Source organism: Apis laboriosa, unplaced genomic scaffold (genome assembly GCF_014066325.1).
Source record: "Apis laboriosa isolate Shangri-la unplaced genomic scaffold, ASM1406632v1 scaffold68_cov148, whole genome shotgun sequence".
Classification (NCBI taxonomy): domain Eukaryota; kingdom Metazoa; phylum Arthropoda; class Insecta; order Hymenoptera; family Apidae; genus Apis; species Apis laboriosa.
In genome coordinates, this window is record NW_025224135.1 from 7,537,136 (window position 1) to 7,681,314 (window position 144,179).

Below are 144,179 nucleotides of genomic sequence, written 5' to 3' on the forward strand. Positions count from 1 at the left end.
TTTAGAAAGATACAAGATATTCGAATACACAAATGGTAAGCTTCTTTCTTTTCATTCACTTAAACGTTATTCCTTTCACATGGCTAATTCTTTCGAGTTCGAAACTTTTCTCGATACCTTTTAATTCGTCTTCCCCCTTATCGTGAATTTTCTATTTAACTTCGTTCGTTTCTTTTTCTTTTTTTTTTTTTTTTCCTTCGGAATTCCTCCCAATTAACCAAGATTTGCCTCGATTTTTTTCAACAATTGTCTCATTCGAACAAGAACAGAAGTTAAGTTTATGTTGATTTACATAGGTTGTCGTCTCAAACAAACGTACCTTCCACTTCAATTGCTCTGTTCGAATTTCCTTAGCTCTCTTGAATTTCTCTTCCAATTTCAGGATATTTTTCATTTTTCATATTAAAATTCTGAAGAATTTTATTATTTATTATACTATTGATTTTACAAGATCAGAAAATATAATTATGATTTATTAATGGCATGTCGATATATATGTACATGAATTGTGTCTATTGTGAGATATGAGCCGTGTAAAGGATATTTATGGGATAATAAAATTATATAGAGAACGAAAAGTTAAGAATGATGCTTATTTGTCATTTTCACAATGTCATCGTGTAATCGAGATTTATATCTTTCTTTGTCAACATTTCTGTATCACGTACACGTGAATGGATATACAGAGAATGGATATACAAAAGTTATCTCGATAAATTAATTTACATTAATACATTACTTTTATCAATGTTTTAAATTAAACTGTTAGGTATTCATACAAATAATTTAATATTTTAATTATTAATTTAATATTTTAAATTAAGCTAATTAATAACAGCAAAATAACTTCAATAATTCATAATTATTTTTTATAATTTCTTAAATAAAAATCACGTTTCATTATTGTGAATAAAACATGAAATTAAAAACATTTGAAAAAAATATCTTCTTAAAAATATATTCGTAACTTTTATAATTTTTCTGATATTTTAACTTAAATAACATCCACATATAGAACGCTATAACTAAAAATTTAAATATTTCTTTTGTTAATATCCCCGAGAGAAACAACTCTGTTCCAGCTAATTTAATTCGTAAACAAGAATACCAAATGAAATTAGATTAAGCTGGAGGGGACTTTGAAATAGAATCAGCGCATACACCGACAAGTTGAACCAAAACAGGTTGTAATTAATTAAAATTAACGAGAATTGCAAGAGATTACGTCCAATTGAAGAAATTTACACATAAGTTGGCCAACCTAACCGAAATCTGGTCAAAGTAGAGGGAAATCTAATCGTGTCACGAAATTCAATCACGAAGTTTGCGATATTTCTCATACCCTCCGCTCAAATTGTTGTTTCAAATTGTTTGAATCGAGTCAAGATTGAAATCCAACCTCTTACGTTTATGAAAATTCCTTTCAACAATCAAAATTCACCACTCGAATCGTTTAATTTTAATTTCATCAAACATAGAAATTTAATTGAAGGCCGAATAATTGTTTGCAAGGAAATTTAGAAACAAACTGCAAATTTTATAATTTTATTTATCCTTTTTCTATAAACTGAACAAATACTGAATATTGAACGAGAACAGAAGATAAATGGAATCCAAATTAATCCAAGTTAAAATAAATAAGAATTATTATTGAATTGATCGTAGAATATAAATGTAACATTAATGTCTTATGTTGTAACAAAGATTGTTTGTATACCACAGAAAAAAAAAAGTGGGCGAAATTCTAACGATAAGTAATGTTGGAAATTCTAAGGAACTTCGGTCTAGGTTTCGGTTAAAAGCGGCTTTTGGCCATTGAAATAGTTTCCAACATGTTAAGACCGGTTCAATCTACTTTGCGCTTCCATCCGCCAGTTGCAGTAAATCGTGCTAGTTGCTAAAATGGCAATTGAATACAAATGACTTCAACTTTAGAACATTTTGCTTTAACGTATTCAATACGACATCAAAAATCGAAGCGAGTCTTTGCTGGCATAAATTTTTCATGAGTACAAAAGGCAATTGTAAAACGGATAAAATGCAACGAAATTCAAAATGGCTGTGCATATTGATGGCAACGTTTATACTGAACGTGTACACGAAACGTAAAGGAAAGTCGAATATGTGGAAAATTCTTTTTCACCTTTCACGTTTTCTTGGAAAAATTTATGACGTGTGTAAATTTATTATGCATCATGCCTCATAATGCAATTCATAATTACGCGTTAAATACAAATAAGTTTTAATATCGTTTGGATTGGTATATTTGCGTTTTAATATTTCGTAAGTTTTAATCCTTCACTATTTATATCGCGATCGCGAATATGGCAAGCAAATGTGGAAAAGCCTCTTACGTTTGCATTATGGCAAACAATCGTTCAGCTAATATTGGTTATACGTTATTTACAAATGAACTATGAATCCGATTTATCCTTGTTTACTTTGTCCTGTAATAGTATCACGTGCTTTGGACTTTTCATATTTACACTGCAAACCATAACGTACGTACGATACTACGAGATAAAATATTAGCTTGCAAGAAATCTTAGATCGAAATTCGTTGAAATCGAGAGCGAATTAAATCACGTATTTATATTCATGTCTCTCGAAGACATCAAACATTTGGGATTCCGAATAATTGCGCGAATATGTTGGATTTTATTTGGTACGTGACATGGAAACGTTATTACGTGTACATATAATATCCTGTGCGAATAACTAATGAACGGTTGCTATTTCGCATATGTATTGCATTGTTAAAGATACTTGTTCAAATATTGAGTTCGAAAATGAAGGCATTAAAAAGATATTTTTTATTTCAAATTTACAAAATTAATTAATTAATCTATTTCGAAAGGATTCAATCCTACACTGAATACTCTACCAATTACATCCATGATTATGCATGTAAAGAATTTCGCCATGCGAGGTACATAAACGGTTTCTAAACCAGAACTGTCTTCACTTCGTGTGGAAGTCATCCATGTATTTCGACTGGATAGGTAGAACCACAGAAACCACAGAGATAACCAACATTTCCAGATGAGAGTATGAATGAACAGTCAGTGACATTGGAGGATGAGATCGAGATTGAGATCTGTACAAACTTTGCATTATATAACGTGTATATATTGTATAACGATAGAGAGAGAGAGAGAGAGAGAGAAGAAAAGAGAGAGATTAACATTTTCTAACAGATGTTAGATGTTTGAGTAATGAAAATCAGATTAGAAGATAAATTTGTATAGTTGGATGAGAATTTTCGAGAATTGTGTACAAGCAATCTTAAGAATTGATTATATATTGTTCTCTTTCTTTCGTTTTTAATTCTTAACTATACATAACTACATAACTGAAATTCATTCAATTCTTGAGTTAAATATATATAATTGATCTCAATGTATTTGATTATCTTAAATATTTAATTTCATATATTTTTGCATTAAACGATGGAAAAATCTGAAAAAGTTTAATCTGCATTTCCATTTTTTAATAACAAGTTTTAAATGAGTTTTTACATTCGTAGAATTTACATTACTCATTCGGAGGAATTTTCAAATAAATTCAAAAGAGATAAAAGTACGATAAAAAATTAAATAGAAAAAATTTTTTCGAGTTAAAGCGACAATGGTACCTCCATAACAGACGTAGAGATTTTCCGGGGTCATGCTCTCAGGACTGGTTTCATAGTTCTCGAAATAGTTCGAAATAAGCATCACCTTTTGATCCAACATGGGTTTTGCGGCTATACAGTAGTTTATGTAACTTCTAACTTTTGGTATTCTACTCTCGGTACACAGAAATTACTATATATACTATATTATATCGTTATTTTGTAACTTTCTACACAAATATGCTCTTCGTGACTTTCTTTTTCACACTACGTCATATCGCTATTATATTGTTACAGAAAATATGTCATATTATGTGAAAGATATAGCTCAAATATTTTTCTACATTTTGAATCGCGATAAACTATTATATTCACAAAATCGCAAAAGAAGAATTTTTAATTTCTTCTTATATAAAAAATATAAAATGATAAATTTAAAATATAAAATGAAAAATTTTTTCATCTATTCAGAGAATAGAGAAAAGCATATTGAAACTAATATTTTTCGATTTATCCCGATATCTCAATCGAGCGTCGAGATATAAAGATTCAAAGTTTCCATAATATTTAAGACGATTATGAATGGGCCACTGACCTTATATATTTTTTCTTGGAAATGTGCACGTGTACGTTTTTTTCCAAGAATCACGTACTATATTTTTCCGGGAATCGTGTCTATTACTGTTTGGAATTTGGAATAGGTCAGTGAGACGAGGTGTAAGCGAGAAATCCGTAATAAGCAACAAAGATAGAAATAGTAAATAGATTAAAAAATTATCCTTTTATTTACACGATGATATCTCGGGAACCAGAAGTCGTATCGAGATAAACGAAAAAGCGTTTCAAAGAGGAAGATTCCATGTTTCTAATGGTCTTTCATCCATTGATTTAATTATTTAATTTAATTATCTTCGAGGTTACAATGGTTCAAACTTTTTTTAATTTTAATTGAGTTTAATCAGGTTTAAGGTAAACGATTAAAAATTATCTTTTCTTTACACGATAATATCTCGAAAACCGGAAGTCGTATCGAATTAAACGAACAATTAAACGAAATGTTTTAAAGGATAAGCTTCCTTGCTTTTAATAATCTTTCAATCATTGACGGAAAATAATTATATTCGAAGTTATAACGATTTAAATTTTTTCCAATTTTAATAACGTTTAATGCGAGTTTTAAGGTAAATCTTATTAAAGATATGTTGGATTCTAAATTAATTTAAAATGTTCTTCGCTTGCTAAGCGAATAGGATCTTTATTCGATCGATTGATTCGAGTTTAATTATATAAAATTAATCAAACGTGTTTTATGGGATAAAAGGTATATATATTATATGTTTTAAAACGTGGAAAATGTATATAACATAAAAAAAAATATGAAAAAAATTTATCTATAGCACGCTATATTACAGGATTATTGTATTTTATTTAAGATGATCGTTTTATAAATACATCTATCCATTTCATATTAATTTTCCTATTAAACTTCCGCTTATTACAAGTTCACAAATCCCGCAACCATTTCTTCTTGACAACATTAATTTCATTGATATCTATTCCTATCACTAACTTCCGGATTTTATAACTTTTCTACAAAACAAAGATATCGAATATTCGTTTAAACAGCGGATGCACATCGAAGATACAGCACGATTGGGACAAGCAGCGATGGCACGATGGGTATTTTTCCAAGGGTATCTCCCAGGCCAAGGAATCGTGCGAGCCCCGTTCATGGGAGACGGTATTGAAAAATGTCTCCCAATGGAAAAATGAGAAAGAGTTATGGAGGAACGTGCAAGATTTCCCATTGGATATCAGAGGTTTAGCAAAGGTTGTCGCGCCACTTGTTTCCCATTGCCGTGAACGAGCTCCTTGACATTATCGAACACTGTATCGACTTAACCCCGTAAAAAGCAAATGAACAGCCGGCACGTTACTTCGTATTCCTGCTCGAGTCCTATCGTTCGAGGGTTGACCAAAGATTGGATAGGGCCAGTACTGAATTTTGTGAATTCGCGTTTCACAATTATTTCATATTTGCAAAGGCGTGTAATGAAATTCCATCGAAAACGTTTTATTGGAAAATATTCAAGACAAGTTGAGATATCGCTATTGGAACTCATGATGCTCGAAAAATTGGTGCATCCTTTGATTCTCTGATTCGACGTAATTAGAATATGAATATAAATTTTAATGTGAATATGAATATTTATATCGTATCTGTAAAGTTAATTAATTTTAAACCATCTGTATCCGTTTACAATTTCTTTCTCGTTAATATTTTAATAATTCTTTGATTATTCAATGATTCGTGATCGATGAATGGAGGCAGAAGAATAATACAAACGTAACGTTACACGAAAGATCACGAAACGTTCTGTTTTAATACCCTTAAAATTAATATGTTTCTCTTTTTGGACGTAGTACGTAGAAAAATTGTTTATACGAAGAATGTTTTTTCATTTCGTGAAATGGAAACGCTTCGAATAAAACGTGAAACCAGATTCTCATTAAAACTCAGATTTTCCGAGTGAAAAATCACAGTAACAACGCGAATTCCGTTCTCTCTCCGTTTCGCAACAAACGCAACAAACATAACATAGTGGAAACACCAAGTAACGCTACATCGAACAGATGTCTACATTTTCACCCGCATCAGACTTTCATATTTCGTGGAAACAATTTCTCAGTCGCGTGCAAATGACACGATATTTCGCATTTTTATCGCGCCGCTTCTGCTTGGCGGCCACCCTCGGGGATATCGATCACGGAAATCGCGTGATTCGCTTACCCAACGACAACAACGTATCGCGAAAATGCGATTTCCAGCCGGTATGATAAGTCGATGTGGGCGGTGTTTCAATCGCTCGTCCCGCCACGAAAATCGTTGCATCGAAAAAAAACGAAAGGTTTACGATATCGTCGTAAATCATCGTTCGAAGATATCCGATATTCGTCGAAGATTATTACGAACGAGCGCACGAGAATGGGGAAGGGAGGGAGGGGGAGGAAGAATCTTTTCGAATGGGAAATAGCAGTGGAATCTAAAGTCGTTCTATGCACGGAAGCTTTATAAAGCGTTATACGTTTTAGCATTGTCGCCGTCGACTTTCTTCCAACTTCCAATTTCTTTCCCTTTCAACTTTTCGAGTTTGAATCGCGCTAAGTTTTATTCGACAACTTGTATTGTTTGTTTGTGCACGTAACAAGGTGTAATTAATACGACTGTTTTACAGTTATACAGAATTTTTTGAATTTTTTGACAGTGGTTGGAAATTTGCGAATTATTTAAAAAAATATTTTCAGAGTAAGATTCGTAAAAGATATAAGTGATTTTGCGAATTGAGTGAAAAAGAGACACGGATAGAAAACGTTATTGGATTCGTTGCACGGTCCATTTTGTACTTCGTTATTGCATTACTAAAATCCAAATGTAGTTTTTCACGTAGACGCAGAAACGAAACAAAGCAATCCTCGACACATTTTCCTCGCCTCGTTTATACGCAGCTATATTCCTAGCAATTCTCTCGATACGTTTCTCCCTTTTTATCCCATTTCATTAATGGAATATATTAAAATATTCCCTCGTTTTATTCCATTGCAATTCCGATTCTCGAGGACGCTGCACCCAACGAGGTGTGAAAGAAATGGCGCGTTCGCCGCGCCCTCTGCGACTCCTCGATAATCAGCGCCCCCCCGTCAATTAATCGAGAATTAAAGAACATTCGACACAACCTTTCCCCCTTCATTTTTTTCCATCGTCTATACAAGAAAATCGAGCGGAAAATCGATCAACATTTCACTTTCAACGCTTTCAACTGCGCGACAATTATTAATCAATCACGGTTTCTCGACGATCAAACGATATTCCGTGAAATCCTCCTCAAAGTTCCGCCGTGACGGAATTTCACTGTTTGAAAATTTCGTCGTTCGGCTTCTATCGGGCGGAAATAAAAGCTTCATCGCGGTCGGTTTCACGAGACAAATGCGCGAGCATCGGTGCAAAGTATTTCTTTCGCGATAGAGAATCACTAAAATATTTCCACTCGAATTAACCGCGAGGCGATAAGATGAATTTTTTGAATCGTGTCCGAATGGGATGTTTTCTTCGGCCGAAAAGATTTTTGCCGATCATCGATTTTATTTGGTCGCTGTCACTCGATTCCGATACGTGATTTGTTGGATTTGTCGTTACGCGGAGAAATGGAATGTTTAATTATAATAATAATTTATTCGTCCTTGAATGAAACGATGTTGAAAATTTTTCGCGATTATCGAGTTTCGTTTAATTTCGAATGGATTTCGAATGATTTGTGAGAGATTTGCGTTTGCTGGATTTGTGTCAGAGAATTATTTTTTATTTTTTTGGTTAATTATTATTTGCAAAATATTTTGACGATTTAGATTTTTTTTAAATTTTAGTACATTTTATTGTAAAAATTTATTTATTTCAATTAGAGAATTTTTTATCGTTATTCTAAAATATTATTGTTATAAAATTAATGTAGAAATAGATATTGTAATTCACGAGATTGAATCTTTTAATTATTACAACGGGAAAAAATTTACGAAGAATAAAATATATTTTATTTGTTCAAGTTAAGAAAAGGTTACAACATTCTTTTTTTCAATAATTGCGATGTAAATTATTGTTTCGCGATATCTCACTGAATTGGAAACTCAAATCGACGTTTCAGCACCAATTAACCTACAAATTTTTAATAAAGAAATATGTACGTGTAAAACTCTAATTGACACGATCGATTATTCGTACATGGCCATATTAGAAAACATTTCACAATCTCCAAGAAGTCTTCGTCTTTTAGTTTAGTCTTTAGTTTAGTTTTTAATGATGTCATGACATTTCAAAATGGCGGGGATTCATTCTGTCTCGAATTTATTGCAATCGGTTGATCAGTTTTGCTTGCTTGTAATAATATACTAATAGTAGAATGCCACGCAAGAAATTTAAACAAGATATGATCGATAGAATGAAACAATATTTTCTTCAGAACGATCGCATGTGGAAGATTATGGTGATCGCCATCTCTACTTTACGTTCTATCGTATTATGAAACATTCTTAACTTATTTTCATAACTTTATATGACATAAAAAAAAAAGTTACTTACGTTACTCATTCTTTTTCAACTTTATTTTATTTATACATATCACATAGCGGCATTTAATAATTTATTTTACAATTTAAATTATCATTAAAAATTATTAAACGTATCGATATTAATAAAAATTTCAGACTTCCTTAAAAAAGATTTACTAACATTTGCCCACAAATGAATCGATAATTTTACAGACCAAGCTCAAAAATAAAATTATATGTTACAAAGGAAAAAATTCGTACAAAAATTCCAACTCTCTTCTCCCGTAAGCATTAAAAAATTTTAGTCACGAATGATTTCTTGTAACATAATTTTTCTCTCTAAAACGAATCCACACTGTCGTTCAAACGAGTCGATTCTCTGTATTCCCCTCTGTGTGAAAAAAACCGCGAGCTCCTCCTCTAAATCTTTTTCGATCGAGCGGAAATAAAACGTACAACCACGATGGAACGAGTAAACCGAACAACAGCGTTAAACCGGTGTCGAGAGATCGATCCACTTACATTGAACTTCAATCGAGTTGCGAGCCTAATCGTCTCGGGCAAACCAGCGTAGAATCTGGGACGTGAATGGGGACGTTCTCCTCTCGTCCAGGGAGGATCGAAAAAACCGCGAAAGTCGACATTAATCTTCACCTCGTCGGACTCGTGGATCATAGATGAGGAAAATTGATGATCGTTCTGAAACGGCCTAACGCAATCACGATGTCGTTTCGTTTATAAAAATTGACAACAGCCTCTAGAAATCTAGGTTCTGACCGATATAAGATATATGAAGGACATCATTTACCCTTTGGAATGGTCCAAAGTTCCACCCATTGTTGGTGTATTATTATCGTTATTGTTATTATACGCTAAAAGTATTGAAGATTCTATTGAAGAATCGATACTATTCGAGACGTTATCATCATTGAAATCCAAATTAAACGGGAACTATGAACAGATAAATGGATGGAATGAATTGAGATCGATTGGATTGAAATGACATCGGTCAGTCTTTTGCATGATTCATCGATGAGAGGAATACTTGTGAATGATTAAATTGTTTGATTAATCATTGTGTACATACGCATCATAAGCTTAAAAATCTTTGGATATTTTAAAAATTAAACGAGATTCGGTAATGATCAGTAAACAAGTCCATATTATCGAATAATAAATTATTAAATATTGAGCAATGTAAGATACTTGCTAAATTCTTAATTACCGGGATGTTTACTGTGTTAAAATCATTATTTATAAAAATATGTAATATGCAATTCCTTTCTTTCCTGAATTTCCTGAATTTAAATCATTTTTTTTCTTCAGAAATAATCTTACTTTAATTCTAATTATCAACACTATTCAAATAATGTTTCGCTACAACCCTGTAAATAAATCTTACCTTATTCCTCCATTCAAAATTACATATCCTGAATGGAGCTGAATTTTATTTGAAGGTTGTATAGACGAGGGTCGAATGACGTCGGTCATTTCATCGTTATTATCCGTACGTTCCGCGTGCAGTTGGATCTCTATGCTAGGAAACGAGACGAAAAGTGGATCGTGGAGGCAGGGTAATGGGGCGAGCACGTAGAGGAATCATCGATATTCGATGCGTGACGGTATTTTTAATTAACTCCGGAACGCTATTCATCATCGACTATCCGGGGGGGGGAGGGTGAGGGGGAGGGCCGAATTACGGAGGACGTCCTTGACTAATTAATTCGGGGGGAGGGGAGGGGGATGCAAAGAAGGCGGATAATTTTGTTTCGCTCACTTGATACTACTTGAAATCGATCGAATGGAACCGCGTTCTATACAATTTTGCGACTATAACTCTCAACATCAATTGTACTTTCACGCGTTTCTGCCTCTCCAATTTGTTATTCTACCTCTTAACCTTCGACAATAATGTCCATTTAACGAGTACAACTCCTCGACAACTTTTATTGATTATCTTGTTGCCAAGACGTTTCAGGTGAAAATGGGATAAGGACGGGAGTTGTTGTGGGTGTGAAGGTGTGTGTACGTGTGTGTGTGTGTGTGTGAAAATAGGAGTGTTGAAATTGATAGAGAATTCGTTTGTTGACGAGGATTGGAGCGGAAGAAATGATAGTATTGGATCAATAGGAGGATTCTTGGAAAATTGGATATTTAAAAAGTGGAGAGTAAATTTTGAAATAATATGATTTACATCGGAAGAGAAGAAAGATTTAAAAGCGCGATTCTTTTTTCTTCGTTTTTATTCGTTGTCGAACATTTTATCGTGTAAATAAATTGATAAGTCGTTATTTGTTTGTTTGTATACTTGTTTTGTTTTTTAAAATAATAGATAAAAAGATGAAATAAGAATATTGTGGGACGGGATAATAAAGTATCTTTTAAAACGGTGATATAAAATTAGAAAATTATAGCTTCTCGAATAAAATCAGTACTTACGATCACTTCGATGGATATTTTATATCCACGCGAAACATAATCACGTTTTATCATCAGATGTAGCGTATTGGAAATTTTACTCACTTGGCCAGCAATAAAATCTGCTGCAAGTAAACCGATGTTTGCACATGTTTCTTAAATCGCTTCCGGAATGATTAACGTCTTCGTTTTCTTTCTCCTTTCATCCTTCGTCACAAACTGCTTAAAATTTACCTACGCGCAGTAAATTTCCCGACATCGATTCTTTTCCATTAATTTCCTTACAATTTCAGAAAAACACGGACAGAGATCCCAAATTGAAAAATCGAAATTTCGAGATTCCAATGAAACGATATAAATTTTAATCGAAAAATTTTAAAAAGAAACGAAAACCGGGAAAGGAAATGTAGAAAAAAGAGAGAGGAGAAAAAAGGATTTCAATTTCAATCTCAATTTAAAAATTGTCCACGATTTGTTCTGCCTATTCCACTGAAACCCATAAACCTGGAGTATAAAAAAATATCCCCCTTTCCCCCGTCAAAATTCCACGCGCGTCTCCGTACATATTTTCCCATACATCCTCGTCGTTACCTCGTGCGAACCTCGCACAACTGCTTGCCTAAAAATATTAAATTTCCATACTTGGTCCCCGAAAAAAGAGTCGGTGTGTATCGTGTATCGTTGTCATTCTGGAAAGTGCGTCGGGTAAAGTGGCGGGTAAATTTGCATGGGACCGGAAGGAACACGTTCGATTTCTGACCGTTCGTCGCTCTTACGACGGGAGAAATGAGATTTATTCGTAAATAAATCATCTCGCGCGAACACTGTAAGGGAACGGAGGAGGCTCGTAATTGGCTGCAAGGTTCCTCCAATATTTGCACATCGATGCTTCATGAAGGGGATAACGCTTTCGAATCGTTTATCCATCCCTCCCTCTATTGTTTGATTTCCGGTTCGAGTTAGAATAGTATGGGATCAAGTGTACACATGAGTTATGATATTGAACATGTCTATGAATTTTTTTTTCGTTATTCAATTAAAGATTAAAGAATTATTGGAGTAATTTTGCGACCTGTAATTGGAACGATGTAATGAGATAATTAAGTTTGATTGGTAATTTGGAGTTATTCTTTTTCATTAATTGTTAGAAATCCTTTTATTGATCCCAGTATATAAATTTTCTGACGTTGGATATTATTAAGCTTGATTGAAAAATTTGATTGAAAATTATACGAAGCTTTGGCTTTGGTTGATGAGTTTAATTACGTACCGATAAATATTAATTAAGTTAGTAATCGACAATATTATTATTCACAAGAATCTAACATCATTCCAAATACCAATTCTCTCTTCTTCTATTTTCCATTAAAACTGACCGTCGTAATTTACAACTTCCACCGATAAAGCCATATATCTGTGCCCCATTCAACTGTTCTTCAACCTATTCTTTTAACTAACGCGAAAACATCGAACGTAAATGTCCGATAATACCATTATTCCCAATACTAATCCTTCTTTATATTTTTCCATTACAACTGGCCATTGGTTCTAGAAATCTACAAGTACTCGAGCACCGATAAAACCGTGCATCTCCTCTATTCAACTCGTCTCTCGCTAACGACTCATCCTCAATTACTGCCGCTCGATTATAACGTTCGACCATCGTCACGACATCATTGGAGATCCTCGTTGAATGCGTTTTTTTGCGTCCATCTCACCCATTCTACTCCCATACGATATCACGATGACGTATTAAAGATCTACGAGAGATCTCCAACTTTTTTCCTCCCTCCCTCTCTCTCCATCGTTCAGCAATAATTCTTCATCTCGCGCCCAGGTGTTTAGGAGATAGAAGGAGCTCACACGATTGTCGACGGCCTTGATTATCCATGATAACTATTCCCTTGAATCACTCTGGACCCGTTTAATCCGTGGACGGTCGATGGTTCCGTATTTGACACCGTATAGCGAGATTGCTCCTCTGCTACTCGTAAACTTCTCCGCGCTCGTAAATGTTCCAGTAATTATACAACGCCCTGTTATTTTCATACGTTTTACGAGCAAACGTTTGGCCTGGATGGAAAGGACTGTATCTTAACTCGTAACCCCCGAGCCTCGTAAATCTTGGACGGTTGCATCGATTTCGAGAATGTAATGGCGGTGATGGCAGAGGGTGCCAGAGAGTTTCCATTCGACGCGAAAGATCGTGGCGAATGCGGTATTATACAACAACGTACGGATCTGCATTTCGTAATCGTGCAAATGAAGTTGGACCGGGCAAGGAGATTAAGTGTTACAATATCGTTGAATTCGTTTTTACCGCTAATTTTCTTAATTTAAGGGATGTCGAGCGAACGTTCGAGATTTCAAAGGATGTTTATCATGTTCATTTGATAATGGAATATGCGATTTCATGTAGGTTCCATTTTTGGCGTGTATCTATTGTCGTGATTAAATTACGTTATTTAAAGAATGGTTAATTAGTTGAGCAAATTATATTGAATAAATTATATTTGCTTAATGGAACATATCGATTTTAGAATTTATATTAATTATGCATTATTTGGTTTCTTTTGTTCTTGTATCAATTAAAGCTTTATTCTTTTTTTTTTTATATCCCGTTTGTGAGAGCATACTTTTTAACAATTTTTATTATGGATCAATCAAGAATAATTTTCAAAAGATTTCGAGAAAATTTTAAATTGCAGATTTCATGTTGTCATTTCTTCTCTTCTTGGTATTTTATTAAAATTTATATAACAAGACTTTAATTTAAGTTCAATTATATATTTGTTATTCAAGATAAGCGAAATGAAACAACACGTCTAAAATAAAAAATCATAGATTACAATATCCATGATCAAAATTCTATTCCTAAATCATTTCTTCTTTCCTCGTTTTTTAATTCCATCTTTCGAATTATCATACACACGTATACGTTGTGTGTAAATATAAGATTACGTCACTCTATATCAAGGGTCGTAAATGTGTTAACTTCTCTTATCAGGTCAAGAAACGTTCGCCTTATCTCTTCGTACCCTTCGGGACTAACTCCGTGCGATAAACGCTCAACCACGTACGAAAATGGCAGTCAATTTCCTCAAGAATCAACTCCTCCACTTGCAAAAATTCAAAAATTCACGAAAATTCCAAAAGTCCAAGAAATATACTTCATCGAATTCGTATTAAATTAATACGAGACTCGAGTACCATCGTAATCATTTCAAAATGATAATTACTCTGCCACGATATTTCAGCATATTCCCCGCGAAGCCATGCGATGCGGAGGCTGTACCATGCCCTTTTGGCCTTTCGCAATGGGGACGAGGTCTCCGCGATCCTACCCTGGTTGCCCTATATACCGATATTGCAGCTTCGATATAAGCTTGTTCATCTTTGAAGCAGCGCGACAGCTGCGAAAGTAAACATCTGGCAGTTTTTCGCGTGAAATTGTGTCGACGCCGCGGTGCACGTCGCCGAAACACCGATACAGGGGCAATTGCTTGAAAACAACGGGGGCGAAAGGAAAAACGAACGAAAATTCGTCGCAAGGATTATAAAGGGAATTGACGCGTGAAACCGAAACCGAGGCTGCCGTTTCCACGTGAACAACCACGTTTGAAATGGTTATCGAACGTTATTGCTCTGCAAAATGACGTGTACGTACAGGGTGATACAATTCGGCCGAGGAAAATGATTTCACGGGTAAAAAAGTAACATGTAAAACGAGACATTCTTCCCTTCCAATCCTTGTTTCCAATTTAATCAAAGTGGAAATCTGACACCAGTATATAAGATAAGAAGTTGTTTTACGTGTGGAGTACGATTTTATTTTGTTTATTTTGAAAATGATAGCACATACAAAACAGTGAAAGTAACACTGAACATTATTTTACGATGGAATTAATTTTGATGCGTATGTAAGACAGAATAAGGGAAAAATTTTTCAAAACGAAGTTTTCATAAAATTGCTCAAAAAACGAGATAATAGAACGTTGAATTTTAAATATTAAAATTGAAAATTTCACTCTATCTCGTAGCGGTTTATTCGATAAGTTTTCGAACTTTCTCGAAGATAAGATTTCAAATTTTATTTACTTCCTTAGACAAACTTCCATTCTAGACGCTTCAATAATCATGAACCGTCCTTTGCTCGAAGAAGTTTCTCGGAGGGGGTGGATGGTCGAAAAGAGGTCAGCGTTAAATAGTCGATTCGAGGAACGATCGAATTCTCGGCCAACTTAGACTGGATCCCCTGATCTTAAATATGTATTACACGCTGGCGTCCCTCGTCGCGTTGAAATTTTTAAGTTCTTTGTCTTCGAGGAAAAGGAAGTCGAACGATCCGCTCCGCTTTAAACTTTCATCTCACCTTAATTATCCTTCGTCGATTTCTTTTGTCGTCTTTCGTCTCGTTATCGTTATAGATTATCCAAATTGCGAAACCAATGAAGAGGATTGAACGCCTATGCGTGAATTAATGCAAAATTCTCGTCTCTGAGGCCAAGAGAATTTCAAATTTTTATATTTAATCCATGGATGTGGATTAAATTGGCAATCGTCTTGTTGCCAATTCGTGTTGACGCGAGTTTCGTTCCTCTTAGAATGCGATATGGGTCTTGCTCCTCCATGATTCGAATATTTCGTTGGAATGTTGAATAAAGAATTGGATACTTAGTCACAACGCGCGAAGGAAATAATTTTAGACGAGTTATTAATTCGTATTTGCGTACACTTATGTGTACATGTGTGTATGCGTTGGGGATCTCGCGAAAGCTACTTTTAAGATCTTTTTCCTGGGTATAATTTGTGGAGGATTTTGCGGATGCCGTGGACGCAGGATGGAAAATGTACATAGTGCATGGGTCTTAATCTCTCGAGGCCCGTGAAAGATAAGGTTGATGGAAAAATTAAATAATTCAGAGGAGGATTTATGAGTCGTTTGTGGTATTGGGTACGCGCGTAGTTATTTAAAGGAATTTTTAATGTCAAAGAAAGAAATTGAAATAAAAGGTAAACTTCGAAAAGATTTTTTTTTTTCCTTTATATTTTCAATATTTATATTCCACTCTTGCCTCAAAAATACGAAGGATATAAGATGTTTCTGTAATTCTGTATTTTCACAGAAGATGTTATAAGAGACGTTATATATAACATCAGAGACCTACCTACCTGTCTCTCGAAAACTAGTAGAATTTTCAAACATCCATCCATTGATATATAATCTTCGAGTAACCACGAGTAAAAATTAAACAAAGATTTTTATACGAAAAATCTTACATTACATATCTCTATGTATAAAATTACAGATATACAATACAATAAAAATTCCATCAGCGATAAACCTGGAGAGATATTCGTTAAAAATTTTGAACGAGAACAAGCAATTTTCAATTTTTCCAGAATTTTCAAAAAATTAACCGAATCTGATCGGAGAACCAAATTCTGAAATCCACGAATCTCTATCGAAGATTAATGTAGCGCATACGAAGAGCACGGGAGGACAGAGACTATCCGTGATCCTCCGTGAACGAAGCCGTACCGGCGAGGAGATAATTTCCGGTTCCTTCGGATCCAAACGACGATGATGCGCGAAAGTAAAATCCATTCGTGGCTGTGGAAACTCGCCTCTGGGAGGCGAGCGTTGAAGCTCTACAGATTCTCACCTTCGTTTCTAATTATAATTTAAACCCGTCAGCTCACCCCTCTCCCTTCCTGACCAAAGTTGTTGTTTCCGGAACACGGATCGTCCGATCGGAATATCATATCGCGCTCCAATTTCCTCCACCCCAAAATTAACGCAAGATAAATCCGTTTGAACCTGTTGCCACCTGACCAAGTCGTGTTCGAACGTCTAAGCTGATGGAGTTTTGTCGAAGCTTAGCTTGGCGTTCGATAGTCCAAATATCCTCGAGATCGTTTCATTCGAAGACGCTCGAATCGCAATGTGTTTCCAGGAAACACCGTCATGGTTTAAATGGAACTTAAAGGAAGGAGATTTTCTTCCAGGAAATTTTGGCTATATCGTTGAATTTTTTCGATACTTGGAATTGGAGATTCGTAATCTTTTCGGAATTTTCAGAAATCGATTTTTGATTTTGCACTTGGAATCGGATGTTTGTAGAATCTTTTTAAAATTTTCAGAATCGTAAAATGTTGGGATAACGGTTAGAAGAAGTAGAAATTAATCAATGGATATTTTGCAAGAAATTTTTCAAATTCTTCAATATCTATAAATATCGAACCTCAAGATGGAGATTGGATAATGAACCATACTTAAAAGTTAATATGTATATCAATTTTAATCGAGGAATATCTCATTCTATGTTATTTCTCAGTTTTAGAAATGAAAAATTTGTTTTATACTTGTCATAACTTGTAATATTTCGTGAATATTAAAAAAAATAAACGTTGAAGAGTATAAACAAAAAAAAAAAAAAAGAAGAAGATGAAATAAAATCTTTGCTCTAACGACCAACGCAAATACAACAATACACAACAATATTCTCTCCTTTCTATGTAATCGATGATCGAAGACTCGCGAGATTGCAACCGCTCTAACGTTAAATCATCATAAGCGAAGAATAAAAAAAGAAATAGGGAAATAAAAAGAAAAATCGTAAACGTCGAGTTGAAAGAAGAGGTTTCGATTTTCTTCCAACCCAGTCTTGCAGGTCTTGCAAGTATTCATCGGATGACTAATATCGGCGTCGATGCCAGGCCGTGGAAGATAGGAGGGAAGCGGATTGGCAGCGGAAGAGTGTAGGAGGGTTGATGGAGGGCGAGCCGAAGTCGGGTAACAGGGTTGTATCTAGGTGGCGCAGCTGTGGAAAATCGATACTTATCGTGTCCGACAAACGGCAGGCCAACTTTCCAGTACGCGGCTCGTGTGCACGAGGTAAACACGGCTCCCATGACAATTAGAATGGAATGATACGTGGAGAAGCGTCGACCAGCCCCAATCATCATGGTACGTTCAAACGTAAAAAAGAGAGAAACTGCTAATCGGATCGCTCGTATCGAGGACAAAGGAGGAGCCGGACTGGTTTGACTGTGACTCGTGGACGGAACGACAACGACACGTTGACGATCCGGTGGATGTCGGTTTCCAATTCGCGTGAAACACTGAAACAGTGAAAATTAAAATTAAAATTGATTCGTTCACTCGTAAATCATAGAGGTTCCATAAAAATAGTCGACGATATTAAATTGATGTTCGTTCGAATTATCAAAAAAAAAAAAAAAAAAAAAACTATGGTTTCTTTTATGTATTACATGTGCAGTACGGTTTTGTGAATTACGCCCTCGAGCTGCTGGTTGTGAAGACCTTTGACAGCGAGACCTGGGAGGCGATAAAGTAGGTAAAACGCTACAGACGAGCGACCGCCTCGTCTCTTCTTCCTTTGCACTGTCTTCTTCGATTTCTTGTATTTCTTGCTGCTGCTGTACCGCTATTTATTGCACGATCCAACGTTTCTCCTTTTTTTCTTTTTTCCTTCCTGTGTACAGAATAGAATAAATGATTGTAAACAATATGATAAGGAGTCTAATACGAATGGGTTGGGGATTTCGATTAATCTTGTCGCCATCTATAGAGGAGATCAAAAGTTGAGAAGTGATGCTTTGCCAGACCACGTGGTATGTCTCCATGCTTGCCCAACTTTATTTTGCTCTAGCGTTCTGGTGTATATATATATATGTGTACATATCTGTAGCAGGGTTCGATGACCCGAATTCCTCGATTCTTTAATTGAAAATTCGCTTCCAACGAAGAAGATTTTTTCCCCTCGCAGTATTGATCTCGAAATTCATATCGAATTTTCTGTACAACGTGATTTTATACAAATCGATGAGATGATTGAATTTCCGACTTGGAATTTGATCAAGATTCGAATATGATTCTTGGAGGAAATTGGCGAATTTTGAAAAATTGGTAAATTTTTGAAGATTTGAAAATTTGTTTCTTTTTCTTTTTTGATGTAAATGATAATTTTATGAATATACAAAAAATTTTTTTCCTTTTTTTTGTTGCAAATTTAATTACTTATCATTGTTAATCTCATTATCTATTTTTATCATATTGTTTCAATGATTCAAATTAAATTGAGACAATGAGGTAAATGAAGGTTGAATGCATAATGACTCGCTCACGTATTTATCTCGATGTATGGCTAATCGAACTCGAAATTGGCTGCAACCATGAAATCAGATACGTTTATAAAGTTATTAATGCTTTTATCCCATCCAATAAACGATCTCGTTATTCTATGATATATATATACTACGATATTGCCATACTCTAACCACCATTAAGAATCCAAGCATCCCCTCAAATCCTCTTTTTCCCATTCAAATGCACTCAACGCCACTATTTTTACCCTTCGAGAATATCAATCACGTCCTCGCACCTATACTTACATAAATCTTTTTTTATCGCCCTTAACAATCCCATTCATCCACAAAATAAATCCTGCCTATAAAATTAGTATACTAATCTCATATATTATACTTCTCACTCCAAAAAAAATTCTCTCCCTCAAATCGTAAAAAAACAACATAATAAGTATGCCTGCTTATTCTGACTCGTAAAGATAGCGAGTGATCCATTTTCTCATGAAAGAGAAGAAGCCTTGAAAAATTCTTTCGTTTCTCTCATTGGATCAACAAGTTCGCCTAATACACTTTTGTTTACCCGATCCTCGAGGTCTATTGATTCAACCCACGAAATATTGGCACGGTTTGCCTTGTGATTGTCGTAGTCCAGGGCCAAATCCTTAAATACAGTGACTGTATAAATGTTTCGTTGTTTGTCGACCAAACATTTCCTCGAGGAATCATTTGATACGCTTCATTTATTTGCCAAGAACTCAGCAACGCCATCTACCTAACCTAGAACGTTCGAGTTGCAAGTTTATGGATCAAGGAAGTCCGGAATATGAAAAAGAATACGATCCATGAAGAACTGAACTCTCTTTTTTCACGCTCACAATGGAGATGGAATTCCTTTTTCTGATCATACTTTTAAAAAGAAAAATGACTTCGGATCCTTTTTTAACTTTTTCTTTTTCGTCTTTTTTTGTTTTTTGCTCTTTTTTTCTCTTTTTCTCGCAAAGAACATTCTCGTGAATTGCCTCGAGAAATTTATAAAAAGAGAAAAATAACGAAAGAAAACAAGAAGGCTGCTTGAACAGGTTTATGCACCGTGAACATGACTCGACAAAGTATGCGAAATTCTTAACCGTTTCCGGAAGTATGACCTTCCTTTCTGCGGTATCCGCGCGATTTCGAAGTTTGAACAAGTTTCGTTATTGCGAAATGTTTCCAGCAGTAGCCTTCTTTGAAACATTCCGTATATATTTCATTAAAATAATTTCTATGCGATTCTATCCTTTGTATTTATATGAAACGTAACATATTTTACATACTTTACAAGTTTCATTCTTCAATGACACGTTTTAAAAATGAATTCTGCTTATCTTTTTTTTTTTTTTTTTTTTTAATAAAGGAACGAAATAACTGTTTCCATTTGTTTCACGCGGAATCTATTTGTCAACTTTCTTTACTTTTTCCATTTAAGTGATGAATAATAGTGGAATGTCGTACTTTCATTCGAACCACCATTTCTCTTGTTCTCTTGTGAAATAATATCAACATTTCTTTTCAAACTAAATCATCGATATTATTTTTCGAGTTTCCATTTGATTCATTTTTTCTTTTTTTTTTTTTTAATGAAAATGGTTAACTTTGAGTTTCGCAAAACTAATTTTAACTCTCACAACGATGTAATCTACGATCAATCAAAGGAACAATATTTTTCTCTCAAACTTATACACCTTATATAAAAATGTTTCACACGTATCAATCTAATTACAACAATTATATTTGCTTGGCTTTGAGGTGTATAATTATTTTTATTTCACGGTTTGTGTTTCGATACGTATAATCGAAAAATAATGCGATTGGTCAACTATCCATTCGTGATTTTCTGAGATTTAATTGAACCGATCGAGGAACTTAATTTATCCGAGAATTTATCGTTCGAGTCAAGATTATCGGTTGATTATGCAACGTTGTATGATTGTTTGGCTTCCGTGCTTTCATGGGAATGGGCGTGTACATTAGCGAGCTGCTATCAGGATAATTATTATTAGCCGAGATCGGCTGTGCGCGGTTGTGTTCGTTACCATTTATTGGAGCATTTTTATTATATAAACCATATTTCAGGTTTATTTCGTTTTATCAGCTATTATAATTAACAACGATAACGGGTGAATAAAATTTCGTTATGTTGAAATATATGAACAACGCGTTTAATAATTTATTCGTTTTTGCTTAATTCTGAATGATTGAAGAAATAATGATAATAATTCTTTGCCATTTAACGATACAGGATTATTATTAATATGCAATTGAGATTATTATTAATATGTACATTAATAGTGACGATTGATCGTATAATGTATCATGCAATTATTTATCATTAAATGTTATATTTTATTTTTAACGATAAAGGTAAAGTTATTTTATCTTTTGTAATTTTTATTAAATATTTAAATTATAATTTTCATTTCACCCTTCATATTTTATATATGATTAATTTTCGCAATTTAAAGAAAAAAATTAATTAAAAAAAGAAATAAGAATAAAGTAATGGTTTGGTAAAAATAATCTTTTTTCTATAAAAACGAACAAAATGTTCTTTTATTAAAGTTTTAAAAATAGGTGTGTATAATCAATATGGTTTTTCTTTTTAAATAAAATGAAGTGGTGTTACATTGTACGACAATGTCTCGTGAGGGTAATAATGTTTGTCGGAAATAATGCGAGAAATACAAAAATGTGGGTTAAATACGAGTAGGTATATAAGATACCACAATGACTCTTGAAAACGGAAAAGGGGTCACTTTGATTGTCCTAAATGACGTTTCGTTGCCACAGTGTTTGTAAATTGTGTGTGAATTTCCAAGGTTTCCCATTGCGTTGGAAAATTACGATCAAGCTTTTTTCACTAAGTGCAAAGCGATGCAAAATACAAAATTTCAATCCAATTTTCCAATTATTAACAAACGTTATCAAAAAATGACAAAGACTTATTCTTTATTACAAAAAACGAGACTTCGAAATTATTTCTGTATCATCTCTTTTTCGATTTAATTATAACAAAATTATAATTAATTAAATATAATAAAATCTACTCTTTTTAAAAAGTATAATTATAATTAATTTAGCATATTTGAATACAGATCATATGAAAATGATATGGAAAATAAAATAAAATATTGAAAACAAGATGTTTCATTTGTATCATTATATTTTTTTCATTTCAAATTTGAAAGATTATAATATTGTATCGCGAAAAAAGAGAAAAAGATATTAAAATTAATATAATGAATTATTAAACGAATTTATTATTAACATAACAATATAATATGTAGTGTAATTATTAAAGACGAATTAATAATTTTCGTAAAATGGTTACGAGCATCAGCAAGTTATATGAAAATGCTGCGCGGAATGACAGCTCATATCCATGTCAAACGACGAAGTGCCTTTAGACTGCACTTTGTAAATTTAAATGGAAACCACCACGAGCGTCAGGCAACCTATTAAAATGCTTGGCTTTTAGCTGCTAAGAAGTATTTACTTTGTCCAACGCGAAACTAATTAATTTCCTGTTATGCCCCATTCCCAAGTTGAAGCGTTTCGAGGTGAAAGAAAAAAGAATGAAAAGAAAAATAAACTTTTACTAGATTACGATATTTCTTTTTTTTTTTTTTCTTAATTTTAAAAGATCGCACTCAGTCGATAGAAAATAAAAAGGTTTGGTTAATCAAGCTTTCGAAACTTTTATAAAATCGATATTTGATTGCTTGTATCTTGTTTTTGTTTGAAAACTGACAATTAATATTTCATTGCATCGTTAATTTTTTAATATCCGAAGGAAAATATCTGTAAAAAAAATTCTGTGAAATAATATTCACGGAATAGAAGTTCTTCTCTCGTTTATTCTTTTCTAGCGACTACGTCGTAGTAAATCGACAAATTATCAATTTTCAAAACTTCTTTTCATTAGGTTAAAAATAAATTTATCCTTGTCGATTTTCATTTTTTTTTCAGGAAAGAAAAAAAAAATAATAGGATAATTTTAATTTTCATCCTATGGATTCTAATTTCTTTTTAATATTTCAATAAATGTTACTTATAATTAAAAATATAACTATTAATCATGAAATTAACTTAGATTGAGTTTGAGAAGCGTGATAAAGATAGCTTTTAATTAACCAATTTATTGGCTAAAAAGTTTCATTTAATATTTAATTCAATTATGCAAGAAAGTTTAAAGAATATAAGTTAAAGGATTATAAGAACATTATATATAAAAAAGATTAGATATTATGCATGCATGATAAAAAGTCATCGTTAATAATTTAAAATAAAGATTAATTTTCATTTATATTCTGTTTGTGCAGAAAAGATGCCGCCGTTAATATGGAAGGACAGTTTCTGGTTCGCCAGATATATGATGACGAAATTACGTATAACATAATATCGGCAGCTGTCAATCGGCTCAGTACGTATTATTATATAAACGTATACGTCTATATTAAAAATTAAAAATTTATTTATCAAAAATTATGAAAAAGAAGAAAGAAGAATTATACAAATAAAAATATGAAATATCTCAATAATAATTTTTTATTTGATGTTAAATCTTTTCATAAAAATCTCTCTTAATTCTATTAAAATTCTTGACTTGTATCCAAACAATTGCTTTTATCTTTTATTTTTTCTCTTCAATTTTTTTCTAATACGCTCAACTAAATTTTCAACAATATTTATTTTTATTAACGTTATTAAAGTCTTTCAAGCTTTCTTTATTATTGTTGTTCAAATTTTCTTTTCAACGTTTAATTCGATTAAATTCTTAAATATTCTTCTTTATCTTTATCTACATTAATTACATTATAGTGTAATATTCATGAATACCAGATTAAAGGAAAATGTTTTCTTAACGTAGTTTAATTTTCAAGAACAATTTTGCTTTAATATTAATGAAAATGAGATAAGATATTTAATAAAGTTAAATGTGCAATCATAATGAACAGCATATTATCACTTGTGATAGATGTTGTAATTACACAATTATTAAACAAATATTCCTTTGATTTATTAAACAATTTCGTATTCCATTTATATCAATTATTTTTATACATTTTAAATTTAAGTTTATTTAATTACTCTAAAATTGATGATTTATGTTTCATTAAACAAATACAATTCTCTTTGACAAATTGAAACAAAATATATCGAGTGTGCAAATCGATACTTCAAATTGGATTATCTGCAAAGTATCATGGCACTCAATCCCAACTACAAAAATAGAAAATTTCACTGAATCTTCATCTCAAACAAAAAAAGAAAAAAAAAAGGAAGAAAAAAAGTAGCAGTAATAATAATAATACTATATCCTTCGATATTGGGCCATAAATCTTTGACTAGAAGAAAAGAAGAAAGAAAAAAAAAAGAGGAGGCAATCCCCAAGAAAGGTTCACCCCAATAATCTCTCCCGACGAGCAATTTGTCGCGAGACATCGACGTGATCTCGGGTAATCTCTTCTCTGTACGAGAAAATCGTCATTCCTCCTCAGATGTATGTACATCCGCGCTGTATTTCTCTAAAAATTGTAATTTCCTCGATCAACACCTGTGTCGATGTCTTTGACACCCGTTTAACGTGCTTGTTCAGATCTCAAAATCGAATTTTTACACGCGAGATCCCCTTTCGAAGAGGGATCGTCTCAGAATTGACGATCGTCAATTTCTATATCTTTAAAAAGAAAAGATAAAACTTAATGTTTGCCAAAACATTACAAAACGTAATCTCGTCAGTTTCGAAGATATATATTAAAAAAGAGATATATATCTATATTAAAAAAGAACATGGAATCTAATTACTAGGTCCAGCATCCTACTCGAAGAGAATTTCATTTGTGTTTCTTGCATCTCCAACAATTTTCTTTTAATCGCCTGTTAATTTTTTAAAATTTCCCAGATATACCGGCGAACGAGATCCTCGAGCTGTTCGGCCGGATGTTCTTCGAGTTCTGCCAGGACTCGGGCTACGACAAGATTCTTCAGGTGCTCGGGGCTACGCCCAGGGACTTTTTACAGGTAAATCTGCCACGACACGAGCCGCGACCATTCACTTTCTTACGGAATAAGATTGGCCACCTGGTAGACCGTGTCCGGGATTCCCGCGATTCCATTCGGATCCATTCGCGGTGAAAGTTTTCTAAAAAGATGACACGTAGGTAGATCGTCGTCGCTCGAACGTGTTACGTACGTGGATGTTCCGTTACGCAATGAGAGATGGATTGCGCAAAAGAAAAGAAAAAAAAAAAAAATTGGATGGAAATTATGGACGAGGTGAAACTTGCTGTGCGATGGTTCTTTTCTTTTTTTCTTCTTTTTTAATTTTTTTTTTTTAAATTTTCGAAAGGAGGAAGTTTTGAACGAAAGTATTAAAGTCGTGATACGTTGCTTCGTTTATGGATTACAGATTTTTTTTTTTATTTACTTTAGAAAGAAATTTCAGAGATTATTTAATTTCTCTATATTGAATCTTTTCTTAAAAAAAACAAGAACAAATCAAATTAAGCTGATTAAAAAATAATTCTTATAATCGTTTGAAAATGGATTATCATTTAAAGAGAAACATATTGATTTAAATATTAATTTTATAGAAAGAAAAAAGAAATAAAAGAACGTAATAAATATTCCTCGTTAAATATTACACTATTACATTGATTAAAAATTTGAAAGATAATTATAATTACATCTCTTAATACCCATTTCTTTATCGAAATCTACGTAGAACACGTAAAAATAACACGAATAACACAATGAATTTTCATCTCTTCCACCAATAATAAATAATATCACGTATGAATTGAACATATCATGTGCAGAATCAGATTTTAATTTTTTCACAATCATACGATACGAATGATTAAAAATTCTACGTCATTTTTTTTTTCACGATCTTATTCAACGGAGGATCTTCAGAACTTTCAGACAGCAAGCGTGCCAATCGAACAATTTGCATCCGTGTAACGCGCACGGTCAATGTTCGCGATCGTATGGCGTGCATTTCAGAATCCGACGCACGATTCGTTCGAGGGAAACGCGTCGCCCCACTGATTGCGGCAACCTCTGGTTGAATGAACAAACAAAAAGCGCGTAAACTCGTTCGTGTGGTCGGAATACGAAACGGCGGATTATTGCGAAGGCTCGGTCGTGAAAAATGTTTTTGTCGCGCCTGCTCGATGAATTATTGTGATTTCTTTATGGCGTTTCAGCTTGGTGAATGATCGACTTGTTTTTCACCGAGCTATGCCAGGTGGAATCCATCGAGGTTAAGTATATGGAGCAGGGCGATAAATGATACTTGCATTAAGTAAAAAAAATTGTGTGCATAAAATTATCTTTTCTTTTTCTTTTCTTTTTCTTTTTTTTTTTTTTTTTTTTTTTCTATAGAATTTTTTTTCCTGCAGATAATCGATCTCTGTGTGCATTGGAATTTAGGTTGTCTCACAAGTAAGAGAAAATTACTTATCTTTTTTTTTTTAAAGTAAAAATGGATGAAAATTATTTCTTCTTCTTGTTTTTTTTTCTATTTCTATTTATTCTTTTGCTTCTACAGATAATCGGGTGTAAAAAAAGGAAAGGATTGAATTTAGATTGTATCATAAGTTAATTAAGTTTTTATAGAAGATGAGATTGTGATCATACTTTTTAGATTTAATCGTTTTCTTGCTCGATATAAATATAAGTAATTAATGTAATATGAAAACTAGGTTGTTTTATAAATTAATTCTTAGCAAATATATAGATATAAACGTAGGGAGAAAAAAGGGAACAGTGATTACTTACTTTTTCTTTTAAATTCATTTACCATTTTCTTCTTTCTTTTGAGTAATTGAGGATACACAAAAGTATGAAATGTATTTCAGAAGTTAATGTATATTTGTATTAGAATGATGAAAGAAAAGTTTATTCGTTCAATCAAAAGGCAATCGATTGTCTTGTTTGAATTAATTATAGATTCACGGATTCTGGTTAATATCTCCACCGTGTTTAGATATTCACATCAAAGCAGCTGCCTTTGCCATGATAAACGTACAGTTATGTTTTCATATAATTACGTGCTACCCAATGATACATAATCTCTATTTAATCATACGAGTTTCCACAATCGATATACTTTAAAACAAAACTCTACAGGAAGATAATTTCGCAATCAATATACAACATCAATTCATTGAAAATATATATATATATATATAAAATTTTAATTCTACATTACAATTAATTCTATTAAATTATACATTGTTCAATTCTTTATCCGATCCTTCTTTCGAATTTTCACTTTTCATTTATAATACATTCACGTTTACAATTAATACGCAATTATTACTTATTTTACCATATAAATTACGCATCTAATTATTATTATTATTATCACAATAAATACATTCGTATCAATTTTAATATTCAATGCTATTAAATTTTCTATTATCTCTATTAAAATCATCCCAACCATTCGCACTCTATTCCGATTCTCATTATCGTATCGTATTTCATTTCGAACAAGCTCGCTTCCCAGTAAGAAACTCGGTTCACGATGAACGAGCGCGGTGCGATTAGCAAGCGGAATGTCACCGTGGAACGAGATTATTATCGTTTTTCCTTCGCGGGGTTTCATTTCCGGTTCTCTCTCTCTCTCTCTTTCGAGCGTCACGTACGAACAGTTTGTTCTCGTCACGTCGCGTCGTCGTTCCCTCGAAATTTCACGTTTCTTGTATCGTACCCCCCCTCCTTCCTCCCCTCGAGATATCGCGGCAGACGCATCTACGATCTAGAAATTAGCGGCCCAGAAATTGAATTGGAAACGCGCGTTAACGAGCATTACACGGCGAAAACGATTGGGCATTGATCAGGTGTGGGCATGATCGAAACGCAAAGTGGCAATCGAAAATAAATTAGGGGGCGTGGGGGCCTTGTTGTTCTACTCCGCTGGATAATTGTGAGAGTAACGGATAAATTGACACTGGAGGGGGGGGAGGGAAGAGAGGCTGTGCAACGTTGTTTAATTACAGAACTTGGACGCCCTTCACGATCATTTGGGCACCCTGTATCCGGGAATGAGGGCGCCCTCTTTCCGATGCACCGAGAGGCCCGAGGATGGCGCGCTCATATTACATTATTACTCCGATCGACCTGGATTGGAACATATCGTGATCGGCATAGTCAAGGTATTTTTTGTTGAATAAGAATGTCAAATTGTAAGCACAATGATGAAGGATGAGAATTTTTGAGAATTTTTGAGAGTCGTTTGGAAATGTGATTTTCCTTTCTTGGTTAAGAAATATTGTATTTTCTTGTAAATATTCAATATGTGATTGTGAAAGAGAGGTATTCGAAAAGCAGATTTCGACAGATTTTATAATTTGGATAAGTTCTAATTTACTGAAATTGTTCAATTTGTTTCGGTAACGAGTTTCGATTTACCAATTTTGTACATTTTCAAAAAATGACGGAGCTCGTTCGACAGACTAAGCATCATAAAATTCTATTCTTTATTACCGCGGTTTCTATTATTAATATTTAAGGAGAAAGAAGTTTATTGAAATTGAGAGAGAGAAAAAAAGTATGAAAGTGAAAATACGCGTTGATGATAATCAGATACTACGGCAACGATCCGCTCAAAGCTTTGCTATTTATAGATAGAAACAAGATGCTAACTTTCATCACTACGTATAATACCAGTCACGGTATATTATTTTTATCGGTCAAAGTTAAGCGGGTGTTAAGCCGATCTCAACTTGTGCTATTTAATTTTCAATCTAACAAATTCGTTCAGGTTGTAACGAAGCATGATTAAACGAGTTATAACTTTTATCGGCCGTAGACCGTGGCGAAAAAGCTTCACGGCACGGATATAGAGATGCGAATATTGAAGACAAAAAACGAATGTGATCACGTGCAATTTTTGATCACCAACACGTCCGGCCCTGGGGTTGTTTCAAACCCCATGATTGCAGAACTCGAGACTTTATCTGTTGGTGAGTAATATATTTTTATATGTATGTCAATTTTCTCTCAAAAAGGAAAAAAAATTTTGATTACAATCTAAGGCAAAATATTTTTTATTAAAAAAAAAAAAAAAGAAAGAAAAGTAAAATGTATAATATTTGAACATTTTTCAAAATTAGAAAGTGATTTTTTATATCAATTTTCTTTTTACAAATGTAAACAATTTTTTTTATTATAATTTGACTAGGCAAAATATTTTTTATAAAATAAAATAAAACGATATAATATTTACTCTGAGGATCTTTCAAAATAAAATGATTTTCATACTTATATTCAATTTTCCTTTTTAAAAGAATTTTCTACTGTATTTTGACTGAGAGAAAATATTTTTTATCAAAGAAAAGATAAAAATAGAGCGTATTTGTCATAGAAGATAGACTTCTTTCAAATCAGTGTAAGCTCGTTAAAAATATCGTTAAATATTACAGAGCCAAAAGTGAGTCCAATGACGTTCTGCCGAGTTTTTCCATTCCACCTGATGTTCAACCGAGACCTCATCATCGTTCAAACTGGATGCACTATAACACGAGTTATACCTCAAGTATGCTCCGGTAATTGCAAGTTGAACGACATCCTTCTTACCGTAAGTTTGAACAATTATAACTTGTATCAAGGATGCATGAAGCGCTGCCAATATCTGTGCCACTTCAACGATGTAAATTGACATTTATCAAATCTTGTTCAAAGTATCTTCGAATATGTATGCAGAGCGTTTGTAACCATACTGTAGGATAATATTCGTAAACACAAATTACGTTACGGATATTAACTTTGGTCTAACTATCCCTTTCACTCGGAATATATAAATATTTGGACATTGATGGAGAACACGTTGAATATCTAATAACATTTTGTATATATAATATAGCATAGTTAACATTATTGTAATAATTAACTTGTTAAACTGGTAATTATTGTATTTTTTTTTTCGTACGATTCAAATTTTAGAAATCTAATTGAAAAGAAAGAAAAATGACTTGAAAAAATTTGAAAATTATTTTATCTAAAAATATTTATTATTTATTATTTATTCGTAATAGCTTTTATATTTGAATGACGTTATATTATATGATTTTAATAAACAATTTTATTCTAATATCGGATTTTATTACATTAAGATAGGTATAAATTTGGAAATCAAGATTCTTTTCTAAAAAAAATACGATATTACCTATACCTTCTGCAATTGACCCATTTCTTTTATCTCGAGTAATAAATTTGAAATAAATTTGACGTAATAAAAGAGCCATGTCTTACGCTATCAGATTTATACGATTTCCCCTTTTTTTAGTTCTCCATTTTTAGTACTAGAGCAATAAAATAAAAGAATCAATTCACGATGTAACATCCGAAGTCACATGCTACACTCAAGCTTTAACCACTTCATAAACTTACCAAATTTAAAACATATATATATATATATATATATATATATAAAATTTTCACTCTTGAAAAATATTAAAACGTATATATTTAAAATTTTTCCCTTAAAAATATAAAAATATAATAAAATTCGTAACGAAACGCCACGAGATGTCACTTCAAACCCAACATCGCGAGTTTCATTTCACGAAACACTAGCGACAACGCGCCGGCCTCTGCTTTTATCCTCGAAGCATCGCATTAGGACCACGAAATTGCATTATCGCCGCCCACCAACGATATAATTTGCGTGGATTCATGCACGCGTAATCGTATATCTTTCAAATGCGGTTTGTTTCCAAGCGACATATTGGATACGCGCGCCGTTCGAACAGTACCGTTTAACTTCATTTGCATTTGCACTCACGCATGATCTAAGCCCGCGCCCATGATCAATTATCCGTTCATTATTAGTTCTCGATCGTCGTTGGTATTCCAGGACGACACCTTGAGAAATCGAAACGAAATCCCGTTGCACAAGCATCGATACGTATGCACGGGATAAAACGGTTCGAGATTCTTGGCGATTGATTGATCTAAATACGTGTTTACGTGCACAAGCCATTATCCTAGTACTGTGACTCGAAGAGAATTAAGACGGTCGATGGTAACAGGATTTCTGTTAATTAGAGCGATATATTCTGGTAAATCATTTTTTGTATGAGATTTGTACTTGCAGATGTGATAATAGAATTTCTGTCGTTTGAAGTACATTGATAAATAATTTTTATTAAATTAATTATATAAAATACATAAAATTTTTGTTTGTATTGTATTGTAGAAATGTTAAATACGTTTTTATGTGATTTGTTATGAAAGTTTTTTGAATATTTGATGTATCGTGAAATAAATTTGCAGTTTTGTTGTCCTAGGTCAGGCCACATTTAGAATTGACATTCGAAAATATTCTGTCACACATAAATACGGTTTATGTGTTGCGAACGAAGAAGGGTGTGATGCGAGTCGACGCTTCGGAAGAATATTCGTATCTACGTTTAAAAGTCAGTATATATTTTTTTAATGAATGCATATAAATTATTCAATGATTATTTAATTTAGTAAAGAAATGGCATGCATCATTTTCCATATATATATATTTCTTATTATTTTTGTTTGATTAAAATTTGAAAATACATCATTTTGATATATAAAATTATTACTTTTCCAGGGTCAAATGTTGTACATACCTGAGTCAGACCTCGTCACCTTCCTTTGTTATCCTAGCGTGATGAATTTGGACGATCTAACCAGGTAAAAATTTATCTTATCACTATTCGTTAAATTCAAATCCCAAGATTCGAGCACGTCGATTGAAAGCTGGTCAACTCGTACGAAAATTTGAGTTCAATTAAAATTACAAATACACTGATTCGAAGTAAAATTGGTCGAATGATCGATCATTAACTCGAATTCAATCAAACATTGAAGTGGCTCTGTGTGCAGGAGTCGATTTCACGCGTTTAACGCATCAAACTCGGATCGTTTAACGAGACTCGTTTCTCTTGGACACGTTAGCGCGACCTCGATTTATTAGAAATCGAAGAGGCATGATCGTTCGCATTCCACGATTCCATTAAACGGCCGGTAATGCGAAAATTCGCCTCGTCTCGATCACCGCCGATAATTATATCGCGTGGATTGATATCGCTATTCGCGGGGGCCACGTTGATCCCTACCGCGTTGCAATTATCGAATAGTTCCTAAATTGAATTTCAATCAAACCGGATAACGCAGCAGTGCGAACGTGTGATCAATAAATTGGTGGTGGGCACGTGCGTCGGTGTTGCGTTTGATGACAAATGTTTGAAAATTTATAAAACGCGCGACAACACGACAATTTGTCAGTACAAATGGCAAGATTAATGGTCTATGAGAGAAATGTGAGAATATTATTATTATATTTTAGTACGTAATTTTTTTATTATTTTACTAAAATTTTGTGTCAACATTTTTTATTTTTCTGTTTTTTTTTTTTTTTTTTAATTTAATACTATGATTTTAGAAAGGAATTTAGATTTTTCATTTATCCTTGATCTTGTTCTCATTTCTTATTTTTGTTAATTGAATATCTTGACGTATACTAACGTATCTCATTCTCAACCTTTTAATAAATAGAAATATTTCTAGATAGAAAAAAATTTCTCTATGATATAAAATAGAGAGATACAAACAAATGTGAAACCTTTATCTTTAATCTGTAAATATAAATATTATTAGTATTGTCAGTATTGTCAAATTATATACGTAATATCTTATTTTTATCACTTTTTATCATTTTCCAGATTTTGAATATCAAACAATTAACGAAATATAAATATCTCATCTTAAAAATATCTTAATTTCATAAATTATAATACTTCTTAGATACTTTAATATCACAAAAGATTCTTTTTATCAAGAGATTTATATTATCCACGTACACAGAATGAAATATAGAATTGAAAGAACATCTCGTCTCGAAATACAAGTACTTACGTAACAACTCTTGTTATATATCCTGGAATAAGACAATGGTAATAGGTATCTTCTTTCTAGTAGCAAGAAATCCTTATATATATATATAAAGCTTAACCTAATGGATCTAATAGCCATCGAAGACAGAACACGGCATTCTAGGTCGTTATCGTAAATAGACATATTTGATCGCTAGTGAAGTTTTCCTATTAATTCATCGTAACTTAAATTCCCCTATTTTTGCGTGGAAAATATTTGTCTCGGATGAAATAACGGATATACGTATACAGGCTATTCGATAGATATCGAATCGATGACTCGCATAATTACACCCATTCTAGTGTCTGCCGGAGTCCTATTAGTCGCATAAATTCCCGTCACGCCGCCACCGAATTGCCTCTGTTCGAATAATCTTCACCCTTGTTATTCTCCCGATTCTCCATCTTTCTTCCGCTCGAGTACCCTCTACTTCGTCATCTTCTACTTCTCATCTCCTCCATTTTGCTATTCGGCAAGGAAGAAAATGCATGAGATAGTCGTCTGTCTGTCGTACATTCCGACCGAGGGTGCTATCTCTGAAATTATTTGGACCCTTTTATGCAATAAACTGATCTGACTAAATTACAGTATACGTCTCTTTTATAATTTTTATTTACACGTGAATAAACTTTTAATGTTAATCGTTAGTATTATATGATATAATATATTATATTATACTCGTGACTAAAATTTTATCAATAATATTTAAAACTGTCTAATTCAACTTAAGATCAACGTTAATTCACCAATATTATGGTTTCCTAAATTCCTAAATTATTACACAAAAAGGAGATTTTCTCGATTTTTCTGGAAATCGAATTCCGCAGAATAAATTGCGGGTCATAAGTTCTGATGGTGCTCTGCTGCGCCATTTTGATCCTCGTTCGAAATTACATCCGAGCAATTTTTCTTCTTCATCCTTCTTCTTATGATTAACGACTCACATTCGAATAATTTTCAACATGCTTGAATTTAAGGATACTGTTTTTAAAATATATATTGAGCAAATAAAATTAAAGCGTAATCGAGTTCGCCGTCGTTATTTCGCGTTGGTTTTCTTTCGCAAGGAGAAAAGGATGGTGACTTGGCCCTTGGGACGATTAGATTAGGCGAGAATTACTCCGGATGGATTACATTCGTGTTTCGTGGGAAAAATTACATACACATGAGGGAATAAATTTTCTTTGGGAAAATATCGACTGGTTGTTTGATTACACGTATGTATGTATGTATGCCGGGGCTGGTTATTTCGTTTCAAATGAATCTCAAGGGTGGATTCTTTTGTCGCGCAGCCTGTACTCACCATTATCGTTGGTAAGAGAAGAATGATGAATTAAACATCGGGGATGATTGAATGCTGAATCTCGAATGAAAATGATTAGAAGCGTCGGAGAGATAAATTGCGTTAAATTTGAAGCTGTCGTTCTCCAGGAATAAATGTCGTAAATATTGTTTAACGCGGGGAAGATCGCGTTAAATGTAGTTTTTATCGCATAATTTTTATTGGGATTTATTTTTCGAATTGTTATTTGATCATTTAATTCTTTCTGTTATGCGAGAAATTTAAAAGTTTACTTATTATGCTTTGAAATTATTGTTAAAATTTGATATTATTCAAATTTTTATCGATCGAATAGAATTGAGATTTCTTATGGAAAATTTTTGTTTGTTATTCTGATGTTGAAATTAAAGAATATTTGCATTTATTTATTGAAATCGAAAATTATTAATTAAATCTTTGCTCTATGAAATCACTCGTGGAAAAAGACAACATTTTTTAAAACTCTTGAGTTATTTCATATAATTAATAGAAAAATAAAATTAAAAAACGATTCTAGTGCAAAGAATTAATATTACTAAATCTAACTTCAATTCAACAATGTTCCCAAATATTCCTTTTATATTTTTATACAAATCAATTCTTTTCATACAATCCATCAGCTTTACTTTATTACATTTAGCTATCTTATCATTTTGTAATAATTCCATTACTTACGTTATTTCCAAATTTCTATTTCTTCTGATCATCAGTTCTACTTTTTATTTTTCCAAGTACGATATTTTTTCACTCGCACTGTTCCTGAATGATTTCTTATTACATTTTCAAACACAAAACAATGCTTTCCTGTAAATCTACATTTTATTTTTCTGTAATTGTCAGGCGAAGCTTGTACCTGAGCGACATCCCCCTTCACGACGCCACCAGAGATCTCGTACTGATGTCGGAGCAATTCGAGGCTGATTACAAATTAACGAGAAACTTGGAATTGCTTACCGATAAATTGCAACAGACGTATCGCGAGCTCGACGGCGAGAAGCAGAAAACCGACAGGTAAGGATTTCCGTCCGTGTAATTTTCTGATTAAGGAAATCCCCATTGGCCTCGTTTGCCATTTATCCTGACGCAATTCTCCCGGAATCGAGTTTTCCGTCGTTGGAGTTGCTTTCTTGACAGGATACTCTTTCCCACCGGAAATTGGATCCCACCTCCTTCTCTCTCTCTCTCTCTCTCTCTCTCTCTCTCTCTCTCTCTCTTTTTTTTCTCACCTTCGTCGAGAAATTATGATACTTTTTCTTCTTTTTCTTTTTTTCTAAACCTCCGCCTGTTTCGACATCTACCTATAAAACTGTCATTGACACGATCGTTACACTCGGACGCCTTCTAATCTGGGAACGAATTTATCTTGGACGGTGTGTACGATGAATTTAAAGCGATTGTAGGTGAGGAAATTGAAATTGTCCGGGAGAATGAATAGATTCGGGGGGGAAAGGGGGCGAACGAAAAGAGGATTGAAATGGAAGAATTTGGTAGAATTTGATGGAATGAATTTTTATTCGAATGAAATAATATATAGGCAATATATACGTATAATAATGTAGTTTATTAAATGTTTCGGTAGAAAGTTATTGAGAAAGAGAGAGTTTGATATTTTTTTAAAATGATATGCAAGTTATTTTTATACAAGTTATTTTTATCGTGATTTTTCTCGTATCTTCAATATTGAGAGTATTTCAAAAAAAATGAAAAGAAAGTATATTAAATATCTTCAAAGTATTAATATTCCACGAATTCTTTTTAGTTTCTGGTCGAATTTTTTTTGTTTCAATACCGGGATCAAATACGAAATGTGGATTAATATTGAATCGCAGTTGCATTTTTCCACCTGTTGCCTTCTGTGATGCATTGCGTGCGTTGAAACCAGGTCACTCTGCACAAAGAATTTCCCGTATATAATCGAATATATATCTGCTGCGCAATCATATTAAAAAGAAAATTGTATTAAAAATATCGCCTGTTTGAAGTAAAAAGAAAAAATGCTAATCTTTATACGTATTCAATCTATTTAATTTTATTATTAATTAACTATTATAATAACAATTATGCGCGCAATATAAAATAGCAGACGCATTTTAATATAAATTACATTAATCTAATTTACGAAAGAAGCATTAAAGCATCAACATGATAAATATTGTACGGACGAATGATTTTCCAATGTATCAAGTGAACATGACAAGTTTATCAGTATCTCCAATATCTCTCTTCACGTATGATAGGTTTAACATGCAAAATAATATGTTTTCCTTTCCTTTAATATTTAAATATTTCATTTAACTTCGTTTCAAGATTCGTAATGAGTTATGAACGAATAAATCAGGAATCAAAAATGTACGAATTTTTCTAATTCTTTTAACTTTTAAAAATTTTCTATAAATTTCGCCGATTAGATATTTTATATATACAGTATTAAAATATCGTAAAAGCATAAAATAAATTTCACATTAAAAAATTCTCAAACATTATTCGCATCGAAAAGAAAAATCATTAGAGACAAAAAGAGGAAAAAACTAATTACTTCGTTTCGTTAAATCAATTCCTCTCTCCAACGACAATTCTAAGATAATTGCGGATCGCGATTGAAAGGAGTTGCATTTTAAAAGTTGTTCCCGCGTTTCACGCAGGTTGTTGTACTCGGTGCTACCCATTTCCGTGGCGAACGAGCTCAGGCACTCGAGGCCAGTTCCGGCGAAGAAGTACGACTGCGTGACCCTGTTGTTCTCTGGAATCGTGGGCTTCGGGGCCTACTGCGCCGCTCACACGGACTCCAGCGGTGCGATGAAAATCGTCAACATGCTTAATCAGCTGTACACCGCGTTCGACGTGCTCACTGATCCGAAGAAAAATCCGAACGTGTACAAGGTAAGCATTTATTTGCACGTAATATATACGTTTATTTTTGGGAATATAAAATATTGAGTTAAAATATATTTATTATTAAAATATTAAAAGATCTATCCCTATAAAAATTTTTGTTTTTCCATATTTAACGAATGATGGCAAAGATAATTTTGGTAATTTCACCGATATGTGAATTTAAACTTCGAAAGGATTAACAATGCTTGTGGATCCATTGAAATGGAATCCATTGAAATATGGCTCGATTCGCTGGAGGTAATAATATGGAAAGTACATCTGTATAGTGTAACGTAAAACGCTTATGGCGATGTGTATTTTTGAAAGGCGCTCTCGCGTTGGAAAGAAAGTTTCCTTCGTAATGCGTGCCGTTTAAAATGCATTAATAAAAAGTTGGGAGGGAGTTCGTAGAAAATACGAACGATAACCGTTCGTATTGTGTTAGAAATATCGGTTGTTTTAAATAATAATGCATACTGGAACGAGAGAAAACTTTTATACGTCCCTTAGGACTCCCTTTTATATAGCTTGACTGTTTTTAAAACTGTTTTATAAACTTGACTGTTTGGTCGTGAAATTCAAAAGTGTATTACAACATGTAAATTATCCTCTATATATATTACAGAATATGTATCTGAATTCATCTTCAAGAATTCCTTTTTCCTTTTTTTTTTTTTCGAATAATTCGTAACGAAATTTTTAAGATATTTTTTGCTATTATCCATTGATGATCATACGATTTCTGGAAACATTAAACATTAAATACAAAATTAAGAATTTTTTAGAGAACAGATCCTAAAACTCAGTAATCTAAAAACCACAACAATACAATTAATCATCTATCTGAATTCAAAATGGATGTTCACTGATACACCATCTCCTTCCTTCCTTCCAAAAAAAATAAATATTTCTATAAATTTTATTTTGGCGAGGTTGAAACCAAGATATAACCATTATACACCCAACAACGGATATATTTGAATTTACGAGAAGGCTTGTTAGCACTGATCCACTTTGGTCGGACTAGGTCGAAACTGTTGGTGACAAATACATGGCCGTGAGCGGATTACCGGAACCATGTCGTTGCCATGCACGGTGCATCGCTCGTCTCGCTTTGGATATGATGGATCTAGCCGCTGACGAAGTGCAGATCGATGGCGAGCCAGTGGTAAGCCTCCATATTTTTTTTTTTTATGCACCCGCTTTGCGGCTTTCAATTTTTATGTTTGCATCCGCTCGAATGATCATCCTATACGGGAAACGTTTATCATCCTCGTGTTTCCAACTTTACGATATTAATTAAATATTTCTGAATTCGAAAATGAAACGAATAACTTTTCTTTTTTTTCACATGACAATGATGAAATTTCGAACTGTTAGTTGAAAATGATGATTGCGAAATAATAGTAATTGATATTTGTTGAACGTGGATATTTTTTTCATTAAAATTTTTCAAATCTTTGTGTACTTCTCATTGACGAGCAATATGTTTAAAACTTGACGAATTTTTTATCATTTATATTGTTTTTTTTTTTTTATATTAATTCAATACTTTCTTCAATTCTCAATTGGATCATAGATAATCGAGAAGCGTTTAGGTTTAAGTTACTCAATTTTAAAATATTTAATTTCATTGTATTTTGAATTATATAAAATATAAGAAGGCTTGTTATACGAGTACAAATAAACACTATATTACACGATGATGCAACACTAAGAGCCCATTAACTATCTATAATAATACCCGTTTGTATATTTATTTATGAATTTTTTAAATCGTTTACTTTTCAAATCTTGCTACTATTATATTTTTTCTAGAAGCATGAGAAACATGCAAACATATTTTATAAATTCTTGACACGAAAGCTAACCTGTCTAACAGTACTGTTAATTAAGTATCTTAAAATTGTATAACCTCGTTCAAATCTATCATAAACTCTTGTGGTCCCGTAAGATATTGCGATCTGCCCATCTCAATCATCATCGCTATTTATTTTCCATTTCCTTACTTGCGATAATATTTCTGTAAGAAAAAAAAAAAAAAAAAAAGAAAAAAATTAACGAAACACCAGTTAAAAGCAATTCGTTTTATTCATTCATCAAACCGAACGCTTCCTCATTCCAACGCTTTCCACAACCACGTCAAACGCGGCACTCATAATTCACTCATCATATCTCAAACATGTTTGTCCCCGGTCAACAGACCGATTACACGCCAGAAGACACTTCCAAGTGAGTTGAACGTTGACTTTTCAATCCCGTCCTAAGGAGGAACTCGCATCGGCACCGGGGGACTGGCTAGATCTCTTCGTTCTTGCATTCTATTACTTACCCGTAGAAAGACTCTTGTTTCTCCTTCCTGAATACCGTCTCCTTCCTGTTCCTTCGCGAAAGCTTCCGCCGTGCGCGAATACGTGACGCGAATTCTCATCTCCTCTTTTGTAAGAGGTCCTCCCCCTCTCCCTCCGTTTCACGAAACGTGACTATTGCCCCGCAGAAAATCACCATCGGGATCCACAGCGGGGAGGTCGTGACCGGTGTAATTGGGCATCGTATGCCCCGTTACTGCCTGTTTGGAAACACCGTGAATCTGACCAGCCGAACCGAGACAACAGGGGAGCCCGGCAAAATAAACGTCTCCGAGGACGCGTACAGGTAACAAAGTTACGTTGACTCGTTTAATTTATGATAATTAGAGATTATTCTCGAAGCTCGACCGGAAAAAAAAAAACAGGATATATAGGAGAGACGAAGGTTGGAGCTCAGTGCCTCGCTTCGAATCGTAAGCGGTTTATTTTGCGCGAGGCAAACTTTTATCGAGAGCTGGCTCGGGATTTGGTTCGTTTGTTTTCTTCTTTTTCTTTTTTTCTTTTTTTTTTTTTTTTTTTTTTTTTTTTTTTTTTTTTTGCTTTTTCAAAAGCGTGGAGGAGGAAGATCCAGGTGGAATTTATCAGGGGTGATTTGTAGAAGTATTTGTAGAAGGATTATATCGAGTTGCTTTTTTTGTAAATTAACATTGTGAATTATGATAAATCGCGAAGTTAATGGAAGTTTAATGGAAAAGTTTTTATCATCCGAGAAAGCGTGTATAGGTATTTGATAACGTGAGAAATAAATATTTTGTAGCGAAGTTGAATGATACAGAGAAATTTGTTTTTTCGATAATAACGATGTTTAGGATAATTTATGTATTAATGTTTATGAACGAGTGGTCAAAGTTTAACTATTCGTGCTATTAGGATCGTTTGAAACAAAGAAATTAAAGAATGTAATAAATAATAAAACGCATTACGTATTAATTAATAAAATTATTCTGAAAATGACATATAATATAATTACTTCAAAGACACGTTTCATTTATAAAGAAATATTCTGACGTTTCATTCCATTTTACAAGCAAGCAAATACGCTATAATATAAAACTCAAGATGGCAAAAATTGTATACATAATGAAAAGATGAGGACGATCATTAGCTTTGCAAGAAAAAAATGCATAGATACGTCAAGCTTATTTTTTTCTGTACTAATATACATGGAAATGAACTCAATCTTAAAATGCTTTCGACATCTCGATCTATCAACTTTTTCTTTTCTCTCTCTCTCTCTCTGATATTCCAATAACACCTTCGGTTTCTCTTTAACAAGCGTCTGAAACACGTTACGTTAAAATCGATGGATCAAAGTATGGAAAAATGTTCTGACTACGTCCATGATTTTTGAAATTTTATGTCATTCTCCATTTTACTTAGAAACATTCTATTTTGTATTAAAAAAAAAAAAAATTAAATTTCATCGATTTCGCGTACACCTACTCGTCCATCCTGAATATCGAGAGCCCGACTCGAATTACATATTGATGGACGGTCGGTAACAATATCCGGCGACATTATCGCGACGATGAATTGTTTAGATGGTAGGTAATTGAATTACGGGAACTCGGGAAAATCTAGACGAGGACATTGTGAATTATCACGGTGGTGGGAAACGTATTCGATACGATTGGTGTAAAATTTAATGCAAAACGCCAATCGAAACAGTTACACGACGTCTGTCAGCTTGTTCCCCCCTCCCCCCCCCCCGGGTATTTTAAATTATCAATATCATCATATTGTTCGCAGGCGAATAGTTGGACGATTCGTGAAAACGACTATTACAATACTATAAATCATCGGTCATCAATTTTATTGCTAAATTTTATTGCTAATCCAACGAAACTTAAGCCGAATGATTTATTTTCACCTCGAAACGCTTTAATCCCGGCTAAAACATTCCGCTCAAACTTCGCCGCAATATTTTATAACGATCGTAAACTCCGATGGCATAACACTTAACACAGATAAGCTCCTTATGAAAAATTTAATCCACCGGTAAACCAAACTTAACCACCACATAAGCACAACACTCGCCGCTCATATTTATACCCGGAACGAAGTTCAAAATTCATAAACGGCGGTTCTTCTTTATGATATGACGGTCGCGTGATAGAAATAAAAGTGGCGAACGGGCACAGTTTCCCGTAGTTCGGATAGGATTCTCTTCGATTCTCCATCGCTTTTAACCTCGGGATATTACATTGTACGTAATTATTCGCGACCTATTGAACCTAACTTTCCTAACGTTTTAAATCTCTGTGTCTCGTGTGTTTAAATTACGGCGGCTATTAAATCCGGGTGAAAACGTTTATCTTATTTGATTGACGTTAAAATTGTTTTCGTGTTTTCGAACGCGCGCGAAGTATGTATTGAATGAATTTCACTTGTTGGATTTCGTTGTTTCTTCGCCTATTTATTTTTATCAAAATAAATAATAACATTGGAATAAGTTAAAAATTGGAATGGATGAATAATTCGGTTTGTTCAACGAATTTGTGAATGATGTTAGATTCGAAAGTTTGTCGAAGAATTTAAGAAAAGCGTAAAGCAGTTCTACGTATCTTCCATTAGAATTTAAAGTAGATATTATGTACAATCGATACACAATTTCTTTCGATTGCTTTTTCTCTTATATTGGCTACCTTCGTTTCGTCGAAATGTTTTTAATGCTTTTTAATGGTTCGATGATTTATATCATGTAATTTGTTCAATCTTAATACGTTTTCTTCCTTGACATTAAAGGAAATTTTTGCAAAAATCGGAATGAATGATGGATGAATCTATCTACGATTTTATGAAATCAATACAAATGGAGGGAAATATTTCAGCTAGGATCCGATTTTTTGTTTCTGTTCTATCGATTCGTGCTTAACGTCTCATTGAAGAATTTATTTTTCTGGCTATTTATTGAGCTGGCCTAAATTCTTCTCTTGAATTACTTATATTTAACTGTTTCCAGATATTTGTTTGAATCCAGCATTTCATTTCTTTGGCAACATTCGTAACAGATAATCCTTTCCCAATACCATGAAATACTGAACGGAACTTAATATCGTAGGTCAAAAGCGCAACGAATCTTTGAAACGATTTAACAGTATTTACAATCGTTAAATACTGCACAGAAAACTAAAAAATGATATAATTTAAAAATAAATGTACAAGTTTCATGTAATAAAATATCCATTTGAAATCAACATTCAGCAAAAATACAATCTAATCAAAATTACAATTGTTAAAAATGATACATATTCTCTAATGAATAGCACAAAGGTATTGAATTATATAATCGTAAAACTAATAATAAAAAAAACGTCCCTTAACAATATTCAAAATAAAGGAAATGTAAAATATTATTCCTATATAACTTTCAATTCGATAAAAACATTTTTCAATTTACATTTACATTATTTCTATTTCCGTCCATATTGGTACAATTCGATCGTTTGAATGATTGAACGCTCTGCGCTATCATGAACGTATGTATATATGTATGTTCTATCATAGGTCCAGTATAAAATATCACGTGTAAAATATTACGTGGAAAACTCGATTCACCAGTATCGAAATTTATACGATCACTCTATTATATAGAACTAGTTCGATCAACAAGTTGATAACTGATACGCAACAGTTCAAACGTTATCTAAAAGAAATTGCGTTCAAAGTTATAAACAACTTTACGTTTTAGCATACATTTAGGCTACATACACTTCGTTTGATTTTATCTTCAAACTTTAAACGTATTCATGGAAACTGTCTATGATTATATCTATTATTTTCTTTCTCCAAGTAAATTTATTTCTTAAATTCTTACGCTGTGATTAAATTTTCGTTCTTGAAGAACTTGAAGAAAGTTTCCTTCTTAAAAAAGGATCCTGATTTAATAAAATTTCACGTTACATTAATAAAATTAATATTACTTGAAAGAGATGAAAAAGGAAGATCTAATAAATCACGCATTATAATAATAGCATATACATAGATATATATATAAATAATTTCTATCACGTATCACACAATATTTATCTTAAACGAAATATTTATACACGTACAAATACATTCATCGATCCGAAACATAATAAAAACACGAGCCACAAATTTCACAAACATCTAATCAATTTCCTCGATATTCGAATCGTTAAGTATATATACAATATTCATTTAAGGCCTCCAATTCCACAATACGTATATTTCACGTGGTTCCATGATTCTCCTACACCGCCAATATTCCTCCCAAACTTTCACCTCGGTGAAAAAATATCCTTTCTCCGGCGAAAAGAATAGGCGAGCTCGATTCGATAATTCAAATCCCTGAAAATTTCTGAATCTCAATCTCGAAGCAGATCCAAATAACTCCTCAACGACTCGGGTATCTGAAGTTGCTGTATCCCGTGCGGCAACGCCCAGTTCTCGAACAGGGCCTCCCTGATCCGGCACCGGCAAAGATGTCTCAATTCAGGGGGGCAAAGGCCGCTCCTCTCGGGCGGCACCAGCTTCTGCTCGACCAAAGTCGGATACTGTTCGTAAACGGAAACGGTGAGCACGCCGCTCTGCTCGGCAATGTATTCAGGCGTCTTCACGAAACCGGTCGTCACGGTTCTCAGCACCAATCTCAGGCAGAGGAGCAAATGTTCCGGGTACGCGATCCTCTCCTGGCCCGGCTGGGCGTCGTACTCGCTCAGCTTGGTCAGCAGTATCTCGAGGGGGCTAGGGGCGAGTTTGTCGCATTCGACCGAGGCGCCGTAACGGAGCATGATCAAAAGGATGTCCGGCGAGCCGTGTTGGATGGCCACTCTGAAAGGCGACACCTGGCCGTAAGATTCCATGGGAACGTCGATGAATCTTTGTTTGACGGGGGAACAGGCGCAACGGTACTCCAATTTGCCTAGGGTGGCGTGGCGCAAGAAGTACATGAGGGCGCGAAGGTTCTCCTCGCGGTCCTCGAAGTCGCTCTTCCACCCGGACAGGAAGTGAGTGACACGGGTGCCGAAAATTGCACCCACCAGGATGCGCTCGAACGTTTTCTCGCAGTAGAAGATGTCGTTGAGCAAGCGGGACACGATCTCGTTGTTGTCTAGGTTCCAATCGAAGCAGAGCTTGGCCGCCACGTAAAGAACGTTGTGGAACTTGCCGAGAAGGCACACGTATCCGTTCTCCATCATTGCTATGTTGTGGTAGCGGAGGGCGGACATCACTATCCTCTCGCAGACGTCTTGCTTGTCTAGGTTTTCAGCTGGAAATTTCGGAAAAATTAATTAGAAAATTTATTTTATTATTGAGAAATAAATCGGTTAATCGTGTTTTTTAAATTTAATCGTGCGAAAGAGGAGAAGTTCGATAGGAGTGAGTCAAGCGTTGTATTGACAAAATAGGTAATTTACCGAAAGAAACGTTATTTCTTAAACGGGTTGCTGGTATTAGTTGGTTCTAGGTTAGATACGCATTATTGTAAATCAGGTTAATACGTGTGAAAGAGGATAGACATTAACCAGGTAACCGGTGAATTACGGTTCGAAAGATGTTCATTATTCCTGTTAATTGATGATCCAAGGATGATCACGTTAGAAAGATAATTATCGCGGTGAAAGTAACAAGTTTAACGCTTAACGTCGATATTTCACGATCACCGCACAATTTTTCACTTCCTTGGAAACGTAAGTTCTTTCTCGTAAGATTTAACCCTCGAAAAACACGCTGCCGATGCTTTCCTAAAATCGTTTAATCCTCGATATAATCATCGATACTTGAGCTAATAAAATTTCTCAAGGATGAAATAAAACAATCGAAATAAAACCTTCTCGATTTTCCATAATCTGCATTAACCTCGCTTTATTTCTATCCAAACAATTATTTCTACTCACCGCGCGAATCATAGAGCGATCGCGACTTGCGAAACCAACCATGTTTTCACGGATAAACGATTCCATCCGCGTCGCTTCAGGTGGTCGGTTTGCATAATTTTTCGAGGAAAGTAAAATCATACGGTGGCACAAGTACGATGCACAAGTTTCTCCCAAGTGTATAACATTACACCAGTATCACTTTCTTTCCGGCATTCCTCGATCGAACCACTTTCATGGTCGCACAATACAGTTTCTAGGAGGTGGTGGACGAACCGAGAGAACTGGTGAATCGAAAACGGTTCGTCCAACCGCGTTGACACGGTCTCGAATCGATTCCCTTCCCCGTTAGGTGTACGGTAAATTCGTAATTTAAAATCGTTCCCTCGGATCGTTCCCAATTTTCTAACCAATGTCTCGATTCGATGTTTTCTCGGGTCGATCGGTAATATCCGATCGGACTATATCGGCCGATTCAAACTGTTTCAACAAACCGATTCAGATTTACCTTGCGAACAGCTATTAATCACGTCCGAGAAATAGCCGACCATCTCGCGACGTTTGTATCGTGAGGCCAGACAACTTCGATCCATTTCCGAGAACAACCTGTCGAAGTAGCAGTCGATCAACACCTCCATCGCCTCTACTTGATGATTGTAAATCTCGACAATCGACATGCACCGATCTTCTGTCAACCTTCGAGATTTGAAAGCACAACTACGTCGTGACCATTGCACGCTTCTGAATGATGGCCGTTGACGAGGAGTCGCGAAAACGAGAGAGAGAGAGAGAGACAGAGAGAGGGTTAATTCGATTAGACGTTAAATAAGTATATTCCAAGGGCTTCATCTTCGTTCGATCGTGAAGGGTGGATTCGTGAAACTACCTGTGTAAAAAGTTTCGAACACGTTGTAGATGAACGCTCGGTGTATTGGTAATTAAGGATTTTTTTGAAAATCGGATGAGGTTATGGTAATACGCTTATGATAATAAATTACGTGACGTGGCTTGAAGTTGGGATAGATGAGCGATAAATTTCCCTCGGATACGTGTGATTATGGTAAATATTTTTAAATTGTTTGGAAAGAGGTACACACCGTCAGCTTTATGACCCTAAGACCGTGTTTAATGGTTTTGTCCCGAATTACAAGAGGGAGAGGGAGCGAGAAGTTGGCTTTTTTTTTTATTTTCCACGCGCAACGCGCGTCTGTGGAATGGAAACTATCGGGACAGTTATCGGACGTTTGAAGATTTTAAATGGATGTTAATTTTCTTATTAATTCCTCTTCAATTTATCGCGCTCGTATTGATGTCTTCCTTCACTACGGATATTTATAGTGTAATGATATTCATTCGAGAAAATCTACCTCTTTTTTTTTACGAATTATTAAAAATTTTTAATATAATCACAAAGTTTTATTTTATAATTATATTACAAATTGAGAATATGAAAATTATATAAAATTATAAAATTTATATGATTATATGATTATATGATTTAGATCAATTTGTGAATATCAGAGAATAAAGTATTATATTTTATAATGATAATTTTAATTTCGCGCAGCTGTATGTGTATAAAGTTTGCAAATTAATATCGATATAAATTATATAATTGCTACATCCATCAAGGTTTATCTAGATATTTTTCAGATAACGAAATATTGTACTTTATAATAATAATCAATTTCAATTAATTAATCAATAATCAATTTCCATACCAATGAATTTAATATTCATTATCGATTTGTTATATATCAGATAACCATGATAATGTTATCATTACAGGTACCTGTGCATGCCAGAGAACCAGGATTCTCAATTTCTGCTTGAATACAGAGGACCCGTGACTATGAAAGGCAAATCGGAACCGATGAACGTTTGGTTCCTGTCCAGAGAAAGGGAGCTATCCGCGTAAATTCGCAATCACTATGGCAGCCGCCATTTTAGCAATACTTTTCGGCTCGAACTCTTTATTCGTTTAGCGCGTTCTATAGATTTTTACAATGCTAATATTCCATGTGATCTTTGACTATCGTATGAAATTGTTGAAAATATCTTTGTAAAAGTACGATATTTAATCCTAGGATGACTTCGATTAAGAGAATTTAATTCATAGATTCTTCTATTTTTTTTTTGTAATTATTAAAATTTGCTTCTTCTTTAATTTCGAAGGTGTTGGCTATAAAAATTATTTTTGATTATTAAAGATACGTGATCTTTGTGTACAATATATATTTACGTAATAGTTAGATTGTACTAAATTAGGCTTAAACGTTAGGTAGAAATCAATAGTGAAAAGTTTTATCGAGAATAATAATTTTTGCAATCGTAAAATTCTGTCATAACAATGTATATTACTCGCAAATTACAGTTGAAGAATTATAGTAACCACCACGATACACGAATAAACCGCACGATATAAAAGTAATCGTACGTTTCAGCAAAAATGTATTGAGAAATATAAGGATAAGAAGAAAGAGAAATTTCAACAGTAACAAATAGCCTCGAAGGAATAAAATTTAAACGAAGAACGTTTTCTACGAATTCGTCGACTCGTTAGGCAACATTCGATCCTAAAACGTTACAACACTTATATATATATATATGTATATATTATTTGCATTTCTATTCACGCGTTACCAACACGTTCAATTCTTCAATCAGAAGAAGAAGAAAAAGAAAAGAAAAAAAAAGAAAAAAGAAAAAAAACGAAACAAAATTTATCATTAATAAGAACTCTTCCTAGATTTAATTCGTGCTAAATACGGTTCCTCGTCAAATATATATCAACGTCCGCGAACACGAATGTCCAGTTACCAACTTAACGACCAGTGTTTATCACTTGTAAATGTAAGAGGCAATTAAATATAAATGTCATCGATACCGTATAACATGTCCATCGACGTTATGCGAAATTTCTTTCCCCGTTTCTCGCTCGTACAGGTTGTCGCCATAGTCACACAGGTCGCCAGAGGTGTAGGATGGCCTCGCCCTTAAACGAGGAAATAAAAAAGAAAAAGAAAAGGGGAATGGGGGGGGGAAAGGAGACGAGCAGAGAGGTAGCTCGATGGAATGTTTCGAAGCTGGAAGGTGTAACGGAACCTGTTCTGCTATCCAACGCGTCCCACGCAAGGTCAATACACAGATATCTCGCGCTCAACACGATCAAAGATGCGACACAGATTCCAACCATCATTTTTCCTTCTTTTCCTGGTGGACGAGGAATATCTCAATACAACGCTTCGTGCCGCGAAAGTAATATATCATGCTTGTTAGGAACCGGACAAGGAGTCTTGGTTCTTTTATATATTTACGAGTTTCATTCCCCCATGTGTTATACAATCATCTACAAAAATCTTGGGTGGAAAAGTAAAGAAACATTGTGAAAAGTAAATTTTTATCTCGACGTTTCTTCGATTTTTGACGCGTAAATTCAATGATGAATCGATTTAATTTTTGTTTTTTTTTTTTATTATTATGGAATGTTCAATGTTAATTCTAAAGTGAAATTTTAACAATAACTTTCTTTGAATCAATTTTGAAAGTCTCCTCGGATGATTGTATGTATATCGTATGTATAATACATGTGTACATTTTATTTTGTATTTCATTGGTGTTTTGTTGCATATTGTTTGAAAATATTGTCTAACGAATGATAATCAAGTTAATAGTTGCAATTTGTTTCATTGATTTTACGACTCTTTTATTATTATTTGTTATTTACATACATGTAAATGGTAAATTCGAAATTACACGTATAATTATTTATAACGTTATTAGAAGTACAAGTAGGTTACGTGTATTTACCAAGATTTATAAGTTATATCTTTAACTATTCACGTGTTAAATAATGATAATAATAATGGTAACATCTCTGAACAGTTAAGAATATCTGTATACCTATTTATTAATGTTAAATTTCTGTGAAATAACTACGTTATAATAATTACGTTAAAACCTGCAAGCATATGACAAATATAAGTGAACTTGATATTTATTGAGTAAATAATCTTTGTACGATTTGATTAATATAATCTTCGTACAAATAGTAAGTACGAATACTGGAAAGAAAATTAAATTATTAAATAGGTTGAGTCCTCTCTCAAACAAGCTTTATACGAATATTTCGTTTAATAACTTAAAAAGCAATTTTATGCATACATAGCACGTATATATAATATTATATTAATTCTTTCATCAATTTTCTTCTCCAATGATAAGTAATTTCGAATGATGAATAATATTCAATAATAAATTGAAGAATTCTAAACTGCAAGCAATTGGATTAACATATACAGGAAATACAAAAGAAATTTACTTTTAATTTCAGAAAACTTTAATTTTACTCGATGAATTAATTGGAAATAAAAATTCATATCGATGTTCATGTGTATTATTATAAAGTATCTAAATAAATTCTTCTTTCAATATGAAAAACAATTTTGTTATCTTACCTTTTTGTATCTCGAATACCATCACTTTCTTTTACATGCGTTTATACTTTACTTTTATAAATATTTTTGTTCGATAGTACACTTCTCATACTTCTCATAAAAAAATATACGCGATACCACAAATTGTATACCAGCATATCCAACGGAGCTAAACTCCATACAATTTCCAACAGCATCATTCGTCTCGAAACCTGTATACAAGCATAGGATCAAGAAGATTAAAAAAAAAAAAAAAAAAAAGGGAGAAGGAAAAAAAGGAAGCGGATTATGGTTTTCTAGACACGCCGGTTTCATGTTATTTTAACTGTTTATAAAATCGCTTATTCAATCGCATGCCGCGGTAAGTGGTATGCAGAATACAGGTTTCGCGAGGTGGAAAGAAAGGCGAACACTCAACTGGTTTACCGGGTGAGGTATGTGGAAAATAAGGCCGAATAATAAAGGAAATAAAAAAGAAAAACCATCCGATGTTATGGGATTAACCGATCGCCGATACTCGCTCATCTCACGAAATCGTGATTTAAACGGGGGGGGGGGGGGGGNAAAGAAAGAAAAAAATTGATATTTACAATTCTGGGAATTTTCCAAGCCACAAATTAACTTCGCAACTCGTTCTTTCTTTCTTTTGTTTCTTTCTCGTTTGATAACGTGTACGAACACGTATAATCGATGGTAAATTTTTCACGACACGTGCGTGAAACGTTGTATCGCGAGAGCCGAGGGTAAATTTGGGTGTGAATACTCGTGGAGGGAAAATATACAAAAAATATGTATCGACGGTCGATACGTGATCACCGTATGGTTCGAGGGGGTTGCATGGAACGAGCGCGTTTCCCGTCCACCCGCCGAGGATACTTTTCCTTCCTTCCTTTCTTCTTCGAAAAGCGAATTCCACGATCGATTTCTACTCATTTGAATACACAGATATTCGGAATTAGCGTGACATTATTTCGCTTTCTCGGATAACTGTTACTTATCAGGCAAGTAGATAAATCAGGTGGAATAATTACTTGTGGAGGAATAAGTTTGCGAAGAAAGCAAGAGAGAGAGAGAGAGAGAGAGAGAGAGAGATATTAAGTATATAATAACGTATAAAATTAACCTAGATAATGATAACGGTGTTGAGGTAAGCCTAGGTCGTGAGACGTTAGATTTGTTATCAAGAGAGAGAATTATAATGGCATTTATTTGCTGTTTTTTCGCTTGGGATCATCATTATTTTAATAGATATCTCGGTTGATTTCTCTGGAGAAAAATTACCATCCATAGTTCCAACATTTGTCAATTGATCATGGTGACCTTAAATATGGAAATTTTTTACTATTTTCTACAAATTCGATCTGAGTTTTAAATTTCATTAATTTAGGATCCATTGAAAAATTTTAAATTTAAATTTTATTAATTGAAAGGTTTAAATATGGAGATGTAATAAAGTATAAAGTGATAGAGTAAAATTTTCATCTAGATTTGAGCAGAAGGTATAAGATAACATTATTTGAAAAATAATGAATTATTGCAACTATTAATAATGCAACAACAATTAAAATATTAATTGTTTCAAAAAAATAACATTTTTTTTTCCCCTCTCCTTTTTTATCACGGTAAAATATTTTATTCCATAGGTTATAGATCATAAAGCGTTACATTTTGCCCGGTAGGTGTCTACGACGTTTCATCGTCACTTTTACAATAGGGTTGGGAATACGTGCGGCAAAGTTTGATCAATTTTATCATAAAATTCGAGTAAAGCTCTAGATTAAATTTGAAACGACAAGAGGACAAATAAACGTATTAAATATCAATTGCGTGAGTTGGAAATTTATACGACGATTAGAGAATATCGATCGAATTTTCCCAGATAGGTAAACGAACTTTCGTGGAAATAAGCCGACACTTCGGTCTAACAAAGTTCGTAATAAACGAGATTAAACCTTGATAACTCAGTTCCTTATTCATTATGCCACACACGTCTCGGTAAATGAGATTAAATGAGTTGAATCTATAACAATCTCTCCATAAAGTACTCACGATTCTCTCTAAATGGTGTAAAGTTTAACATAATGATCATGTACCAACCATTTAAAAGTTATAACAAATTAATTTGAAACGTCATTAAAAATAATATTAACAATTAATAAACGCATCGATGAAACGTTGTTAAATGACTTTTATTAACAATGATCTTGTTAAAAAATTATAAGTAGGTGAATTATAAGTTTGGCTTAGAGAATAAAAAGTGAAAAATATAATTATAAACGAATCTTTAAAACAGAATTTTATGTAAATGTCGAACAACAATGTAAGTAAGGAGTGAAAAATTTGCAAGAAATTTAAAATAAAAATAGCGATGAAACGATACTGATATTGATATGTATCTATTCAACACAGCTAACAAGAGAAGTTGAATCACGTTAAAAGTTATCTTCTGAATATGTATTAATTACATTTGTATATAGATACATGTGATACCTTTTTCCCCTCTTCCAGATTTTTCTTCTCTCGTTTGTACTTTAAATCGATCCTCCCGGAGACGTTTCGTCGCGACGAGAAGAACTCAACTTGTTCTTTTTTCACTTCGGCTCGGGATCAGCTTCGACTGGGTTGCTCAGAGTTCCACCTGTTCAAGTACCAAAGATGACAAAGTAAAGCTAGGCAAATTTATTCTGAGTTTTCTTCGATTTTGCGCTTCCACGAACGTGACACGTGTTTGTCTATATATACGATATCTGTTATCCTATGGAAATTTAACTTATCACTTGTTAACGTTTTAAATATTTCGCGTGAGAGAAAATAAACCTTTGAACATTTAATATTTTTCAAATATATTTTCCACGATTAATATTTATAATATGCAAAAGATATTAATGCTTGATGCAATACTGCACAAATGCAAACAAACATAACTCATAGTATTTTTTTAGAGGAATGTAAATTTCTCTCCCACAATATTACACCACGTAAAAATACGTATCTCGTTTGAAATCACGATGCCAATAGTATGACTCACATAGCTAAATAACTCACGGCTTGATATCGATAATCGACTGTAATTATTCTTTGCTAATATCCGCGAATGGTAAATCCGCGATGATTGCATTGGATCAATCTCTATCGAAGACGAAAAAAAAAAAAAATCGTCTCCACGTCAATATTCAATATAATTGAGAAAAGTTGGTGGCATCATCATCCAGAGAAATCCATTCATCGCTTCCACAATGTGACGCGAATTATCGAAGAATTACAACCGTTTTGCTCTCGTGTAAAAGTAATTACACGGTCGTTTGCAACGCTTACGGTTAATAGGGGCAAACAAAAGGAACAATCGTTGCGTAATTCGCTCGATACGTTCTTTCGTCACGGGAAACATTTCCTTGCCTGTATCGAGAAAATTCGCCATTCTCGCTATTATTCTCTCGTTTACTTTCCATTCACGCACTTCATCCGCGTATATATACATATACATGCATATATATACACACATATCTACGAATACACGCGTACAACCTTGGCGAGATAGACACGCTGGATGATCGATCTTTCATTCCGCTCCAAAGAACGCTGAACGGTATCAATAAAATTTTAGCAGGTGTACCCATTCGATCTGGTACCCATATATGCCCGCACAACCTATCTCGAACAACCTGTGTGTACAAAGCTCGCACGAAATGTGTACACACGCACACGCGAGAAAGCCGGTGAACGGTAAAGAACAGGTATTTAAATGAGAAACCGGATAGTCGATTCTACCTGGCTCGGTAGAGGACGCCACGTCCTCCTCAAGCAAGTGCTTACGTGCCAGACGACTTCCAAGAGAGACCCGTTCTCGTCCACCCTTCTTCCACTCTCGCGCCTCTTTCTCGCTTATTCATCGATACACACGCTCGCGCGCTCGTCCTTTCACTCGCTCGATCGCCCGTTAACGCGCTCGCTTGTTCACTCGCACTTCGTCCCGCCTAACCGCTTATTTACCTACCCACACACTCGAATATCAGGTCTTTCACTCGCTCGCTCATTCATTCCGTATTCCATCTCTCCCGTTTCTTCTCTCTCTCTCTCTCTCTCTCTCTTTATCTCTCTTACTTCATCTACGAACCTTCTCGTTCCCGATCTCTTTCCTTTTTCGCCCGTTCCAAAAGCCTCCACACGTCGCTACATCCTACGTGTGCTGCTACGTTCGCGCCGCGTTCGTATGCGTGCGCACGCTCGCCGTCTGGCCCATACTACCCCCACTCCGCGACAGAGAACCAGCCGACGTTCCCCCACTCCCGCGTTTCGCTGTGCCCCGTCGCGAGTCCCAACTTGGCCCCCCACCCCGGCCAACGAAACTGCATGAGTAAGTGTCAGAGGCACTCAGTACAGTTACTGACGGCCCGTACCGTGAACGATCGCCGTCGTCGACCGTCGTCACCGTGTCGTCGTCGAATAGAGTCGCGGTTTTACCATGCGCTGCTCTTGATAAACGTATGCGGTTAGTAAGTGGCGGCTACTCTTTCTCTCTCTCTCTATCTCTTTCTCTCTTTCTCTCTCTTCTCTCGCGTTCTCTTCTCTCCTTCTTCCACGAACGTTTCGTTTCAACGAACTCCTTCTGCATTCACGTCGTTTCTCCAAGGAGGCAAATTCTCTCTATTCGTCTCTTTCGCGGATGTTTCCAAATCTTTCGCAATTCGCTCTTCAAGAACGTTTTTCGAGTGTCGATTAATCGCGACTACGATTTATCTCGCGGACGATAATTATTCCCAGCAGAGATCAGAGGCAGTGTCGCAGATCGATTGCGTTCGATCGGTTAACGAGCATTGGAAGTTATTAGGAAACCACTTTCTGTCTTTCTGTGCGCCAGATTCGAAGTAAAAACGGTGGTGATTGAAAGTCTCGTACCCATTGGATCTGGACACGAGAACAAAGTACTTGACACTTCTTGTCGACGATTTCGCGCGCAGTGGGTCCGGAAATCTGCGATATGTCGCGCCATATGTTGCCTTCCTCGTCGTGAAATTATCGCCTACGTGACTCGTTACGTAGAAAAATTATTAAATCTCGTCTAAAAAACTTATCGTCACGTGGCAATTAACTTGATTTCATTCTAGTAATTCGAATCACCCATCCGTGTCATCAACGGCTTTTACGCGCTACGTACTTAAAATACCGATCGAGGATTCCGATTAATTCGAACGCATTTCCAATCACACTATTATCGACGCCCTATAAAAATTATTCCGATTAATTAAGGGATCCCAAGCGCATATATACATACACATACATATATAAAAATCTGATTTCCGCAGGCAGAGAAAGGGAGAGAGAGAAAGAGAGAGAGAAAGAGAAAGAGAGAGAGAGAGAAAAGGAAAGAAAAGAAAAGAGAGAAGGGAAAAGAGACGCGAGTACGAAGAAACGGGAGAAAGCAGAGGATCGGTTCGGTTGATGACCAGGTGTATCTCGTCGACGTAGTGACAGTGTCCTCGAATGCGTATATGGACGAGGTCGCCACGATGACCGTTCCACCGACACTGCCGGCCAAGACTCAGCCCCCGAGTCAGGTTGCCCGACAGACTGTGTCAATCCGGACTGTTTCCAATCCCCCCACAGCTCCTCTGAGCACAGGGGCCGGAGCAACGGTATTCGTCGGTCTGGCAGCTCCTGGCGTCGATTCCTCGGCGGCCTGCAGAAGAAGAATCCCGGAAGTGCAAGCCGCGAACGGGTACGGTAAGCAGAGTGGCGTGAAGTCGGCGCAGAGCTCGCAGAACCAGCACCAACAACAGCACCAACACGCGCAACAGCAACAGCAACACCACTACAACAATCATTATCAGCAGCAACAGCAGCAGCAGGCGGCCCATGTGGTGAAAATCAAGATCAATCCGGATGGTGAGAAGAACGGAAGGGTGATATCGACCGTACGATTGACGCTGGACGAGAAGGTGGTCGGGCACGAAGCCGAGAAGGAGAACGGGATCGCGTGCGAACGTTCGGGCAAGCGTGACGGTGGTGTGGTCGTGAGTGCGACGAATCTGGTGAACGAGCAGCGTTGTGGAAGTGGCGGTGTCGGTGACGGCTGTGTGAGGATCAGTGTCGGCTCGAACGCCTTCGAACGCAACAACAATCACGATAACGGTAATTTACGCAAGGACAAGCGCGATCGGAGCCACGATAACACCAACGAAGAAAAAGATATGGTACTGCACCGTGAAACGTCCGTCGAGCCTCCTATGAACGCCTCCTCCCCCAATAATAATCGTTCCACCGCCTGCTTCTACTACAACTCGTATCCCGGCCAATTGAACGGGATGGTGATTTCCAGCGGCCAATGCTCCCCCAGCGACACGTTGGACAGCGGGACCTGCAGCGATCTGGACGGCACACCGCCGCCTCTTCCCAAGAAGAAGAACTCCAGTACGGTTATCCTTGCCAGCGATCAGCACAATCGTACAGGCAGTTTGACCAGCAGCGGAGCGGAAGTAGACAGCGACGACAACGAGAGCAACATCAGCTGCGATTCCTTGAACGGTGGCGAGTTGACCGACAGAATAGCGAACGGTGGCATTAACGGGAACGAGGCTGGCAGGCCATCCTTGGAATTTCCAGAACGCTCGGAGAATTGCCGTCTGAAGAACGGGGTGGATCGTGAGAAGTACAGGGACACGGAGACCATCTTGGCGTTGAACCGGCTCGACCTGTCCACCGATCAGAACGAGGAAAATCGAACTCACGAGGAGGAATCGAGCGCGGCTACCTCGAGCCCCGAGATCGACTCGAGTTCTTGCTCGACCAGAGCCTCCCCCAGCGTGTCCCCCTCGCCGTCCGGGACTTCCTCGTTGTCGAAAGCCTCCTCAACTCCGAGGATCAGGAGTCCGGTCCTGGCCACCGAGCAGAACGGCAGGCTATCGTCCCCGGTTGTGAAGGAGTGCACTTACGAGGAGAGGAAGCAGGAGCAGGAGAGGTTGGAGCAGGAATCAGGTGACGTGGACACCAGCGTCAACCCTTTGACCGGGAAGAAATACGTGTACGAGTACGACAGGTTCTATAAGTTTCACATAAACGAGTTGAAGGGGAACAAAGACAGTGGTAGGGGTGTGGTGTTAGGCGATAAGGACACCGACGAGTGTTTCGCCGGTTACAAGATCCTCGAGAAGGAAGCCATACGCAGTGCCAAGGGAACTGTGCGCGGTGTCAAAAACAGGGTTCGCGCTGGGATCGCGACGTTCCTTCAGAAACCCTCTTCTCAGGTTCGTATATAGTTATGTCTATACACAGTTTGTTTCGAAATCTAGGAAAATTTCTATTATGCGCCAATTAATGGTTGGATGAAGGAATGCTAAATATATAAAGAAAATTTTTAAATTAATGACGTTTATTCGTGCCCCTGGTAATTGTTTGGAGAATTTTATTTTACTCGTCGAAAGCTGGATACACTTTTTCATGATTAGGAAATATTTATGGTATATAACTGTTGGACGCGACTCAAAGGAGGATTCGGTCGAGAAGTTTGATAAGTAACTTTTGGGTCGTTGGAAAAATGGAGATGCACGGTGAAAGGCGTATTCGAAGGTCAGAGGGACAGGATGTCGAAAAATTTTGCGAGCCGTTGGTCTAGATTTCACCGAATACCGGCGGCACGTGGAATCTTTGGCTCCTCGTGACCGCGATCTGTTGCTGTTCTGTCTTTAATGCAGACTTTTTGTAGTGCTAACGCGTGCGTCACAGAGATCTTTCATTGCCAATAACGTGTTCAAGAGTAAATCCCTTCAGAAAGCAAACGATCAAAAATCGTTTCAAGATTTATCCTATATCTCGATACGAGTTAAAACCCGAAACTCGATCGATTTCAAAAACTTGTTAAGAAAACCAACGTGATCACTTGTCAAGCACAGATGATTATCAGTCATCCTACAACAAACAGTCATCGTGTCCTCTTCAAAGAATTCTAAAGAAATCTTTCGCAAAAACTCGTCTCTTTTGCAATTTTTCATTACAATTTTTGCCAAAATAAAAAGGATATCGTCTCCGTTCCGTTTCCAATTCTCGATGTCAAAAACCGCGTCAAAAGGTATCGAAACGTGAAAGGATGTGACGTGCCTTAAATATCGACTCGAAATGGTCGAGGCCGACTGACAGCCTCTCCTAAACGACGCGACGATTTGTTATGCAAATCAACCTCCGACACCACACCATGTTTCAACACTGTCCAATCGAACGGTATCGAATGGGCCAAGCTCTCGAACCCCATCGTCTACCCCCTCTATCTATTTACGTCTTTCGAGCGATATACCGGATTGGGAACGAGGGATCTATCGGGTATAACGCGAGTGGTCGAGCGAAAAGCGTTAGATTTACAGTTAGATCACCTCTATCGTCGACCAGTTTGGATCGACCAGTTGACTGGCATCGATCGATGACGTAGACGGCGTCCCATGTGGTCCTGATGCAAGGTTTCCGGTGTTGCCATGCGAGCCGCGTGCATAGAACGTCGAGAAACGTATATATACGTCGATGCAGAACGGATCGACATAACGGTAGATCCGATAAAGCGATATTACGGCAACGTGCGCGAGGATCGTGCTCGTTGTCCCTAGTTGTAAACCGGTATTCCTCCTCTTTTTCCTCCATCTCTCTCTTTCTCTCTCTCTCTCTCTCTCTCTTCTTTTCGTCTTTCACGATCTTCTCCACTATCCAAGGGGCTCCAAGTTAAAATCTTTTGTTTGTTGCACAGATCTTATTTATTGTTCTTGCGTGGTTCTTGCGTTTGATTCGATATTTGGCTGTTTGTTCTCACTTGGTCGTGAGAAATTTTGGATGGAAGTTAGGGAAAGGAGAATTGAATTACTTCGGTCGATTGGGGATTTCTTTTGGGATTTCGCATTCGATCGAATTTTCTTTGAGAATGTATTCGTTGTTGATTCATTGGTTCATTGTAAATGAGTTTGTTTTTGAAAAAATTTTCTTATTGTTCTTGTTTTTCTAATGGTAATAACGTAGAACGAGATATAGTTTAAGTAGAAAATAGTTTAATTTGAACAGGATATTGGCAAGGAAGGTTTAATGATTATTGAGGATGAATAATTTATCGATTCGAAATGGAAATGTTCTAAGATGTATTGTGGTCACTGTATCGAGGAAAGAAATATTTATAATCTTCCAAGAAATACAAAAAATATAGAATCGAGCAATGTTATATAGATTTCTCTGTTTATAGCAACAATAACGACACGTGTTCTTCGTTTATTACAAACACGACGTTGTAAATATCATTGCAAATAATACGTATGTTTGCATTTTACCAGAAATGGTACGATCGAAATCGATGATCTTACGATTTTGTTTCACGATTGGCTCTCGTTAAAATGCACAAATCTGTGCCGATCGTATAAAGATTACACATAAATGTAAGATATTTATTGAATCAGTTCGAGTTCTATACGAGCAGAATGGGAACAATCGGACGTAAAGTCGGTTGGGAATATTCAATGGTGGCCGATGTTCTACTTTCCGCCGCGAGAGTTTATTTACAATCGTGCATGAGCTAATTTACGCGATCGACTTTTGTACGTAGATCGAATAAATATACGAAGATGTATATATATTTTATGTGATTTCGAATAAGCATAAGATATACGATAGAAAGTTAAATTAATTAGAAAAGAAAATTAAGAATGGAGGATACACGAGGATGATCGGGTTGATTGATAATAAAGTGGAATAATTATTAAAAATAACGTAATAACGGGGATAAAATGGAATAATTAATAGAACTAATTCCGGTATAACGCTCTACAGTGCTCTACCTTCGTTCATTGTCCTTTTCCAAGAAGCATTAGAAACCACAGAAACCTCATTTTTGCGTGTAACTGTTACTCCTATTACGTAGTTTCTTAATACTTTTATATTATATCACTCATCTTACGTAATAAGTCTGATAACTATAATAACCCAAGGTTACAGATATTCCATCAAATTATAAAGTGGAAAAAAGAGGAGAAATATATTGGATATCATTTTGTGATTAATTTAAGATTGTCCTAAAAGAAAAAATAAAAAAACAACAAAAGAGTAAAATTTTAAAGAATGTCATATCGAATTGTCAAATCGAAGATTCAACTTGAACATATTCGTTTACAAAAATTTTATTTAGTAAAACTTAGAAGCAACAATGATTTCAATATACCGTATCAATAATAATTTATTCGATTACAAATTTTACGTCACTTTTCTATCGAGGGCGAGATATTATATATTAAATTTTACACATTTTTCTCCAACAACATGGAAACGCTTAAACCCTTAATGCAAGAGAGAGCTTGCCACAGTGTGACAATGTTTGTTGCCAGTAAAGCAGCGTAATGGCCGCGTTTCGCAATGCGTTTCTTAAAGCCTCCTCGCAACAGGTACATTTACGGGAGTCATTTACTTAACGACAATTTTGCTTGGTTTCTTAACGCGTTTCATTAGAGAGGGGAAAAGAAAAATCGAAAAAAGGGAATACACCAAGTTACGGTCAATATTCCATGGCACGACAACTACAGAAACCACCCGGAATTCTCTTCTCCCTCGAGAAGAGAAGATTATTCGTCGTAAGGTAATCTGCGTGATGGTGTCGTAACTGTGCCGCTTTTCTTGCCGCGCAAAAATGAGATCGTCGGGTATGCAATTCGTTTCATCAGCTGGCACACGCGAATCCGTGTCGCGGTTACGTCTGGAAACGTCTTACAACCTCTTGATTTGCTCCATTATGAATGAATCACGTGTGGCGAGGTATATTAATTACGCAGGTGGATAATTGGTGATATCTCCTGATGCCTGATGTTCTAAGACTGTTGAATGTCTTTATTATCGAATCGTTCCACCTTGATTTATGCTATCCTATGTGTTTGAAATATTTATTCCTCTTTGATTGCGACGTTTGGGTATAATTTAAACCTTGGATTGGTTTCATTAGTCTGTTTCACTTGTTTGTCTCCTGTTTTTGTTTGCAACGTGGGATTCTTTTTTTTTTTTTCGTGCTATTGACGATCTCTCTGATTACTGTCCTTGGAGTTTATTATATATAGAATTGAAAAAAAGGAGAAGAATTTTTTTTTTAGTGGGAAAATTTTAACAGAACATGCTTAATCTTTAAAGAGGATTAGAGCTTTGTGTCTCTTATGCTTTGTGTCAAATATTTGTTTTCACGCTTGGAAATGATTCTATTAAATAAAAATTAGATAAAATTATTGAATCCTTTGAGGAATATGTTAAGTTTGTTTGTTTTTTTTTTATCAAAGTGTAATGTAAGAGAAAAATATTAAAGAGAAAAATAAATATCCAGGATGTTTTGTTTATAATGATTGAATAAATTTTCTTTCTCTTTATTAATCTTATTCTAGATAAAATTTAACTCTTGTAACATTCTTATATTACATTATACGATGTTCCTTTCATCTTCTGTTATTCTCTATAAATTTACCATGACCTTTCAATTATATCGTATCGTATCCTATATTCTTCGATCTGAATAAAAAAAGGGAACAAAGCAAACAAAGTTCCATTACCAATCAAATCAAATATACATAAATATCTCCCATATTTATTAATACATTTATTAATATTTATTAATACATATTTATTAATACATTGATCAAGAAAAAAGAAAGGTTATGATCCATGATTTTTAATCCACTTTCACTTTTTAATTATCACAGTAAACGTTCTTTGTTTTCCAATATAAAAAAGAAAAAAAATATTCTTCATTTTTATCTCTAATAAAATAATTCATGCTTTCTCATACATCACACGATATTGATTCGTAACATCATCGATCTCCTCACAAATACACATCGTATCCTCCATATTTCTCGATATGAACGAAACCAAGAACGCGAGGATTCCACCTGAAACCAGCGCATCGCCGCGATGAGAAAACGAGAGATAGGAAGTCACGTGGTTACTTCCGTGTAGTTAAACAATATGAAACTAACGTTAGATATCGCACAGTGGAATGCTGACATAACAGAAACGCAGCACAGGCGGGAAACAGGTGTCGTAATTTCCTGGTATAATACGAAACGATGTTATGCATCAAGATGCATCGATGGATTTCTTCTTTTTTAATTTCTCGTTATCATTCGTTATCGATATATTATCGTTCACGTAATACGAGAAGCTGCATTCGTTATGATTCTCGCGTAATCCTCGCCTTTATGGCGAGTTTCACGCGAACTTATCGAGGTTAGAAAGTTGTTATTCTAGAGTTTATTCTAGACCAGTAGGCTGCGGAATGAAAATGCGACTTTTCTAAGTCGTTTGCACTGTTTCAGAAGAATTATATTATTAGTAGATAGTGATTAAAATTATTTATCTTTGCTATTTCGTCGTTTAATTTCATCGACTTTTTTTTAAATTATTAATATTTCACGTTTTGTGATTTTATTTAAAAAAAAATTTAAGAAACGTTTGGTTGGCTATGTAAATAAATTATTTTTAATATAATTATTATCGATAAATGTATAAATAAGTAAAGTTTTTGTTCGCCATTTGTAAATGTACCACAAAGTAATAAATAGGATGCATGTGTTTTTTGGTTTTTGGCAAAAGTAAAACTTGCCTTTGCATTTGAAAAAATGCTTTTGTTCCTAGAGTTCATTTTAGTAAAGGTAGTTTCACATATTAAATATATGATATAAAAGTAACGTAAGGTGTAATATTTAATTACAGAAATTTTATAAACTTTCCTTTTTTATTTTTTGAAACTTAATGTTACATTTATTAATCGATCAAAAGAAAAAAATGTTTTATTGATATATTTCATACATAATTTGTTGTTAAATTTTATACAATTTATAGAAACGAATCATCATCCATAAAATAAAGTATCGTATATTTGAAATTCCAATATATTATTTCGCAGCTACAAATAATACATACCTTGACAGTAATTCCAAGAATTATTTAAAACACGAAGCGCAATACGCGAGATTATTAATTATTTCAGAATTAACTATACGTTTGTGCTTTAATACAATATTTAATGATGGTTTAACGCGAAATATTCGAAATCCAAAATATATAAGCATGGATAATCGAATTGATATTTTCTTGACACGTATCAAAAATAAACATCTCAAATTGATAGATATTTTATTTTTAATTCTCTCTGCAACACTTTATTTACCAAGAACAAACCTGTCAATTGATCTTCTATTAAATTTTCCTTTCGATAACATTTATAATCTAAATCTAATATTTGCAACTCCCTCTCTGCAATTAAATACAAATCAAAATTGATCTTTTACTAAATTTTTCTCTTAATAACATGTTCTATAATTTAAATTTTCAATTCTGTAATTCAAAATAAAAATCCAAATTCTACTTCTTTTATATAATTTTCTCTTCTTCAACCTGCCTTTTATCGAAGATTAAGCAAGGAATGTACGATGGCATATGATAACGTAAGCGCAATTCAATATCGCGTGACTGCGCTCAGAATTTTTTTCAAGTCAAACGACACTAAATCTGATCGAATGCAATACGGAATTCCTTAAAATTAATTAAATTAATTTCAACTCCTCGGCGCAGAAAATCGTGGACGGCTCGTTTAAACGACGAAAAAAAAATCTGCCGTCGAAGGAAGAAAAGAATCGCGTGTATCCGATCGTATCTGGATAGTATCTACGAACGCCAATTAAACGTAATTTGTAACGTAGCGTAATTGACAGTAGGGGCTTCAACAGTTTCTCGAATCGGCACGAAACGATTAATTATCGATTCGAAATCTTGCGTTTCCATCGACGCACGGATCGATCGAATCGCGCGTTACGATTTTCGCGATCTCCGTAAAATTGGCGGGAAAGGATCGAGAAAGGTTAGGTTGAACCTGTTGCAAACGATTTTCAAGCTTTCTATGGAATTATTTATCGTAATTACGTTATCTTATGGACTCATTCGATAATTACGTTATCTTATGGACTCATTCACTTATTATATATATTTAAATTAAATTATAATTTTATCGTTTTAGTTCTTGTTTCGAAGAATTTTTATTAAAAAAAAAATGTTTCAAATATTTAATTTAAATATTTGATTCATTATGAAATGGTATAATAAGGATATTGAAATGTATCTCAGAAATATTTTATTTTTTTTATTTAAGAAATTTGATTTATCTACTGATAATAATTATTTTGAGAATAATCTGTTTCTGTAGAGAATCAATTTTAAATTAAATATATACAAGACATAAATATGACTCCTAACCTGATGATCATAATCAAAGAAGTATCGTATATCGTATAATTATTTTTAACTTACTTTATACGTGTACCTTTTTTTTTTCTCATACCTATAAGTATACTTATATCTATGCCTAGAATCAAGTTATTTGAATATTATATATGTAACATATGTATAATAAGGTATAAATATAATTATCGAAATTATCGTCAAGTATCCCCTATTAATTTAAAAAATATATTTCTAGTAAAATTTAATCTTTAATCACTTTCTTCTGCGATTTCCCCCATAGGAGAGAACCGCGTAAACTTCTCCCAAATAATCGATGAAAGTTAACAATATAAACATAATATTGAATGCGTGGAATTTTAATCGATTTGACAAAAAATTTTCGCGAAAATTAATAAAATTGTGAACGCTCGTGCCAGGCAACCCACTTAGAAGACTCTCTGACGACCTCCTGACGAAGAAGGTGAAATGATCGATGATAAACACAGCAAGGAACACGACCCACTTCATGGTACCGAGTACACCGACTTTCTTCCCGATCTGTTGGGTCGGCTTCGATGCCGCTCGAAATCGACACTTATGGTCAGGCGGCTATGTCACGCTTCATGTTCTATTTCACCGCGATGCTTATTTGGCATTGCACGCAAATAAACATTCGAAGGATCTGACGGTGGCGGAGTACGACTTCCAATTGGAAATTGAAGAAACCGGGTCGATGAAAATCGAACAGCCGTAATTTTCGATCACCTCGCGCGGTTCTTCTCGAATCGTGCTCTTATGGAGCACGATTGGCGTCTGTTTGAACGGAGATTGATAACACGAGATAACAAACCTCTTCGCTACGATTAGATTTTCAAATGAATGATGAGATAACGTCTGTTACGTTGAATTTTTTGTACATGATTTTTTAATGGAATTATTTATCATAATTATGTTATCTTATGCACTGATTCACTTATTATATATATATTCGAATTATATTATAATCTTTATCGTTTTAGTTTTTTGTTTTAAAGAATTTTTATTAAAAAAAAATGTTTCAAATATTTAATTTAAATATTTGATCATCGGTTATGAAATGGTAATAAGGATATTGAAACGTATCTCAGAAATATTTTTATTCTGAGAAATATTTCAAATATTTCGTTCAAATATTTGACAAACGGTTGCAAAATGTAATAGAGATATTGAAAACGTGAAATCTCAGAATTTTATTAATAAAAAAAAAAATGTAAGAAGAAATAAAACGTAGTTTATGAAAAAATATTTCTGGACAAAAATAGCGAACGTATTGGATAAGAAAAGAAAAGAGTCTTTGTTGTTTCAAAGGAGTTAAAATTATAAGCTGATGTGCAATTAAGTAAATAAAACTTAACGACCTATCTTGTCGAAAGAAATAGATGATTCTTCGTGTTAAAAATAGATTGGGATAAAAAAAATATTCCATATAAATATCATTAATCTTTCAGAGTTTGTACTTTTTAAATTAAATTCGTCGTAAATAAATCAAAACCGGGAAACATTTTCGAGAAAAATTATTGCCAACTGTTACAACGTTTGCATGACAGATTACTGTAAATTATGAGATAACGTGAAACACGATAAATTATATTTGTACAATTACGAAAGATTTTAGTCATTTTATCAAAGTTAAAATTAAAGTTGTTGCGCTACTTTTTATTCGTACAATTTTTTTCGTACAATCTAAAATATACTTGAACTACTAACAAAATTCGAATTCTTCAATTTTAAATATTCCATCGAAGAGGAAGAAACCACAAATAGGAACATATTTTCATAATGAATCATAGTTCATATTCAAGGTGAATTTCTCAAGAACGCATATAAAATAACTTCTCGCTCTCGTCCTAAAAATTACCATATCATTTACCTACATTCGATTCTTTCAAACTATATTCGACTATTCATGAATAGAATTTTCTTCCTAGAATTCAACTAATTAAACTAATAAATAAATTAAAAACTCCCTATTTATATTCCCTACTAAAACACGATCCTATATTATAATCCCAACGAAAAAAAAAAAAAAAAAGAAAAGAAAAAGATATCCTTAATTTTCAAACCGATCTTCGAATCTCGATACTGTACGTGCAAAAAAAATTTCCCTCCCTCCATCGCGCCACGATATTGCGGAAATCGATCGTGTCGTCGGCCAATTTTCGAAAGTGGCCAGCGCGATGTAACGAAACACCGCTCTCGTGCGCGCGTGAAAAAAGGATTGAACGAATCGCCTAGCCGATAATTGGAATCGGCGCGAGCGTATGCCTACTACGTTCGACCCACTTGCCGCCCGTTCGACTTCCGGTTTTTCGTTCTTGCGCCTGCTCCTCGAGGACGTTGGCACAAACGAACGGTCGATCGAGCGTGGTGGTGGTGGCTGCGAGGCATGGCAGGTGGCGAGGATCGTGAATTTCCCGGTTAAAGAAAACGCGGTAGGCATGTCCATGAGACAAATCGGGTGGGAAAAGAGAAAGCGGGTCAAAGAGGCCACCGTGGCGACAGTCACGGCGACCGCCGGTTTTAACCTCCTCCTCGATTCAACCTTCTCTCTCGCTCTCTCTCTCTCTCTCTCTCCCTCTCTCTATCTATCTATCTATCTATCTCTTTCTCTCTCTTCGCTTCTTTTCTCTTGCTTCGTCGAATGGATATCGAATTGGGCTGAGAGAAAAAAATTTAATTGGTCAAAATTTCGAATGAAGCTTTACTTTATTTTTGAGCAATTGGATGCTTGGTATAATTTGGAGCGTTCAGTTAGAATAATTGTGGTTATTCCATGTGTTAATCAAGTGATAAATTATTCGAGTAATTTTAATCAAAGTATCAAGTTTATTCTTAGCTTGAATGATTAAAATTTTGCTCATCTCTTCTGGTCGTGCATGGATTCGAGGACTCGTTCGTGAGTGAGTTTGTCTTTGTTTGTCGTTCGTGTTTAATGATCAAATCGTGCCAGGATTTCTTGGAAAATTCTGACGTTGCTCGAATGTAAAGAATGCTTTGAAGTTGGTGGAATAGGTTTAAGTGAATGGCGGAATTACGGAAATGGAGGATATGGCAAATATCGTGGAAAAAGATTTTGCAGTTTGTACGGTATTTTGGTAGAATTTGGGAGTCGTAATCGTTAAAAATACGACGCTGATTGAATACATAGAGCATGCTTCGAAGTTGCAGCAATGGATTTAGATAGAATGGTAAAGTTTTGGAAATGGATAATAAAATGTTATAGTAGAAGGATTTTGTAATTTGTTACGACGTTTCGATAATTCTTAATTCAGAGATAATGAAAAGTTTGGAGTTTATAATAGCGTTTCTTAAATCTCTTTGTCATAAGAAATATTTACAAATGAATATTATTGTCAATTAATCTCGTTTTTATAATAATAACATTTAAAAACAAATGTTTTCGTGTAACGTAGATCACATAATTGTCAGAATAATATCAATTTATAACGTTTCATATCGTTTTTGTCTAATTTTTTATTCGTATAAATAACGAGTTACACTGGTGCATTTATAATATTCTTTAGAAACGTACTACATATCATATATCCATCTTTATCATTATTACTAAAAGAAAATTTAATTATCTCTTATTATTATTAATATGCCATTATCGATAAGATATATTCTTTGATACAGTGCAAACTAAAATGCGTAAAAATTTAGTTTAGAAATTCACTAAGATTTTTCAACTTTCTATAGATAATCGTTATAATTAAAGAGATATCTAAATATCTTACAAACAGGAGTGTATCTTAAATCAAACACTTCCACATTCTTCGCATATCTAAACCAAACCCACCACCAACCATCGACATATTTCCACCAACACCACACCTCAAACCAATCGATATCGATCGCATTCTTACTCTCCACGCGAGCCAATGTCCGTTTACTCGCAACATCCACAATTCATGCGTTTAAAAAATTTCTCTTCTTTTCTCGTCGCTGCACGACACACAATGGCCGAAACTGAAACTATGCAAAATTCAAATTCCATTTTTTTTTAAAATCGTTATTCATACTCCGTTAAACACACGTCCTTTATTTCTTTCTCACAATATCGGTCGAATATCGGTTTCACACTTCATAGAAAAATCCTCTTCCTTCGCGATGCGCACAGTGACCGAACTTCTCTCCTAAAATTCAAACTCCATTTAAATTCCATTCCTTCAAACCATAAAATTCATCATTCATAGAAAATTTGATTTTCCAGATAAACATTCACAATCTATTCACATTCCCTTACATTTTTCTCACTCTCTTCACTCACTTTCATCTTTTCCTTTTAAACCTCGTATTCTTTGTATACCTAGATATCACATTGTCCAGTTGGATAAAAATCAGCGATCTGCTCGTAAAATACGAGAAAAAAAAATTCAAAACGAAATAGATAGGATAGATCCACGACACGGTTTCGCGGAACACCTGGCGCATCGTAAGAGCAGCGGGCAAAAAGCGCTTCGTTTCGAAGTCCTCGAGCGTAAAAGATCGATGTATAATCGGCGCGCGGATCGAGAGAAGGCGGAAGATCCCGCGCTTTAAGCTTCGATTATCGCTCGTCCCAGCGGGGAAAATTCCTACGCGCGTGAATAATAAACGTTTCTCCGCGAAGGCGCGAGAAGATCGGCGAGAAAGCCGCCGGTTTCGTTCGTATACCGTTAACCGATCATGACGAGCTTTACATAACGCGTGTGCGCGCCCGTCGCACTGGTAACCCAAAATTTCGGGAATCTGGCTTCGAGGCCGGTGGAACCGGTTTATCAAATCTATAACGGAAACGTTGGTTGGCGATTCGAAAAGTCGTAACGGGATCACGGGGGATCATCGTCGAAATCTCGTGGAAATGCGTGGACGAATGCGACGATCGTAAAGTTGTTTTCAGCGGTTGCTGAAAGTCGGCTTGTGAAATTTTTCCCCCGCAAATCTCGGGGAGAGGCGTACGGGTCGTACGGCGATGGTGGCCGGCGTTTGATGACCAGGTTCTTTCTGAAGGAGAGGTGGGGGGAAAGTTTATGGATGCGCGAATGATTGTGCGGATTGGGAGTGGAGAACGAGCACGGTAGCAGATGTTGTGTGGGATGAAAGATTGGGAAGGAGAATGTGGAAATAATGATTATGCGGTTGTGGAATTTAGGGTAGGGAATGAGGATGAATAGTTGAGTGGAATGAAGAAACAATAATTGTATTCTTAGAATTGAAGATCGTAAGAGATGCTTTTATAGATGCTTAAGATGTGATAGAGGAGATGATCAAGTTAAGATACGGTAAACGAGTGCAGAATAGATAGTTGTGTGAAACGTTGGAGAATTTGAAGATAGCGGTTATGTCCTTTGAAATTTAAGATTATAAGACGTTTCATGATTAAGATTGAGCAATATAGATGATGAGGAATGGCAAATGTGAATAATGGATGCTGCGTTGAAACGAAGAAATAATGGTTATTATATGGAAATATCCTTAGAATTTAGGGCCATAAGAGATTTTTAGTAATCTTTGGTAATTTAACGATCGTTACTATAGAATGTTGGTAGCTATCGACGATTAGGTCAGGAATATTCCACGTAAATGTGTAATGTACAATTCAAGTGTTTTTCTTTTTTTTTTTTTTTTTTTTACGTTTAAATATTTAATGGAATGGGAAATGAGGAAAAAAAATGGTAGGAAATTTGTAGACCGTAACCCGTTGGTCGACGCTCGTTTTTCACTCTCTCGTGGCTGGCAAGATTCGAGCACGCTTTTCCTTCAGGCACTCCGTTGCACACCGCACACGTGCCTCTATACTCGCTTTTAGAAGTAAACGGCTATAAATCCGACTGTACGTTTAGAAGAAATTCTAAATATAATATCACGATAACCTTGCGAACAAGCCTCTCATGACCCTCCAGTTTAGGTTAACCATTAATATAATTTACGACGTTACGGTTGTGATGAAGTCGTGAACCCGAACAATATCAGAAGTAAGAAGTGTTTATTATTAAGTGAAATCTGTTGTACATTGTAACCAACAGTTTATTATTTCTTCCATTTCTTTCTTTCTCTTACTGTCGTCCGTATATTTTTTTATCATCGCTATAACTGACAACTGCATTTACCAAATTCAAATATAGATAGAAATTCTAAAGAAACAAACGCAATTAATCCTTTCTATATAACAGCGAGACACTCGTATATCTATCTTAAAATTTATTGCTACTGGAGAAACTCACAACTGTTTTAGAAACAATAGTATCTTCCCCGTGTCATCAATATATCTGCATACTGATTGCACGTTCGCATCGCGCATTTCTCAATGTTGTACATTCCCAACGATCCTTCCTCGATCATAGCAGAAATTGAATTTCTCCTTTTGAAAAAAAAAGAAAAAAAAAAGAAAAAGACAAAAATTAACAGAATCAAGAATCTCTCATTGCGAAAGAATCTATCAATTGTAAAATTTTCAAATTTCACTTTATTTATGCGTCTTTATTTAAAATATTTCCAACGTTTCTCGCGTTTGGCCGATGTTTCCAGAAAGGTTTGAAGATTCTCAGTTTCTTCAACGCGCGGTTAACGATGCAGTTCTTCAGACCGCGCTACATCATTACCCTTACGTCATTTCTAGGAAACCATGGCGCGCTTCGAAGCCGCTTCCCACGAGACCGTGACTTTAGCGGGAATGCAAATTCGTCCGGCGATTAATTAGCATTCCCGCGGTAATCAGCCGCGAGTAATCGTCAATCTCGAAATTTCACGAGAGAGAGAGAGAGAGAGAGAGAGAGAGAGAGAGAGAGAGAGAGAGAGAGAGAGGAAAAATTCGGATTCGATGGGAGGATAGGAGAAGAGGAGAATCTGATATTTTTCGATATTTTGCGTTGGCAACTGTTGATGCAATGGTGTCGTAACGAGATATGTACAAAAATCAAACACCGAGGAATAAATCATACGATCAATTGTTAAAAATATATCGAACGTGAAAATATAAATCACACGGTTAAATAAAAACACTTGTCGACCATTTTTTTTTTTTTTGAAACGAATATTAAAACTTAAAAAAGAATCATCAATACTGTAAATACTTTAATTGATATTTTTTTTCAACGCTACTTATATATTTATCTGTAAAATGCGATACATTTAAATTATAAAATGTTGAAATAGAAAATAATGGATATATGTGTATAATTACGTTTTTTACTCCAAGAGCAAAGATAATATATTAATCTTGGTAAAAATACAAAACGGAGAATAATTCATGAATGATGAATTTGATTCTTATATCTGGTTTTATTAAAAAAAGTTTGGACAAGTTTAACGGAGAGATTTATTAAGAATTCCATTGTTTTACTCGCAACGACCCAATATTTGCTAACATTTGCATGGAAGAAGAGTTTGGTTGACTCGTGAGAAAGAAAATATCGGTGGCGTTGTGTGTTGCGTTGACAATAGACTCTGTTGGCACTTTCCATTCGCGGCGTCGTTGACATTTCTGCGGCATGTTGTTCACCGTTGTCGATCGAGCATGGATAATTAACCGCGTCCACGAAAGCGTACTTTCTTCTCGGAATTCGGCATTCCAAAGTATCCGCGCATCCAATTAAACGACGCTCATGAGAATCCTTGAACAAAGTTTCGAAATAATGCGAATAAAATCTGCGTTCGATCGAGGATTCGATCGATGATTAAGGTTAAAGGTTAAATAGAATGAAATTGCTTGTTTTCTTTCTTTCTTTTCTTCTTTCTTCTTTTTTCTCTCTCTTCAAGAATTGTTGATTGTTAAAATATAATAAATTGTGATTAAAATCATGGAACGCAAAGGTTATTTGATTACTCTCGAAGCATTAAGTACATTATATTATTTTCAAAGAATTATTCAACGAAAGAGAAATTTTATTCAATTTCTTCGTTATCGTTTGATTTGTGTGATTTTTTTTTTTTCTAATGACGACGAGGTTGTACGACTTTCCCTTATTTCGCTTTAAATCTTTTATTTATAGTATTAATTAATAGTTTATTCAAAGAATTGCAAGTTAGATTTCAAAAGCGAATTTTTAGGTTAAAAAGATTATCTGATGTTCTAAAAAAACTTTTAAAATACTTTTACTACTGCGCATCGAATTTTTATTACGATCTTTCTCTCTCTCTCTCTCTCTTCTTTTAATTATTAAAATTAAATCCAAATATACAAATTCATTTTCTTTTCTCTCATCAATTTTCATAATTGTCCAAATATTACATCGATCAATTTTTTTCAATACACATTCATAGAAAAAAAAAAAAAAAATAACCGATTCGAGAAATCTTTCGTAATATCATTTCTTTTTATTTTCACGTTCCTTCTTACATTTCGATTCCACAATGGAATAAATACGCTCGATGCGTATCACGCACGAGCACTTTTCAGAACATTATGCGAATAACTGCAAGCGAAGAATTCATATTTCGCTGATTCTTCAATTATTTCGAGCAGAAGAATCAAATGTTTTTTAATTATCTCGGTTCGTTAACCTTTGCTTACGCGAATCCTCGGTTCAATGAACTCCTTGTACGAGACCGGGCATCGGGACTCGCGGTTGCGAGAAATCGATGCTTTTGACCGATTCGGGAATTAGCACGGCGTGGCCATCTACGCCGAGAATAATGAGCAGTGAAAGCCTGTCGTTGGAAATTCATCAAAACGAGGCAGGGTTCGTTAAGCGAAACGACTCGGAAAGATCGGCTTCATGTATATTAATTCGTTGTAAGTGAAATAGGTATCGTGTCGTGGCCATCGTGGAATCGTTAATCGAGGGACACTAGCGAATTTCGATCGATGGTATTCCAAAAATTATTCCAAACGTGTTTTTCTTTTTTTTCTCTCTGATAGATTTCAAAATGCGGAGAAATGGTCGAAAGTATATCGTGAAATTTCTTGGGATGTGAAAATAAATTTTTTCTTCTGTAACGAGTATATTTTATGAGAGCTTTCTAATATGAAAGTGATATTAATTTTCTTTTTTGTATGTATAATTTAGTAGCTTATGTACTTGCTTTAATCGCAATATCATTCTTAGATAGAGACACATGGAGTGCTGTGTATCATAATGCAAGTTTCGATTGATATGAAAAATGGAACTGTTTTAATTTCACATTATTTTAAGTCAGCTGGTATAAAAATATTTATAAATGTAAAATATAGCTAGCTCGAGCTATTGAAACGCAAGAATATAAAAATATACGAAGAAATATCTTAAAATTTCTTTTTCACTTCTTAAAGTAATTTCCACTTTCTTAACTCCTATATACGTAGCAATCGATATATTCGTTGTCACAAATATTAAATATTATTTCCAAAAATAATCATCATCACGTGTTTTTTGAAATAATTTTTCAAAGTAGAAAACTCTCTTTATATATTTTCTATCCTTTTCCTTTTCCAAAAAAAGGAGAAAGGAGAAAAGAATAGATTCTTGTTTGAAAGGAGAAAAAAATAGATTCTTGTTTGCCACAGATAGAAAAGAAACGTAGATGCGAAAACAGATGATCCAACTTCACAATCTACCAACACATTCCAGTTCGTTCGTTTGTTTCTTTTTCTTTTTTTCATCAACACCAAACGACCATCTTAGTCGGCGTGATGATGTCTTCGGTCACGCGAGAGATGCAAAATTCCTCGTCCACGAATAGAGATATAACGACACTCTGTGAATCGTAAAGGAATGCACTGTATCGCGGCGTCTGACAACTTTCTGAAAGTCACAAGGGAAAGATGGGAACGAGTCCTTTCCCCGGGGAACGTGAAAAAAACTTGTGATCTTCGCCGAGCGAACAACACCTAACCCTGTGCGTCACGGTGCTAAGAAATTAAACCTGCGAAATGGTGAGACCCACTGTTCAAGACCCTCCTTTCGACCATCCATGTCCAATTCTCTTTCACGTTGCGATCTCACGCGTGTACGAGAATTACATTCATCCGCGATGAGACGAGTATCTGTCAAAGCGTGAAACGTATTTAGGTTAATTATCTTAAGATGATATCAATCGAAGGAATTCATTGTAACCGTGTTAGTTAAATTTAGCTCGATACACGAGAGTGACAACTTATCGATACTTGTCGATCAATAGGATGGATAATTGAAATGTATTTATAAACGTTGTCAAATATTCAGGGCAGAGGAAATGTCAATTTACTGAGGATCGAATGAGGAAAATTCGTTATTTTTCTTATTGATTTTAAACATGAATTTATGCTTGTTTTAGGAGAGGATCGATTTAAATATATAAAAATAGTTGTTAAATTTAGAATTCGAATATTAAAAAATAAAATTATTTGACTAAAATTTTCATTTTTTCTTAACTCTTGGTTCGTCACTTTATCATCATTCCATATCTTCAAAGCTAAAATTTAGAATAGAAATCTTTATCATGTATGATCTTTCGATATCCATATTTTTAATTAGTGATAAACCACTTTTCAAAATGTTAAATTTCCATTTTCAAAAAATATTATTCCTGTTTCATTCAGAATTTTCAATAAAACAAAATTAGTTCTTATAATATAATAAGAACTTTTTGGCAAAAGAAAAAAAAAAAGAAAAAAATAAAAAATTCCACGTTGTCAATTTGTCGGCGATCTCTTCATGAAACATTTTTCGAAATGAATTATTTAACCTAGCCCAATTCCTCCGTGTCTGCTTATTTTTCTAGCGACGTAGCTCTTTCGCCAATTTTTTTTTCGCGTCGCTTCCAGGCGAAAGTAGAGGAACAAACGCTAAACTGTTATTAGAGAAATGACAGTGTTCTCAGAACACTATGCACACGCTCGCTGCTCCGTATTAAATTACGAAGTCCTGATGTGCATTTCCGCCGAACGAACTGTGTCGCATGGTTCTGTCAGGTGGAAAAAAAGAAACGCGAAACATAGAGAACTGGTAGTTTCTGTATGCGTTCTGTGTATCGAAATGTTTCTCGAAATGGTTGGTCGAAATTATAATATAATAGACGCAATAGACCAACAAAATGATTTCGAACGATAACTCATTATTATTACAATCATCGAGTAACGTTTTCGATATTTTACGAAATTTTTTTAATTTAATTATTAAATTTTTTTAATTATTATTTGTAACCGATTAAATTTTGTTCTAAACAAAATTTCTCTCGAATTATCGGCCTATAAAATTCCAATTGTTGCTGTGATACTCTATGCATTGCTCGAATCGAATCAATAAAGAAACTAGAAAGAAAATTAAAATTTATTGCTTCATGCGACACGAATTTAAAATATGTTCATAACTATTTGTTTTAAATTACATATAAAATGAAAATAATCGTGTTAATTTCTGTTCATCGTCTCACGTGGAACGAACAAATATATAAATTAAATTCGATTTCTAATTAAAATGGAACGAACGATTTATCAGCATAATCAAAACGAGAGAGAGAGAGCATCTGCAATGCAATGCAATTTTGTTATCACTCGTGAAATTTATTTCGTTTTCTTTTTCAAAATATATAAACGCGTAAAATTGCACGATCGATAATCCAATGTTCGATCGATTAAACGTTCAACGCGAGTCAAAAGACATCGCGGATCGTCTTGGTGATCGTTTTGCCTTCGCAAAAAATTCCAGTCGCCACTCGATCTCGCGAATACGAGTTTAAGTATATCCAATACTCGTGGAGAAATCGTCGCTGATGTCATTTGTCCGAGTCGGCAATCCTGCCGCATAATTAATCGACGATCCTACGATGATCTTTGTTCCGTGGTAGAAATATGCTTTGTCCGATCCCCTGTTTGATTCTCACCAAGGCATAAAGTCAGAGATGCGGTTGTTTTTATCGCTTTCCTCGATTTATTGCGACGAAGTTAAAGATGCGATTGATTCTTGTCCGTTTAATTCTTTGTACACGTTTCGAGTACAGTCGAAATCAAGAGTGAAATATACACGCGTATTTTATTTTATTTTTCTACCAATGGATTAGAAAGTTTTGTACAAGTTTATATCATATATATATTATATTTTTAAAATTTTAATCCTTTTTTAAACTTCCTTTTTTCTTTTTTCTTTTTCCTTCTTTTGATTTGTATCTGTGATAAATGAACGCAAAATTATTTCTCAAAATATAATATCGCTCTTCTATTGGATGTACACGTTATATTGGAAAAGACTAATTTTAAAATTAGAATCCAATATCGAATCCAAATAGTTAGATGATGTTTTAAATGTGTTAAATTTATATATTAATTATATAGTGTTAAAATTATCAAATGATATAATACCAAGGATTTTTCATTTTGACGATTCACTTTTGACCAGGACTATACGAAGATTATAGAAAAGATTTCCATTCAGATAAAAGACAATACAAATAGACGGTTTACCTCTATCGCTATATACGCGTTGTATTATGCACTTATACCTTTCAAATCTTATTTTTCTGTTTATTACCTCATATCATTATACTGCCAACTAACCCAAGTCTGTTTGCAACAATTATTAGTTCCTGTTTCTCAAGATGCAACAAGACTCTATAATTAAGAAGAATCCAATTACAAAAGATTGAAAATACATATGTGTTACTCTCATACGTTAAAAAAAAAGAAAAAAAAGAAAAAACGATTCCAGCAAAGTATCCAAGGATCGCGTACACACTTCTCGAGAAACGGAGGGAGGGAAAAAAGACGGGGAAAGAATGATCGAATTACTCAGCTCGTGTTCAACTTATCGATCAACCTCGAGACGAGTTCTTTCATGATTTCATCGTGAATCGCGCAAAAGGAAAAAAAAAAACTCTAAGGAGACGTTAAAAAATTAATGTATTCGATCATACGTATCATGCCAATGTCGTTCAACGAGTTTGCAACAAAAAATACGTCAATACTCCATTGCATACAAATTTCGTAATTGCAGACTCATGTTCGAAGTTTTTTCCTTTTCTTTTTTTTGATTTTTTTTCTTTTTTTTTTTTTTTTTTTTCTTTCTATACAGAACGGACCTTGACTTTCGTTTAAACGTTTATTATACAAGAGGGGGGAAAAAAATATTCAAGTTTTCTGTTCGAGGAATTACTCAGAAGTAATTCCTGTTCGTGGAATTACTGGCTCTTTGGCCGAGTGTCGTGGCCACGAATCGATCGCGAAAAGGACGAAGGACGATGGAACAGAAGTAGATATCCTTGCAGAGGTTTTCACGCATTCCTGCGGGTGCAGTTCATCGACATTAATAATACGAGAATGGAGGAGAGGTTGCCTCGAAGGTTGGCCACGATTGGAATTCTACTGCTATGTCTTTCGTAATTCTACATTCAAGATATTTCGACGGGAATTTCGGTTTTCTTCGCGATGCGCGGGAATTTCAAAATTCGATAAACGATTCGGCGATAAATACAATAAAGACCTTATCCTTTTATTCGTCGCGTTTCGCAAAGCTTCTTTTTTTTTTTTTCACGACTGTTTTTCTTCCATTGTTATTATTTCATTTACGCAACGCTATGTTTTAATGTAATTAAAAAGACAAACAGGGCGACGAACAGAGCGAACTGTGTAATCGTATGGTTCTCGTGATTTTTGTTTGCTTTGGGGGTAAAAATATTCACGCTGTGTAGTGCAATTACCACTGTGTGTATTTACCGTTCGATCGAAGATAAAGCTTGTTCTTGAAATATTCTGTGACGTTTGGTTAATTAGGTCACTTTTATTTAAAATATCCGATGTTTGATATTTTCTTATAATTACGCTAAAATTGAATTCAATATTTTTGATTTTTTTATTTAATACTTCTATCTTACAGAGAATTTTCAAATGATCGAGAACTTTGAAATAAAAAAAAAAAAAAATCATTGAAGGTTACTCATTATTGCTCAATATTAATTTTTATATCGCTTTCTTACGTTCCTATCATTCTTTAATCTATCCTTAATAAAAGCAATTTTATGTAACAAATAATAAATTAATCTTCAGATATCATCATACAGAAATATTTAATTTCTTTTTTCCGATTAATAAGTTATTCTGCTCCACGCGACCTCCACTTGTTTTTTAACGATCTAGCGATTCATCTGTCGTTGCATTATGATTTTTATAGATATTACTGCTGCAACCTTCGTCGAAATTGCGTTCAATATCTCGATATTGCGCGAGGTTCACGGCAACTTGCATACATACATAGAAGAAATTTCCATTAAGAATCAAAATATATGACACGCTCCTTTCTCTCTCTCTCTCTCTCTCTCTCTAAGAATTCAGAAATTACAAGATAAAACACTTTGAAGAAAATTCCGAAAGATAGGCAATAATAATAATAATAATCTCTATAACTGAGAAAAATTTGACTGTATCGTAATAGATATCAACACGGAGTTAATATTTCTGCATACAAACGACGACCTTTCAAAATCCAATTATTCTCCCTATAATTATAAATCATCTAACCAATTCTTTATTAAACTACAAAAATATTCTTCTCAATGAAAATAATCTCTCTAAATTCCCTTCGAAAATCATTCTTCCATCCTTCATCCAAACTAAACCCAAATAATAAATCTCGTTAGCCTGGCTTATATCCAAGCTTGATCATCGCCAGTTTCAGAAATATATGCAAATGTTATTTGCTGTCTTAACACGTTCTAACGATTCATCGGTGTTAAAATCATATAATTAGAGAGGCTCGCGCGATTTGTGTGGCGTAATAGTGATCGTCCTAGCTACGAGATCTTAGAAAAAAAAAGAGAGAGAGAGAAAGAGAGAGAGAGAAAAAGAGAGAGAGAAAACTCGATGGCAGAATCCTACACCTAGCATTCCTATGCAATTATAGTTTCCTTTTATCGCTTTGATCGTACACCTGGAACGAGGGATCCGGTTTTACACCGAGAAACGAATGCGTAATGCGTGTTCATTAGCGATCCCGTTGAAAGTGGCCACGCGAGGATCCATAATATTCACACGGGCGTGATCGATTTGCCTGTATAGGCATCGATAATACACACACGAGCGCGAGAATTCCGATTGAATTATTTTCTTATTTCTCAACAACAACGGTGAAAAGTTGCGAGAGCAACTTCTTTGTTTACACGTTTGCTAATTAAACGTATAACTTAATAGGATTTGGGTTTATTACGTATAATATATATATATATATATGATCGATATTTGATCTTTCTTTTATACGATTGTCATTTTTCATCGATAACAAGGTCTTTGTATCTTATCATTTTATTGGTTTTTATTGTTCGATTGGAGATGAAACAATGCGATGACGATTGTAACATGGTGTGTAATCGAGTGGCGGAAAAAATATATAGCATAAATGAAAGAAAAGAATAGATAAAGATATAGAAAATAATTAATAAACGGATAATGATAGTATATTTATTTTCGATAGATATTTATCTTCAATCAAACGAAAATCGATGATGAAAAAACGAGAAAGCTGACAGCGAAAAATGATAAACGATGATTGATTAAATATTAATGAGATTGAAGATTTTGAAAAAGACAAATTTCAATTTATCTATTTTATGAATAATATGAATCTATGGATAAGAAATCTTTTTGTAAAAATAGTACAATAACGATGATTTAGAAAAAATTTTGAAATAAAAGGATATCTTTGGTATTAATAAAATGGAATATAAAAAAACGTATAAACAATTATTACAAAGTTACAAAGCTACACAAACCATGTCGTAATAATTTCATATCATTATAATCCGATTCGCTTAGTTTATTCCAAGTTTCCTTTTTGTTGCAATAATTTCAAGCATTGTGTATATTGCATTTTATGAATTTATTACCATTACTTTAGCATCAAGTTTATTTATTTCCAGTTTTTAAAATAACCATCATTTTTATCCACACGTAAATAAAATTCTTTGAATAATTCGTAATTCAATGATCTATGCTCATTCTTTTGCAACGAATATTCGAATTTCGCGAAAATTGATCCTCGACTTCAAATGACTTGATATACGATCCTGCTAAATTTGCTATTTTCGATATTCAAAATATCTACATATAACGCGATATATACGTGTTTTTGGATTGAATTAAATTGCAATGGAATACGATGGTAACTATATTAAGAATTATGGCACAGTGAATCGGTACTACGTTGCAATTGCTTGTTAGCGAAGTGAATCAATTGGCGAATAATTCAGAGAAAATTGAAGTAGAAAAGAACAGGAAATAGGTAATAAAGTAATTTGTGGCAATTTGATAAACTTTTCATCGTATACTCATTTGAGGAAATGTGTAACATGATATGATGTGAACTTTTATTATTTATTTTTCTAATACATTGAATAACAAATTGAATATTCAATATTGGGGTAAGGAAATTGCGGTTTTAATAAATTTAAATCAAAAAATTGTTATTACAAAATATTAAAAATATTGGATAAATGAATTTTAACATTTTTCTGTATAATAAAAGAATTATTTGATTACTAACGAAAGAAATCAAAATTTTTATAATGTAAATACTGAAAGATATTTGAAATTCATCTTACATCATTGCAATTAATAATAAATATTGCAATTATTATATAAATCAATAAAGTACTATATTTATTATGAATATAAATCATAAAACTATGTTTCATCCACCACAACAGAAACATAGTTATAATTGGGGTTACAAGTAAAATCGAAGAACGCAGAAAATCGTTTCACACGTTGCACTTTGGCTGAATTATTATATGTTGTTTTGCCTAGTGAAAGGTAATTTAACGATATCACGATATCTCCGTGTTTTTCCTCGAAACGTCTTCTTTCTTTCTTTCTTTCTACGCCATCAGCAAATTAAAATGATATAAACATTTTATACAAAAATTTGATTAATTTTTTATAGAAATCAGAGTTAAGTAATATTTCAAAAGAAAAAAGAAAAAAGAAAAAAGGATTTCGATAATTTTTATTTCTTCAGTAATCGGTAAAATAAATAAAATAAATTCTTTAAATATAGAAACGCGTTCCAATAATGTGAATTTTTACTCGTGATTAATGGAATTGCGAGTGCAGTTACAATTTATGCCTGTGATTGCAAGAAGTGGACATTGACAAATAGATATCGTGTTCATTCATCGAAACGTTTTTTTGAATTATCGATACGCTGTCCTTAATTTTTATTGCAATTTATGAACTACTGTTACTTCGATTTCAATTTTAATATATATCCATGATAATATAATCTAACCTTTTTTTTTTATAAGAAAGAAGATATTTTTTTCTTTGGATAAGTTTGAAATCACTATACGAAAATCAATATACTTACTTTACGAGGGAATAACCTTTAAGTTAATATTCCTGGTTATAAAATCATATTTACATATACTAAGAGAATATTAATCTTCCTACACCCTTGTTATTCCTTATCCCGATCACGTTCTCGTTTCGGTTAAAGATTTATCCCGTTACTTCTCTTTTCTTTCATCGAGGTTAAAATTTAATTCTCGTTTCCTCGACGTTAAGAGAAATTCAACAGGCATGAAAAAAAGAAGAAGAAGAGAAAAAAACGAATTAAAGAAGAAAATCTTTTCTTAATACAAACCTCAATAAATCAAATGATTCGTTAAAATAAATTATATTTAAAAAGATTTTTATATTTCCATATAAACTTCCAAAACAATTTTGTATTGATTCAGTAAAAGTATCGAGGAAATTTGACACAAGTTTTTCATCAACAAGTTTTTCATCCACAACAAACACACGGTTAAAAAGAGCCGCGATAAAGATATTCGAAATATATAATAAAATTTGTGTATAATAAAAAACGAATATCGTTCCACAATTTCCCATAAATCGTCCACCTGTCGGCTCATTAGAAAACGAGTCTTTCATTCCACACTTACATAACACTTGTGAGTATATATATGTATGTATATATTCAACATATTTAAATCCAATCTTTCCTCGTGCACACACATATCGAGGCGAGTGTCATTATCTCGTAACACCCACATTTCTTCGTTTCGTGCCTACGTGGAATCCATTACCTTCACCGTGCATTGTGAACGCGGCATATGTAAATAAAGTAGGTATACGCGATTCCCGGCAAGGTTGTGGAATGGAACGCGTGGATGGTTAGCATTTACGGGGTTAATGGGATGAATTGTGCGATAGAACAGACCTACATAATCGTGATAGACCTCGGATTCTCTCCTATGGATCGTGAATTCAAACGCAATTATAAATTTGAATTACGCGCCAAATAAAGCGATGCATCTTCGACGTAAACATGCGCAGATATCGTCATATATGTTGATTGCAATATTCTGGTATGAATCTATATCGTGAATAATATGCGTTGTTATAAAGAATATATTGTTTTTATAATATTCAAAATGATTTAATGTGTTTTTAATGTTTCTCCTTTTTTGAATTGGAGAATTATTGTGACAAAGAAGATTTTGATCAAGGATTAATTTAATAATACTTTATTAAATGATCTCTGGAGCGAGGTTGAATTTTGGATCTTTTAATTTTAGCGAGAAGTGAAGACTTTTTACGTAAGACGAATGTAATTACTGCACTTTAAGTTCACTCGTTAGTAACACTTTAATATTATTTTCTGGCAAATGATTATAATACTCTTCAACCAATATTATTCCTCGAAGGCTAATTACAACAGAGAAAACATTAAGAAACTTTGCCGTGACTTTTACGTCTTCGCTTCGTGTTTTCATCCACCATATTATTCGATTTAGAAAGAGAGAGAGAGAGAGAGAGAGAGAGAGAGAAAGAGAGAAAGAGAAATCTTCAGAATTCGTTCCTAATTTTTACAATAAAAATTTCTTTATTATATAAAAAAAAAAAATTTTTATTCTCTTTTTTCGTTTAAAATATATATATAAGAGAAACTCCGGTAAACATAAAAATTAACTTAAGAAACGTAGTTAAAATCCTATCTCATAGTTTTAATCAATCCTTCAAATTTCTATAACAGTTTCTTACATAAAAATTTCAACAATACATTCGCATTCACATTTATTTTTCAATCTTAGTTTCCTGTTTGTTTTCTATATTTTGTACGAACCCATCGAAACCCGTACTTTCTCGCTGTGTATATACGTAAGTACCTCGAGACGAGGTGATTCAGCCGAAAGTTGCGAAGCAAAACGCGGCTGAGTGTAACCGTAACTCGATATCAGTCTCGAAAGGTTTCCATTCCTCCATTCCGCAAACAAATTTGTTTAATAATCACGTACAAAATTTCGGAGTTGGAATTGTTACGTACATCCAGGTAAAAACAGGGTGTATACAAAAGGACGACACGAAATTAAGTAGATTTTCACGTTGTCACGATTTTTAATAGGGATCGTTACATGGTTGGTTGCAGGCGTACATAAAGAAGGAATTGGGTAAAGTGGTAGTATACACGACGACCTCTGGTATCGTGAGAAAAACGTTCTACAATTGCAAGAAGGTGAAGCAAATCCTGAGGACGCACATGGTCAAATACGACGAGCTAGATTTGTTTGGGGACGCTGAGCTGCAAACAGAGCTGAGAGATCGCTTGGGCTCCACGGTGATACAGTTGCCCCAGCTTTTCATCGATGGGCAACATATCGGGGTGAGTAAATTTGTAATGTGTATTTATAGTTATAATTTAACGTATGTCGGTGGATATTTAATTTTTTAGTTATAGATTTTTTAGTTATAGTTTTATAGATTCATTTATTTCCGTAAACGTAAAAATAACGTGAGAGATGTGTTATTTAATTTAGATTTTTATTTGAATAATGTAATAATAGTTATGGAAAATTCGTGTAACTTTGAAGTGCAGATGTTAGCCTGAATTATTTAAGGAAATAGAATATTATTTTCGTAATGAAGTTGTTGCAGGTATAACCGAAATAACGTATAAATATTTTATTTATAAAGGTTATAGGTAAAGGGAAATAGGGAATGAAATATGAAAAAAAAAATTAGGGAAGCGTAAGATTAGAAGTAGGCGATGAAGTAGGTGTTAAATATTGAAAGTCAAGTTTACTAATAAAAGAAATATGCAGGAAATCATTTTATAAATTATTTTATAATAATCTATTATCTAATTTCTATAACTTTTCATAAATATTATTATATATCATTTAAACGATTTAGATTATAATGCTATATTTCAATTGAAATAGTAAAAGATTAGTATAACGTTACAAAATTTTCTATAAATTTTTTACAAGCATCTTTTATAAAAACATGAATGATCGATGTATTGCAAAAGCACTTGTAAGTGGCAGATAAGGTCAAATGTATCGGATATAGCTTTTCTCTGATGTTACACAAACATGATGATATATTATAGACTAAATTACGTTCTATAAATTTAAATTTGAAGCAAGGTTATAATATTATATAATTCAAGAGAAATCAATATAAACGTTAAATATAATCCTCCTAAGAATAAGCCGTATTATTATTCTTATCAATCATACCCAAATATATTAAAATAAATATCCATCACCTAAAATTATTAAAACGTTATTATATTTGAAAAATAACAAAAATTCTTGAGTTAGGATAAAGTTCATCTCCATTAGAACGCCGAAATCACGAAAACTCCATAAAATTTCCACCTAAGTCTAACTTTTCTAAATTACACGGGGATAGTTTGTAACCGGATGCATACATACCCTGGCAGACTACCAAGGTTAAATCTACTCGCTCGTTACTCCCGTTAATATCGTGGTGGATAATTATTGATGCTTATCGAGGCTGCTCATTAAGACGCGCAACTAATACACTCGTGTTTATTATTAGCATAAAACTTGAACGAGTATAACGCGAAAGATCGGTTCTCGCCGGCACGTGTCCGGTCTGTTTGCGATAAGATGCACGTTCCACGGTTATCAACGAGAACGATGTTGAATAATGAAACGTATGCATCTGTTAGTGACCGTTTCTGTGCTCGACAAACAGGCCTTTTCTTTATCGATTTTCTCGCTATGAGAATCCATAATTGTTTCTTTCCGCAACAAACGCGTTCAACATTCTACGAATAACTATAATAACAGACACTTATCAATAGCAAGAAATGAGCTTTGATATCGATCGGAGTTTCATACTAGGGAAGAAGACATCTGGTGTAACATCGTGGAGTCGAAGGAACTCCGTGGCGAAAGGTATGGAAACCCCGATTTGAGGGGGTCACAGCCACGGACTGCGAAGTTCGTGGAATCCCGTGAAGTGTTCTAATTTTTCTTCGATTCCGCGGTTACTTTTCAAGTGGAACATGATCGACGAGTTTTATCAGAAAATGAAAAAACTTTCGTGATACTTCATTTACAGAGTTTACAATGGCAATCACACGATCTTTTTTTTTCCGTACTTTTCCCGTTCGTGCTCATGCGAATTTCTCGCAAGGCCGATATTACATTATGCAACGAATGTATGTTCCTTGGCGGTTCGTGAAAGTGGCGAAGACGCTATGGAGAAATCAACGCGAAATGTCAAAGATGACCGACGAGCGCTAGTTCGCGCACTTCAAATGGGTTTGTAACCGGAAATCTGTGTGGACGATACAGGATTGCGCAATCGATGCAAGCACGAGAAAGTACACGCGGCACACAGTTTTATATCGGTTGTTCATCGATCATAAAATTTCAAAAAGTTTCGAGATTACCTATTGTGGTGGGGACAATTGAGTTACTGTGGTATCGATTTACAAATTCGATTTCACAATCGCTATTTTTTTCTCGTTTAGATTTTGTTCCACAATTGTGATTCGATATGCTGTTCGATGATTTTCGCGATTGATCAAGAGATTCTGTGGTAACCATTTGGGATTTCAAAGAAAAGAATATTGGATTAAATTCGTATGGGATAGGGGGAAAGTGTGAACTGAATGTTATATAAAGGATGCGAAGATTGTGGGGAGAGGGAAAACATGATATATTCATTAGAAAGTGAAAAAGTGTCTAATATAAGCATTGTGCATTTTTATTTGAAAAAGTGACGATCGAGAGTTATTTTTTAAATTTTATCAGAAATAGAAAGTAGAAATAAAAATAAAAATTTATTTTTGAAATATTCTTAAAAATTTTAAAGTTACATTTTTAGAAAGTTACAATTCCAACGTAGTATAGTTACAAGTGTACGCAATTCAATATTGACTTTTGACAGAAATAAAATCGTAATAGAATTCCTAGATTGCATAACGTTATATAGTGGATATGACGAAGAATAGGTTTTCAATTTCGGTGTTGCCTCTAGCGGAACAGATGATTTTGCACGTTGGTCATTTTTCTTCTGCCGTGATAGTGCTTTTGTTCGCCACTACCGGTTATTATAAATATACGCTATTTTTCTATTACGCTTGCGATGATACTTTTACTCGCTTTACCAGTCAAATGCACGAAGAAAGTTTCACATTCACTATTTTCTGCCTCGATTTTTCAATGAAAGAATTGTTATTTTTTAGTACAATTTAAAGTAAATTAAAATTCTCTAGAATATTTCTGAAGAATTTACTTGGATATGAACAAAATTTATATTAATTCTGGTAATTTTTTAGAATTTTTTAGAATTTAGAGTATTAAACAAATTCTTTTGAAGAAAAAAAGTGAATTAAAAAATGCTATGGGAAAATGTTAAATTTTTTTATTTCTTATGACAAAAATTTGATAGAAAGGTGTCAAATAAAGAAGGAATAAGATAAAAAGTGCAGATAAGATAGTAATTGCAAATTTATTACTATGCATAATTTTTATTGTTTTCTTGCTACATATCTTTTTATATAGGTGATTAGGATTGAAAAGTGTTACATTATTGTAATAATGTATTCTTGAATATTTCTGTAATTATATACTCTACAACTAATCAATTAAGACTAGAATTTGAAATATTTCTCAAGAATACAATAAATTATGTTGGAAAAAATATAGGAATTGAACTTTTACATTCACATACTAAGTTGAATTTAAATTCAGCTTAAAATAACTTTGTCCAGATATAATTACTGATTAATTATCTTATCATTATCTTAAACTATACTATATTGTTCTAGAATTATTAAGAAATATTTTTTTTAATCTATTCCAGTTATCTTATTATCATTATTATATCTGATCGTATATAAATTTTAGTACACTTTTGAATCACACATATACGTCTCGGTAATTAACTTAAACTGAATATTATAAAAACATAATATTCATATAAAATTGCAATTAATTATATAGCAATTGTATATATAATAAATTTTATATCAAAATATCATCTATCTGTTCGTGCAAATTTGTAAAAATATATTCAAATCGATACTAAAAAATAGACACTAAAAATTATAAGATTAATTTTCGTTCATTGTCATTTGCATTCAAATAACAAAGATTAAGGGATAAAAGCAGAAATTATGATAATGTTGATCTTGATTTATAATTGCATTAATTTCTTTCTTCAAAAAACTTACTTCTTTTTAAAATTCTTTAAAAAATATATATATATTTCAGGCATCGATATTGCTAACAAACCTTTGAAATGTATAATGCCACTCGAAACAAACAAACGCGCAATTATATGTCGTGCAATTAGACGCACGTTCGATATCGGTGCCGAGTGCAATTACGTCGCAACACGCCGACTAATAAATTGCATCATAGAGAGGCTGGAGAAATTCCAAAGAAATTGCGAACGTTCTCGATTGCTCGTGGACGAATATCTTTGCCAATCTTTGCCGAAAAGTTATGCAATTTCAAGGAAACTTATACGTTATATCATGGCCATTATTGAAAACTGTGTAATCGGATTCGAAATTTTATACGTTACCTTGCTCCAATTAATATCTCGTAATGGAACGCATTTAATTAACCTCTTTAACGATGCAATAAATTTTCATATTGAATCATATTATAATCATATTATTATTATATTATATTAGATCAAAAAAATTGATATATGAACATGATTTATTTTTTCAAATGATGGAAAATCTACAATTCAATGCATTTATTATTAATACATTATTATAATCATTTATTATAAATAGATATCAAATAATTAGCCAATAAGTAACTGATTTTACAATTATACGTATATTTGAACTCCATCTATATACTGCTATCATACTAATTTTTTTCTGTTCAATGAAATTGAAATCATATCAGGTAAAAGAAAAAGCAACAACGTTGAGGAATGAAGAAGATGCCTTGGCGAAAGACGTGTAAACCCCGCCATCCGGGGTCACCATCCACGGATTTAAATCTCACGAGAAATCGCAAGGAATCTCTTTTTTCTTCGAATCCTACAATATTTATAATACAGTGCAAAAATCTTTTAGAAAGCTATTTATTCTTAAATTTTTATTTGTTATTGACAATTACACATACAACTTATCTTAGTTATGCATCAGTAATTTAAGATCTATTTTTATGTTGTTATCGAATATAAAATTACGGAATTTTAATTCGGTATGAAGTGTTACTACACAGCTGGAATTTTAAATACATGACAAATGAAATATTACAGAGTAAATGAGGACACATTCCATATCATGTCGGTTAATGGAAACAAATAACATTAATGGGAACATATTATATTCGTTACAATTTTAAATTAAAATTATAATTATATAAATTAAAATTAAAAATATTTATAATACGAATAATTTTAGGATATTCGAAAAAAAAAAATAGAATTTTCGTGAGGAACATTATAATAGAAATACGATACAATTACACGAATTGCAGAGTATTGGTCGAATAGAGATTTTTCAACAGATGAGGAAAAGTTAAATTACTTTGTACGTCTTTTCTTTTGTACGACATATTTTTTGAACTTTTCAACGATGAAATTTCTAAAGATGAAATTGAATGAAGATTCTTGAATAAAGTGACTTGAAATTGTCGAATAAGTTGAATAAGTTGAATGATTCATAAGGGGAAAGAAGAGAAAGATATTAATTTCAGATTGCATCTGAAAGTTAACGGTTTTATAAATTAAATATGAAAATGATTTAGAAAGATAAGGAGATATTAATATATTACAAAGTTTTTTCTTATTTGTGAAACTGTTCGTTTATTTAAGGGCATCTTCTCACGATTTTTTTTCTCATTATTATTTCGCATTATTAACGAGAATTATATAGCTTTTCCCATACTATAACTTAACGAACACTTATATAATATAAATGTGCAATTTATGCTTAACATTAAACTTATAAAAGAAAGATCTCTTAACAAATATTTGATCTCTCAAATATCTCTTAAACAAATTTATTTAAATATTATTTAAACATATTTTACATATCTCTATTTTGTAATATTATTTATGTGTATGTAAGATTTATGTGTATATATTGTCATGTATATATAATCGTTTCAAAATGATTCATAATAATATTAATAATATTTGTGTAACGAATGCTTTCTATTATTTACAATGTCAACATTATTAATAATTTTGCGGAGAAAGAAAGCGAAGAAAGTGAAAGTGCAAATGGAATGCAACTTAAGAATCATAAAATGGAATTACCTCGCGCTTAATAACAACTAAGTTGACCCTCACCTTTCCAGCGTTATGACATTTTGCTGTTCATTTCACATTTTGTATCATTTCACCGTGGCGTAGTTAGAAATGGAAAGAAGTTATTAAACGTAACTGCGGTTTAATGCCTCCTCTAATGCGAACAGCTTTCGCTCGAAACAATTCTTAAAATAATACGATAAAAATTGTTACACCTTTCTACGCTTTCCTCTCCTTATTATTTCTATAAACTATCAAATTTAATATTTCTATGACAATTTTCTATTCTTACGATCTTAAATTAAATTATTCTTCTTTCACGCGATAAAGAATATATCAAAGGAGAAATCCATAAAAATTTTATAAAAATAATCAATAACAATTTTATGGTCAGTGTTTTAAAACTCAAGAAAATATTATATTTTCACCTAGAATAACAAATAAATAAATTAATTAATTAAAAATAAAGATTAGAAAATGAAGAGCATACAACATTAAAATTGAAAATCTCGTAAAAATATCTAAAAATATTTCGGGTATTTTTAGAAAAACTGAGATTGACTTTTAGCGAAATAGAAGTATGATACACAATACCAAAGTAATTTAGCAAGAATCTATCGATCAAAACCCAAGATATGAAAACATTGATATCGATCAAATCGTCAACATTCCACCAACACGATCTCAATTGCCCAATTTCCCATGGCGTCATACAAGAAAACTTGAGAAGAAACGCAATTTCACGTGTCGCTTTGCAATTCTACACATTTGTATTTTCAATGGCGCGATCATGGGACCGTGTGCATTAGAATCTGTTGAATCAACATTATCGATTCCAAGCATGTATGTTGCTGTGCATGTGGCCCAATGTATCACGTAGTTACTTTTGTTAATAACAATACAACCTTTAATTGTATTCTCTCAATTCTATCACTAAATTTTATTTTACTTTGTACGCCAAATGAATTTTGGCTTGAATCCAGATTGTGCAACATTGCATACGCTCCGTGTACCAGCTTGCATTTTCCTTCGATGTATCATGTATATCATTTGAAATCTGGTCTGAATATACGATCGATATTCATGATACGATCGATCATTCGATATGCATCCAATTATACGTTGTTGTGTGAAAGAATTCTAAAGGTTGGTCTATACTTGTTACGTATTTTACGTGTCATGATACGTCTAATAAAAATAAATGCGTCAAAATATTGGAATCGATCCATCAACCGGCTTTTCATCGTCAAAAAAAAAAAAAAAACGTCATGACTATATTCAACTAGTTTGAATGTAGTTCGAACGAGAACTGTTGCATTGACTCACTGCTCGTTTATTTCTATCTACATAAATAAAATATTTTTCTATATCATCAGGATATCCTGTTCTTTATTAAAAGATACAGATAGATATGTTAATAATATGAAATAAATTTATATAAAATATTTGCTTATATTTCGTCAGATCCTATTTTCCAATCTGTTATAAAAATATAAAATAGAATAAAATTACGATTACAAAATCAATCTGCAAGATACTGGAATGAACTGGTGATATAAATCAAAGAAATGTCTTTTTCGTATCATTAAATCCTATTTCTTCCACGATGAAATAAATGAAATAAATGATAAATGAAATAAATATTTACATCGTACGAGCATCATTGCAAGATCAACGAGCGATTGATATGATTCGAGGATACAACAAGTGTATAGCCACGTTCACGTGTCTCGTTTACGCGACACCTCATGGACAGAGGGGCCACAGTCGACGGCCGAGCGAATAAACGCGGCAGCGAAATGTCAAACCGCTCGATCCAAGGCCTGGCGAAAGAAAAAGAAGGGGGAAGCCGCGAAAGAGAGAACGAAAGGTGAAGCGGGTTGCGTTATAAGGCACCACACGGTCCTCTCGGGCGAATGTGTACAAACGAAACACAACCGCGCTCCAACCGCATTCCTGATCGACCACGCCACGTGATAGCCGTGCTCGATCGTAGACTAGTCTCGAAAATCATAAGAAATCGTATAGGTTGTATTGTAGTTTGTATTGTTTGCATGATTTCTTTAGAATATTTTTTTTTTTTATGATTTCACTTTAGGACGTGGATGGGACGTTGATGAAAGGCAAATCGATCGTTCGATTTTTTTTCGTAATGGGTCGGCGATGAAGATGTGAGTGAAGGTAGAAAAAAATAGGATTTGAAAGTTTTCTTCAAATGATTTGATTGTCTACGTTTAGGTTTTTAAAAAGGGAATGGGTTGGGTTTAAGTTAGGAATGAATAGCGATCGAGAAGTTTGATGAAGTATACAGTGTCGTAATATGTTGGTGAATTGTTGATTATATCGTTAATTGATCCGATAGATAAAAATGGTATTTTGTTCGATTGAAGAGATATTTGATTAGTAGTGGAAAATATAATTAAGAAATTGCTGGATTTTTCTTTTATTGAATCTTTTTTACGTAGTACAAACTTTTAGTTTGCTAACTTTAGGTTTCTTTTTTTTTATATATTAAAAATTACGAATATCTTTTTGACATCTAATTCAATTGAAAATTAAAAACTAAAAGCGCTCGAGCTATGAAATTTAGAAAACATCATCAACACAACCGTGACAGAAACCTTTAGAAGGTTGGTTCCATTTTATACCGGTTCTCGTCTCACAGTTTAATGTCGAAACATTTCCACGAGTCGAATTAAAAATTGAGACGCGTTTTTTACAGATCACATTTGCTTTGCTTGCAAATTTCTTTCACTGAAAATCAAACTACTTTTTCTAAAATAAATAAATAAATAAATAAATAAAAAGACAAAATCCGAATAAAATAAAAAAAATGAGCACATGTAGAGTTTATTTTAAAAATTAATTGAAGAAACATCATTAAAAATCACTCAAATGCGTAACCGTTTAAACAATAAATCTTCATAAAATGTTCATTACTAGTAGCTGTCGTCAGTATTATACACTGTACATGATAACGTGATACTGGTAAATGGCCAACGATAAAAATACCATAAAATAAGGAAATTCACAGCAAAACGAAAGTGATTATAACGCATCTGTTAGTCATGTAATAAATATTTTGATAGATTCTGTTTGTTTATACATGCTAATACGAGCTTTCGTCATTAATATAGTATGCATACTAATCGCTATCGATTATCACGTATTTGATCAATTGCATTTTCCGGGATTAATTGAAAAAATAAAACAAGAAATGGAAATATTACTTTACAACAATAATTCTTCGTGATCTTAAAAAACCTTTTTCTTTTTACAGGGATTCGATACCGTGGAACGACTCAACGAATCCGGAGAATTAAGAGAGATGCTTAAGCCCTACCAGGTAATTAGAAATTAGGACAACAGTCCATTCCTCCATTTGACACCTGATTCAAACTGATTCAAATCATCAATTTTCCTCGATTACGATTAATCAGATTAATTCAAAATCAACGAACCAATCCTATCCAAAATCCTTGGACTCAAAAATTCGTATCAATCGAATGAAAATAAAAATCACTCTCCATCCTCAAAATATCTATTCCAAATATCATCGTCAACGATCAAACATCAATTAAACAATTCCTTTCACGGATACGTTCTATTTTTCCAAGATTGTTTCCCTAAAATTTCCCTAAATAAAAACCCTCGCGTAATAAATATTCCTCGCGAACGTAACTCAAAAGAAAGAATCCACTTTCCTCCTCTTACATTCGCTGCCGGACACCGAGGATTTACCGCAATCTGAACGTGTAATCCTCGCGAAGAATTACGGACGATCCTGTCGATATCCCCCCAGACCGTCCAAAAGAATTTACTCGACCCTTCAGGAATCCCGCGCCCGGTTCCGAGAATTCGCCACGTAACTCCCCGTGTCTTTGGGATATTTATGCCTGTTAGAAGAATGGAACAGTTGTGTTCGTGTCCTATACACGCGATACAGCGGCCATAAAGGAGCTCGTGGTGATCGGTGTTGGCGGACGCGCGAGCGCGTAATCCGTCGCGGGCACAAGGTTGTTAACGATCCTTTCACTTTTATCCGCCGATATCTGCCTTCCACCTTCCTTTTCCATCACGATCATAAATTTCGATGTCGTGCGATTGAGGTTTACCTTGCAGCGAGGAAAGGTCGTTTACACCTTTGTCCGTGTTTCCAACCACTGTCACTCTCCTTATATTCTTTCTATTCCCCCTCCTCCCCCTGCCCTTAAATGCCTCCTTTTTCCTCGTTCGCGTCGATCCACGCGAGGACGTTCGTCCCTTTTATCGTTAATCCATCTTCGAATGTTAATTAATAATGTTAATTGATGATTAAATTATGAGAAACTTCGCGTACTTGATCGTTGGATTCGATAATTTTGAAGGTAATTTTGAAATGAAGGCGAATGTTTCAATTTTATAAAGAGTGCGGTGTGTAATAGAAGATTGTAGTTTCTGTGATTTTGTGATTTGAGTGGATGATATTATTCGTATACGAAATTATATTTCTTTCTTTAAAATTGTTTAAAAATGTCTTTTGGAATCTAGTTTCGATGAAGTATTCGTTTCATTCGAAATATCGTAAATCTGAAATTCGAATCTTTCGAATGTTAGAATTAGAAAATTCGAGAAATGTTATGCACACGAATTTGATCATTCAAAGTTCTTTGAGAATAATGAGTTGTATTCGAGATTGTGATTCGAGAAATTGCGATGTGTAATAGAAGATTGTGGAGATTTCACGATGGAAATGAGTTTTGTTCAATTTCGTTTTGTTAAATCTATAACTTTACGATTTGAGTAGATGTATCGCTTATTCGTTACGAAATTTCTGGTTTCCAATTATTTACTGGAGAAATTATCTTCAACCGTTACTCTGAAATTTTTATTTCTTTATAAGCAATTGTTTTGTATTAATTGCAGCCTATAAGAATCACGATTATAAAACGAAAATTACACGAAACGTATCGTTCATTTCTTTCAGTTTAATCAATCCATTCCAACCAGTTGCGTAACGACACTCATCTTTCCAACCTCATTCGTGATGCAAGATAATCACAAAATACGCGTTTGTAACTCAACAGAGTGGGCTTGATGTCCTTTTCACAAAATTTTCTCCCTATTAATAATTTCAAACATCTTAAATTTTTGACCAACGTTACGTCACAATGAACACACTAAGCTTCGAGAAGACGCTAGAAACGTAGAAAATTATCTATATCCTGTCCTTGGAAAAACGAAGAAAGTTTCACGAGAAAAAAAAAAATCGTAAAATTATTTTATCTCTCCCGAACGAAAGTTAATTATCGACTTGTTTCACGTGCAGAAAGGCTTGTAATTAAATGACATACCCACGCCATTCTGACGTACCCTTTTTCACCTTGTCTTTTTACGCAATACTTGCATAATGTATCATCGATATTCTGATCTTCCTTAGACACGATAAGCATGCACACAACGCGTAAAGATTTAATACGTAAAGAAGATTTTATTTCGTTAACAAATTGAATATCAATCTTGTCATCAACTATGGATGAAATTACGCGTAAACGTAATCATTACGTCAATATTCCATCCAGATTTTCAATCTGTTGTCCGTTTTCATTTTGGATTGGATTCGAAAAATATGAATTGTTTCTAGCAACAATGGAGATTCGATATTGGTTTCATTTTCTTTTGACTCGTCTCTTTCTTGATTCTTTAAAGAAAATCTTGAACTATACTCTTCTGAGTTCGTATTCAAAAAAAAAAAAAAAAACATTATGACCAATTAATTATTCGAAATTCTTAATCTCAGATAAGTAATAATCATATGATTGAATAATATTGGCCGATAATAATTTGTTAAAATTTTAGTTCCTAGCAGAAAAAGCCTGGCTTCGATCATTAAACAAGTAAGGAAAAAAAAAAAAATTACAGGAAAAAAGGTAGAAGTCGCGAAATATTTCGAAATTGTGTTTCAATTTAAGGAAGTCGAACAAATAATTTCGTTTCCTACATTACTCCTCTTCTTCTTTTTTTTTTTTTTTTTTTTTTGCTTGAAGAATGCAATCGAAAATGAGTAAAAGTGAAAGCGTTGTTGAGCAACATCGCGTGCACTGGAAACTAATGCAGGAATAAGGATCGTCACGCTTATTTTATAATCGTTAAACGATTGAGTCCGGCAATCATTCGTCCATTAAGTCGTGGGCATTAAGTAGATGAGATGTAGATATTATGCGAATGGAATTGGTTCGGATAATCGTGGGACTGGGAATCACGAATGATATTTCTGGATATCGAGTCTCTGATTATTTTATCGTCACTTTCTCATTGCGATCGCGTTGATACGAAGTTGGAATTAAAGCGAAGATGATTTTTCAACGAACCTGTTGTTCAATTTCCAATTTCCCTCCTGTATTTTTCCATAATTCTTTCGAAGATTAATCAAAATGGATATATTCTTGAACTTATCTCACTTATAACGTATACACGTATTTAGAATCCATTCAGAAAACGTACATACCTCGATTCAAACTTGAGGCGATCATTTCGTGAGGTGTGATCTTATTGTTTATGAAAGATAATTATCAACTATCGTAATACGGTTCAAAATACTCTCCTTCCATAATTATCCTACCTATTGTTAGCCCACTATTGTTTTATCACCGGAAGTATTTATAGTACTCGATTACAGTTTCTCAATAGTGCCATTGACTTCTTTAAAATCGTGTCTACGAATTGTTATTACGAATACATAAGCGTGCATAACTTTTCTTGTAATTTTATATAATTTGTAGAATATGGAAATTTTACTAATAAAAATAAATGTAACTTCAAACCACGTTAAAAATTAAAGTAGAACGACACGATGCAAAAAAAATTGCGCGTCAATCTAAACGAGCATCACGAATATCTCATTCGTCCCAAAAAAAAAAAAAAAAAAAGTGAAAAGAGAAACAATTCCAAAAAAAACAAAATATCGTCGAAAAACGAAAATCCTCGATTCCAAATCCTGACATTGCTTTGACAAATTTATATTCGCTCAAATTTAAAATCGCTCATTGATCTTTATTCCAGAGCGAGGACGCCTGCACAGTCTGCCTGTTCTGCGGAGGTTATCAGTGGCAGCTGTGTCCTGTTTGCAACGGAAGCAAGAGATCCGTTCACCGCAACGACTTCACCGCGGAATTCGTCGCCTTGAAATGCGCGAAATGCGACGTGAACGGTCTCATCCGATGCCCCCATTGCTGAGCAAAAAAAATAAAAAAATAAAAAAAAAAAAGAAAGAAAAAGAAAAAAAAAGAAAAAAGAGAAAAAGAAAAAAAAAATAAAACGAGAAACATCGTCATACCTGGCAATTGGCATCGAGAGGAATCCGCTACCCTTACGCTGCCCTCCCTGTCTAAGACTAAGGTGCTACGAGAAGTATATCGCATGTTGAATGTACACGTCACGGTGGGTTACACGTTCTCGCGAGAGATCACGATTATTCGAGATCGGCGTGCAAACGCTGCCTTCAGTCTCTCGCTCTCTCTCTCTCTCTCTCTCCCATTCTTCCTCTTTTCGTTTCGTTCGAAGACGAAATTGGAGACGAATCGTGGAAGGGGAGATTTCGAGTAGGAAGATTTACGAGATAAAATGGCGTTCGCACGCACGCATTTTGAATATCGAGTGACGCGATGATCGCGAGATCTCTCGCCATGTGAATTGTAAAATATCGACTAATAAAACTTATCTATAATGTTTTGTAACATGCAATTCGTGAGTTTGTTTTTTTGTTTCTTTTCTTTTCTTTTCTTTTCTTTTTTTTTTTTTTCGCAGACCTGTATTACTCCTTTCCCACTTTGGAATTTAAATTTCTTCTACTTCTGTGGCCTATTTTTGTGAATAAGCGAATTTGAAAGAGCGATTATGATGTAAAGATGTTTAGATAATTGATTTAAGGATTCGATTTTTAATGTAATTAATAAAGAAGAATTATTGTATCTTTCTCCACGTATATTTATTTAATAAACTTAAGAAGTGACCTGGAAATTTTTTAAGGAACACAAATCTATCGTCTATCAAAATTATAATTCGATTCATTGTTACAGGATACTGTCCAGCTATGTTTCGTTCTCCACTTTGAAATTAATTTTATCATGACTGTGTCTGAAATGGGAATACGCGGAATAAAGCCAGCGTTAAATCACTAAATTTCCTTTCTCGATCCTTTCATCCTCGTTTTCAACTACGTTCAACTTTTGCTCACGACTATATAAAGTCAAATCACACACGAATACACACAGCTCAAAACCATGTCATGTCGTTTGAAAACGGAATAAACGCGGAGAATACCCGTTCCTAAATTTCTCCATTTTGTTATCAACACGTAGAACATAATATTACATACACTCACGTCTCAGGGACACGGTGAATAATAATAAATTCGCGTTCATACAAGTAACAATTTGCCCTAATTCCTCGAAGCTATTATTCACTTCCCGCCAAAACGAATGAAAATTTCCATGACAAACGAAATTTATGTTAATCGGTTTCTTTCGTTATGTGTACAGTTGATAGAGATGCGAAGAATTACGCGGAATAATTAACGCACTTTCGTTTTACACGTGATCTGATTATTATGCGAAGAAGCTTCGTAATTAACGCTAGACGAAGCGTTTAATTCATTGTCGAGTTTGATTCTTATTCGCGCTCCGTTGATTTATTGAGAAACAACTGTTCCACTGATTTTTTTAAAATTTTCTTGTCGAGAAAATTTTACAAATTCACTTAACAAGCTCTAATTATATTTTTTGATAACTGATTACAATTACAAATAATTTTTTTCTAAAGATGGAAAACGCACATTCGTCTAATTTTATTAATTATATTCTAATCTTCGCTATCGTGAAATAATAACAAATTTCTTCTTTTATTTTGGAAAAATGGCACGATTTCTTTAAAATTTATTATAAAAAGTTAAACATATTGGGGAAAAAAGAATAAAAGAAAATAGCACGTAGTATTTGATTATACGATAACAATACAATAATAGATTATTTGAAAAAAAGGAAAAGAAATGTAAAATTTAACGATAGCAAAATCAGTGTTCGATATTTTTCTCTTAACATGTCAAAAATAAATTTTCTCATTGCAATATTCCTAACATGACTTCGTCGCGAATGATAAAGAATCTAGGAAAACAATGTATAAATATTTTATCATCTTTAATAATTTGAATAATTACCAGATTAGGTAAAATCACTTTATGGCATAATCATTCGTAATTTATCGACCAGAATTAAATTTAGAAATGAAGCTTATTTCGCGGCACGCAGATAATACGTTCAAAAATAGAAAGGGGATCCATTTGTGCGTTAACGCATTCTAATTAATTAATTAACGATGAGCACGGAATAATTCCGGAAGGGAGGGGAGGGAGAAAGATGTCACCCCGGTAGCGCCGGAATCCACGTTCCAGCCACCCTTAACCAAGCGGTTTAACTCAGTGGATTACAAACTCGCTTAATCCTCAGTCTCCAGATAAACTTTATTTTCAACGTCATCAGCTTGCCCGTGACTTAATCAATACTTTCATTTCTGCTGCGTTCCCTGTGTTGGTTCATCTGCTTTAATTTTGTTTTGCCTCTGTTTACAAACATTGTATCGATGATCGAAAACATTCGAGAATTTATCACGAGTTAATGCTTATTTGCAATTGAAAGAATACAATTTCTTTCCTTTATAGATTTAGTATTTATCATTGCTAGAGATAATATTCTGAATCATGCCTTTAAATAGATTTGTGATATATGAAATATCCATGATTGAAATTTAAATTTCAACTTTATTTGATACGTTTAATCATACGTGTAATTTAAATATTCTTCCCCTATGAAACTCTTCATTTTTATTTTTAATTACCATAAAATATATGTATTATTCTTCCTGAAACATTCTTTATTGAAAGAATGCTATAATTGAAAGAAATATTGATTAAGTTTAATAAATCAATCAAAACATTTAAATGTAATATTTTCTGTTGATATCAAGGATCTTTGTATGTTATATATCGTCATAAAAAATTATATGTCGTACTAAAAAACAATTTCTTTTTGGAGTGTAAGTAATTAATTCAACGAAGCATAATATTTTTGCTATTAATCGCGTGATTAGATGAATAAAAATTATTCATAATGAAATAAGATTCGAGCAAACAGCAGAATTTTTTTTAATTGCCGGCGTGAGATACATCGATAATATATTTATTACGTTTTTAACATTATAATTCTCTCTTTATTATTATTATTATTATTATTATTATTATTGTATTCGACTACATTAAGGAAAAAATGTAGGTGTCAGATGGAAAAAATCATAATAATCCAATTTCCAAGTTCTCTTCAAAGTTTTATATCTCTTTTTAGATCATGTAATGTATTAACTGTGTTAAAGAAAGAAAGGGTAATCAGATAAAAGATTTCATTTTAATTCAATTACCGTTTCCATTCGATATTTTATATTCTTGTATTCTGCATTACAATCGTTATGAATCGTTATGAATATTGAAATGCACTGTATGCATCGAATCATTTCAATTATACATTCCAGGAAAAAAATATAATACGCGAATATCTTTCTATTCGATGGATACTGTTATTCATAAAATTAACGATCATTAAAACTTGGTCTTTATCGAGGTACAAACTAATTAAGGAAGTTGTAAAAAACTTTAAACGAGTTTAAGCATATCTTTTTTTTTTTTCTTTACTCCGATAAAATGGTTAAAGATAACTTTGACACTCTACATATAATTATTCAGGAGATAAAAACAGCTTCATTTTTTTACAAAATTTACAATCGCAAAAGAAATTTTCGATAATCTTCTTCCGCGATATTTCACAATATTTCGTGAATTATTAAATTTCATAAATTTCATAAATCTTCCTTTTCCGTCGATCGTCAACGAGATCGAGAAAAATTTTTAAAAGCGACCAGAGAACTGGTTCACGATTACCTATTTCCATTTCTCGAAGAAAGGAAGATTTCGAAGGTTATTTCTACACACCCACACACACACACAAAATAATAATAATAATGGAAGAGTGGAAAGAGAAGGGACGACACAACAACGGCACAATGGTTTCATACTCGGCTGCATATAATTGCGAAGGCTGAATCGCGCGGTTTATAAAGTAGGTTTTACCAGGGTGCTCTGAAAAAAAATATAGGGCAGAACATTATATAAAAGGTTTGTCGCAGCTAACGTTCAGGAAGTACGCACTTCCTGTTTGTTGACTCGCCGCCTTTAATTGCGGAATCCGTGACATAATGATGTGTTAAGTATTCGCGATTCTCTCACGCGTGTGAGGCTTGTTTGTCGTGGTACACACGCGAGATATGCGTAGCGTGGGACAATGGGGATCTTCTCCTGAGAGAAATCTTCGTTTTCTTTTTTTTTTTTTTTTTTTTTTCATGAATTCATACGAAGAAATATAAGCAGGGTTTGTTTGATCTGGACTGGCAAACACTCCAAGAATATCTGTCGTGTTTTTACAGACGAAGGATCGTGTTCGAACGAAATTTATTTTTGAAGGTTATGATTCCATTTCAGATTTATTAATATTCTTTTTTTTTTGTTTAAATTTCTTGCTGAAAATGTAATGATAATAATAATGATGATGATGATAAGTTTCTTGTAACAATTTAATGGTAGATAAAGATAAGGAAGATGTTTTCATTTAATGTTTATATTTAAATTGGAAATGCAAGATGTAAAAGTTAAGAAAAGTAAGATATCGAGGAGAAGAGAATTACAGATTAAGGAACGTGAAGGAGGATTATTTTGATTAGCTCAATAAATAAAGTCATTTCATTATTTCGTAATTGTAAAATTATCTCAAGATATGCAAATTAAATTTCTTGCATCGAGATAAACTTATTTTGAAGAGATAAAAATTGTACAATATAAAAAGAGAAAAAAAATTTAATAAACACGAAATTAAATTGTGTCGATCTCACTTCATTGTAAATCTGTTAGCTCTACAAGTAGAATAAGTCTAAATTAGTCAGGCGTGCGTAAATATTTGGATTCTTTCTCCTTTATGTGTAACAACGTTATATCGATTTTTGTTATGATATACAAATTATTAACATATAATTTATGATTTTCTTGAATTTATGAAATTTACAAATTACAAATTCAAATTAGACTCATTCATATTAGACTCATGAAAGTCTAAGTAGTAATATGTCACAATTAAATACGTTTCATCGATATATTCGTTCAGATTGATTGAACTTCGCTCTCTTTACATAATTTATTTTAATTTATAAATAAAACAACTCGAATACAAGAATCTTCTCATTAGAAGAAATAATATATTGAAATACAATTCAACAAAGTTTATAAATATAAATATACGAAACGTCGATTTTTTTAGCACTATACATTGTACATCTTTAAAAAAATCATTTTCATCACATTTCAAATTATATATTTTGCTTATTCATATCTGTAATATTTTTCGTTATTATACATTATAAAAAAAAAAAAAAAATCACTTTTATCACATTTCAATAATCCACGCGAAATGATATTATCGTGCTCGAAACATCCTTTGATCTGTAACTCTGTAAATACGAAAGTAAATTACCATAAATTACGAATAAAATATAATAAATAGACAGAGTTCTCTGAGTGATAATAAATCGCGTTTACATTTCGAATTAATACAATCGAGAGGGAATGGAGAGGAACGGCGACGAATATTTTCATACGGGGATTATTTTCTATTGTCGGGGATAATAACAGACGTAATAAAGGTTTAATTAACCAGGTAGAACGCGGTAATCGGTTTAATGTTTAACGCGGTCGCGTGTCACCGCGATCGATGCGCTATTGATCGCATGTGCGCAACAAGTCACGCCGATGTGCATCCTCCTCCCCTCCCCCTATGCGGTTCAAAAACTGCATTTACAATGCACGTGGAGCAATTAACCGCCATTTCCGTTGCGTCAGTGATGATTTACCACGGAGTGTTAAGCATCGGATCGTTGCACGCGACCCATCTCTCATTGAACCGTGTTATTTCTGTAATAAATTCCCCATTTATTTAATTTATCATCACTATCAACGTTTCGTGTCTCTCGTGATATTTATTTTTTACTTTTAATCTTAATAATATGAAAAGTTTAATTAACGAGTTACGCGTATTGCTTATTTACACTGGCATTTAAAGGAATAATAATTCGGGGAATTTTGATCTAGGATCTAGAATAATAAAATTTTTTTTTGAAGAATAAAATTGAAGATATTATGGAAAATGTTTTCTTTTTTTTTTTTTACAAAAAAATGTTAATTACTGCTGAATATAATAATTGTATAATATTATAGATTGATGTGAATATATAATAAATTGTTGTATTGCGAATAAAATATTAAATTATACAATTAATTAAAAATTGAAGTAAAACAATATTTATATTAATCAATATATTTATTCTACACTGCAGTATATTCCATTTAAAAATTGTTCACATTATTATTATTTATCCACGATAAATAAAAAGTATACGATATTATTTTTTTAATAAATAATAAATACATAATTATTCTTTTTGTCATTTCTTGTCTAATTCCGTACATAATGAGGGTATTCGGAATATTCATTTTGCCCTGAAGCATTTTGTACGAACAAACTGACGCATTCAACAATAGTAGTTTCAAACAAACGTAAGAGTGATTAACATAAAATCTAGCAAACAATAGTCTCGAATAATCCACGATTATGAACCGCGCGTTTATTAAGCTTACCAAACAGTGCAAATATTAAAGAACCAAAAATCATTCACTTGCACAGTAGTCTTTTGTTGTCGCGTAAGTGCAATATCAAGAGTAACAAGTCGTCCCTGATCCCTTTTATTCGTTGCACGCGACACGTTGTGAATGGAAATTGGCTCGTCTCTTGCAATATCGAAACAGTGGCGATTTACTTCGACAAAATTGGTTTCGAAATCTACGTTAATTGAGCATTTGTTCGTTCTGATAGTGTTTCTTGTTTTGCATCCGCATACTATTTTTGATTTGCTTTTGTATTTCGTTGTATGTTTTAAAATAGAACGATGCAATACAGATTTTGATTTGTTCAATCGAATCTTATTCGCGACAGAAATTATGGAATTAAATTTTTTATCTTTAAACGGTGGATATTGAAGAATGAATGTTTCGGTGCAGATACAGGTATCGAGAAAATCTGATAAAATGTAATAAAGATTTGTTGTACATTTAAATGTAAGTTACCCTCATCGGTTTTCCCCTCTGAATTCTTCTTTAAACTCTCCTCAAAGCTCTCCGCTCGCCCTAGAAAATCCTCAATCCTACACACACACACATTTGCTCGAAACGAACCGCTATAAAGCCTCCCTGTAACTCTGAGACACGTCTAAAAGTGTTAGTCTTATTTCTTCTAAAACATTACGATGTCTTCTTTATTTTTCTTTATTTTTTCTTTATTTCTCTTTTGCAACCACCTGCAAACAAATTGATGCATTTCTTCACGCAATTCTCAAAATTAAGTGATTTCTTTGATTGTAAACATTGTATTTTTAAATTTTTAAATTAGAATTATTTTTTATGATTCGATTTAATGAAAAACAAACAATCTCTTGTTATTTTTTCATATTCAAAAACATAGACAATAATCCTTGCTGTGTTTCTATAATTATATAATTTTATTTTTTTAAATTTCTTTCATATATTGTATATATTCCATATATTTATCGAATTAAAAAATATACAATTTTATTATTCTTTATCTCTATATATATGAAGGAAGAAAAGAAAATAATTTTAAAATTATAATTATTCAAAAATTTCTCCTCTACAATTATCTTTATTTATCTTCCCTAAAATTATTTTATCAATTATATTTAATTTATTAATGGAAAAATTACGCTTTCCACTTTCTTTCTTGTTTCTCTTTCTAAAAAATAAAATAAAATAAAATAAAATATCTAGAATGAAAAATATCACGACACAATCTCAAAAATTATTTTACGCAATTTCTTTAAAAAATAATCTTTCATCAAGATAAACGAATGGTTCAAGTTATCAAATTGAAAAAGGTATACAGCGTTTCGTTTCATTGTGTATTTACAAAAATCAATCACGTGCACTTACGTAACCCCCCGGCGTTATAAACAAACGTAGAACAAAAATCGGTGGATAGTCGATGGTCGAACATGTTCCATTGGGAGCCGTGCCAGTTATGCAAGTTCGTTAGTGACGGATCAACAGTTCTATTTAAATTTCATTTATTAACAGTCGGCTTCGTTATATTGGCACGCCTTCGTGTTGTCAATAAAACGTCACGTACAATGTTCCATGCACCGATGGAACGACTTCTTATTGACTTTTAATCCTCCATAATGATATGTTAAAAATAAAACGATCATCCATATTTTTAAAACGTGAAAATTCATCTGCACGCGACAGCTGCTCTCGAAATCGTGAAATGGAATAAATCTTAAAAATAGTCGATCGAAATTGCATACGATTCTGGATGGAATATCGTGGGAAACGGTGATTCTTTTCATCTTTCTTTTCTTTCTTTTTTTTAATGAGTGGAGAAGAAATAAAAGCAGAAAGAATTATTATTTCGAACGTGTGATGTTTCATTTTCAGGGAAATTCATTTGCAGTGAAAATTTCTTGATATGATTATATAAATTATAATATATTTCAGATAGAAATATTTTTAAACTAAAGAAACTTTGAAGAGTCTGTATTTGAATTACTTAACAAAATATTAAACATTATATATAATATATATTTGTTTAATTTACTTTTTAAAGAAAGAATTTTGATTTTCTTGTACGAATAAAGAGAAACGTAATATATGATATCTCACATGCACTCTGTTACATCTCTGTGAAAATAATAAGTATTGATTTTTATTAATTAATTGTAATTATTTTAATAATACATTTGTAATTTTAATTGCAAATTTTAATATATTATTAATAGTATTAAAATAATAATTAATTTTACCATGTAGAAGAAACTGAAGAACAGAAAAAAATCTAATTTCGTAAGGAATAATCTTGCATTTTGGACTAGAATAATGAACAACGTTATACACGAATAAATATGTTAATTTTATGTATTACTTATTATTATGTATTAATTATTTATGTATTAATTATTTGAAATTTTATTATTTATCTAAATTTTTTAAATATTTAAATATTATAATCAATATATTTTGGAATGGAAAATTTTATACATTTTTATATTTCGTTACATTTAATAATTTTATCATAAATAGCACAAGCATCATTGTCATAAAATTTTCAAGAAAATTCAATTCACATCAAGGCTATAATTCAACGTAATAGAAATTTGGTATTCGTTTAACTTTGCTCATCAATATCGATTGACATTCCCAACTATTAAACAATTTTAGTCTCGCTCGTCCACGTGACAAGCTACACGGTGGTTAACTATTAGGCGGGTATATTGCCTTTCCTTCATTCTATTAAAAACTTTAGTCTATTTTCATGACACACGGTAGAACGCATTTCTCTATATAGGCTTGGTTATTAAATACGCCCCATTATCGACAGTTTGTCATGACATTTACAGTTATCGTTTATTAAATAGAGAAAAGTTAACGCCTCAATCACCTAAGAAATAAATAGAATCTGTGCACCCGCTATTCATCAAGAATTTTTCACCCACATAACATTTTTCCTTCTATAAATAAATGGTTTCATAAATATCCATGATAATACGAAAACTTGTAATTTCACTTAAAGATATTTTCACTCTTATAAATTATAGCTTATTTTCTCTTTCGCAACAAATAACAAATGGTTTCGTTATTTAAATTTCTTTTAAATTTTTGAATTATTTCTTAATTTTTCTTCTAATTTTCTTCGCACACTGTAACATTATTGTTTTGCATCGCAAATATAATTTAATTTAAAATAATTATCGACCAATTTAGAAGAACCCAGAATTTCCAACTCTTTGAAAGCATAACATAATATTTGATTTATTTTCACTTTACATCGGACTAAAAGGAGAGTGTAGATTTTACTATTTGGCAAGTAATAGTATTTATTTTTTCCGTTTGCAAATGAAAACATGAAAACATATGCGAAAATACGATGAAAATAAAGTGAATTTTGTAATTAAATATTACAAAGTGTATTTACTCTTCGTTATTTATTATATTTCTCATCTACTTCCCTTAAATAATCGAAAAATGATATTTAGAAAAGTGATTATAAGACGAATATTTTATTAAAAAATAAAACATCGGAACAACAGTTACTATATTTCTCATGTAATTTTTTAAATTTAACATATTTACAATTCTTTTTGTTTTTCTTATCATTTGATAAAGCATATCATAAATTATCCATCTTACTCACTAAGCATAAAAATTTCTTATTTTCAATTTTCTTAGAATTCAAGAATCTTAAAAAAAAGCTTTTAAAAGAAATGTATAAAACATGAAAGAACATATAAGATCCCATTTCCCACTATACATTGTAGAGCTCTTAGCTCGCATAATCCTCTATCAAACAATAACAAACTTATTATAATCCTCCAATTATATATCGATAAATCCTCAAATAACGATAAAACTTTTGGATCAATATCAATCATTTATGAATATCTGGAATTAGAACAACGTTCCTATTTACTAGTGATAAATATACTCACTTTTTGATGATTTTCAAACAATTTAATACTAATACTATGATATACCAAAAGGATTGCGACCCAAAATCTATTATATATACAAAAATATAATAATTATGGTATCGATATCGATTCTTTGACTATTTAAATGAATAGAAATTGATAACAAAAGAATCGAAACCTTAAAATTACACGTGTAGCGTTTTCTTATTAGAAAACAGAACAATTCGAATTGCTATAAGAATATCATAATCTGAAAACTCGTGGAAGAATTCAAAAACCAATAATTATTATATCGTAATAATATCACGTTACATACTTCACGAATCTCTTTATTAAACCTATCCACTATCGCATCACTGAAGTAATTACTTAACATACATATCAACTAACAATTTAAACAATAATAAACTTGAATTATTCATAATCTCTGAATAATTCTCCGCCCGAACGATGCCATAATTCTTTCGTCGCAAACGATCGATATCGCTCGAAGGATATTCAAGATCCATCACTGTATCATGCAACGAAATCAATGACACTTCGATCAACCGTCTCTCGATTCCTCTACTCTTCATCGATTCGACAATCCCTCGACAACAACGGGAACACGTTGTAACTCGCGATCAGTTTCGCGCCAGAAGAGAGGCCGAGACACGTGGCAGGAACGCGTGCACACGAGTATCGAGCGTTGTGCATCACCGTTCCCAGGCAACCCAAGAGGGATGAAAAAAGAAAAAAGTAGCGGATGCGACGGGCATACAATGAACTCAAATCGATCGTTGTTACACCAGTTGCGCCGATGCATCCGTGTACGTGTACGTGTGTGCGTGTTGGAGGCACGCACGACGCGATCTGTGCGTGCGAGGGAGATCGGTCGATCGATGAGAACCGATGGCGGAGAACGAAGAACAGAGGGGGTGGAGAAGGAGGACGTCGTTACGGAAGAGCCGTAGAGCGACAGGGGATGGTGGAGGAGGGGTGGTGTCGAAAATCAGAGGGAAACGTTTCCTCTCTCTTCCTCTCTCTCCGTGTCTATCCCGTTTCGACGAAGAGGGACAGAGATGGAAGTTGGGAGGAGAAACCACCAGGTTGACCTTGGTTGAACCACGATCGATCATTTGTGGATTTGTATCGAATCGGCACGTGTCCGTTGCCGATCAGAAGGGACTGGATAAGGGAGAGAGATCCGAGGCTTCGTTAAATGGCACGTTGCTCGGTGGCGAGATTTAATCGTCGGTCGCGTGCAACAAGTTTCGTTGCACGGTTGAACGAGGGAGCGCGCGACCTCGCGCCACGTGACGTAAGTGAATGTTCATAGGGTGGAGATTCGCAATGAGGCAGCCGTGGATAATGAGAATGAAATGCTTTGGATCGAAGGATTGATATCGAGGGGTTTTTAGAGAAAAAAAAAAAAGAAAGAAAGAAAGAAAGAAAGAAGAAAAGAAAGAAAGAAAGAAGGAAAGGAAGGGGCGAGTCTCGCGAGATATGTCTCGATTAATAAATTTATCAGGCTTCTTATCCTTGGAGTGCTATTTACACGAAACCTTGGAGGAGAACTTTATGATGCCTGGAAATTCTTCTGTTCGAGAAATGTTTGAGCAAAAAACTGGAGGCTGTTCGGCTTTTATTAATCGTTGGATTCGAGCAACTTGTATATTGCTTCTCTTATGTTTCTAATACGGGTCAGGTTGTGCGAGACGATTCGGGCCATGAAAGTTGGATTCTACACGCAAAAATGAGACGAGAAAAGGGAGAATAACGTTTTCTACGTTTTTTGAGATCTCAATTTCGAGAAAATGAAATCAAATTAGGAATCAAACGCAAGAAATTTTAGCCAATTTTAAATTAAACAAATAATCGATAGCCGAAAATGCAATAAAAATAAATAATTTTTAAATGGCTACTTTTTGAAAAAATTCAGCTTTCTTTTGAAAGGAATCTGATTTAAATTTTAAAATTTTAAAATTCAGTTTTGCATTTCTCCTGTCTTGAAACACTTCGCGCAGAGCTTAATTTTCAACCATAAAAATAATTAGTTAACGCTTTAAAGGGGGTAGTATCGAGCAAAAGTTCTCGAGAGCGTAAATAAAACGCAACAACAATTTGAGGATTGGTTCATGCACCCGTAGCTATCTATATATCCACGCACGCTTTCAAGGACGTGCACGTGCTGCAAACTCGTGTAAATCCGATAATCCTGTTCGTAAAAATTCACAAAAGTTATACCTGTTTACCTGTTTTACAAAATTATTCATACAGTTACATAAAGTTTGTCCTTCCACAAACACGCATTCCATCCACGCAACCCTGCACCCATACACTTCGTACGCGCTCCATATCTCTTCTTTTACCGCGTTGCAACTACTTGTTCCATAAAACGCAACAATCAATCGTATGCACAAAAATCTGAAACGAACGTCGAGGCGAGGAAGCAAATCTGCGATCCTCCCGATCTGCTGGGACATGGATAGCGAGAGCGGGAGAAAGAGGGAGAAAGAGGAGGACGAGGCGCGCGGAAAAGAGGAAGAAGGATGCATTATCGGGCACGAGTAGCTCGGCTTCAGCCGAGACCTTCACCGAGACCCAGTTGCTCGACATTGCCCCTGTATCACTGCCGCACCCCGCCCTTCCGCGGGATCGCGCGCTTCGCAAGCGGATGGAAGCGGCAAAAACGGTCCAACCAACCCCCTACACGCCGTGGCAATTGAACGTGTCGAGGCACGGCAGCCTAGACCGGCAGCCTACACCACCGCCACATATACAAATACAAGTACACCGTCACGCTACTCCCTTCACCTCCCCCCCCCCCTCGCCACCGTCTCACCCTCTCCCCCCTCCCACCCTCAGTTCAATTCTCCGTGCTAGGTGTGCGGTGTTCACCCTGGCCTAGAGATTGCCTTGTTCTCCTGTGACGTGTTCTCCTGGCCAAGGAACGGATGTGCACGGGGGTGAAGGAAGAACAGAAGGGGGTAGGGGGTGTATACGCACGCGAGGGGTCAAGGAGGGAGGAGGGAAGAAGGATGGAGGGCTCAAGGGAGAGTGGGATAACGCAGGCGCGGACGCAGACGCAATAAGTGGACGAAACGGCGCCGAGCATTCCGGCAACGGCAGACAACGCGGCACGATCAAGCCGAGGTAATCCATCGTCGAACATCCTTACTTCGTTCTATACTCTTACAGCGTGTACACCGTATACGGGAGAGGAGGAAAGGATATGGGTGTCGTTAAGACCGCATCGGAGAGCGTCCTCGAGGACAACGTGGTCCCCAGCGAGGAAGCGAATTATTCCGTGCAAGGTTATGCCGGTAAGTTTTTTACGTGTCTTTTCTTCTCTTTTTTTCTTCTTCTTCTTCTCTTTCTTTTTTTTTTCTAATTTTCGTTCATTCTTTCCCGCGGTGCTTGGTGCGCGTATTCTTCACCGTGTATTCACCGTGCGCGCGAGTGAGATATCGCGAAGCCACGCGAGCGATATAACGAAGTGAAGAGTGAGAAAAGACGAGTCGAAAGAAAACCGCGTGTCCGACGTGGACACGATTGAACGGGACGCAACCGGGATACGATTGAATCGTGGACGAGAGGAAGCCGCTTAATCACGGCGAGAATTTAAAGGCGATGTGGCGAGCCGCCCACACGAGTTGCTAACAGGTGTTTGAAGATACAGATATACTGGCCGCGCTCTGGCTATATACGTTACTCGTCGCGTAAGCATCTCGAGGTGATATTTGATATTCCGTCGAATCGTTTCTCCGTATCTCTTTGACAATTCCTTTCGAAAATTCAGAATCGAGTATGATTATATATCCTGAATGAGATTGGATCTGTGCGTAAAATCGATCTATTTCTGTTTCGAGATTTTGTTGTTGTAATTCGGGAGTGCGTTCAGGGAGGGAGGACTTTTATTTTCGACGCGATCGATAATTTTGAATCGATATCACGATGTTAAGGAGAAATGGAGTAAGGAAATGACGAGAGATGTAGGAACGTTTTACCTGTTGAAGCAAAGAATATGCTATATGTAACGAATTATGGATCGTTCGATACGTAATTGAAAATTCTTCCACTTTATAAAAATAAAGATACAATGTTTCCTGAAATAGCATCGTCGAATAATTGTATTTACTTTATCTTGTCTCTTTATTTATTAGAAGGATAAAAGTTGGCAAGTTCGAAAGAATAAACAAAATCTCGTCCCGTAGAATTTTTTCCAATGTTTTGACGCGTCGTCCCGCGTGTCGGGATTTATTATCGTGGCATATTTTCAGCAGACGATACACAACGATCGTGTAGGTGTTGCGTATCGTTTTGAACTTGGCACACATTGACTCTATTTATATTTATGAGGGATCGATAATGGTCCGTTGTGAAAGTTAAAAGAAACAATTATGGCCTTAACTATCCGATAAAAAGTAGAAAAGGAAGGAGAGAGAGAGAGAGAGAGAAAGAGAGGAAAAAAGAACGTGATGGACGTTATAAAAATATCAAAGATGATAAAAACGACAACGTGATTTATTATGTGCACCAGGATCTAAAAAGGATGGTATCAGTGAAAAAATCTTTTATCTGAAAAATCACTTGAATTCTCATCAATCATTCCGCATATTTTTACAAATTAAAATAACATTTTTTTATAAAAATTAGAAAATTCATGTTACACTACCATTTTTCGTAGTATACTATTCGTGCACGAATCGTAGACGAATCATTTCACGAATAAATTCTAAATTTAAAAATTCTAGATGAGAAGATGACAATTGTAAAAAATGTACCTTTATCGATATTTTCTCGATGTAAAGCAATTTATCGCTTGTTTCCAAAGGGAAAACAGGGAAAAGCATAGATACCTAGAAATGTTCACGGCAAAAGGAGCAGACCTACGTCATATTAAAGACGCGGAACAATGTGCATCGTCCTTGGCCTCGTGAGATCGCCTATGGCTCGATAAAGTGTTCATAGTCTTCTGAGTACGAATTTTAAGCTCGCGATGTGCATCCTCAGGAAATATTATAATACGTTGTGCGACAGAAAATCAACATATTCCATTATCGAAGAGATTCCGATCCGCTTAAAATATCGAATTTAACGTCTGTTGTTTTCTTCGTTTTTCTTCTTCTATTTTCTCTTTCTTTTCCTCTTTTTTCTTTCTTTTTCTTCTTTCACTTTGGCAACGCGATTTTTCACTTAAAGTAACGAAGAAATTCTCGAACGAACTAATAAATGAATGTCAGCCAAAAGAATTTGAAATTCCTATGTATTTTTACGAATCATTGTAAACATTTTTCATTGCCTGTTGCTTTCGATTCGCAAACATTGTATATATTTATTATGGTTATAAGTATCATGTCGAATCATATTAAAAGTTTTACATAATCAATTTATATTATTAACGCGTGAAATATTAGAATTAAATGTGGTAAATAAATAGATTTTTTAAAATAAATTACTCAAATACTTTTCGTGATTTTTGAATTTTTATAATCACAACGCTTCTTCTAATTTTAATTATTTTTACTTTTCTTAATTATTCCATCCTATTTTTCTTGATGAAACTTAAATTCAATTAATTGTAATTGTGATTGCTATTGCATAATTACAAATTCTTTAATGTGCGACTCTTTTAAATTAATTTTCACACTTTTGCTCTCTGTTTAAGATTATCTTGCTTACTCCAATTATATTTATATTATTTCATCTTCCATGCATTTTCAATAAAAATCAAATATTCCAAATATTTAAATTTATCAAATAAAAAAAAAAATATACATTACTTTCATCGCAGTTGGCTACTTTCCAACATTTTTCCAACGTGTTTCATTTGTAGAACGATATATTTTTCCCACACCTAAAGGCTATTATAAAAAAAAGAAAAGGAAAAAATTTTTATCCCGTAAAAGATTCTACAACAATTGGTTCCTAGAACGAAACCATTGTTATCGAATTAACTCTTTGTCGAACGTGCGGTTAATAGCGATCTCATAGTAGTTTCGAATTTTCGAATATTACGACCGTGAATCGGTCAAGGTCTGTAACGTTTCGAATAGAGAATTCATGGATCCTGCAGTCTATACATATATCATATCTCGACGTATGGAGGTTCTCGAAATATGTTTCGATTAAACGATTCGTCTCTTGGCGCTAATAAATGACGCGTAACATCCTATTTCTATCGATATATGATCAACAAACGAGATCGAACAGCGGATCTTCGATTATAGGGTCAGGATATTGGAATTATTGACGTGAAGGCAGGATAGAGTTATGTTTTAGAGGTTTCGTGAGGAAATGGAGGATACGACTATTAAATATAGACTGTTGTATTTACATTCGTGGAAATTATGAAATTAAACATTTGTTATTTAGATATCGGTTCGAGCAATTTTTTTTATTTTATTTCGTTCTGTTCGTTGAAATAATATCATTGATTCGAAAATGAATCTACGGAAGTGGAAGATGTAATTATTAAATATATATCGATATTATTTATATCTGTAAAAATTGAAACAAATTTCACGATCTCACGGTATAAATTCAAATAATTTTTTATTTTATTTTATCGTTTTTTTTCGAAATAATATTTTAAATAATTTGTTGTTTCTTTTTAATCAACTCGTTCTCCAATTATAGTCTATTAAGTGTATATACATCGCGTTATATTTATTTTGATAAATATTAAATATTAAAATCTAAGTAAAAGTACTGAAATTAATTTAACCAAAAGAACTTTCTGGCAGAAAGAGCGATTCGATTAACAAGTTAAATAACATTTTTTAACGTTTTACATCGTTTTATTTCTATGACGACACAGAAACGTTGTCATTGTATTTGAGTTTGAAGAACTTTCGGTCGATTTGGAATATGAAATTTTCCTGCGTTTGCCGTGTAGAATGTTTCTATAGTATAATGTAAAAATTGTATTGGGATATTTTTGTATTTTCATACGGAAAGAGAAAAATTGTCTTTATAATATCTATAAAAACCTTTAAAATCATAATAAAATTAAGTAAAAGAAAATTTTCCCGTTTTCAATTTTACTTTGTTGATCAAATTTAATTAAATTATACTATATCGCCGCAAGGCGATTTATATATTTTTATCATCAGATACAATTAAACATTGAATAAAATTTATTTTTAAATATGCATAAGTCAAACAAAATTAAATATTAAATTTTTCACAAAGTGACTCTTACATATGTTTTTGCATCAAACGTTTCTACCATTATATACACATAAAGTAATTTATTTTGTTTCCTTCTCTTAAATCTTTCGCATTAAGAAGTGAAGGCGATTTTATCTGTGAAATAAACCTGTTGGATTAAACCTTTCTCGTAAAATGTCCATTTTATCCACGTATTACGATACGTTCTGAAATAAAAGATTATTTAGCTTTATAAAAACAATTGTAACTATATTTTAAAGGATCGTTATGGGTTTATAAAAACGAGAATAAGCTTTAAAATTTTAAATATCCTGTAATTAGATCCAATTATTTGATTTATCCCATCTCCACACATAGTTTCCTTTAATCGCTTAAACTATCCTCTAAAGGGACATCTGTTGCACGCTGTAAGGACTTAAGACAAGGTTTTCTAAGATACTAATTTGATAAAACGAAATAAAATTATAATTGACAAATTATATAATTGAATAATACAATTATTGATTTTTTTAAACTTATTTTTATCTTTCTAAGAACGAAATGATCGATGAAAAAAGTTTTTATTTCATTTTCTTTGGGAATTGTACAAAATTTCGATGGATATATAAATTTAAATAATTTATTAAATTATTGAAACAAGGATTATTTTGAAAATTTTGATATTCGTCACTCGAATCAAAATTATAATTGACGATATATTGTTGTAAACCAATATAATTTCAATACGATACACGCAAAGAATAAAAACAAATTTTTTTCATAATTTATCCAGAAAATTTTTATAATTATTAAATTTCCAAATCCTATATATAATTCTATAATCTTTAACTTTTATTCGCACAAATATATATTCATTCATTACATTTTTCCTCCGGATCCAAATATCCAAAACGAAAATTATTAAACATTTACGGATCGATATTTCTTCCTATTCAACCCTCTTAAAACGTATCAATATATTTTACAAGTATCTTATACGAAAATATAAAACTGAATAACAATTTTCTCGTAAAAATTTATAATTTCAAAATTTCAATATATATCCGATCCAAAAAAGACAAAGAGACCGTAGCACGAGCAATCGATACATTATGCAAATATCGCTTTGCAAGGATTCATTAGTATGCACGGCTCAACAAATTACAGGAATTCCGGATGACGTTGCCAAACCAAATATTGCCATTATCGTGTCACGTGCAGATTAATTAATTATCAATCCGTTTGGCCAAACATGCAAATCCTCCAGGACCTGCATCTTCCTGTCTTCGAGTTTCGTCAATCCTCTTCGTCGGGTTCGGTCAGCTCGGAGGTCTCTTCATCAACGCACGTGTCGTCGTCACAAGTGTAACACGGTGTGACATAAGTCTTTTGAGCCGTGCACACGTCCGAATCGGTGGATTCTATTTCTTCCGTTGGCGATTTCCGTTTCAACAGTTGTAATACTTGGCTGCTCACCTCTTCCTCGGGAAGCAAGAAGGTATTGAATTTGTCGATCATGTTCAGAATCGAGGCCATAGCGTTCGTGTGCTCCGGCTCGAACATCTTGCCCTCTGGATTTTCCCTGAACAGATATTCAGCCTGGAAAAGAGGGGTTGGAATTAGAAATTTCAGGGTGTTGATAATATCGAAATATTTTTATCGGTGGTCGTTTCACGAGTAATTGACAAATTTGTTTCTGTTTGTGTTTGGAAATTCGATATTTGTTGAAGTAAAAAGATTGAGAGTGAAAGTTTTGTTAAAAGTGATGGTCTTGTGCTTTTTTTTTTCAACTTTTTAGTTCGAACAAGCGATAGTTCTTGTATATCTTATGTCATAAATTAGTTAAGAAAGTAGTTTTCATTGTATACTATAATTTAATAAAAGATAGAAAATAATATATATTGGTTTAAATATCACTTCGAATGGTTACAACAAAAAAAAAAGGAAGAAACGAAAAAATTTCCAAATAAAATCATTCTATTTCGTCCGTATTTTATGGTTCCTTTCCTCATGTAAGGATATATATTTCAAAAATTCCAGAAATGTAAAAGATACACTGTCCTCCATTTCATTCGTAGCGAAATAAAGGCATTATCGACAATTGTTCAATTGAAAACGATTGTGAAAAATTACTCGATGCGAACACGCACTTGGAATACACGATGCCCTCAAAACGACACGTATAATACGCATCTCGTTATTCTTTCCGGAAGTTTGATGCGTTCGTGACGCCATTTCCATCGCACATGCACGCGTCCCGTTTGAAAATGGGTCTCATACTTTGATCCATTTCCTCTCTCAATCTCGATTGCTCTCCATTTTGTTATTTAACGAATAATGATCATCCCCTTTCTTGTTTCTTTGCCACATCGATTTCGAATGAAAAGGGAAAAAATAGGCTGGATTTTACTTCCGAAAAGAGAATCTGAAAGAATAATCCTCGAAACTCTTTAATGAGAAATCCACTGAGAATAAAGTAATTGGAAAATCCTGAAAAATTGATTGGCGAATTGTTTTCATCGTGTTAGAATTTTTTCGAATATCGAAGTTTTAATTGTTTGAAGAGATATGAAAAGAGAATTTTAATTTGATAATATTTTCGATGGAATTTAATGATATCATTTTGATGAAATGTGAAACGGTTGAAAGAGTTATTTCGTGAGCGAATATGTGCTTATTAATTTGTTGAATGTAATAGATGGCGTGCTTGGGTCTCAGAGCAACCTATATATGTGCAATTAATACTGTTTAATCTAAGTTTATAGAGTTTGAACCGTTAGATCAATTATTATTTTTTTAATTATATTATGAAAGAAAAACTACGTTTAAAAAGAAAAACTGTATATTTGGTAGACTTTTTTTCTGTATTAAATAATTAGTTTTTATTTTTTAAGCTTTGCACAATGCTTGAAAAGTTTATAAACGAACATATAGATTTTGAAAAATAGGCATTTCATTAAGTAATTATCGAAAGATGGAAGAATAAGAATCTTATGAATATAAAGTTAATCATAGCTTTTTCTTTAAACTCTAATATTGTATAATTTTTTTTTTTTATAAAGTTTCTTTATAAAGATCAAAATACATTATCTTTATTTTATAAAAACTTCGATAAAGAAAGCGAATTCAATGAATCCCTATGATGCGACCTTCGAATAATTCAAGGTCACAGGGGAGTAAGAGTTGTTTGAACAGACAAGAATCGATATGTCTGGTACATAGTGTTTTCAGTTTATTTACAGATCATGTTCGAAGTTTGCACACTGTCTGCTTGAAAAATGTAATTTTGTCTAAAAAAAAAAAAAAAAAAACTTTTGAAAGCCATTAAAGTTAAAGACGAATATAAAGTGTAAAATCTTTTTCGAAGTGTGATACAAAAATAAGTATGGAAAGGTGAAAAACTTTTACTAACGGTTTCTTTTGTTTCTACTAACTTTTAGGGAAGAAAGTGTTCTTTCTGGAACATTTCTCGTTTCTCAAAAATATTTCAAGACGATTTAAGAATTTAAAATATAATTAAAAATTTTCAGAAACGATATAAAAATATTCGTTCAAGAAAATGTATGAAAGCTAAAGCAACTTCAGCAAGATTATTTTAGAAAAATTTTTAGAGATATAATTCAACTATAAAATTGTTTTTTTTTTAAAATCCATTAGATAGAACTTTTTCGAATATCGAAGTTTTAATTGTTTGAAGAGATATGAAAAGAGAATTAATTTGATAATATTTTCGATGGAATTTAATGATATCATTTTGATGAAATGTGAAACGGTTGAAAGAGTTATAGAAATATATATATAATAGAATATAATATATATAATATATATTATATTATATAATATATATAATAGAAATTTTATTAATTAAAAATATTTTATTAATTCTTTATTACCTCCATTTTCCATCCCTAATATCGAATAAAACTCTATCTAAAGTCTACCCCGAAGAATTCAGTATCATTCAAACAAGAGAATCAAACGATTCGTTATCAGATCCCCATTAAATCGATTTCCTCATTAAAAGAGTATATTCCCTCTTTCGAAGACAATCCTCGTTAGTCTTACGTAATTGAACGAGCAAACGAATTATAATGTCTACCAATTCTGTCGTAAGTATTTTACATATTATATATGTACAATCACGAGAATATTCTTATATATAAAATAAACTTTGAATAAATAGAAATAAATGAAAAAAAAAATACTTAGAAGAATTATAATTAGTATTAAAAATAAATTTATTAAACATTAATATGTATATATATACTTTATATTTAATCTACTATATATTATTGTTAAATATTTACAAAAATTTTCTATACAAAGTCTATCGAATACTTCCACGTGATTCACAAACTATCACGTGAAATCACAAACTATAAATATTTTACAATTTATCGATGCTTTAAATATTCTTTAATTATTTCGTTGAAAAAAATGACACAATTTTACTTAATTTTAATCTCGTTTTAATGAACAAATAATTTTATAATTCACCGTACTGAAACGGATACCATGTTTTGTTGATACCTTATAAACACTTTTTATTGTTCATTGTAGTTTCATTGGGATAAACGGCACGATATATTTCATTAAATCTCATAAGCAAGATTTAGATAAATCTCTCACGAGTAAGATTAATATCCCAAAATTTGAATGGCTGTCACGTCGTTACGTGTACTTGTAATTCGAATTTATTTATTTCGCGTATCGTACCGGCAATATGTCTAAAAGTCTCATCATTTCCCATTTTCCCCCTTGTTTCAAGGGTTGAACTTCCAAGTTACGCTGAACGAGAAGTTTATTTATTAAAGCTCACCGACGCGCATGGCATCTCGTTATTGTAGAATACAATTGTCTTTTCGATCGATATTTACTATTTCTCTCAAATTTCTCCGATGTTTATTTATCTCACAAGCAATGTGCTGTTTAACTAGATGAAAATTTCGCATGAAAATATTGTTCCATAATGGATAAGTATAAGAGGGTACTTCGATGACTTGGTTCGTGTGTAAATTGAGAAAAATTTTAATTAGCGACGTAATAAATAAATTAGCAATTAGCAAAAGTTTAATAAATGATTTAGTATTTTGATTAATAAGAATCTTCAAGAAAGAAAATTTCGAAATGGAAGAGGAAAATGGAAATTTGAATCTTGCGAATTACGCAGTAGAAAAAGTAATTTCGTTTCAAAATTAATCTGTTAAAATTATTCATAAATTAATATCTAATTTAGAATCGTCGAAATCTGTATAATTAATGTGATAAAATAATATAAGTAATAATTATATAATTATACAAAGTTACTTGAAAATATAAAATTCTTCCTCTCAGTTTCTAATACGAATTATTGTCGCATAATAATGAATATTTTAAATATATTTTTCAAATTTGTCCATTGAAACGAGAAACTATATAATATCGAATTCCACGTTAATATCTTTATTAATTATTTCATCGATCAAATTGAATCACCAATATATTTTAATTTTACGTAAAAACCGTAATTGAAAATTATTACATTATTTCATGAGAATGTAATAATGTTTCAATTGCAGACATTTATGTAGGCTTTTTTTTATAATTTTCGATAAAAAAGAAAATTCGTTCGACGATTTTTAATAAATTAATAAATTTTGGCAACATCAATTGTTTGTCGAGTGAAAAAATATGGGTTCGAAATCCGACTCAGTCTGATCGAGAAATTCTTTTTCTCTTTATAAAATAAATGCAATTCTAGCTTCTATGGGATCTAACAAAAGATGACATATATTGTACAAGAAAGTCAGTTCGCAAGTATGTCGTTCATTGTTCCCAACAATGACAAGTATCTTGTATTATAAATTGGCAACATCGTTCTCAAAATATTACATTTACTACACGTATTATTAGAACCAAAGACATATTTTCGAAATAAAAAAATATTATTTTATTATCTTTTACATTACTTTTACTGGAACATAAATCTATTTTTGCTACAACTTCACATCGTTAATTTGTCTTAATCAATTTCGTCAAAAGAAAGATTGATCAAATAAAAATTAAAAGAATTCGAATCAAAACTCTTAAAGTGTTCCCTGTATTCAATTAATGTAAGTTTTTTATTTTTTATATTATCTTGTTATCATTTCAACCAAAACATCCATGATCGAAATAATAATATATAAATTAATCGTGAATAACGCGAAATAAATGTTTTCGAATTTTTTGAGTCAATACTTTTTATTTAAGAAATTGAATAAGCTTCAAACAATATAACAATTTCACAAATTTCACACAATACTTAGATTCACCTTTCTCGAAACAATTTTATCCTATTGAATCCAATGATTTGATATCAATAGAGATGAACGACAAAATTGTTCCATTATCATGAATTGATGATTAATGAAGAAGATCAATGCTCCATAAAATCGATAAATGATAAATTCAAACTCGGATTACATGTCTTGCATCGCGCTAAACATGTACCAATCACGAAACTACAAATTCTCGCGTTTCAATATTCAAGGATCAAAATTAAATTTCATCAGAACATTAGCTTTAACGTTCTCTTTTGAATTCCATGTATCATTAAAACTATGCGTTTCTGCATCAATTTCTTCTTAAACTTTCCTCCTGGTCAATAAAAATCTCTTATCTCTCATATTCGTTCAACGACAATAGTTAAGCTTTATCCTCATCGAACGAACTTTTTATCGTTTGTTATCGATGAAAGATTCCAAAAAATGACGAACAAACGAGCGAGGAAAAGAATGCTCGTTCTAAAATTATCGATTTCCAAGCTTTCAAGTTTTATTCGAAACTTATTTAGAATCTCGATAAATGTACGAGAAAGATGTATATATTTAATGGAAGCTTTTATCCGAATATTTCTTGAAAATATTGTTCGTAAGTGAGAGACACTGTTTTCAAGCTTTTATGTTTGCGAACTCTTTATTTTTTCACTTATTTCAAACCTTGATACGTATCTTGATAAATAATGAGGAAGAGACACTTTTAATGCTTTTAATGCTCGAATTTTCTTAAAAATAAGTGGACATTTTTAAATTGCATTTATCGACTTTTAAGCTTTCACATCTTTATATTTGTAAACCCTTTATTTTTCACGTGGAATGGAAATTTAATATAATTAAATTTATAATATGCAAATACGATATGATATATTTAGATACATTTTCATCCAACGATTTATTCGAATGCTCTCGAAAGTAATTTTCGTAAGTGCACTCTACATCGAGATTGACTATCCGGCAATAAAATTACTACAAAAGTTATAATAATACAATATTATTATTACTTGTACAATAATTTCAGCTGGCCAATACTAGTTTTACCGTAACTTTACTATGTCGGTTCGCTCTCGACACAATATCCACTCGCGAAAACTACTATCCTTGCGGAGCAAATTGCGAAAGTTTCATTTTCAAATGTATTCGCTATCTTTATCTATCAATATATAAAGTCAGGGTCAAATCAACGTGTTAATATATTCGTAAAATATCCCTGGAAGATTAACTCCAAAAACGAATATAAAAGTGGAAAAAATGTCAGTTGAAATTTATTTATCGGTACATTACGGATGGGTCATGATAATTCTCATATTTTCTGTTCCGATGCACACAAGAATTCTCGGGTTTTTATTATCGATAAAGTATTTATATGGAAATATATCTGACCATTGAGTAAAATTATCGATCCACAATACGTTATAAATAATTAAAATTCGTTTCGAAGAAATTGATTCATTTCATTTTCGTCAATTTTTATATACCAATCGAAATATATTTCGATCTCAGCCTCCTAAAAATATCCCACGAATATTAACACTCAATATAATATCCTTCTTATTCCAATTATTTTTTCTTATACATTATTTCACATATTATTCATACTTTTCTTAATTTATTCTGGCCAAACGTAACAACACATCTCAATTGCTTTTCAACCAAGCATCCAAAAAAGAAAAGTAAAGAAATATTTCCTCCATATTTTTTATCCACACCTTGATCGATTTAAAAACTGTCGAACCTCTCTTATATTTGTCTCTATAAAAAAAAAAAGTTCGAAAGAGAAAGAGAAATGAGAGCGCAGCTTAAAAGTATCGAACGAGTCGAGGAGAGAAGTTACACGTGAAGCACGAGTGGTTCAACGTACGCTCTGCGCGTGGAATTTCACGATAACGGTGAAAGTTTTCGCGGTCGTTACAACCACACCAACGTTAAATGTAATAACATTGAGGAGAGGATCGTGGATTTTGCGTCCCAGGTGTTCGCATTTCGTGAATAATCGCGCGAACCGCGCACGATATTGCGAGAGTTTATTATGATTTTACTACGATGAGGAGTTTTATAGTTACAAATATTAGGTTGTCCAAAATGTTGACATGACATCAGATGATGTAATAAGAAAAGAAATTGCGACTCTCTTTTATCTCTTAAAACTTTTTTTTTATGAATAAACACGTTTCTCGGATTACAAAGTAGTTGATGTGTTACGTAGCTTTCGATATACGTCGTTTTTATAATATTGTATATTTATTATGATATTCTGTGTATTATCATTTTACATAACAGTGTACGTTTCAAAGTTTTCAACAATTATTTATGTAATGTTGATCGTTTTTTAAAAAGACTTTTGAAAAGTGTTTCTTCATTATTGTATATTTCTTCATTACAGATTTCAATACATATAAAATTTTGATACGTATGTAATTCCAATTTCATGCTAATGTAATTAAGGATATATATCCTATTTGATTAGTAGAACAATGAGGAATAATATTTGTATGGTAGATAGATATTATATTTGAATAATGATGGATAACGGTGGTGCTAATGTATCATTATTAAAGGATAATATAGAAATTTAATTAAAACGCGAGACAATCAGATTTTCTTTCAAAAAAATATATTTTAGCTTTACGAAGAATAATTAATTTCAACGATTAATTAACAAATTTAGCATTAAACTCTTAGCACTGTAATATCATAGACCAGTCAATATTTGAAGGAATTAGTGGTTTAAGTGGTAATTAGGATTCATTGCTCTTTGTTGGTCGTCAAAGTTAAAAGGAATCAAGTGGCTATTGCAAATTACGATCGTTGGAATGAACATTTCTTGGATGGAAATAAATTTAAAAATATAAGAAAAAAAGTAATATAACAACACTATAATGATCCTCTTAACGCAACTTTAAAAACATAACTTCGGATTTTATAGTTTTGAACTTTGCACTTGCGAGCACTAATGTACAATTTAATTATTCAATTAAGAATATTGATGGAACAACGATATAAAAGTTATGTTAAAATTTCACGACTTGTAGAAGATATAGAATTGATAAGATGATTTAAAAGAAATTATACATACAAGTATAATTATACAAGTATAATTTTTCTTCTTTTATTCTCAAAATTTTATTTTTACGTATAGGATATATGTGGAAAAGATATAAAATTGAAAGCAATTACCCTTTAACGATTAACGATAACTCTCAAACTCCTTTATTTATCTCGAATAAAATTGATCACAATCAAACGTTTCTACTATCGTACCATTTTTTTTTTTTTCGAAAAGATACATTTGCCACATTTATCACTTGATCGCGTTTTAAAGAACAAAAACGCGATGATTCAATTCGCGCTACGTGATGCATGAAATTCTTCTCTCAAAAGGAAAATACGAGGAAATGTTTTCTAGAAAACGAATGAAATCAGTGGCGAGTTCAGACTCGCGTTACGACGGTGAACTTGAGTCAACATATAATGTCACTTGAAGAAGATTGAAAAAGCTTGGAAGACCCGCAATCGAATAAATTCTTGTTTGGATTCCATCTTATGAAAAGGCATTGGCTCGTTCCTACGCCTACTTTAGATCTATCGAAGCCTCGACGGATTTCGAGTGCAACAAATGTTCATTTTCAATTATGGCATTCACTTCTTGCCTCGTAATTCACTTTCTTACCTTGAACTTGAATTTCAAATGCTTTGGCCTCTTTTCTTCGCTCAGTTTCATTAATTACGAGTATTCATTTTCTTTCCGAATATTTATACGTAAGATACACATTTAAAAATTTAGAAAATAAAAGCATGTAATATAATTCGATCACAATGATGAAACGATTAATTAACACATAGAGATCTCTTAATTCTATCAACTTTTAATCAAAAATTCCAATCTTTTCCAATCTTCCCATTTAATATTTCCCTTTCTAGAAGAATGTAACGACCCCCCTCCTTCCACACAATCCAACAACGATAATTCCAATCCTGACCTATGCTAGACTGTGCACCATTGTGCAACCCGACAAACCATCTTAAAACCTAAAAAACCTCTACCAGAATGAACTCCCTTCCCCTTCCACTACGAGATAACCTTTTCAAGGATCGTCGAGATTCGAGGCGAGGGGGGAGGTAGAGAACGAGTCGTGGATGGTTCTTCGAGTGGCGTTGCTCGTAAAACGCACAACTTGTAGCGGCGTAACGAAACAGCCGATACACGAAGCGACCCTTGAACGAGGGACGTTGGAAGGTCGCGCGGCACGAGCCGAAACGCGAGATACGAATCGTTGGAAGGCCCGCCGGGACCGAGGCTACCGAACGTAATAGAAATTTACCTCGCCGTTATTTCACTCTTCCTTCCCCTTAGACCATCTCTCCCCTTCCCCCGGTCGTCTCGTTCACCTTACATAAAAGAAAGGGGCGGATCGATGAAGGCGGCGGATGTCTCGTGATGCAAACGTTCGACGAGGATATGCCCCTCGTGTTTCGACCTCGAGTTCGTTCCTCGAACGTCCTTCGTATGAGCGGATTAACGGGAGAAGGGGAGGAGGGTGGCACGGAGGGTGATCGACCGTCAGAATTAATCCGCGCCTTGTCACGCTCCACGTTCCATGTGGATCGTTGTTTAATCGTCGTAAGAAACGGATCAAGAAATGTCGATACGTCAATCATTGGAGGGGGAGGAGGGGTCGTGGTTGCTACGTGTTATTGTTATATTGGCAAGTATTGTTGGGAAAGGGATGATGGGTTTGACGGGGATTTCTTCGATTTATCGTCGATGGATTTGTAATGGATTTATATAAACATTGTATTTGGTTTGCAAGCTATGTTATTTATCGTTATTGAATTTTTTAGAGTAGATAATTGTTTCTTCGAATTGACGTTTGATCGCGATCGAGATTAAGCTTGTTTTCGATTTACAGTCGAAACTAAATGACTTATCGTTTATTTGGAGAATTTTTTACAATATTTCGTGTAATTTTTTTGGAAGTAGTTCGAATTTTTCTTATATTTCATTAAAAATATTACCACGTATGATGAACACCGTATAAAATAAACATTTCGTTTTTAAATAAAATTGCTTTGCGATTAATAAGATTGTCAAATTCTTTCTCTAAGAAAGAATAAATACCATTATGAACTGACGGAAAATTGTTGAGGAGGAAAATTACAAATGAATGAAAAATTCAAGCTAAATTGTGGAAAAGATAATTTGATTAAGGTAGGTCAACAACTTAACGGCAGTTGTTTTTAAATGAAATAACTATGGCGTAAGATCTCTTCACCAGCTGAAACAAAATGCTCCCCTTCTGAATAGTATCTCACTTTATCCAAAACGAATCGGTTGCCAAAAAAAAAAAAAAAAATTGTTCAGTTTAATCCAATACACGATTAATGTATATATAGATTCGATACTTGAAATGATCGTTTATTATTTCGAAATATTCGTGATAAATCCATCGAAACGAAAACTGTTTTATTATATGCTCGAGTCATCGAGCGAAGAGTGAGTTTTAACATTATTATCACTTCGTTAATATTTATAAAATCTTGTTAAAAATACGTGCGCATTCGAGAAATAATAAAATTCGAACTATCGTATTTCTTTTTAGAATGACATTGATCTATACAAGCTCCAAGTTTTTTTATCTTTCTTTTCTAATCTATATATGTATTATTCTATATATATGTTTATTCTATATAATATATATTTATTATATATTATATTTTTTATATTATATTATTTAATATATTCTATATAAATTATACGATAATGAAATATAGGAGACAGATTTTATAAAATATGAAACCAATATAAAATGCACTTTATGAAAAAACTTTCAATATTGATTTAAATTTCGACGTGAAATTTTCATTAGATAATAGAATCTTAAAAAGAGGTAAAAGAAATTGATGAAATTATTTAAAAAATATTGATTTTCAGGTAAATTCATTCTAAATTTTCATATAATAAAAGAGAAATATATATTTTTGAAAGAATTTAAATCATCGATAAGAAAAGAAAGAAAATAAAATAAAATTTAAATTAATAATCTTTAATTTTTTAATCTCGTTCGATTAAAAACTCTATTATGAATGTAAAATTCTTTTACAAGGCACTATATCCGTTTTTTAAACTTGGATATCAACAAGAGGGAAAGAAAGTCACGTTAAGAAAAGGAGGGAGAAAAGTTTCGTAGCTAATTTCCGCGGCATCAAACGCGTTCTTAAGCGGTAAGGTGGATTGCTTTTTCGACTTACGAGAAAATCAACCGGGTCGTCTGGACGCAAATTTGCAACTTCGATGAGTCCTTGCGTCAAGGTTGGCAACACGTATTTCATCAAATAGTTGCGCAAAGGGAGGCTAGCCAGGCAGAGTTTCTCTTCCTGTTCCTCCGTCAGTTTTTCCATCAGATTCGTCTACGGATACGGAGAAATTTTTATTCTTCAAGGGGAAATTATTCTTCGCGATAAGTTAATTTAAAAATCGTGATTTGTGATAAAAAAATTTGTTTATTGCACGTGACTAAATTCATAATAATTAGAAAAAATAATTATTAAAAAAATATAAAAGAAAATTATTCTTCGTGATATATTTAAAAATTAACGTTAAATCGAAATTTTATTATTTTTATACATTACATATAATTTTATTATTTTTATACAGTTGACTAGTTTGTATTAATAATACGAATACGATTTATGTTATTATAATATAAATGAAAGATATATTACAATGCAAATATTTTTAAATAAAGAACAATACTTTTAATTTTTAATTAATTTGTTTTCAGCCTCAGTATAATATTTTTAATTTTTTTTTCTTTTCTTCTTTTTTTTTTTTTTTTTATTAACCTGATATTGCTGTTTGTTCGAAATTAATTGCCACAGCAATAATATTTTGTTCGAGATGACTTTGAACTTATTTAATATCAATGCCAGAGTTTATTTTTAATATAGAGAAAGAATATTACAAAGAAGCGGAATAATAATTTGAATTTTAAATTCACTAGTTAAATTTAGATATCGATTAATATCGTAAACAAAACAACTGTACACTTTCAATAGAACCATTTACCATGAAACGATTTTAATGTCGTAGAGGATATAAATTTTTAAACATTTTTGCGATAATAAACTTTGGTTTTTGATATGAAACACTTTCGCTGCATTATACAACTCTTATTACGGTAATAAACTATGGAGAGTAATACCAAAAAAGGACCTCCTTTAACAATTTCCACTTTTATTTATTATTCGTCTCTGATATTTTTAGGAAACTTTAACGATAAATATCTCTGCACCAAACCACTAACCATTACCACAAGTATGTTCGAAAACAATATTCCACTTTCTTGTAATTAATGATCAAAGTAAATTTCACCTCGACTTTTTCTCTTTAAAAATGAACCATTTTCTCGTATTTTTAATAATCTAAGAACCAATAATATTTATTTTTTTGTCGATACAGTAAAGACATTATTGACGATAAATAATAAGAAAAATATTTAATCTAGAGATTATTACGAGAATATTAAATTTCGTTTGGAAGGATTATCGAAATATTAAAGAACGTGCAGTTAATCTTACACTTATGGAAAGAACTTCTTATACGAAAAAAAAAAAAAAAAAAAGAAAAGAACGAAAAGAAAGTACATGTTTGATTAAATTTTATAGAAGCTATTTATCGTAATACTTTAACGAGAAAAAAAACTGAATTAGAATTACAAATAGGCTTTATGAAGCTTTTTCGTAGGGATCAGAAATTTGATGTCACGAGTCACTTTATCACGAGCAAAAATAAGTTTTTGAATGTTGAAAATTTCATGAGCCGAGGAACGATAACGTATATCCGCGAAACTGAAATAAATAGATGTAGTATGCGTGTATATATGCAAAAAGCTCGTTGATTTGTCGTGCAAAAAATGTTATAAATATGTATACGTCTTGCCAAATTGCAAAAAATCTATCGTGTTAGAGAAAAAGTTACGAAGAATGAAAAATAAAGTTCATAAGTATGATGAGATTATTATTCAATTTAATTATATTATTCAAAGTCATTAATAAGTATTTATTTGAAGCACTTTCATTTATTTTAAATATATGAAATATTTTCCTTTCTTCCTTTCTATATACCTTTTCCTATTTCTTCGAAAAGTAATATTTATAGAAAAACAATTTCTAATAAATATTTTTAATGATTTTTCAACTCCAATAAAACTATATTTATTGCAGGAACATGTGAAATTGAATTAGTTTAATTTATAAATCAAATAAATTTATTATTCGATGGATTATTATTATTTTCATGAAGAAAGAATTAAATGTTCCATGAAAGTGAAAGTCATTCTCGAAATGAAAAAAATTCCAATTCATGATAGAATTGAGTGGCGATAAGTCCCGTTACCACGATGTTTAGAATTAAAAAAAATATTTGACATTTCGGTGTTGAAACGATATCATTATACGACATATACGAAAGAAAGCATTGGTCAACAGTCAATTTTCATATCGCGTAAAATGCAATTCAATAATCTTTATCAGTTTGCTTAATACAAAACGACAAAAAAACGACAAGACAAAGAATGGATATAAACAGTTGTATTCTATCTATTGTACCCAGATTTTTTTGTTTTCCTCATTTTTATTCGAGGTTATTAAAATGTTATTCTGCTCCTGGTTTCTTATGCTCTTTTAGTTCCTTTTTTATTTTCGCGATAAAAAGGATATGCGAGGAGAGAGATGAGAATGAAACAAAGAACGCGAAAAATCGTGTCGAATGTAATCCTTTGTGCGAATGTTTTTAACAATTTCCATGTTTTCACGGTTTTCTTTCCATGACGAATTTCTTTTATTAATTCATTTGCATCGTATGTCGAAATAAATCAAAGGTTGACTCGTTTCGCGAATGTCAAATTATTTCTATGCAAACGTGAATGATTTTCATTTTCATTTTGAATTGGTAAAATAATTTTTTCGATTTAATTAATCGATTGATAAATACTTGAACTTGTCATAGATATTCTTGTTATTCTATATATTCAATTAATTTTAACATATCTAATAAATATAATATTTTAACACGTATATTTATCCAAATATTTAAATCCATTATCGTTTCCTAATAATCCGAAAATAGATTAATTATTTCTTGATAAAATAATCAAACTTGTAGATCTTTGTAAATATCGAAATTTTTTAAAAAATTAAAGTAAATGAATAAAAATCAAAAAATCATTAATCAATCAAGATTTTGCTTTTACTTAAATAAAGCCATCAAGTGAAATTTTAATCGATCGTAACTTTCGATAGAAATGTTACTTGTCAGATAAAACTTTACTCGATTCGAGTTTCGGAATTTCGGATTATGCACACTGAATACCTGTTCTACCGAAACTTTCAAATTGATCTTTATCTATCCACGTTGGATAAAGCATGATTAATTACATTTGAGAAATACGAAGTCAAGCATAATATTATTAGAATATTCTATAGATAATCCGGATGAGGATGACATTTATTTCAAAAATATAAATTTTAATCATATTAATAATTTTTATCCAATATCAAATATCCGGTAATGATTTATCAACTATCTCTTTTTAAGACTTAGAGTTTCCTTACAATCACAATTTAATAATTTATTAATAATGGAACAACGCGCGTTAATAAATTTCCCATTGTAAAATTATTAAAGAAAAATTGGATTTTTCGCAATCTGAATAATCGATTTTCATTGAATACTATTATTGTTAAGTCGAAACAATAAACACCAACCCATTCTTCCATTTTCTGCTCACGTAGTCGCTTGAGTTCCAAGTATTCTTTCTTTTCTTGCAATTTTGCGGCTGTTTCCGCTTCAAGCGCTTCCACCTCGGCGCGTTTCCGCGCGTTTCTCGCTTCCTCTGCGCTTAATCCTAATGGAATAGAAAGAAATTTATGCTAATGCGTCCATGAAAAATAAAAGTTTAAAAGCTTTCATACATTAATTTGTATTATACGCGATGAAAATGGAAATCATTTTAATTAATCAATTTTTAACTTGATCGAAATAAAAATTGAATCAACGAGAATACATGTAAAATATTTATCATTATATTATAATATTTATATTATATTATCATTAATATTATTTGAAAATTTAAAAATCGATATCGATACTTTATAAAGTATGGTATAAAAACCATTATTTTTGCATATGGTTTTATCGCGACATATAACACAATCTCCATATTTTTTATCGGATTTCTCTCAACTCGAGACACCTATCACCTTCTCCTTGCATCAGGTGAACGACTCTGTGCATAAAAAAAAGGGACACGGCTAATACATCTAAAGACAGAGAAAAATTCTGCGAAATCCTCGTACAAGCTGTGTAGAAAAAAGTTACCACGATATATGTTACCCGTCTTTCCTTTTTACGAAGAATCGTCTCATCGACCAAAGGAGGTGATAAACGACGAATTTCACAGCGTCTAAGACCATTTCTTACCGTAATTTCTCGGTGGGCCGATTCTCTCCAAACACTGATAAACCGTGGGAAACATGTCTGGGCAGTCGTCCTCCTCGATGTCGATGATGAGCGGATGAATTTCAATCTCGTCGAAAAATTGCAAGGGTGTGTTTTCGTCGGTGTTTCTCTTCCTAGGAAACGAAGTGATAACGATTTTTGTAAAAACTTTACGTCAATTCAATTTGGATACGAAAATGAAAATGAAAAATCGTGGAAAAATTACACGAGCGGTTGGAATAATTTTTACATTCGAAACGAATAAACGACAATTGTTGCGTGTTTTCCGATTTAATAATCGGCCTTTTGTCATCGGCTCTAACGCGATTTGATAATATTTTTCATTGCATCGTTATAAATTTCGTGATAAGTATGCTGTGCGTTGTTTAATCGATATTCGAAACACGTGCCACGATAAACGTCGCGTGAATAACGTTTCCACTTTGGATCGTTTGAAAACTTCATTGATTAGCTTATGCTGCATTATTATTATTTTTTTTTAAATTACAAATACTAAACATTGTATAGATAGATTTAATCATGTCATTCGTTCTAAAAAAGAATTTATATTCCCTTATTCTTTTAATATTCATAATATAAATTTCAGAATCACTGACTAATTCGAATCATTTCCTTTAAATTCTACGAAAAAAATCTTGTAAAGATTCTAAAAGTTCCAACAAATCATTCGATCACCGTCAACCTTAAATAAATTAAATACCATCCGTGTGTAATTCTCAGAATTCTCAAAACCATAAAATTCGTCACTTAGCCTCTTAATTAACTTCGTGATCTCATTGGCGAACTTAAACCGGATATGAAAGATAACGTGCACATCACCTGTACTCCTTCAAACGTCGTATCATGTGCTCCTCGGTGTAATGGGTGTCCTGTATGTTCTTCTCGGGTTGTTGAATGATCCTCTCCTTCAGGAAATCGTCGCTCGCCTCCAACGACACCACCAATTCGGGTAGAATCGTAGTAACCGGTTCCATTTCGGCCTCCTCCTCCATCTCCTCCTCGAGTTCGTCCGCGCGTTCACCGGTGAACAACATTTGCGCTTGTTCCAACGTCTTTGGGTAACCGTCTATGACGTAGCCTTGATTCTGACATTCTTTCGAGCGCAACTTCCTCTGGAACAATCTGTGACAATGTTTTAAGAATGCTAATACATTCGTGAATAAGGATTATCCCACGATGGATGACGCATCATGGATCTTTTCAAAGAATATAAAAAAAAATTCATTGTCATTTGTTAATAAACGAGCCACAATCGAAAATTTTGTTAAATTACGATGACGAATTTTCAATATAAAAGAAGATTGAAAAAATTGAAATATTTATAAAATCAATATTTAAAATAATTTTATCATTCTTAAGTTTACCAATCAATTTTTTGTAAATTATGCCGTGCCTTTCACATATGGATAATTCTTATTTTATTTTTAACCTATTAAAGTTCAACATTGCGTTAAAATTGCAAAACACTTCATTTACAATTTTTGTTCGGTCGATTTATTCGTTATTTTCAATTCTGTTTTTAATTTTGTATTTATGAAAAAGAAATTCCTATCATGCGTTTAATATTTTTTTTTTCATCGCTATTTCTTTCATCATTTCCTTTATCCTTATATCCTATATTTCCATTCTATAAATTTTAAAGAAATTAACGGATATATTATTTTCTCCTTTTCTCTCTCGTATAATATTCGTAATAATATTTTAAAGTAATTTTTAACAAGATTATCATTTCTACGTTTTTCATTTATATTATTTTATTCATTTTTCCTTTCGAAAAACCTCGTTCCCATCAGCTGCTTAAGTTTTTTTAGTCGCTATCGAAGCGACACTCTTTTTCAACGTCGTCCTTGCAACTGTCTGCGCATCGTTCAAACCTCATCAAACACAAGAAGAACACTTCGACATCGTTGCTCGATTTTCAGACCAGTTAAATCCAAATACGACAAATGGAGGGAAAAAGAAAGAAAGAAAAAAAGAAAGAAAGAAAAAAAAGTGAAAGAGGAAAAGAAACGTCTCGTTGAAAAGCGATGCTCTTCTTTTTAACGTCGTTCTTGCTTCGACTTGTTTGTGCGTCGTTCGAGCGAGCGCAAAAATTCGCGTTTCTACATTCCACGATTTTCTACCAATTAAACCCGTACCACTGAACTCAAAAAAGAAAAAGAGGGAAGTCTCGTTGAAAAGCATGACAAAGACTTGACAGCCTTCAGTTCCTGTTACACCGTTTCTCATTGTATCTCATTTTCACCGGTTGATTCAAGAAGGTTTCGTACATATTCATAATAAGCATCTCGAAAGGATTCGTGAATTAGATAAAGGAACCGTGAAATTAATAATTAATACGCCTCTCTCATTTCTCGTTCGTTATTATCTTTAGATGTTTTTACAATTGACGATACAATTGAAGATTTTTCATTTAAGATTGTTACGATCTTGAAAATTTATTATTATTACACGTGTAGAATATAATCATTTAAGTTATAGGTTATTAAGATGCGTATTCATGTAATCGAAGATCGTTACAAGAAATTGAGATGAGTATCACTGTATTCGAATTACATTTAATACAAAAAACTTGATATTCAATTTGTTATTTTACTCTTGTTATTGGATTCTTCTTTCAAAGAGAGAGAATTTAATTTAATTTCAAACTTAAATTTATTGATTAACTCGATAGATTGAAAAGTAAAGGAAATTGAATAATTTTGTAAATTTTTTGAGAAATTTGAAAATATTTATAAAATATATCGATTTTATTCGTAACTTTCATTATTCATTTCTTTTAAATCATGTCGCATAAAAATACGATATTTTAGAAGAAGAAACATTTCCAATAGGGCTGAAGTTGCATTGAAACACAGATGGACCATCACAAAGCACGTATGAATGCCACCGCATTTGCTTGAAAGCATCCAAAGGAACAACTTGTTGTATACGTCGCATATAACAACGCGATTATAACGCACATGTGGAACAATCATGCCCTATTTCCAAGAAATATCATTATACATGCCCTTGCGCGATACGTGAAGCATACTTGATATCCAGATCATTCGTAAAATGATCCTTATGTGCCTATTATTATACGATTAATTAAAATATAATTAATCAGAATATATTTTATCAAATGTATAACTAAATATTTTTCTTCCTTTTATAATTTTTATGAAAAAAACAACATTTTTAAAAATAACGTTCGTCTTCGATATGAAAAATTTTTGATTAAAAGATTGTTATATTAAATTTCGGAGAGAAGAACTTCTCAATAAATTCCACAACGCGAAGATACGTAATACGTTTAATAACGTAACACGAATCCTCCCGATATCGCATTATTCCGTCAAATTGCGACAGAGACATTAATAATATACGGCTGACATCGTGTATCATGTTGATACTACGACCTAATCCAATTTGACGCAAATATACGGGAACGCTTATCACCGATTTTAACCCCATAAAATTTTAACCCAATATATATTTTCAAAGGCCATTACATATCACGCGTTACGCACGTGTGTTCCTCCTCTGAAGAAACATGCAGCGCATAATATGCGCGTATAGGGGACACGAAATTGGGCCGAAAATGGGTCGCGTGCTTTCCGCCATACGCTCGTTCCACGAGGCGCGTTATACACGTGAAAACACGCCTTTAGAGCCACATAGAATAGGTCAATAGCGTGATCCCGTTAACGCTGATATCACGTACGGGATGTTCACGTTTCGGTATTATTCGATTTCGTGAATTACGTGCGAAATATGTGCAAGAGGAATATGTTTCGCTATTTTTCTTATTTTTTTCTTTTTATTATTATTTTTTCATGTAACGTATTTAATGCTTGTGGAATAATTTTTGGAGATTGACTCTTGATTTTTGACAATGAAAGTTGCATTGTTGCATCGTGGCTTATTAAATTTTTTTTTTTTTTTGCGAAGTGTAAACAAATTTTTAACAACAACCATTTGTTATTGTTGTTAAACTATTCTATTCCTTCGCCTGAGAAATTCCAATCCGGATAACAACGTAAATACCCTGCAGGTGTATCTTGTTGGTATACAAGAGTCAAAATTCTTCGGGAACGGAATTTCTCGATAGAGAAATACCGATAGTTGGAAGCATTCTTCAAAGCGGTGTCCGATCTATGACACGATTATCGCGGGCTTTGATCGACAAATCAAATTCGCGTGCGGACCAACGATTGCCGCAACAAAAGACAAAGGGCGATCGAAACGGTTCTGAATGAACACGCGGTTTTCTGGACACACACACACACACACACACACACACACACATATATATATATACGGTTTAACATCCAATTCGTTTAGCATGCCATGTTATTTGTCATACGCACAATCGATATCGATAATGTGAATCACTTACGTACAACCGTAACTAACACGATTGAAGTTCGAGCAAACATCTATACGCGACGTGAAATCACTTCAAACGTTTGTAAATATTTGGAGATAGAATTCCAAATTCGATATTCCTAACGAACAATAGGTTCGATCTATTATTATTGGACAAAGGATTTAATGGTACGGGCAAAATGGAAAGTGTGTCTGTGCCATTTGACGTTCTCTCTGCAACGGGGATGAAAAAAAAAATTCCTCGTTTGATTGCGAAGAACGCGTAACACTGACCTGTTTACAAGATCATCGTCCAGATAACCATTGGCCCTCTGTCTATTTCGTTGTATTTCATCCAACAATTCCTGCTGCTCCTCGAGTTTCGCCGTTCTGTCCTCCAATAAATCCTCTTCTTCTTCGTCCATATCTTCCATTGCCTGCTCAACCTCGCCTTTTTCTTTCAAAGTCGTCTCTTCGTCGATCTCCTTCGTCTGCTCGAGTCGAATATTAAATCATTTTTTCGAACTCGATTAAGTTCGCATTTTTATAGTTCTCCGAGAGAATTCTGTTGCTTGCCGTTTTCTATATTCTCGATATTTTTTTTTTTTTTCTTTTGCATCATACTAACCAATTCCGCGATCGTATTCTCGATCAATGACTTAACGTGAATGTAATGGATATCGTAATGATCGACGAGATATCGCGCCACTCTTGTCTTTCCAGATGCTGGAGGTCCAAGAATGATTATTCTTATTGGGTTCAAATTTCGCGTCGTTTTATATTCCTTCACTATGAGATTGATGTTGTCGGGAAATGGTGCGCCAAAGTGCCAAGATATCCTGTCTGTGATGTACACAGGATCGATGTTTAAATTTATCGTCATTACGTCGTATATTTGTTGCGTGATCTCCGGCAATAAGAAAGCTTCCTCCATTTCAATCTTTTTCACCTTGCCGGTGGTTAGCACTTTGCTGATGGCCTGTGAAACAAGTTCGTGAGTTCTTTCTATTATGCATTCTTTTTGCATGCACGCAATTCTTTTCTTTCGTTGAAAAAATATTGAATTTTTGATTAGATGGATGATTTCATTCATGATTAATTATTTCTGAGATTGCTTGTTAAATTTTTTCTTTTCGGCTAGAAAAGAATAAATAATTGAAAATTTCAAATTTTTAAAATGGAAAAATAATGAAGAGTAAATCGATAATTGTCGATACAAATTAAATCATTGAATTAATTGATTCTTGTCCAGAAATATTATAATTATTCTTGCAATAGAAATATATATATTCAAAGCATATATTTACATTGAAAGAGAATGAAAAAGATATAAAAAGCGATAACAAAATAAATAAAAAGAGAACTATCAGAAGATCAAAAAGAAAATTTGTAGAAAGCAAGTTCGAATAATAGTGAAGCGTGAAAAATGTACATATAACAAAGACGTTTCTTTTGTAATACTTTGACAATAGCAGCTTGTGAGGTAGGTTCCTGTTCCATAGCCACGATATATTGCAGTTGAGGCCAATTTTGCAACACGTCCAGTATTACACTGTGTACAATACAAAAATATATCATGAATATCCATTTTTTATTGTATCACAAAATACGCATAGATAAATGTATATATAAATATTATAATTTTTCATCGATTCTTTAAGAAAAAAAAAAAATTCAACTTGTTGACCTTTTACAATTCAGACCAAGAAAAGATCCATTATTGAAAAAGAAAATAATAGTAAAAGATAAAAATAATTGTTATAAAATCATATATAACTTTCAAAATCTAGATTCTAAAAAACTATTTAATTACTACGCAAGGATATTCATCAAGATTACATTTCAGCTTGTTAAACTGGCTAAAATAAATTCAGTCAAGGTAATTTCGAAACAAGATACACACGTACAACACGAAGGCCGCTTTAATCGCGCGATTTGCCAAATCCTGGCCGAAATCCTATGTCGAAAATCATTGAGTGCTTAACAGGAATTAGAATTATTGAAGCCATTAACGAAGCCATTTCGCGAGACCGCATTCGTACAAATCATTCCGCACTTCACTTGGTCATGTCACGGACGTGTAGCAACGGGATCCTATTGTTCCCCTTGCCGAAAATCGGGAGGAAGGGGGCGTTCAACCACGCCATCTTGAACAAATGATGCAGGGGACCCTCCTCGTCACCGTAAGTCACCCCGCAACAGATCACCAACGTTTTCAGTTTGTCCTTCAGTTTGATCTTCTTCTTCGTTATCACCACGTCCTTCTCGCATTGGATGTGGTTCTTGAAGTTCGGATGAGGTTTTCGTTTTCTATAGTCCTCCTCGGTGAATGGCAAATCCGGCTCGTCCGGATTCAACGGTTTCGTGTTTGCCCAGGTCATTATAGTTGATATCAGGATGAAGTATCGCACCTCGTCGCTACGTTTGAACGCCTTGGGCGATACTTGCTGCACATTTTCGAGTCTCTGAACGATGGCTGAAAACGAGGGGGATGAAACGAGGAGTTGAGAAGTATGACGACATTTCTCGTTCGACTCGAGAAATTTCGCCAAGTATATATACACTTGGAGGATGAGATCGAGTTCTCGTGGTAATGGAAGCTCGTTTCACCGTTTGTGTTATATATCGTATCGAGAAATCGAGTAGAGATATTCTCTGGTAATGGTCGTAGAAAATGTCCAAAATTTATTTATTTTATTACGTAAGATCAAAATCTTACGTAAAATATTATATTTATATTATATTTAATTTGAAAGATTCGTGAAAATTTTAATTTCAAGTTTTAGAGAAAAGAAAAAGGCAGAAGAGAAAATAAATTATATTTAATATAGGAAAGCTAAAAAAAGATTATTATTACTCTTCATTTTCTTAAAAATACATAACGTATAAAAGCTTCTTCCACTATCGTAAGATTCAAATCATACGACTTAGAAACCTTGAACATTCCACGCTTTTCTACAAACCTCGATCTTTCAGAAACGTGCCTTCCAACACTATAATATATCATATACTCTGAATTCTCTATCGATAACGATACATTCTGTACGTATTTAAACACGCGATTCCATTGAAAAGAACATCCCTGATATAATAACGAGGAGGAGAAGTGAATTCAAGGATAAATGTCGATAACGGAACAATCCCATTTCCGGTTTTTAAAGCAACGTTCTTCAAGATCCGCTCATCATCTCCTCTTTGTTTTTAAAAGGAATTAGAACCCACGATCCACCTCCTCTTTCTTTCCAAACGCGGATTAGTCTATGGAGAGGATTCTTTTTTCCCCTCTCGCGCAATTTCACACTTCCATTCACGCGAATAATTAATAATTCGAAGTTTATGGTTTCAAATCGGATCACACCTCGAATGAAAATTTTTTCGCGAAATAAAGATTCGTGTTACGAAGACAGGGAGAAAATTTCGCAGTCTCGATACGATTAATCACGCAATGAAACGCTTTCTAGAAGTGCAACAATATTCTGAAAGAGATATCTGATCGTGGAAGGATCAAAATATTCATTTCTCTAATTTTTGACGCGATTAAAATTATACGTCTTTGAAAATATTTAAATTGGAATACAAAATATTAAAATTATAAAAATCTATAGAATGAAACATTTAAAATGTATCCACTTAAATTCCATTTTAACAGGATAATATTTTTACATAGAATCTTCTAATCATCGCCATTTTCAGCCAAATGAATTCTCTTTCTATAAACGATAATAAGATATATGCAAAGATATAGTCAGTCGTTTCAGTTTTCGCGGATCAGCTTCAAATATTTCGAATTTATAAATAATTTATATTTTATGAAAATATAATTGTTCGCGAGCAAACAACCGTTTCAGAATATCATAGCGGATCGACTAACATTTCAACGCCCATTGGGCCTCCTTTATCTGGCTTTGATCTTGCGTGATATCGTATATCACGATGCCGCACTTCATTAGCTCCTCCAGAAGAGCATCCTGATTCCTCGTGTCCTTTATAACCATTAATACGTCCTCGGGAATTGGATGCTGTAGGGAGAGAAAAGATGAAATTCAATGTAATGAAGGCGAATTGAATTGTGCTCGAGGGGTCGGTTCACGTTCTTTCAAGGGTTGTAATGGGGTTGAAAGGAAAACTTCATAAACAACCAACCGGAGAGAAAGAAAGAAAAATGTGTCTGGCAGGGGTGAATTCGCAGTATTGAATTCTCACGAACGATGAGAGGAAAAAAAAGAAGAGAGGAAGGAAAGTAAGAGGAAAATGGCAAAAATTGATAGTTTAAACGTCGTTTCACGGGTTCACAACGAGAGACAGGTTATCGACTCGAGAGATAAACGATAGATAAGATTCTTTGCCGACGACGACGACGCGTAGAGAAATAAATTTATCGAGAAATCCCTTAAGGAAAACGATGAACAGTGATGATGATGAGTCGTGAGAAAAACGTAGCTAGGCGTTAATCACGCGTTAAAAGGAAATCGCGAGTTTACCTCTGGATCCAACGTTGTTCCAATCACTTCGTACTTTCTTGGCACCTTTTTAAATTTCAGTTTTTTCTCATCTGTTATTGTCATTTCCTCTTCCTCTTCCTCTTCATCGAATCCTCTTCTTCTTTCTTCTTCTTCTTCCTCTTCCTCTTCCTCTTCTTCTTCCAGCTCCTCTTGAGGATTAACGTACAAACGGTCCGATAAAAGCTGAAGAAGGAGATTTTAATTGTTATGTATTGATCGTGTTGGAAAAAAGTGTGTCAATGTACAGAGAAAACATAGCATGAATATTTTACATGAAAAAATACGTAGAAGATATATATAAAATAATAATTTTTTTTCTCTCTTTTATTTTCTTTTTCCTATTTGAATATTTGTTAAGTCTACATAGTCGTGGCATATTGAAAAAGAAACAACATTACGTAAAATCTACATGATTTAAATAGAAAATATCGGAGAAATATCTTTTATCTAGAGAACATAAATGTGCGTATCTCGTTTTACAAAGGTAAAGTTTCACAAGAACACAAGTTTTGAGCGGCTGGCGACGAGCTTTTATTTGCCACGCGCCATCTGTTTCCGCCATATTTCCATAAAATGCGTAATACTCACTAAACTAAACAACGACATTTGCTTCTATATTATATTTCGTTCAAATTTGCATTTACGACTAGCATATATAATAATATCCTAAAAGCGTACAAAGCGTCAATATTTTAACGTCAATACAATTTCGCAACATCGATCTATCAATCCTCTCGAACAATCTCTCTACCATGAATCCTTACATTACGATTTCAATTCGTTCTTTTCAGAAATAATCTTCTTTTTCACGTTCGAGTCGAGTTCGATGCCGTCTTGTATATCATCGATATTTCGATGGAGAAACTTTTATCGAAGAACTTTATCACGCCGATAGAAAGACGATGTATTGCGTAGTATTCGATCGAAACAAAACGACCATTTTTCCCTGAAATGAAATTTCCTTTCCGGGCAGGCTTTCCCGAAACGATTAAATTTGAATCGATCAAAGGGCCGTTTTAATTAACATCGTTCACTTTTAGGGACGACATTCCATCGTACCATCGTGGCCATGGCATTTTTGGAAATTCGATTTATATAGCTGTGTCGTACGACTTGTTGGCCAGCCGCCAGTCGAACGTTACAGAATCGAATTATATCACAGGGGGTAAATTGAGGTTGTGTAACAGTATGGAATAATGGTGGATCGATCGTTTCCTTTAAAAAGGGGCGAATAATTTATTCTATGAAGCGTAATTCGCATTGGAATTGAATTATGCAGGCGAGTACACGGGCGCAATTAAGTAGGCTCGGTGTGAAACTTAGGTCGGAACTTAGGCTTCCTGCCTCGCGATAAATTAATTGAATGGGAATGTATCTTTTTGTTGCTTCCTTATATCATTAAAAGTAATTATAGTGCATTTGATGGGATCTACATGCATATGGGATAATTGATTGGTTTATTTTCAGAGGGGATGCGTAGGGCGATCTTGTTTAGATCGTGGAATCGTAATTTAATGCGGGTAATAGCTTCATTAAGGATATTGCGGTTGTATCGGTGACTTTTATATCCTCTATGGAGGATACAAACGAGGATGTAATTGAGACTATTTCCTTGTAATGAACTTTCCTGCAAACAGCTACTTTCTTCTCTCTGGTTATCTACCGTGGAACATATTTAAAAGTTTGAAAACGGGTCTATAGTCACTTTTTCTCTTCTCTCTTTTTCCCCTTTGTCGACCGTAAAGTTATAATTATGCATGCTTTAAAAATTCAAATAACGAGTATCTTATTTTTTTTTTTTTTTTTTGTTCCAAATTTTTCGTGTCGCTAAGAATAATAAACGTAGTAAGGAAATATATTTATAAAAGAATCCATCGAAAATTTTATTCACATTGAATCCTTGAATACATTTCATCCGTAAAATATTTATGCAACATATTTATTACATATTTTAGCAAATTCATTGAAATAAATTTGTAGAAAATAAAATAATATTGTTCGTTTCAATTTTCATTTCTCAATTATTATTGAAGGTTATATTGTCGATAATATAATATATATTGAAAATTCATCAACATTTACAGTTTCTCCACAAGTCACGTGTACATGATTCTATGAATAATGAATCCAATATGCGTTGATCATCTGATCTAATTATTATATATCATGGTTAAAATATTTCCATGATCTTCTTTCCCGTAAAATTTAAATCTAACATTAGAGAACACAAATTATTTTATGACTTCTATTTAAATTCTAATTTTATTGTATTGTTAAAGGATCACTTTGTACAATGCAAATATATGTAAACCCTATGATCAACCCTTGTTGTTCGTTAAAATTTAATAAATATAGATTAATACATACGAAATTTCCCCATTTGATTTCGTTTCAAATTAATCCTCGAATTTACGCTTTAAATCCTTACACATCAAACTCCAAGTGTACAATCTTCGATTCTCTTCCGGTATACAACTCTCGCTTGATGAAATATTTACACACCACTTTTGGCAAAATATTAAAGGGAAACTGTAATCCGACGTTTAGTTGGAAGCGCAATTTAATCTAAAATGCATATCACATCCTTGTTCAAAGTTACAATTTAATTACACGACATCTCCTCCAGTTACACGCGCCCTTCCAATAATTGGCGATGAAAGTAAATTCGAATCTACTCTTTGAATCTATCGATCAACGTGACCGCGAATTTAATAATTCGCCTGTGATAACATTCTGTAATTTGCACTCAACAATGTTGCACTCGGTTGTTAAAAAAAGATTCAACCCAAAGGATGCTTAAAGAGGATGTGCTGGAACTAATTTGAAATCGATACCATGGGATGTGTGCATACGAAGTATGCATTGGAAAGGAAAGTCCGAGACCTTAATCCCCGCCTTTCTGCCTTTCTCGGATGTTCGAGCTATTCTTTGTTCTTCGAATTTTTTTAACTTCAAGTAATTATTATTATATCTCATGCATATTTTTTCTTTTCTCCTTTTTTTTTTTTGCTAATTTTAAGATAAGTTTTTTATTTAATATATAACATATATACATAATATGAATTGTTTTTACTTGTAAAAATTATTTTTTACAAGTAATTTTATTTTTTTTGTTACTTATGGTGAATCCAATGGATTACATATAAGTGAAAAAAAATTTATAAAAGATAATAGAAAAATAGTAAAAAAGTAAGAAATTTTTGGAGAAATTAATTTCAAAATTAATTTGTGATTTTATAATTTATTTCCAATTTTGTGCTAAATTTACGTTTTTCGGTATAATTAATGTTAATTCAAATATTATACGATTATTGAGATTATTGAGATTGGATCTCTTTATATATAATTGAATGCAAAAAAATAGAAATTTTTAGACGAGCAATTTTTTATTACGTGTAAAAAAAATATTCTTCGTAGTATATTTTTACAGCATAGTTTTTATACATGAACTATTTTATAGCATATTTTCCACCTCATTATAGTTATTATTATTTTTTCATGAAAGTCTATTTTTATTAAAAATTTAATACGTCATCTTGTTAATATTTTGTAAGTATCATGAGATTCGAAATTAAAATAAAATAAATACATTTTTCAACTAAAATTTAAGTATGCAATATTAAATATTTTAAACGAATAACATATAAAAGTAAAATTGATCACATTAGAATAAAATAAAAATGTAAAAAATGAAATTAATATTTGATTAATATACATTAATCTTTATACTTATATCAATAATTTTTATCTGTATACAAATTTTGGAATTTTTTTAATTCGTATATTATTATTTACGATATATATATATATATATATTCATTCAGATTCCTGATATGAAAAAAGAAACTTCAAATTTCTAAAAATTAAAAGCACAAGTTACGAACGTACATAATAACCTATTATTTTTATTCACTATTCTTCCATCTAAATTCTCTCTTTATAAAATCATAATGTTTCGTTAAATGTGTTCAAATATTCTTAAAAATTTGAATAAAAATCAAGAAATCGTTTTTT

The 144,179-nt window shown here is 33.2% G+C and overlaps 5 protein-coding genes across 10 annotated transcripts in view; 3 read left to right on the forward strand and 2 right to left on the reverse strand.

The window, feature by feature from the left end:
• Positions 1-18,015: 18,015 nt before the first annotated feature.
• Positions 18,016-49,907, forward strand: LOC122718774 (guanylate cyclase soluble subunit beta-1). 3 transcript variants are annotated; one of them, XM_043944090.1, is made up of 14 exons: positions 18,016-18,101; positions 18,415-18,488; positions 23,602-23,702; positions 25,185-25,303; positions 28,291-28,446; positions 29,103-29,256; positions 29,716-29,870; positions 31,582-31,710; positions 31,878-31,960; positions 35,364-35,534; positions 37,166-37,403; positions 38,425-38,565; positions 39,895-40,052; positions 47,398-49,907. In XM_043944090.1, the coding sequence occupies exons 1-14, from the start codon at positions 18,099-18,101 to the stop codon at positions 47,525-47,527; spliced, it is 1,812 nt and encodes a 603-aa protein (XP_043800025.1). In that variant the 5' UTR covers positions 18,016-18,098; the 3' UTR covers positions 47,528-49,907. The 3 variants fall into 3 exon arrangements, with proteins under 3 accessions (XP_043800025.1, XP_043800027.1, XP_043800026.1); XM_043944092.1 differs by having other exon boundaries at positions 39,895-40,060; positions 47,398-47,505; XM_043944091.1 differs by lacking the exon at positions 18,415-18,488 and having other exon boundaries at positions 18,076-18,101.
• Positions 41,554-53,686, reverse strand: LOC122718775. 3 transcript variants are annotated; one of them, XM_043944094.1, is made up of 3 exons: positions 53,571-53,686; positions 52,536-52,683; positions 41,554-45,002 (listed from the first exon to the last, which is right to left on the reverse strand). In XM_043944094.1, the coding sequence occupies exon 3, from the start codon at positions 44,959-44,961 to the stop codon at positions 44,098-44,100; it is 864 nt and encodes a 287-aa protein (XP_043800029.1). In that variant the 5' UTR covers positions 44,962-45,002; positions 52,536-52,683; positions 53,571-53,686; the 3' UTR covers positions 41,554-44,097. The 3 variants fall into 3 exon arrangements, with proteins under 3 accessions (XP_043800029.1, XP_043800030.1, XP_043800028.1); XM_043944095.1 differs by lacking the exons at positions 52,536-52,683; positions 53,571-53,686 and adding an exon at positions 46,707-46,821; XM_043944093.1 differs by lacking the exons at positions 52,536-52,683; positions 53,571-53,686 and adding an exon at positions 46,118-46,325.
• Positions 53,687-54,817: 1,131 nt separating this feature from the next.
• Positions 54,818-97,658, forward strand: LOC122718673 (putative uncharacterized protein DDB_G0293878). The gene is made up of 4 exons (XM_043943906.1): positions 54,818-57,286; positions 83,585-83,818; positions 92,984-93,049; positions 96,745-97,658. Exons 1-4 carry the CDS (start codon positions 55,535-55,537, stop codon positions 96,916-96,918), a joined length of 2,226 nt encoding a protein of 741 aa, XP_043799841.1. The 5' UTR covers positions 54,818-55,534; the 3' UTR covers positions 96,919-97,658.
• A 12,856-nt stretch (positions 97,659-110,514) lies between these two features.
• The window catches only part of LOC122718656 (synaptotagmin-10-like), a 56,368-nt gene continuing 22,703 nt past the window's right edge, over positions 110,515-144,179 (forward strand). For both annotated transcript variants that reach the window (XM_043943879.1, XM_043943880.1), the window contains exon 1: positions 110,515-110,669. In XM_043943879.1, the coding sequence (XP_043799814.1) occupies positions 110,579-110,669 (91 nt within the window). In that variant the 5' untranslated portion in view covers positions 110,515-110,578. The remainder of the gene's footprint in view (positions 110,670-144,179) is intronic.
• LOC122718657 (adenylate kinase 7-like) lies at positions 115,795-139,613 on the reverse strand. Its single transcript, XM_043943881.1, has 9 exons — positions 139,535-139,613; positions 137,725-138,139; positions 137,125-137,215; positions 135,958-136,154; positions 132,133-132,435; positions 131,275-131,426; positions 130,560-130,699; positions 127,044-127,202; positions 115,795-116,097 (listed from the first exon to the last, which is right to left on the reverse strand). The coding sequence occupies exons 1-9, from the start codon at positions 139,608-139,610 to the stop codon at positions 115,795-115,797; spliced, it is 1,836 nt and encodes a 611-aa protein (XP_043799816.1). The 5' UTR covers positions 139,611-139,613.

Bases quoted from the DNA above. Each gene is read 5' to 3' on its own strand.
- LOC122718657 (XM_043943881.1), bottom strand. From the start codon at position 139,610: ATGAAGTGCGGCATCGTGATATACGATATCACGCAAGATCAAAGCCAG. The intron at 137,216-137,724 runs GTGAAGTGCGGA...TATTGTACACAG, and splicing joins CACGTCCGTGACATGACCAA to TGTAATACTGGACGTGTTGC. The intron at 116,098-127,043 runs GTAAGTCGAAAA...CCTCTTTTCCAG, and splicing joins ACGACCCGGTTGATTTTCTC to GCTGAATATCTGTTCAGGGA.
- LOC122718775 (XM_043944093.1), bottom strand. From the start codon at position 46,286: ATGTCGATTGTCGAGATTTACAATCATCAAGTAGAGGCGATGGAGGTG. The intron at 45,003-46,117 runs GTAAATCTGAAT...CGAAATTTCCAG, and splicing joins GATTAATAGCTGTTCGCAAG to CTGAAAACCTAGACAAGCAA.
- LOC122718774 (XM_043944090.1), top strand. The intron at 31,711-31,877 runs GTCAGTATATAT...TTACTTTTCCAG, and splicing joins ATTCGTATCTACGTTTAAAA to GGTCAAATGTTGTACATACC. The intron at 35,535-37,165 runs GTAAGGATTTCC...CGTTTCACGCAG, and splicing joins GAGAAGCAGAAAACCGACAG to GTTGTTGTACTCGGTGCTAC.
- LOC122718673 (XM_043943906.1), top strand. From the start codon at position 55,535: ATGGACGAGGTCGCCACGATGACCGTTCCACCGACACTGCCGGCCAAG. The intron at 83,819-92,983 runs GTGAGTAAATTT...TTCTTTTTACAG, and splicing joins TCGATGGGCAACATATCGGG to GGATTCGATACCGTGGAACG. The intron at 93,050-96,744 runs GTAATTAGAAAT...TCTTTATTCCAG, and splicing joins AGATGCTTAAGCCCTACCAG to AGCGAGGACGCCTGCACAGT.